The sequence below is a fragment of the Drosophila simulans genome, chromosome 2R, assembly GCF_016746395.2.
Source record: "Drosophila simulans strain w501 chromosome 2R, Prin_Dsim_3.1, whole genome shotgun sequence".
Classification (NCBI taxonomy): Eukaryota; Metazoa; Arthropoda; class Insecta; order Diptera; family Drosophilidae; genus Drosophila; species Drosophila simulans.
The window spans coordinates 10,203,179-10,343,011 of NC_052521.2; the positions used below are offsets into that span (position 1 = coordinate 10,203,179).

The 139,833-nt window shown below is 43.4% G+C and overlaps 16 protein-coding genes across 22 annotated transcripts; 7 read left to right on the forward strand and 9 right to left on the reverse strand.

Moving 5' to 3' along the window:
* The first annotated feature begins 5,273 nt into the window (after positions 1–5,273).
* LOC6734239 (eukaryotic translation initiation factor 4 gamma 2) lies at positions 5,274–12,063 on the forward strand. Its single transcript, XM_039292880.1, has 4 exons — positions 5,274–5,285; positions 6,609–9,184; positions 9,307–11,135; positions 11,205–12,063. The coding sequence occupies exons 1-4, from the start codon at positions 5,274–5,276 to the stop codon at positions 11,381–11,383; spliced, it is 4,596 nt and encodes a 1,531-aa protein (XP_039148814.1). The 3' UTR covers positions 11,384–12,063.
* Positions 12,064–12,203: 140 nt separating this feature from the next.
* LOC6734240 lies at positions 12,204–12,982 on the forward strand. Of its 2 annotated transcripts, none has more exons than XM_016167963.3 (2): positions 12,204–12,677; positions 12,748–12,982. In XM_016167963.3, the coding sequence occupies exon 1, from the start codon at positions 12,272–12,274 to the stop codon at positions 12,671–12,673; it is 402 nt and encodes a 133-aa protein (XP_016027292.1). In that variant the 5' UTR covers positions 12,204–12,271; the 3' UTR covers positions 12,674–12,677; positions 12,748–12,982. The 2 variants fall into 2 exon arrangements, with proteins under 2 accessions (XP_016027292.1, XP_016027291.1); XM_016167962.3 differs by having other exon boundaries at positions 12,204–12,673.
* Positions 12,983–17,290: 4,308 nt separating this feature from the next.
* On the forward strand, positions 17,291–19,235 carry LOC6734241 (zinc finger protein GLIS2 homolog). Its single transcript, XM_002081234.4, has 2 exons — positions 17,291–17,788; positions 18,372–19,235. Exons 1-2 carry the CDS (start codon positions 17,400–17,402, stop codon positions 19,114–19,116), a joined length of 1,134 nt encoding a protein of 377 aa, XP_002081270.1. The 5' UTR covers positions 17,291–17,399; the 3' UTR covers positions 19,117–19,235.
* Positions 19,236–19,492: 257 nt separating this feature from the next.
* LOC6734242 lies at positions 19,493–22,632 on the reverse strand. Its single transcript, XM_002081235.4, has 5 exons — positions 22,223–22,632; positions 21,998–22,155; positions 20,359–21,919; positions 20,159–20,298; positions 19,493–20,099 (listed from the first exon to the last, which is right to left on the reverse strand). The coding sequence occupies exons 1-5, from the start codon at positions 22,288–22,290 to the stop codon at positions 19,924–19,926; spliced, it is 2,103 nt and encodes a 700-aa protein (XP_002081271.1). The 5' UTR covers positions 22,291–22,632; the 3' UTR covers positions 19,493–19,923.
* A 148-nt stretch (positions 22,633–22,780) lies between these two features.
* LOC6734243 (DCN1-like protein 3) lies at positions 22,781–25,126 on the reverse strand. 2 transcript variants are annotated; one of them, XM_016182193.3, is made up of 5 exons: positions 24,875–25,126; positions 24,329–24,810; positions 24,113–24,250; positions 23,716–24,049; positions 22,781–23,659 (listed from the first exon to the last, which is right to left on the reverse strand). In XM_016182193.3, exons 2-5 carry the CDS (start codon positions 24,501–24,503, stop codon positions 23,302–23,304), a joined length of 1,005 nt encoding a protein of 334 aa, XP_016027294.1. In that variant the 5' UTR covers positions 24,504–24,810; positions 24,875–25,126; the 3' UTR covers positions 22,781–23,301. The 2 variants fall into 2 exon arrangements, with proteins under 2 accessions (XP_016027294.1, XP_016027293.1); XM_016182192.3 differs by having other exon boundaries at positions 24,861–25,126.
* Positions 25,127–25,430: 304 nt separating this feature from the next.
* Positions 25,431–28,935, forward strand: LOC27207878 (Usher syndrome type-1G protein homolog). Of its 2 annotated transcripts, none has more exons than XM_016183517.3 (6): positions 25,431–25,658; positions 26,916–26,991; positions 27,083–27,226; positions 27,290–27,511; positions 27,609–28,604; positions 28,675–28,935. In XM_016183517.3, the coding sequence occupies exons 2-6, from the start codon at positions 26,969–26,971 to the stop codon at positions 28,838–28,840; spliced, it is 1,551 nt and encodes a 516-aa protein (XP_016027295.1). In that variant the 5' UTR covers positions 25,431–25,658; positions 26,916–26,968; the 3' UTR covers positions 28,841–28,935. The 2 variants fall into 2 exon arrangements, with proteins under 2 accessions (XP_016027295.1, XP_016027296.1); XM_016183518.3 differs by having other exon boundaries at positions 25,431–25,651.
* On the reverse strand, positions 26,195–26,880 carry LOC6734244. The gene has a single exon (XM_002081237.4). The coding sequence runs from the start codon at positions 26,784–26,786 to the stop codon at positions 26,256–26,258; it is 531 nt and encodes a 176-aa protein (XP_002081273.1). The 5' UTR covers positions 26,787–26,880; the 3' UTR covers positions 26,195–26,255.
* On the reverse strand, positions 28,844–34,781 carry LOC6734246 (multidrug resistance protein homolog 49). The gene is made up of 8 exons (XM_016182191.3): positions 34,622–34,781; positions 33,568–33,727; positions 33,309–33,502; positions 33,005–33,250; positions 31,075–32,636; positions 30,467–30,912; positions 29,764–30,372; positions 28,844–29,695 (listed from the first exon to the last, which is right to left on the reverse strand). The coding sequence occupies exons 2-8, from the start codon at positions 33,667–33,669 to the stop codon at positions 28,946–28,948; spliced, it is 3,909 nt and encodes a 1,302-aa protein (XP_016027297.1). The 5' UTR covers positions 33,670–33,727; positions 34,622–34,781; the 3' UTR covers positions 28,844–28,945.
* Positions 34,622–35,113, reverse strand: LOC123327089. The gene is made up of 2 exons (XM_044922485.1): positions 35,027–35,113; positions 34,622–34,948 (listed from the first exon to the last, which is right to left on the reverse strand). The coding sequence occupies exons 1-2, from the start codon at positions 35,096–35,098 to the stop codon at positions 34,622–34,624; spliced, it is 399 nt and encodes a 132-aa protein (XP_044778420.1). The 5' UTR covers positions 35,099–35,113.
* Positions 35,114–36,820: 1,707 nt separating this feature from the next.
* On the reverse strand, positions 36,821–40,783 carry LOC27206618. The gene is made up of 2 exons (XM_016182190.3): positions 40,670–40,783; positions 36,821–38,515 (listed from the first exon to the last, which is right to left on the reverse strand). The coding sequence occupies exons 1-2, from the start codon at positions 40,671–40,673 to the stop codon at positions 37,077–37,079; spliced, it is 1,443 nt and encodes a 480-aa protein (XP_016027298.1). The 5' UTR covers positions 40,674–40,783; the 3' UTR covers positions 36,821–37,076.
* On the reverse strand, positions 38,862–40,792 carry LOC6734248. Of its 2 annotated transcripts, XM_016182189.3 has the most exons (3): positions 40,670–40,777; positions 40,353–40,385; positions 38,862–39,811 (listed from the first exon to the last, which is right to left on the reverse strand). In XM_016182189.3, exons 1-3 carry the CDS (start codon positions 40,671–40,673, stop codon positions 38,955–38,957), a joined length of 894 nt encoding a protein of 297 aa, XP_016027299.1. In that variant the 5' UTR covers positions 40,674–40,777; the 3' UTR covers positions 38,862–38,954. The 2 variants fall into 2 exon arrangements, with proteins under 2 accessions (XP_016027299.1, XP_002081277.2); XM_002081241.4 differs by lacking the exon at positions 40,353–40,385 and having other exon boundaries at positions 40,670–40,792.
* Positions 40,793–41,996: 1,204 nt separating this feature from the next.
* On the forward strand, positions 41,997–43,625 carry LOC6734249. Its single transcript, XM_002081242.4, has 4 exons — positions 41,997–42,130; positions 42,402–42,793; positions 42,956–43,117; positions 43,228–43,625. Exons 1-4 carry the CDS (start codon positions 42,124–42,126, stop codon positions 43,525–43,527), a joined length of 861 nt encoding a protein of 286 aa, XP_002081278.1. The 5' UTR covers positions 41,997–42,123; the 3' UTR covers positions 43,528–43,625.
* Positions 43,626–56,660: 13,035 nt separating this feature from the next.
* LOC6734250 (polycomb group protein Psc) lies at positions 56,661–71,390 on the reverse strand. Its single transcript, XM_016182188.3, has 5 exons — positions 70,407–71,390; positions 67,694–68,631; positions 64,858–64,948; positions 60,620–60,823; positions 56,661–60,480 (listed from the first exon to the last, which is right to left on the reverse strand). Exons 2-5 carry the CDS (start codon positions 68,571–68,573, stop codon positions 56,841–56,843), a joined length of 4,815 nt encoding a protein of 1,604 aa, XP_016027300.1. The 5' UTR covers positions 68,574–68,631; positions 70,407–71,390; the 3' UTR covers positions 56,661–56,840.
* A 13,265-nt stretch (positions 71,391–84,655) lies between these two features.
* Positions 84,656–85,572, forward strand: LOC6734251. Its single transcript, XM_044922547.1, has 4 exons — positions 84,656–84,810; positions 84,877–85,032; positions 85,090–85,257; positions 85,328–85,572. Exons 1-4 carry the CDS (start codon positions 84,730–84,732, stop codon positions 85,481–85,483), a joined length of 561 nt encoding a protein of 186 aa, XP_044778482.1. The 5' UTR covers positions 84,656–84,729; the 3' UTR covers positions 85,484–85,572.
* A 2,166-nt stretch (positions 85,573–87,738) lies between these two features.
* LOC6734252 (protein suppressor 2 of zeste) lies at positions 87,739–99,084 on the forward strand. Of its 3 annotated transcripts, none has more exons than XM_016167964.3 (6): positions 87,739–88,077; positions 90,560–90,773; positions 91,129–91,381; positions 91,465–91,705; positions 92,256–95,652; positions 96,982–99,084. In XM_016167964.3, the coding sequence occupies exons 2-5, from the start codon at positions 90,611–90,613 to the stop codon at positions 95,643–95,645; spliced, it is 4,047 nt and encodes a 1,348-aa protein (XP_016027301.1). In that variant the 5' UTR covers positions 87,739–88,077; positions 90,560–90,610; the 3' UTR covers positions 95,646–95,652; positions 96,982–99,084. The 3 variants fall into 3 exon arrangements, with proteins under 3 accessions (XP_016027301.1, XP_039147470.1, XP_039147469.1); XM_039291536.2 differs by having other exon boundaries at positions 87,739–88,073; XM_039291535.2 differs by lacking the exon at positions 87,739–88,077 and adding an exon at positions 88,352–88,479.
* A 39,292-nt stretch (positions 99,085–138,376) lies between these two features.
* On the reverse strand, positions 138,377–138,888 carry LOC6734254. Its single transcript, XM_002081247.4, has one exon. It carries the CDS (start codon positions 138,830–138,832, stop codon positions 138,494–138,496), a length of 339 nt encoding a protein of 112 aa, XP_002081283.1. The 5' UTR covers positions 138,833–138,888; the 3' UTR covers positions 138,377–138,493.
* Between the last annotated feature and the right edge of the window lie 945 nt (positions 138,889–139,833).

Below are 139,833 nucleotides of genomic sequence, written 5' to 3' on the forward strand. Positions count from 1 at the left end.
TTTAAGCAACATTATGTAATGTGAAGAAATCAAATTCATTTTTTGAGAACTTTCAAAAGGGTTGAAAAGGGATTTTCCAGTTAGGTTATTTAAATATATCAAATCCTAAAAACTTTTAAGAACATAATCTAATAAGTTCAGTTTAGATTTCTCTATTTTGCTAGTTTCTTTATCCTTCCAGCACCATTAAGATAAATGTGTTGGCCTGAATTTGTGCCCAACCTGACCATCTGTTCAGTCCCCCCAGTGATGGCCTCACTTAAGCGCGAAAAGCCAAGATTATTTGGCCATAAATAGAGGTAATTGGTCATTGCAGCCATATTTCATAAAGCGCCAGACATTTGTGGTGCTCAATCAATATCGAACGCTGATGCGCCTCAGTGCCCCCCATTTCATCGGATTTCATGGGGTTTGTTTGGCTAAATTTAATTAAAATTTCATTGCCGCCTCCCCCTTTGGAACTGTGCGCCACCCCTTGCGTGGCCGGGTGTCCATGAGCTCCTGATGCCATGACGATTAGATTTTATTAAAAAGCCAAATATGCACAATTATTATGCTACGCCAACCACTTGACAGTCCGCAAGAACGGCATAGCTGCGAGGGGTGAAGGCGCAAGGACGAGAGTGGGGGTGAGACATCCAGCTCAGTCCGCTCATCTAGGACATGCAGCCACCACCGCCATCCTCCTCAGCCCATCCTCATTCCCAGTCCCAGTCCCAGCCATGCTCATCACCATCATCCACATCATCCGACTATTAACAATGCCTCAGACGCATTGCCCTCTGCTGTCTGCGGTGGTCCTTTTCCTTCCTGCCCCCCCCCCCCCCCCACCATTCGAAATTCTCTTATTTGCTTTTTAATAAAACAGGTGCTCGACCTTCAGCCACTCGGTTGTTGTGTGTGTAGTGTGTTGTGCGTGTGTCACTGCTTGCTTTTATCATTTAATTTCGCATTCAAACGTTTCGCACCCTCGGCATCAAAAGGATGTGCAGTGAAAGGATCACGGGGACAGCACACAGCATACAGCGAGTCCTGATTCCGCTCCTGCTGCCAAAAGTGCGTGCGGTCTTCACTCCACTCGACGTTTTGGACGGCGGACGGAAGGACGAAGGACAGACGACTCTGCGTTGTCATTTTTCATTTCGCTCACAACCCCCGTCCCTCAGTCGCATTGCCGAAATTTGTATATGTCGAAAAGTCCGACATTCCAGTCGGAAAACAGAGCGTGCGGGGCCGCGGGGCGGGAAGCGGGCGGAGGGAGGTCCTGGAGGTGGGGGGGAAAGGCCAGGCAGCTTCATCCGGATCCGGCAATTAGGCCAAGCGTAAAGCGTGCTGAAACTATTGAAAAGGACAAGAGAGATATATAGAGTCAGCAGCCAGTGCTGCGAATATTGGGAGTTTCGGTGGAGTTACGGGGGAGTTGCGGGGTGTGCGGGGCTATGTGCGTGTACGCCAAATCGTTTTGTGATTGCCGAAAGCTGTCTTCGGACTTTATTGGTTTTTTGGAACGAGATTTCATCAGCACTGCCAGAAAATTGGGTCCTAAATATTGGGCATAGCGGGAAAAGTTCTAATTGTCCGACTTTCAATTAAATATTTGCAGCTATCGAAATAATCGAAAGTGCATCGATAAGTAAATAGATTCAATAAGTAAAAATGTTGCACATCAAAAATGAGCACGGGAATACCCTCTAATCTACACATTTTACTTCGCCTCTATTTATAATCTTAAATTATTCACTTGCTTTGAAGTTCATTAGTCCTATAAATTCCTACCCCTTTTGCCAACTGGTTTTCTTTGCAGTGCATTCGCATCGAATATTATATTATCTGAGCATTTTTGGACAATCATTCCTATTATCAAAAGTCATTGACACCCTTTTATTTATTTTTACATTTATTGTTTTTCCCCGCATCGCACCCCGGCGTTATCCTGCGTTATCCTTGCGATAATCGCTTACATGCCACTTGTCCTTGTGCGAGGGGACGCTCAAGGATGCTGGGCGTGCGCGGGGCTGGCGGGACGAAGGACGATACAATGCCGTGAAATAAGGATTAATGGTGTACACGATTATTTGTGCCGGGTGACTGAGAGACAAACAGACGGTCGGTCGGTCGGTCGGTCGGATGAGCAAACATATTAAAAAATACAATACGAAAACTGTCGCGAGGGCGAGGGCGCAAGGATATTCATGGGGTGGCGTAGGTCGAATTTAATAAAACTCAGCTCCTCAAGTGTTTATCCTGCGGATGCAAGGGGATGCTGGGTGCTGAATGCTGGGTGCTGGTTGCGATTTCGCCACGCTTCTGGTTGGCTGGCCGAGTTCACTTGCCATCCTGTCGGCTTTCTTCTTAGCCGAGGGGTGCTCACTGCTCACTGCTCACTGTTTAGTGCCTGGCAATTGTGTTGCCCCCCCTGGCTTGGCTTTTCCCTTTTTCTCGTATGATGAAGAATTTATTTGAAAATTAAGAAGACAAATTATTTAATTTCGACTTTATGAGCTTTTGCGACGCACCCCCACCCGTCCCCCTTCCCCTTCCAACCCAATCGAGCGCTTTAATTTTGAATGCGAAACGGACGATAGGGATTGCGATTTCCGGGAAAAGGGTTCGCTGTCGGCCATTTTGAGCGCGGGAAAGGCTCTTTGCATTTTATGCGCGACGCGGTAATAAACACGCAGCCACGGCTTAGACTACAAAGTGGAGTGGGCCATCGGACTTGGCACGAGCACGCCACAAACTTAATTTCATTTAGTTTTATGTACATTTCATTAAGCAAAAAATGTCCAGGCATCGCGACGGCGACCAACATTCAAGTGTCCGGACTTTGGACTAGGTCCTGCACATAAACCCGACTATGGGACTATATAGCTATGGCGATAGCGATAGCGATGGCGATGGCGACTTGGGGACAATCAAGATAAATAGCAAACGGAATTTTTATTGCCGAAAGGATACGACGAAGGGCGAAACAAAAGGCAGCCCAAAGAGTTGAAAGTGTTGACGTGACTACTGTGTCCTGTGGCCTTTGTCCTCGATGTGTGCAGCCAGCCAGGATAGTCTCACAAACTTACTACACACACACACGCACGCACACACACGGGCCACGGAAAATTGTCAGAATGTTTTGTATTTTCCAAATTTATTGCCGGTGGCAGCATTTTGTTGTCGCTGCGACCATAGATTATCTCATCGTTTAGGAGGCCCTAATATGCGCCGGAGTCAGTCTGAATATGATTTATAGCCAACCTACCGATATATGATCGTTGCGGGCTTGTTTACCTACGAATCCTTTAGCTTCGCCTTTGCCTTCGTGTCCTTATCCTTCCACCTTGACGCTTCCAGCAGCTCCAGCTGCGAGCCGAACATTTTTAATTACGCTTTTTACAAGAAAATTAAATGGCAACATGTCATCACTAATTAAATTGTTCTTCTGTTCGGTTTCCCACTTCTTCATGGTTATCCTGCGAGTGCGACAGTGTGCGTGTGTGTGGAAAACCAGCAAGGAGTGGGGGAGGCAAAAGGGTTGTAGATGACTGCGTTGATAATGCCAGGGAAATACATATATCAAACGGGGCGATAGTGCGGCCTAGGGCACGGACTACAATGTTGATGTGTGCCGCAATATTTAAACTATATCTGTCACTGGTTGCTAACGATCGGTCGTTTCAATTAAATAAAATTATACCCTCTGTAAACGCTGACGAAAACCATTTGAAAATTATGGTAGCAAAATGATGACCTCGTTTGTGGGCTTAGTAATTAGTTATAATTTACAAATTTATAATCACAAGATGCAGTTCTAGATATGAACGCACATTAAGCTAAAAAATATTGCATTGCGCTTAGATACTGTTTTTTCTTTCAAATCAATAAGAAAAATATTTTATAATACAATATTCGCTCACTAATTTAATATTAAATTGATGGGAAAGTTAGGTCATGTACGAATAATAATAAAATAATATAATAGTTTAGTTTTATAACAGCTTAAGTAAACACATAAAAATCTTGTATGTCATGTTTAAATGAAACTCTTCTTGTACAAAAGATCTGCTTAAAATGCAATTCAAATATTGCGGTCATCAAAAATTTGTCAATACTTAATCGAAATAAACCTTTTACAGTACTGCTGAGTAGTCGAGCTGGTTCGATAATTTTTGGGTCATCGCTATTTTTCCAAGTGCCACACCGTGGATTGTGAATTAGCTACGTGGCACATTTTTAGCTAAGTTAACAGGCTATCGATTGCTGCATGCGAAAAATCGATAATACTATTTTCTGGCCACACCGATAAAACCAAACGCACATCGATTTTTGTTCCAGCTCTATTTCGTGGAACCTTTGCGTGATTTGCTATACGAAATTACTCAAGAAAAGGTTAGTAAAAATAATTTAAAGAGTATGCTTTGCAAAAGGTTTTTTGCTGTCTTTAGACAGAATATGGAAAGCACACTTCGTTGCAAGTGGATTTTCCGCACTTTAGCCTTTAAATTTTCCACGATGTGCCAGAGAAAACCGATTCGATTGTGTGTGTATAAGTGTGTGTGCTTGTGTGAACGTCCTCGTTTCTTCACGGCGAAAAATCAAGTATTGAAATCAATAAAAGTGCGAAGCTCCCCTAGATGCCATAGTCGCTCCATCGCGGTGATAATTTTCAAGAGCAAGCAGGGTCGAAATTCGTCAATCAAAACGTTAATTCGCATGAATCATTTCGAGAGAAAAAAAACACAAAGAAAGTTTGCGCGTATGACTGTGTGTGTAGGTACACCTATTTGCGCCACAAAATGGCGTCGGCACGTCGGAAAATCTCAAATGCTGTGTTGACGTTGCCCGCTGCCTTTGCTTGAGTTATCTGCAGTGCCCCCTCCCCCGGGCAGACAGCCCTCTCACGGAGTTAGAGTTTTTTCTTCCATTCCATTTCCACAGCTTCACTTTTGGCGTGTGCCTTCCAGCTGCTCTCTGATCTCCCACACACACGCATTGTGCTGCTTGCATGTGTGTGTGCTTTCGTCACTATCGGTGGGGAAAAAGAAGAGTGCGTTTTTTCATGGGTTTTCTCAAGATATTTGCTCTTGAAGCCCACGAAAAACTGGTAAAATAAATACTATTTGCAATGTGGGTGTGCCACTTGGCCAGTTAAACATGCAGACAGCGACAAACACTTGTGCACAAGAGCCGAGCCGAACGCTCGAATTGAGGTCAAAATCATCCACAACTGGGTCTGTGCGGAAGCAGGGGGGCTCATTTCTCAGGTCGGGGTCGACGCCTCAATGCAGCAGAGGGTGGGTTTTCGCATTGGGGGTGTTTAGTTTTGGCTTAGCCCTTCCCCGCACGAAAGACTACATTATTGCAGGCCCAAAGTTCGTATGTATGTATGTGGTGTACTCGCACAATGACAAATCGCAGGGTTGTTTGCGACGTCGTCGTCCTATGGCCAATCAATTAAACCAAGCAAATTGAGCGGAATGGAGTAGTGACTCAGCTAATCAGCAATTGCAACCCCCTGCTTGTTGTGCGCCTCTGCCTATTTCCCGGGGTCAAGAGACTTTAATTCCGTGGCGCAGAAGACCAGCATCGCGTGCGAGCGGGATGGCCAGCTGGCTGGAAAGCGGGAGAGAGGGAGAAAGAGAGGAGATCCCCAAAGCTGAGGCCATAAACCCCAACACAAAGAAAGGACACTGACACACGGACGCAGCTTCTAGTTCTTTTCGGTGCATGTGTGTTGGTGTTGTTTGAGTTTGTGGTGGGAGAGAGTGCGCCAAACAAAGAAAGCTGGAACAAAGAACGGCAGGCTACAGCAAATGAGTCAATCAAGCGAAAGTAACTTGGCAAAAATAAAACTTAGCAACGGCACAAAGCTGGTTGGCATTGTGTAAGCCTGTGATTAATTAGAATCTTCCCAGCACTTAATGCTCAAATGGCAATGCCACCAACACTTGCACACATGCGATTGCGGAGAATGCGGCAGTGCCGTTTCAATTGGCGGGAGAGAGTGGAAGTGGAATAAACTTGAAGGTGCTCACCCGAGGTTATTTCCATTAAATGCATATTTTCCAGTTTGGCTGGCAGGTGATGTTATTGTTATTGTGCTTGCTCGCAGTGAAATCGAGTGTAAACAAAAACAATCGTACGAGATTAGCAAATAACGTCCATTTAAATAATCCCACACGCACACCACTACGATCAGTTTTCTTTTGTATTTTTGTCACAATTGTACGTAATTGTCGATTCGCCTGATTTAAGACTAATTTTTACTAATTTGCCACGGTTCCGGCTTTTGTTTGTTTCCACCTCTCATTTCTCTCCAGGATTCCCTAAACGCAAGGCCGTACCCAGTGTGACGTAACGAAACGGAGAGACCAATCCCAGGTGTTACCACGCAGGACTTGTTACTTCTAGCCTAAAGGAACCAACCAGGAAGAACCGAAATCGGAAGGAACATTAGTAGAGTTGGTCTTAAATAGGATAACCAGCCACCCATAACCCATAACTTGTCTCTGTGTGCGTACGCGTGTGTGTGTTAGATTTGTGTGCGTTTCGTCGATTGTCCCCAAGGATCATCAGAACCACAGAGCAGACGAGGAGGATCTAAGACCCTTAACTAGGATCCAGATCCCCAGAAAACGGGGAAACCAACCAAGACGCCAAGAGTAGCCCACTCCGTGCCACCCAAGCACGCACCCATTTCGCCCCCGAGTCGATCAAGAAAAGCATCCACCATTCCTCTATCAACGTACGACGCCGCTCCCCTTTTGCACTCTTACGACGACAGTCCGCAGCGTTGGTCCGGAGTCACCAACGGGCACCAGGCAGGCGTCATCATAGATCAGTTTCGGGGCGGTAAAGCGATCATCATTGAGGGAGGCACCAGCACCGGTGATACGAAGAGCATCGGCGGCGGCAGCGATTTACGACTGGTAATAACGGCCAATCCCAGCGAGATCGAGCGCAATTACGAGCAGCCAACCAATCGCGGTGGTGGCGGAGGCGGCGGCGTTATCGGCGTCAGCTGCGGTGGCCAAACCCCACCGACACCCTCGGTCGGCAAAACCCTGCTCAACACCAGTCCCAATCTTCTGCCGATCACCACAGCGACCGATACGTTTAACAACCTTAAGAATCTGGTGAAGATCGACAAGGGCTCCTCGCCATCGTCAGGATCGAATTCGCTTGGCGGCAATTACCGCAAGGGCGGCTCTAACGGCTCAGGATACAAGAGCGCCGGCGGCAACGGAGGATCTCCGGCCATAAGCGGCAACAGCGAGGGCGGCAGGAACGGCAGCCGATCATCTGGTGGACCGACCGGACACTTTTCCACTGGCTATAGCAAGAATTCCGTCAAAATTCGCCAACACGACAGTGAGGTGAGCCCAAGACCTCGACGATCTTACCAGGGTGACTCGTCGTCGTCGCGTTACTATCCAAAGAATAGTGACATTTTGGGTCAAGGCTTAGGCGGCAACTCCGAAAGCTACAACGGCAGTTCCTCCTCTGGTAGATACCAGCAGCAGGATCAGCAAGGCGGTTCGCATCGTGGTAGTCGCAACAACTATCACTCAAACTCCGATGGCAGCTACAATCGATCAATAAACTCAAACTCCGTGGGAGGAGGAGGGTCTGGGGCAGTCGGCTCTGGAAGCGGTGGCAGCAATTATCGCTCCGCCCGCAACTACGAGAACGGCAATGGGAGCAACGGCCCACAGCCACGTTACGGCAGCGGCAACGGGAACGGCAACAGCAGCAACTCCAACTCCTCATCCGGTTACAACGGATCTGCAGCGAGCTCAACCAACAGCAAGTCGTCGTATGGGGCTTCGCGCGGTGGCAACGATGGAGGCGTGAGTAGCGGATACAACAGCAACTACCGCGACAACTACGAGGATTCACCATCGCACCAGCGCTACAACAACACCAACAGCCTAGAGCGAAACGGAGGAGGCGGATTAGGGGCAGGAGCGAGCGGAGGACCCCGCAGCTACGGCAGGTCTGACGCAGATCGTTACGGGGGAACCCCATCCAGTCGCACACCCAATCTTCGCAACGGGAATGCGTCTGCTCAGATCTCTGGCTCCACTTCCAATTCTTCTAACATTTCTCTGAACTCTGGATCAGCGTCGACCGCAGGAGGAGGCACTCCTCATTCTCAACAGCACCAGGAACGATCCCAGGCTGGCAAGGCAAGCACACCGCCACCGATCACCGGACGCTGGATACCACCATCGTTGCGCCCACAGCATGGACTCACCCAAAGCGAAAAGAACGACGCCGTCTTCCGGCGTGTGAGGGGTATTTTGAACAAACTAACGCCCGAGAAGTTCCAGGAACTGAGCGATGAACTGTTGAAGCTGGATCTTAACTCGATTGCCATTTTGAACGGCGTGATTTTGCTGATATTCGAAAAGGCATTAGACGAGCCGAAGTACTCGTCTATGTATGCGCAGCTGTGCAAGCGACTTTCCGAGGAAGCCCCGTCATTCGACAAGGAACCAAGCAATTTGTGCACCTTCTTACGCCTGCTGCTTGCGGTCTGCCGCGACAAGTTCAACAACCGACTCAAGCGCGACGAGAACGACAACAGACCTCCGCCCGAAAATGAGGCCGACGAGGAGGAGCGCCGCCATTTGGCCAAACAGCGCATGCTCGGCAACATCAAGTTCATCGGAGAGCTCAACAAGCTGGACATGCTGTCGACGAACGTGCTGCATCAGTGCATCATGGAGCTATTTGACAAGAAGAAGAAGCGTACGGCCGGTGCGCAGGAAATGTGCGAGGACATGGAATGCCTGGCTCAACTGCTCAAGACTTGCGGCAAGAATCTGGATTCAGAACAGAGCAAAGAGCTGATGAACCAGTACTTCGAGAAGCTTGAACGTCGGTTAAAATCATCTGAATATCCTCCGCGGATACGTTTCATGCTAAAGGACGTCATTGAGTTGCGCCAGAACAATTGGGTGCCACGCAAACTGGGCACCACCGAAGGCCCCGTCCCCATAAAGCAAATACGCTCGGATGACGACTCAATCATACGCACCCCGTTCCCCAATCGCAACCGTGATATGCGCAACAATGATCGCGACTCGGACAGCTGGATGAATCGTTTCCATCTGAATATCCAGCCTGGCGGCTACAATGACATGTTTAGCGGACTGAGTGTTACGGGAGCTTCTCCGATTGTCTCGCCGTAAGTATTGTGAACGTCATGGAAGTAATAAACACACTTTTGCCTGGTCGGGTGTATAGTTTGATTGCACAGTTAATATTAATTACTTTGAAAGTACAATGCCTAATTTTAAAAAATTTCAGGTTCGCTACGAGCAATCGTGACCGAGACCGCGACAATCGCCAGTACAACAACCGAGGCGATCGCAACAGGGATCGCGACCAGGGCGGTAGCGGCGGAGCTAACTATGGCAATCGCTACAACAAGCACAACCAGAATGGAGGAGGCAGTGGCGGAGGATCCTCCAACAACCGGGACCGGGATGATTCGCGTAGGAATAACGATCGCGACAGGGATCGCAATGAAGGACAGTATGGGGGCAATCAGCTGCTGGGTAGTAAGGAATTGGCACCGAGGTTCAAACGCAACTTGATCACCACGAACCAGGATGCGGTGGAGAACTTGCAAATGCGCCCGGCAGCCAACTCCTTGCTCTTCCGAGCGGCCTCCCAGAACCAGAAGTTTCCGGCCACGTTGCCCATGTCAACACCACCCAATAGCAACAATCAAGGCAGCACGCAGGGCAAGGATCAGGGCCAGCTCTCGAACTCCCACTACCCTATGCTCGGCACGCCCACATCCCATCTGATCAATCCAACGCGTCCCTCGTCAACACCGTCTGCTGAATATGCTGATAACCGAACTCTTCTGGGAGTGCAACAGGAGAGGGGCTTGAAGGCCACCTCTTCTTCGCCGAACTTTTCATCAGGAGCGGAGAAGTTGGATTTAGACGGTCAGGCGGGCAGAAAGGGATCGCATGACGGCAAAGATCAGGGCAAGAATGGCTCGGTGGAGAGACCAAGCACTCCGGCCGGCGGTGTTGGCTCGGCCAAGCAGCAAAAGAAAGATAAGGGTCCCAACAAGGAGGAGCTGTCTAAGAAGGCCAGTCAGTACTTCAAGGATAGTTTCTACTACGACGAGGAAGAGGATGCTGAGGTGACGGAAATTGAGGTCAAGGATATTGATGACGCAAAGAAGGAGGAGGCCGACGCTGCTCCAGTTGAAGACTCGGAGGTAAAGGAAGATGCTGCAACACCTGTGGCCACTCCAGATCGCTTCGCCAAGCTTGTAGATGGTTTCCTCGAGCTGAAGCTGCCAGAGAAGGTGCTGAAGGATGTGTGCATTAATCTGCTGATGGAGGTCTTGGACCGTGTAAACGATGTCTTCCTGGAGCGTGCTGTGCGACTTCTGCAGACATTGCGCAAGCAATCCAATATCAAGCCGAACATCGTGGTCGAGATATTCAAGCAGGTGGTCAACAAGATGAACGAGCGAGAGGCACTCAATCCCCGAATCGTTAGTCTTGTAGCCAGTGTGCTGGCAAAGACTATTTGCGAGCCGGCATTGCTGAAGCTAAGCGATATCGCCAACTTCACGGACAATGGTCAACACTATCCGCTGTTCCTGCTCGTGTTGCAGCAACTGGTCAAGATCATCGGCAAGGATGCGCTGGAGGAGAAATTCAGGGCGAGCAAAGTGGATCTTATGAACAGCCTGCCGGAGGCGGATCGCAACAAGGAGCGCCTGGCCGGGATACTCGAGGATCGCAAGCTTTCTTTCCTTTATCCGCTACTAAAGGTGCAGGCCGAGATGCTGAAACAGCTGCAAAGCGACCCGAACCCCAACAACTTCTACAAGTGGATCAAGGCCAACGTTGACAACAAATACTACAAGGACCCGGGCTTTATCCAAGCCCTAATGACTGTGGTGGTCAAGTATGTGACCAAGGAGACGACACTGGCGGACAACCTCGACCCCAAGGAGCACCCTGAGAAATCTGTGACCCAGAAGGAGCAACAGCTGCTTGAGAACTACAGTCAGATGCTGCAGACCTTCCTGGGACAGAACGAGCTTCAGTTGATAGCTCTCTATGCTCTGCAAACGTTTTGCTACAATGAAAATTTCCCCAAGGGTAAGTGCTCAACATTCTAAATCAAATCTGTTTTATCGGTAACTTATATTTGCGTTATTTTTTCGTTAGGCATGCTGTGCCGTTGGTTCAAGTATCTTTACGAATCTGAAATTATCGAGGAGGAGGCATTCGTCCTGTGGAAGGAGGAGATTTCCGACAAATATCCAGGCAAAGGATCCGCTTTGTTCCAAGTGAACGCCTGGTTGACTTGGCTGCAGGAGGCCGAATCTGAGGACGATGAGGATTAGGAAGCACCGCAGTCCCGCATAATAACAGCGCTATATGTTTATCACTTCCAATATTTATTCACAAATCGATAATGATTACATGATGAAAAACAACAAAACTAACAAAACACGAAAAATAAGAAAGAAAATACCATCAGGATGGAAGTTTGAAATCGCGGTTGCAAAACTTAGTCAAATTATAGTAAAAAAGAAAAACAAAACAAAAAAAATTAATCAAAATTATTTGATATCCAACAAATTCAAAGAACATTAACAATCAATTATCAATAAATAAAGCGCAATAGACGTCAAATATAACCGATATTTATCCATACATCATAATTCCCATTGACATTTCAAGCATAACGAATAATTAGTGAATTTCCTCAGCTTTTTTAAACATAACAACCGGAACTGATCTTTAAATCGAATAACGTTGATTTCAATTGCCTTTTTTTTGGTACTCTCGACGATTCCCCTTTTGTGTATTTAAATAAGTAGGTCAAATCAAAGCGACAACATTAACATTATAGAAAAGGAAAAACCAATCGACGCGCGCCGAAGAGAGCGAAACAAAATCTGAATGTAATTGTGAACAAAATATCGTATATATGTATTTAACTCAACAAACGTAAACATTAAAAACTCGCCCACATTAAATAGAGCCTTAATAAATGCAACCAACACTGCGAACGGCGAAATCAAAAGGACTTTCATTGGCTATTGAGGGAGTAGTACAAATTCAAAATACGCGCTTTGGCTCTATAATAGCTGCCTATCGATAATATTTTCGATTATTTTAAAAAGCTATCTATGGTCGTTTCATTATCTGGCAACACTTCTCCGGTCAAACTTGCAATTTCATTGTTTTCCTTGTGAATATTGCTTGTTTATGTATAAAATTCGCAAATGATGGAGAGCGTTGCTGCTGATGTTGTGCCTGCAAAGGAGTCTGGTGGTTTTACCTCACATTGCGTCCACTTGTCGGCGGGTCCCTCGCAATTCACCGTGCGCGCCCTGAAAATGCAAGGCAGCACCATGCTGATCATAAACCCCAAGGGATCCGAGGTTTTCGAGGAGCTAGCGGTGGCCATGCCCTCTCGCAATCCCGCCAGCAGCCAGTCCGTGTCCTCCACAATCCTGGGCGGACACGGGCAGACCGACTCATCTGTTCTGGCCGCCAAATTGAGTAAACGCTACTGCCGCCAGTTTTACGTGAGCCTCAATCTCAAACTGGATCGATTAATGGGCCCTCTGTTCGAGAAGACGCTAGTCACCTACATGCAAGACCATCTGGAGCACTTCGCTTGAGTGGGTACAACAACTTAGTGTGTCGTAAATTTAAGCCTCAATCGCTGACTTATTTCTGGTTCACGTGCACACAGGGCTCGCCTGCGCTACCGATGACACGGCGCCGCGTGGGGGTCAACGTCTATTTCGGGGACCGGCGGCTACCCCACGGACGCAGCTCCACGTACTCAACGCACTCCATCAGCTAACTATCTGGGATCTCCGATTCCCGATCTCCGCTCAGACGTCATGCGGCGGCCGAGTGAGCGCGAACTTTAAACGTGTATCGGTGAAACGAATTTTGTACAATAAATTTATTGCCCTAAGTAAGTTTACAGACGTATGTACGCTTTATCAATTGTGTCGCGATAGCAGTGCTCAATGTAAGGAGAGGTCACCCGCTGTGGGAGTGATCGCGTGCCACCCGCATGCTATTCATGCTGCTTCACCACCCAATGATTTGAAGGTCAGTTTGGCTGCACTGATGATCGCTTGATAGGTGATTTCCCCGCCATCGTATTAAATTCGAATATATGTGTGTGTTCGCAGTGCGCCGGTTCGTTCATCCGGCCTCCGTTCCGGTTTCCCTTTCGAATGAATGTTTAGAGTTTAGGCAAAAGTTAATCACTGATTGTATGTAATCATCATCCGGAAGTTTTCCAAATTGGTTCACATTTAGTTTGATCACTGAATACCTCTGACTATTAATATCATTCGATTTTAACTAGAAAAGGTAGTGGGACACCACTTTCAAATTAGTGTATTAGTATTAACTAGCGGGATTACAATTCACAATGTGATTAACAAGCTTCAAAATTTTGTGAATAATACTGGTTGAAAATATATATCCCTTGTTAAAGTTCGTTTAGCTTTTGAAAAATGATATTGGTGATGACTTCTTTCGATGAAGCTATAGGAATTCTCAACCCACGAGCAAAAAGTTGATGTCACTTCCTGCATGAGTTCCCAATTATAATGATTGCGATATCCAAAATATCCAAGTCATTATTCACTATTTCAGAATGGTTCTATGTCACGGAAAGTCTGCAACTTGAACAGTTTGATACTCAGGTATCAGATAGTTGAAGGACCAACGCGACACCTTCATAATGCCCTTTATCTATCGGCATTCTCAGACTGAAAGTTGGCTACACTTCCTGCCCGCCAATCGTAAATATGAATCGGTTGATAAGACGTCTGAATTACCCCCGCCAAGAATGCCAGTCATATTTATAATGGAACAGCCCCCAGCAGCGTTGTGCAATGGTTGTGTTGGATCACACCGCCTGGAGGTGCCATTGAAACTTTTCCGCTTAACATCCCAATGGGAAGTAGGGAGCAGCAACAAAATGAAAAACACTAATGTACGAAAAAACAAATTTCGCCTCTCATAATAATGCCCAGTCTAGACGAGATATTGTCAGGCGTATCAGTGGTGGTAACAGCGACAAGAGCATATCGCTCCCAAAAAAAAAATAGCAGCACCCATTGAACGGGTATAAAAATAGAGCTCCAGCCGGAAGGTCTGCGCTCCGGGGTCTGTGGGCTCCCACGAATGTCTGGAATGTTTTTTTTCCCCCGTTTTTATTTTTTTCTGCTTTTGGTTCCCCCAGTTGCCTAATAACTTTTCCTTTTTGGCCATATCAAAAGCTGTCTGGCGATAAGCGCCCTATAAATAATAGATCCGAGTCGGCCGAATTCGAGCAGCCATCTGTAATTATCGGGTCGGGATGTGAGTGCGAGTAGTTGTGGCTTCCATGCCTCGGTTGCATGTCCCTGGCTTGGATGACTGGCTGGCCCGGCTGGCGGTACATGGACTTTGGAAGTCTGTCGTTGGCGGCAACAAAGTAATTAGCCTTCTGCGGGACTACCATAGCCATATCAGCGCCCCCAGTGGGTTCCCACTGCAGCGATAAGCCGGCTGGACTACGCGTGGAACCTTCTCCGCGGCGGCTGCTGCTGCTACTGCTGATGCTGCTGCTGCTGCTGCAAATGTGCATCTTGGCTGATAAACCCCTAGGTTCAGGCGCACGCCCACCGGTCAAGCTGGAGCGCGAAACGGAACGGTTCGGATCGGATCGAATCGAATCGAATAGGAGATCCCAATCCGAATCTGCTGCGAGGGCTTATCGGACCACCAGGCCACCTTTGCCAGCCATCCAGACCCCGCCGGTTATCGGTCGAGTGTTGTTAATTTGATAGAAATATTGAACATCATTGCGCCCGACGGACTGCACCCTGCCATTCCGGATCGATCCGGATCGCCGCCGAGTGTCTATCCGCCTAGTTGGTTGCGGATTTGTTATTATTTACGCCGAGATTCGGACCACGGAAAATTAATAAGCGCACACGCTCAGCTCCCCAACGGAAATTCGCCAATGTTCGTTGGTATTCGATTCCGATGCGGAGAAGCCGAGAAGCCTCTGGACTTTGGGAATGTCCAAGGGGGGGACGGATCCCATCTCAGGGGGGGTGTTCGGTTGACTGGGGCGGTGGTGACAATGGGAGCTGGCTTATCGACAGCCGCTCGCGCCATACAAAGTTCATACTGTCAGCCAGAAAATCCGGATTTTTTGTACTCATTTTCTGCGCGGATTTAATTGCCGGCAAGCGGCAAAAAACATAAAAATTAGGTTGCGCCTGGGGTCCTTCATCGCCTGTCTTCGATTTGGGGAGGCGATACGGACCCAAGGCCGTGCTTTTGGAAGATTCCGCTGAACTGACCTCGCCATGCGCGACTGTACCTCGGCTCGATTGTCCGGCGGAGCAGTTGTGGTCCGATTATGCCCCTATCTATTTATAAATCATGATTCGCCATCTGGTGGGGGAACTGGAATGGGTACGGCTACGGGGATTGGGATGGGTACTGCGAAGTGCAAATGGCAATGAATACGCTTCCACGACCACAACCACGTTCGCCTCCACCTGTCGCACTGCTGATAGAGGGCAAGGGCTTATCAAAGTCCCTGATGTCAGGTTGTCTCTTTACGTAAGCCAGGGACCCCACTCGTTGGCCCGTGCACAGGGACGGATTACGTCGTGGGGATTGGTCGATTGGCGCTGGTGGTGCTCTGCAGCGCTGGGGTTGGGCGAAGGTTGCTCCCCCAGTGATTCACGGGACCAGACAGCGCCTCCGCCGCGCTGATAACGACGATAGCTATATAGCTGGCTGATAGCTGATTGCCATAGCCACCACCACCCAGCAGAGCGCAACTCCGCGTCCCGCCGAGCCATTCGCGTCATGGCGCACCAAGTTTCGGGCCAAAAGATATGGTACCATGGCGGCATGTGGCGGCGTCTGTTGACTTGGCGTGAGATAACCAACCACCACCACCACCTTATCGCCGTTCCAGACGCAGCGCCCACACACTGAGGTGAAACCGGCGGCCAAACCCAAGAATGAATTTCTGGGTTTTGGGATCGTACGCATGCATATCGTACACATGTGGGGGAGGTTTACTATTTCTGATAAAGTGATAAAATTATAAATGAAAATGTGTGGGGTTTCACAAAGCAAAGTTTTCAGTGTACTTAAATTAAATGTGATAAATTAAATAAAATAAAATTAGTGTTATTTATCTTATGCAACACATCAGTTGGGGCTTATATCCATTATAAAGTTCGGAATTGAAGGATCTCTTCTTAGCGCAAAGCTAACTTTATAAATAGCTATTGAGCTTAAAGTCTAATTTTAACTATGTAATAATAAAATATATTGAGAAATTGATAAATATATTACAGAATTGAGATTGTTTGGCTTCCACAAAAGTTTATCCATTCCCTTAGAATATATGGATCATATGGATATGGATTCTAATTGTCTGCTTAAACTTTTGATTCTCTGTCTCAAAACTATAATTATTCACATTTTAGTCACAAGCTCCAATATATAGTTAGCTCGGGAAAACACTCAATTGTCTCTAGGCTTTGTTTTAATAATACATCTATTTATGGAAATGATGCAAGGCGATCTTATAGTGGCCTCTTTGTAGATTCTAGAACCAGCCATCCTCAGGCATAAGATCTAGATGGGTCTACAGACGAATTAGTCCATGCGATTTTCTCTAAGTGCATTAGTACGACTCCAAGAGTTGACGTACCTGTTCCAATGAAGGGGTGGGATTCGGATTGGGAGTGGGACCTCGGATCGGTACGCAGGGTGGGGTGCGGCAGGGAATTCGCTACGCGGTACGAAGTGCAAGTCAGGCAGGCTGGCAGGCAGACGGCACCGGGCGATAAGACTTGCCCCCCAAAGAGCGATCATCGGGCACACACATGTGCATGTGTACATATGTGGACTGGCTGGCTGACTGGCTGGCTCTCCACTTGTGCGTTGATAAGCGGGCCCAGACCGTACCCTGTTCGCCCCCCAGTCACCCATCTGCGTCGCAGTCCATCCAGCACGGAGTTTCACTCACGTAGTGTGTGCTTTTGCCCCAGATCCATTTGCCCCAGCGGATTTTTTCCACCGCTCCACCGCTACGCACCTGCTCCTCGGCGCTCCACTGTTTTGGTTCCGTCTGCCGCCGTCTGCTGCCCCTGCCCCTGCCACGCCCCCGCCGGACCCGTCTGCAGCCTTCGGAACTGATAAGCGTACCCTGTCCGTCTGGGCGACCCCTTATCGCCGTCCAAGTTTCGCATATTACCCGAACCTCTGCAGGCGAGCGGCTCATTCGATCGGCAGGCGCTTTAGCGAAAGCAACAAATTTTCTCGATCAGCACCCACCACCCACCACAGACAACAAACATGGATATACTACAAAAGTCAATCTTCAACAGCGGCCCACACAGCAGAGGCATCTACGAGCCGCCCCTCGGCTACTTTACGCCGTACAACACACCGCCGTACATAGCCGCCTACTCGGATTCCGGCAGCTGGTTGGCGGATCACCACCACCAGCAGCAGCAGCAGATGCAGCACATCAGGTTTCCCACGCCGCCCATCACACCGCCGCGTCCCATCGCCGGATACGGATATCGCCAGCGAACCCAATCCGTGATCATGAAGGCTCGTGGCCAGCAGGACGAGCTCTGCCGCAGTCCAGTGGAGTTCCCCGACGACAGCAAATCCTGCAGCAGCAGCAGCGAGTGCGGCACCGCCAGCGATTTCGTTTGCAACTGGACAGATTGCGATAGGTAAGTGTCAACTGCATTACCGAATTATTCTGGAAATATCAAAGATATTTTCTAAAGGGGCCAACACTTTCGTAATGTTTTTTAAAAAGGTGTCAAGTTGTAAAGTGAAATGGAACCAATAGGTCTTACTTACAACCTGTTCTCATAAATAGGTTCGATATAAAAAGATGAAATAGTGTTTAGAACAACAGTTTATATTATTAGAATATTAAATACTTTAATAGTGTTTAAATAGACTTTAGTACACAGCAATATATTTTCTTTTGAATTTTGAGTTGCCAGAGAAAGACATTGGGTGTAATTCTAGAAAAATATAAAACACAGTTCCCTCGCGTTTTACCATTAAAACTGATTACGCATTCGACAGAAATAAAAAAAAAACCCCAGCAGCCTGGCATTTGTGCTGAACTGTTGGACTCGACTTTCTGATAAACCCTCCAATAGCGATAATAATGTGATTTTGGGTCAAATTGATAGAGATGCAGTGTATTTATGGCCAGCAAGTGTATTAATATTGGATAAGAAATCAATCCAGTGGATGTTATTTCCGTACTAACCACTCATATCCCTTTGATCCTTGCAGAGTTTTCGACACCTTGGATGCACTGGCGCAGCACGTGACCCAGCGACATGCGATCGCCAGCCTGACAGACGGACTCTACTACTGCCGCTGGCGGGGATGTCAGCGCAGCGAGCGAGGATTCAATGCCCGCTACAAGATGCTTGTCCATACCCGCACCCACACCAAGGAGAAGCCACATCGCTGTCACCTGTGCGAGAAGTCCTTCTCGCGGGCGGAGAACCTGAAGATCCACATCAGGTCGCACTCGGGCGAGAAGCCCTACAAGTGCAGCTTCGAGGGCTGCCAGAAGGCGTACTCGAACTCCTCGGATCGGTTCAAGCACACGCGCACCCACTCGATGGAGAAGCCGTACATGTGCAAGGTGGCCGGCTGCCAGAAGCGCTACACGGATCCCTCCTCGCTGCGAAAGCACGTGAAGACCTTCAAGCACAGCATCCACCTGATCGCCAGCCAGCCGCTCACCCTGCCCAGCGTACCCTGTCTCCTGGAGGCCAGCAGCGAATCAGCGTTCACGTGTCTTCCCGCTGCCGGCAGTGTGGAGTCCACCAGCTCCTCCTCCTCCGCCCGCTACTACGATGACTCCAACAATGAGCCCAGCGATTACTCGCTAAAACCCAAGCAGGATGCGGAATTCTCGCCCCGCTATTGGCTAGGCGATAGACAGCATAGCTATCTCCACAGCGAGGACTTCTTCGTTAAGATGGACGTGGAGTCACCGCTCGATCTGCGCATCCATCGAATCTGAACTGGCCAACCGGTTCGCCTCTCGTCTCTCTTCCCCTTTCTAGTCATTGCGCTGTTTCCCAGCTCTTGTCACCACACCTAGATTACTAATTAACGTGATTAAAGACTGTTGTAATTGAACTGCTCTAGTTTGGCATGGGGGTATCTTCGGGATTGATCTGATCTACGTTCCTTCATAGTGATTCTGGGCAAAAAGAGTAGTTTAAGAATTTCAAAAAACGATAAGCTCAAGGTATGGGAAAATCCCCAGTTACAGACGGATTCGTCACAAAACTAGTGACCAATCTTAATCGACTTCGATTAGACTTTATGATCCAGACAACCTTTGTTTGGAGGAAAATCCCCAATTCGAATGGCTAGGCTAATAGAGCGCTGGATATTGGAAAATATTTATTGTTTAAATGCGCATCTAGACGAGTTTTTCACACAACTGTTAATAACAGATTTAATCTTTTTTTGCGGTTTATAGGAATGTTAGTTGATCTAGATAACCTCTCGTTTTTATACAAACAACAAGAACAAACAAAATAAATAGCAAAAGTATTTCACATTTGAAATAGATGAATACACTTTGAAAGCGATATCAGGGTGTACACTATATATAGGCATATATACTGGCAACATACTACAGAGTAGAACCAAATAATCAAATTAATATTATTGTTGCACTCGCGTCATTTAAGGAAACATATACGTTGTCATCAGGATCTGCTGTACATCTTGTACACCTGGGCTGGATCTGGATCAGTATCTGGATGTGGCTTGTGGCGACTATCGGCTTCCAGCATTACACTATGTCCAGTTATCATTACGCTCTAAAAAATCTTACAACTCGTACAATATATTGTCGGCAAATTGGGCACTCGTTCAACACTTTTCCACAGCTCGTGCAGGTGGCCATGTGTCCGCACTCTAGAAAAACACACTCAATCGGCGCATCCATGCAGATCTTGCAGAGCTCATCAGTGGCGAGTTTTTCAACAGCTGCGTAAATGGTTGAATCGTTATAAGGGTGAAATTGCAGTGCGAAGTCCAAAGCTTACCTGGACACTCGCGCATGGTTTTCCACAGCCTGCTGACGCGGTCAAGAAGCTCCTGCTTCTCGCAACAGCCTTTGTAGTCGACGCGGTGCAGCATCAGCACCTCCTTCAACTGCTTCACTGTCAAACCCTCCAAGTCTTTTCTATAAATCAATAGAGAGGCATTAATCGATCATGAATATTCTAGAGAACAGAGCACTTACAAATCCTCAAAGTCTTCCAAATTGACAAATCGTGTGTCAATGCCGGCTGTCGGTTCAAAGTCCGAGGGAGCGGCGTATACATGGATGCCCTCGTCATCGTCCCAGCGGATATCATCGTCCTGCGTTGGCGAGAACTCAATTGTCGGCGTGATGGGCATGTCCGGTGATCTTCCACCAGCAGCCACACTAATAGCATCCACGCTAAGTGGCGACACCGCGTGGCTGTCCGCATCGGAGGCATCCACCGACTTCGTTCGCTGCTCCAGGTACGTGAGAAACTCCTGGAGCTCCCGTTTGATGTCCTCCTCGGACATTTGCGAGTTCTCCAGATGGCGTCGCATTTTCTCAACATGTCGACGAATGTTTGTCTTGTTCTTACCGCAGCGCTGGCAGCTCTGGCGATGGGAGTGCGGATGCAGGCCGTGCTCTGGGTGTTCACTCAGCGTGGAAAGTCCCAGGCTTAGGCCAGGTCCACCTGGCGCCACAGGCGACTCGTCATCGCTGGAATGGTAGCGGCGATTCAAGTAACCATCGGATCGTCTTCGAGTGACCTTCTTTGTGCGCTGCGGTACGGCGGGATAGAACGCCGGACTTGGGTTGGCCGGGCGCTGCTCTACGTTAAGTGCCTGAGTACTTTCGCCCGTCTGACTATCGTCGCCCTCGACTGCTGGCCTGCTCCGCAATGTCACCTCTAATATCTCATCGGCGGCACTCGTGGTCGGCGTCTCTTCTACAGCTTCGATCCGGTTTACCTCCAGCACCTGCCACTGATCCAGGTGACTGCTGTTGGTGTCCGTGTTGGCCTTGCTCTCGTCTGAGATGCCGCCAATGGCGCCCAGCTCCTCAAAACTTGACTGCGAGGAGGCATCTGCCTTGGAGCTGCTTGACCCCGGCTTGGAGCAGCCCGGACTAGGTGCTGTGTTCCCTGCAGGTCCACTATCTCCGGTCGCCAGATCAGCAGGACTGCGCTCTGTGGGAGCATTGACCCGCCGGCCACTGGTATCGGTTTTGAGCGACATCGAAACACGCTCACTGAACGTGGCCATAATCTCTTCGTCTGAGCACTCGCAGTCGGACTTGCTTTGAGCGTCATCCTGCTCTTCATTTCTCGCTTCCTGATGAGCCACCTGGGGCTGGCTGCTGCTGCTGGCATCACGATTATTTGATGCCTGCGTGGAAGTTGAGGGACTGCTGCTGCTTTGACTGCCACCATTGGTGGCTGTGGCCTGCTGTTGGACATGTACGTGTTGTGGTCCGCCGTTTACGGCACTGGCATAAGTGGGTATCTCACGCGTAGATACTCGCGGCTGCTCGAAGATGTGGGTGGGCACCTCTGGCGACCTGCTCTCCGGCGGCTTTGTGGTAACTTTGGAATCAAACGAGGCTAGCGAATCACTTATGTTATCGCTTAGGTTGGAGAAGAAGTTTTGGCACGACTGTTTAAGGCTGTCGATGGGATTGGCCTGGCCGCGACCCGGACTATTGGAGGAGGCGTTTGAGCCTCGGCTCCTGTCAACCTGGGCCACATGGGTGAGAACCAGTCCTACAAGCTCCTCTTTCTCTGTGGGAAAAGTTGTGTTAAGTTGTGTTTTTGCAAAAGGTTTCCCCATCCAGCGGACTTCCCGGGTGAGTTACTCACCTAGACAGCCTTCAGTGGAGATGTGTTTGGACTGCAGATAGAAAATCAGGTCCTTGGGCTTGAGCTTTAATAGATCTGTCCTTGACAGCGGACGCTGGGCGAATACAGAGCATCGTTTGCACCGCCTGGATGCAATGCAGTTGGCACAGTAGTAGCGTCTAATGGAGGATTAGAAAATTTCGGTGATTCCCCGAAATCCGAGACAACCATATGCACATTACTCACTTGCAGTCGAAGCAAGCACGCTTGCGACGGAACACCGTGAATTCCACGCCGCAACTTTCGCAGGGCATCGTGGTCGTTGGACACTGGCCAGCTGCTCCTATCGACCGTGTCCTTGCGCTGAATCCTTGCCCTTCCTGGCGATTACACCCCTTCCGCCTGCTCACGCCCACTGTGCTGGCATTGCGTTTGTTTTTCAATGTCAACGCCGTGAATCACTGGATGAAGAATGCCCTGCACACGGCTATCATTTCCACCTGGCGGGGATTCGTTCAAGCGCGCGGGGGTGCACTTAACACTTAATCATAGCCAGCTGGCTGCGTTCGCGATGATTTTTATTATTTTATCAGGCCAACCAAAATAGCAATTTAATGTACTAGTCTCACGGTTGCATGGAGGCATTACTATCGGTCCAGTCTGCAGATATGGTTATCGATAGGCCAGGTAATTGGCGGTTGATTTGAATGCATCCCCATTCGAAATAAACTATTATGTTAAGTTAATTTACTGGTATATCACACTAAATGCACCATGCCATAATTAACAAATCCAATTAAGCTGTTTAATCTTTTAGTTGGTTTTATTTAATTCACATCCACTACTTACAGTTAAGTATGTAATTGTATGCATTTAAATAGTTAAGTGCCATAAAATGTTGCAATTTTGTTTAAAATAATACATCAATTAATTGCTAAATATTATACGGGCTGCCTTCTGCCCCGCCTTCAAGTCAATTAGTTATATACACATGTGGTTTCCGATGATTGAGCTTTTCCAAAATTCTTGTCGATAAGTCTTTAATTACATAAACAAATGCGTCCGTTGTTGCTCCGGCCAGAATGTTGGCCAGCCATAATAAGAGCTGGCTAATGATGGCAGTTGGAGAGTCCGTCCTCAAGCAGCGCCAGCACCGCATCGTTCGTTTTCAGTGGCCACGGGTGTTTTAAGGTTCATACTTTCACAGGGGATCTTAAGCAGCAGCTAGAGAGAGCGAGTCGTCAGTGTAGATGAAAATGTACATTCTTTAATTTCTATTGGCGAGTTGAATGTTGCTTGGCCCTGAAGAGACTGGAGACTGGCTACTATGACACAAGACCCGGATCCTCGGCCTTCACGTGGCTCTGCAGGGGATCATCGTTGTTGTTGTCATCGTCGTGGATGCCCGAGGAAACCAGCGCCCGGCTTTTCTCGTAGTCGACAAAGTCGTCGAAGAGACTGGGCCACGCTTCGGTATCATCGTAATTTTGTATATCACATTGTTCCGTAAAATTGAGGTACATGTTCCATGTATCCTTCGGTATGCGGCGAATATTCGGGTGCTTTTCGAGGAAGTGTATCCAGTTGGAGAAGAGATCAGGTGTTTGTACAGTGAACACGAGTTTCCACAGGTCGATAGCCATCTCCAGAGAGAGGACGCGCTGATCGGGCTCCAGACCAAATCTGAAATTTGAGACGCTATTTAGATACTGATCTTGTCAGCAGTAAGAACGGCATACCGGAATGTGAAGCGGTACAACTGCTTGAACATCTCGGCGTCCGCCTTGAGCATCTCGATTGTCTGCTCCAGCCGCACCCGGATGCTGGCTATTGTGTCCGCCCTCATCTTGTGCAGACCCTCAATGAACTCCACCTTGGTGAATCGGCACATCTGCGAGGCATCCAGGCACCAGGCCAAGACGAGAATTGCAAACTCATCGGGCTGATAGTTGAGGTCATTGCACAGTCGCTCGATGCCGTCCGTGAGTATCATCTCCTCGTCGTCTGGATCTTTGTACTCATCGAATAGTTTGCTCAGCGTCTGGTGCGATACCTCCATCGATTCCTTGACAGCTATTAGAATATATAAAATCTAATGAGTATTCCGCCAAGGTAGTCGAATGAACGCTGACTCACCAGTTGTTATGATATCGCTCATGGTGGGCGCACTGCCATTAAGCAAACCTAAAGACTTAAAACTATTACGCTTAGTATCACAATTGTTTGCTTTTGCTGGCTTGAGTGGAGTTCGGCTAGAGAGCAGTTCATCGGTTTCTACGGGGCATACGCCGGAATAAGAGAGGTTTATTAGACTTTGGATCGCAATGCGGTTATTAACTTTAGAATACCCACCTAAGGCGCAGCGCTCGTTGGCATTGGGATTAATGCCCACCGATTCGTAGCAATTTGCAAGGCTGGTGGCCGTCTGGCAGGCGTTGGAATTGGAATTGTGTGAATTGGGGGACGAGGCGTTCGTTGGCATCGATTGTTCGGCGGCAGACTGGAAGCATTTCAGGCAATTGCCCATAGTGCGGGCGTGCTTGGTGCACCACCAGGTCCTACTCCTCCCCCGTGCTCCGCCTGCAGTTGCTTGCTTAACGGGAGCACTCGATGGCTTCCAGTTTCGTTTTGGCTGAGACACTGTGATTTGTCAAGGGGCGTGCAATTGCAATTGAGGTCTGCTGGTCGTATAGCTTCTGGGGAATTTATTAACTATGCATTGGCACTGCGATTCCCTCCGCTGGCATATGGTAGTGGCTATTCCGATGCCGATTCCAAGAACGTCCTGTGCGAGTACAAACAAGTACGATTCCGATTCCGATTCTTTGTTGTCACTGCGATTGCTGTTGTTATTTTGGTGCCTCCTACGCAAACGCACACTCACGCGTATACACATACATGTGCAGGTTGCAACTGCAGCATTTGGTGCCACCAAATCGCGCTCGTCTCTCTCTATTGATGGTTTTCATTCACATTTTCATTTCACCGTGCTCCAGCGCTTGTTTAACTACAATTTTGTACAATATTTTTAATTTGATTTATCTCGCTTTTTCACTTGTCTTGTTTTTTTCTGGCAATCGGACCAGGGCGGCACTAGTCAACCAGGGCTGCAGTGCTCTACGTTAGTTGATGCGATAGTCGCAGCGAGTTTAGTCTGGCAACACCCTATCGTCGAAGAGAGTCACAGTGGGACAAACAAGTTGATTCCGCACAGTAGTTCACATTTTAAAATTTGCTAACAAATTATTCTGAAAATACGATTATTACAGATATTTGCTTACCACTACGTTCAAAAAAATTTAATTTTTTTATTAATATATATTCTCTATATTGTTTTATTGGTTGAGAAATTTAAAACAAAACACTAACATACGTAATATTTCCTATTAAAATATTTAGTTGCCATCTAAGCAGCATCTACCATTATCTCGACCACTGTGCGTAATGTGAGCGCCGAGTTTGAGCAAAGTTAACAATTTCATTCAACAACATGCAGTCGGAGCGGTAGAAAGTGCTTCCGGGTAACGGCTTTCGGAACGTGCATATTCTACCGATCGCAGATGAAAACTTTCGGTTCGTTTGGCTAAAAAGAAAAGTGTCAAGCTGCCTGGAGTGGGAAAATCCAATTGGAAATCCTGCATTTGAAAAGTCGTCTTGAACCGGGACAACTAACTGGTAATAAGTGAGTGTGTGTACCCGTGGTAAATAAGTAAATGGTTGACTGCCTCGATTTTCGGTTGTTTTGGGCAATTCGAAAACCAGCCAGCAAGGTTGAGTGAACTTGGTAGTTGGCCCGTTGGTATGTAAGCCAAACTCCGTCGTGTGCAGTAAATGGGTAATGTTTTCTTGTGTGCGTGTGTCGTGGGCCTGTGATTCTTCGCGGCGGCTACACTTTTCTTTTTCCTTTTTGGATTATTAATTCGAAACGTGTGAACGTTAGTACAGAAGTGCTGGGAAAAAGGGCAATCTGCTTGGTGGGGAATTTGGTTCATCTTCGGGCTCATTTTAATTGGCCAACCACACGATAAACACATTAAAAAAAGAAGTACGAAAACCCCGTCTACATTTGATACTAGTAACACCAAAACGGAAATCAGTCCATCTAATAAATAGATATGTACATATATGCATATATAGGGATCCATACCTAACATTAACTAAACTTTGTTTAGTTATGCATTAAAAAGAGCACATTTAAGAGGGGAAAACCCTAATATATAATCTAAAATGATATATATCTTTTATTACTCTGAATATAACAATACACACACCGTTCCAATCAAGTGTACATTATTTCAGCGCTGGGCGGAAGATTCTTGGGTATGTTGAGCATATTTTCAAAGTAGCTGGCCAACTCTTCGAAATTAACTTCGTCGGGACTTTGAGCCTGAGCTTCTGTGCCTCCGTTAGGAAAAATATCATCACATCCACAGGTCAGCGAGACCGTATCGGGATCCCTTGGGATCGATTTAGCCAGTTTCTGTGGCTTGTCCACCTTTGGAATCGTCAAGTTAATGCCATTTCCGAAACTACAAATATTTTCGCACTCGCTCATCATGGTTTTAAGATCGTAGGCATTGCCAGAAACTCCAGACACTCCTTCGGCACGAATTCTTTCCAAAGGATGTTGAATTGTTGACTTTCGATAAAGAAACTTTTGCCTCACTGTATGCGTCGGAATTCGTAAATCATCGAATTTGTTGGAATCCAAAGTTGCCTCTAGTGCAGATTTATCGGAAGTTGTTGCTTCGATTGGATTGGCAGAGATTATCATCTTATGCAGCTCGGAGGACAATTTTTCCATGGACATGCTTTTTAAATGTATATAATTGTTGGGGCTTGTATGTGTGACCTAATTTTGAGAATCTTGAGATGTGTGATGGAAAGGAATGGAAAGTATAATGAACAGCCTGCTCATCTGGCCTTGGATTCCTTTCAGATCGATTCGAGAATTTCCATCGCCAACCTGATTGAAAGATAACACAGACGAATATGTCATCGGATCGGTTTCACAAGTGGGTACATGCAATTAATTTGACTCTATCTTATCACCAATAGAATTCACAAGAGACTCATTAACTTTCTGGATCAATCTTTTCTGTTTAGAGCCGCCAAAGATGGGCTGTTGGATGTGTTGGCAGCAGCCACACGGAAGGATACGAACGCCAAGGACAGTGATTCCATGACGCCGGTCATGTGGGCTGCCTTCGAGGGGCGTCTGGATGCACTGCGTCTCCTGTGCGGCAGGGGGTACGCATTAGTTTAGTTGGTGATTCTATATCTTCTGAATATAATCCTTTTCTTTCCCTTCAGTGGTGACCCTGACAAATGCGATCAGTTCGGAAACACAGCCTTGCACTTGGCCTCCGCCAAGGGTCATTTGCATTGCGTCGACTTTTTGGTGAAATTCGGAGTTAACATCTATGCCTTGGATATCGATAAACACAGCGCCAAGGATCTGGCGGCTATTAATGGCAGGGACGAGATCCTGCGCTACTTGGATGTTGCCTTCACAAACTTTGAGGCCACTGAAAAGTAAGTTTATGAAGTATCTGCCTCTTGCTTGCATGTTTGCTTGCATAATTATTAATTATTTATCTTCATATATTAAAACTATTACTTTAACTTACAGGAAAAAATGCAAGGCCCTGAAAGAATTGGCCGAGAAAAACTGCGAGAAACGTGTGAGGGAGTACATGAAGCGCCAGAATCAGCAGCAACAGCGCCAGGATCCGGAGTATTCAGATCTAAGCCCACCGAGTGGCTCCAGCAAGACCGGCAACATGCTGTCCACTCTGAAGCAGAAGATCTGGTCCAGCCAGGGCAATCTAAATAAGACACCAAGGGATACACCGCCTCCCACAAAGTTCAGCGATCTGGTTGGAAGCGGTAGCAGCAGCAGCGGTGGCTCCACGATAGCCAGTCGAGCGGGAACGGTGCAAAAGAGACCATCGCAGCTTCAAAAGCAGCACAGCAGCACATGTCCACACTCCAAGCCTTCCAGCGACACAGACGGTGGCTTCAAGGTGCGCGAGGTGGAGCCAGATGGAAAGCGAACCATTACATCGCTTACGGGTCTGCAGAGAGACTCCGAGGTGCTGTACGTGGGCACCTTCAGTTCCAACGAGGACAGTGTCGGCAAGCGCGGCAAGATAAGCGATGTTTTTGAGTGCATGGAGGCCGATGAGTTGGACCACAGCGATAACCGCAGTGGCTATAGCTCTACTTTAGCGCGCTCCTTCTCCCAACCGGATATTCTGGGGGATGGCCAGTTAACCCAGGAACTAAGCGAGGAAGTCACCCTCCAGAGACCCGTTGGACTCTTTGACAGACCCACCATGCTGGGCAGCATTGCCTTTCGTCGATCCGTAACTGCTGCCTTAAGTCAGCTTCAACTACACACGGACACCAGTTCCACTTCCACGATGCGGAATGCGGGCAGCAATCCTCCAAAGTCACGAAATGGCGGAGGAAAGGGTCGCTTATATCTGAACCTTTCGGATGATACGGATTCGGAGGGCGGCGGTCATGATATCTACAGCGATGATGACGACGACGACCGAGACGCCGGAGGGAGTGCCTTGCAGCGATTCCTGGCCGTCTGGGCACTGGAAGAATACCTGCCAGTGTGAGTAGCAAAAAAAAAATTTGTCTGGAATGTATGTGCATTTAACTTGTATCCTTCTTTACCATTTCAGATTTCAGAAGCAAGAGATCGACTTGGAGACTCTGATGCTGCTCACAGAGTCGGACCTCAAGTCACTTGGCTTGCCACTGGGTCCATTCCGCAAACTCACCTTCGCCATCCAGGAGAGACGTAACGCCCTGGCCAATCCCGGACCCCTGGTAGACAGTCGACTGTAGTAGTTGGCCTAATCATTCTATTTTTTTTTAATACTTCAACATGTTCAATTAGCCTAGTGTACATACTAAATTAAAGCCTAATAATTATCACCCCAGCTCGCTGTGTTAGCCCGACACCTGTTGCATCAGGTAGAGATTGGCGTAGATTTTGTTCAGTGCCATCAACTCATCGTGGGTGCCATGCTCCACTACCACGCCGCGTTTCAGCACACAGATGAGATCCGCATTCCGCACGGTGGTCAGACGATGCGCGATCGTCAGACATGTGCGGCCTGATCTCGCCTCATCCAGCGCCTGTTGCACCACCTTCTCGCTCTCCAAGTCCAGCGCAGAGGTCGCCTCGTCCAGGATGAGTATCTTCGGGTTTCTGACCAGCGCTCGAGCGATGGCAATGCGCTGCTTCTGACCTCCAGAGAGCTGCGATGTCTTGCCCAGCCGGGTGTCGTAGCCTTGGGGCAAAGCACTAATAAAGTTGTGGATGTTGGACTTCTTGGCCGCCTCAATAATCTCCTGCATGGACACATCGTCACGGAAATTGTTGCCATAAGCTATGTTCTCGGCAATGGTGCGATCGAAGAGCACGGGTTCCTGCGAGACCAGGCCCAGCTTGGAGCGCAATGTGTCCAACGGGAATTCCGTGCTTGGCACTCCGCTCAGATTCACGGATCCCGATACGGGATCGTAGTAGCGGAGCAGCAGTTGCACGCAGGTGGACTTTCCGGAACCAGATGGACCCACCAGAGCCACCGTCGTCGACTTCTTGATGGTGAGATTTAGGCCCTGCAGAATGGGAGTTCCCTTCCTCGTCGGATATTCGAAGCCCACGTTTTCATAGACAATGTCTCCCTCGGATTTCTAAAAGGACAATCAAGTTTGAGTTTCCAACATAATGTCTGGTTTCGATTGGCGAAAAGTTGACTTACCTCAACTGTATTATAGGGACTCTGGGGAGGATTGGGCTGCGTGGAGGTGCGCTTGAAGAGATCCATCAGGCGTCCGGCGGACAGAATAGCATCGTTTACATTTGGCGCGTAGGCCAGGGCCTGTCCCAACATCCAGGAGCCAAAGATCAGAGCCTCGGCCACCTTGATGATGTCCTCGTAGTTCATTCGCTCCTCTGCCACCAGAACACCACCATAGTACATGGAGATGCCGTAAGCCAGGAAAGGAGCCGCCTGTCCCAGAGCGAAAACCAGACCACGGAAGCGAACCTTGCGCCTGCAGGCGACATCCACGCGATCGATCTGCTGAACGTACTGATCCAAGACCTGGCGCTCTAGGCAAAGACCATTGACCGTTCGGATATTGGTAATAGCTTCCACTGCCACTTGAGAAGCCTCCTCGATGGACGCCTTAGCCTTCTGGGCGCTCTTCATGATGAAGCGGCCCTCCAAGTAGACGGACAAACAGACCAGGGGCAGGGTGACCAGTGTGAGGAGCGTCTGTTGCCAGGAGAAAACGAAACCGACGACCATTCCAACCACAAGAGTGGCCACGGCCTGGAGCATTGTGCCCACACGAGCTCCGGTTGCCTGGAATATGGAGACAGCGTTAGATATTTAAACAAATAAAGCAAAAAGCAGTAACTTGGAATAGCAGTGCTTCTGCATCAATCTTGAAACTTACACCCTGAACGTTGGAACAATCGCTGGCCAGACGGGAGCACAGTGCTCCCACTGAATTACGCTCGTCATCGAAGTAGGCAATATCCTGACCAATAATCGTTCCAAAAGCCCGTTTACGCAAACGCGTTGTCATCTTAACGCCGGCTGTTGTGAACATGTAAGTCTGCAGCATGTTGCCCAATCCTGCCATCAAGCCAATGCCCACAAAGATCATGGAGATTTTTAGGACCTCGGCTCGCACAACGTCATCGTCACCGTCCGAGAGGATTCCAAAGAAGTCGCCGAAGAAGAGACCCCAAAGCGGGAATGTGGCGCCATGCATTACGGATGCAATGGCTCCGACCACAATGAAACGCCACTCCGGAGAATTAAGCTTCATTAGTTGAGTGAAGGACACCTTGGACACCACTTCCTTGTCCTTCTTCTTCTTGCGACGCTGCGAGCGACCTGTAAATTATTTGAATTGAAAAGTTAATTTATAATTTAAGAATATAAGCACGATTTTATAAAACTTTTGATTTTCCATTTTTTCCATTTACCTATTATCGAATTTAAGTCTTGGAACATGGGTTAGTAAATCCATTATTTATTCTATCATCTGGTACTTACGCTTGCGTCGCGTGCTGGCTCTGAATCCGCTGTCCCTGGAGCTGCCCGAAGTCTGCAGCTCCGGCTCCTCGTCCTCCTCCTCATCCTCCTCGTCATCATCGGTTTCCTCGTCAGACTGGTTCTGCGACTTCTGCAGAGGTCGCCCGGCCACCGCTCCCTCGTCCGCCTCCGTGGCCTCCTTGCGCTGTGTGATGTTCACTAGTTCGCAGTAGAGACCCCGTCGCTCCATGAGCTCCTCGTGCGTACCCTGCTCCGCCACTACACCGTCTTTAAGGAAGACAATCTTGTCGGCATTGGTGATGGTGGACAGTCGGTGGGCCACAACCAGAGTGGTTGGTCCCTGACTGGCCAGTTCTAGGGCACTTTGCACCCGCTTCTCAGAGGTGGGATCCAGGGCAGAGGTGGCCTCGTCGAGAAGGAGCACTTGGGGCTGTCGAACCAAAGCCCGGGCAATGGCAATCCGCTGCTTCTGACCACCAGAGATCTGGGCGCCCTTCTCGCCCACCTGGGTGTCGTAGCCCTTGGGTAGGCGAGTGATGAAATCATGACAGTTGGCCGCTCGCGCCGCCTTCTCTATATCCGCTTGAGTGGCCGATGGTCTTCCGTATCGGATATTCTCGCCAATGGTGGTGGCGAAGAGAACCGGTTCCTGGCCCACCACTCCGATCTGCGAACGCAACCAGCCCACATTCAGTGTTCGAAGATCCCGTCCATCCAGTTTGACGCTGCCCGCTTCGGGGTCGTAGAACCGCTGCATCAGCTGGATGAGGGTGCTCTTGCCACACCCAGATGCGCCCACGAAGGCCACCGTCTGACCCGGAAGCACATCGACGGTCAGACCCTTGAGGATCTCCACATCCGGACGGGCGGGGTAACGGAAGCGGATGCCCTCGAAACGAATGTGTCCAGCGGTGTTCTCCGGCCTGTTTCCCTTCTCGTCCATTGGATCCACCTGCGACGGACGATCGATGATGTTGAACAGGGTCTGGCCAGCTGCCGTGGCCACAGCAATGGCTTCCACGTGCGGAGAGGCGAAACCGAGATTCTGGGCACCCATGATCACGGCGAACAGGACAATGACCAGAACGGCAGGAGTATAAACGCGATCGGGAAGATCACGCTCGTCCAGAATGAGCGTCACACCATACCAGATGGCAAGAGCCATGCACAGGTAGATGATCAGCCAGGACAGCGCATTTCCCATGCCCGAGTAGAGACCCTTCTTGCGACCCGTATTCTCTGCGGGAATGAGCAGCTTTCCAAAGCGTTCCTTCTCCTTCTCCTGACCACTGAATGCGAATACTGTGCGAATTCCACTGAATACCTCCTCGACCACGTTGGCTGCATCCGAGTATGACTTCAGCTCCTTCTCCGCCAGCGATCCCTGGAGTCGAGCCACCACACTGGTGGCTGCGATGATGAAGGGCACACAACTCAGAACGACCAGGGTGAGTTTCCATCCGTAGACGAAAGCAGACACTATTCCAATCACAAAGGTCATGATCAGGAATACCACAATCACCACCTTCTCGCCAATGCCTTCCTTCAGTTTGTCCAGGTCTCTGCAAATTCCAAAAAAATCGAGAAGTTTTAGAAATCAAAATGACCAAAATGGCTCTTAAGTTTTTAGAATTTAATTCTAGAATTACAAATTCGCACAAAAAATGGGCACGTCATTGGCATGAGATACTTAATTTATTTAAAACTTTTCAGGTGGCTTCCTAAAATTGTCTGGGAATCGCGATAGTGATAAATTGGCTCAATCATATTTAAACCATATTGATGTTAATAAGTCCGATTGCTACTATGATTGCGTAATTTTCTAGTTCTGCTAATGAATATTCAATTGATATGGTTTTTATAATTTGTTTAATGTAATAAGATTCGGATTATACGGTTATTAAGAATTATATTTTGAGACGAAACTCACTCTGTCATTTTGCTGGCGAAGTTGGAGCCCGAACTGGTGTCGTACCAGGCGATGTCCTGTCGCAGCATTGCCTCCAGGAAGAGCTTTCGGATGCGATCGATCTGGTTGAGGGCTATCCGGTTGGCCAAGTCGATGGCCAGTGTGATGAGCAGGAACATGGCCACAGAACCCACCAGACTGCCAATGCCAAAGGCAGTCGCATCATCAATAATCGCCTGGTTGTTCTCCTCTTTGCTGGCATTTGTCCTGAAGGAAATATGGAGTTATAACATAATCCTGGACTATCTTATCATTAAGGACTTACAATTGCTGGCCTCCACCAAACATGGGCAGCGCAAAGGCGGGCGAGGATGTGCCCACGCCGACTGTTCGGTCCACGAGCAGGGATGTGAACTCTCCATAGATAATCATGAAGTAGGGTATAAAAGCGGACGCAGCGGTGGCCACCAGCAGACTGACTACCAACAGGAAGCGCTCGCATCTGGTTGAGTATCTGAACTATATAGGCGAGACCAGAAAGGATATAGAACATTTATCGGTGCTGAAGTGGAGTCACCACTTACCAGATCAAAGTAACTGTACTTCCGGGTCCCATCAAGGACTGATCCTTCCTTAAGCTGAAAGTCACCAGCTTGTGGCAGCCGTGAGTCCTCCTTCTTGGCCATTGTGTCTATGAGGCGATACTGCAGTAAAGTATCTCTATGCTCGCTATAGCAATCAAGCCTAAGAACAAAGTTAACAATCAGTAAAAAACATATTGTGCTGGCCTGATATCTAAGCTCTAAATTGGGGTCTATAATTTAGAGTCTGTCAATTAAAGAACTTAACCACGAGAACCACAAACACGCCCAGTTGCTGTGGTTTTTTATCTGCAAGCTCGACTATAAAAGTATGATTACTATCTTAAATTCAAATTCGCAAAAAGAGTTCAGTGCTCTTAAGGTAAACATGTTATCCCAGGAAAGTTACTGGGAAGATTATAAAAAATATGATTGAAATTTGAAAAATATTTCAGATTTTTAATAATGTTATGAAATAAATTTCTAGAACATTATCTTCTTGCATTGCCACTTTTTCATAATAATAGTTTGTCATTCGTTTTTGCTTAACGAGAAATATTTGTACTTGCTCTTAATTAAATGTAAATCAATGTATCTCAACATCTTGGAAACACGTAATTATAATACCATTAAAATAAGTAATGTTGATAAAAATGGTATCAATTATGACGCTTAAGTGTGTGATAATTAATGTATCTTTACGTGTTACATAAAATATGGTAGAAATTATTAGACGCGAAGCAAAGGGCTGATTAATCAGCAAAAACAATTTTCCCAAGTCAATTTAAGGAAATTGCTCGATTGCGCGAATGAAAAAGCGTCCATAAATTAATAAATTAAGCGCAATTGGAAAGCGAGATATTTGTGTGTTGATTGCGATTGTCAATTGCGAACGGCTTGCACTCAAGATCCAAGCAACTTAGGTATAATAGCCCACTCCTCAGCTACTCAGATTCGATTCAATCTTATTCACTTGTCACCGAAACGCACTCATCGATCGAATGTATCGAGAAACTGAATCAATTAATCGAAATTCACTTGCAACATGGGCACTTACTTAGCACGTGCCGCTGTGATCTTCCCTGGACACTTGGCAAACTGATGAAACTCGCGATCGTCTGAAGACTTTATATATATATATGTATATATCCGCTGCCTCTATTGGCACTGGGAAGTGCTCAAGAAGACGTCTGGAGCCGACGAGTGCGCGATCTGAACTGGACAAACACAAAATCGAATGGTTGCGACGACAGCTCGGTTTCAGAATCTCGGGTCTCGGTTCTCGAGCGGCAATAAAGTCGATCGTATAACTAATCGGGATTCCCCCCCTGGCAACCGTCTGCCCCTCGCACTCGTGGGCAATACTGGTTCCTGGCCGCTGGTCCTGTAACCAAAACAGAGCCATATTATGGCCGATAAAGACGATGCAGATTAGATAGATTAGACAGTTATGTGTACGAACCATCGATTCGGCGTAACGCCAGTTTGTTATCAGTCTCGTAACCGGTATTTGTTTACTGGCCAGCGTGTCCATAGATGCAGTGGAGTCGGGTCTTTTGGCCAAAACAAAAAGAGACTAAGCGTAATCCATTTGCGCGCATGGTTTTCCCCGCGCGAAAGGTTTTAAGCTGAATTCGCCAGATCGGGGGACTAACCGAGAAGAAATCTGTATCTGTATCGCGTGCGAAAGCCATGATTCATACCGACGCTCAGGTGTGCCGTGAAATACCTGGATGCTTAAGCGTGGTAGCGGCATTCTCACGCTGCACAGCGCCGACTTCCCCAATCCAAATATAAAACCCTACTTGGTGTGATAAAATACAAATAATGTCGTTTTGAGATTCAGATATTGCAGGGCATGGTCCAATTCTTTTGCAATGGTTCGTCGTATTTCACCATTTCAGTTGGAAAGTGTTTCCAAGCAAAGCGATTTGGAAAACAAAAATTTTCCAAAGGGATCTCGTCTGCAATCTAATCGACAGTTGTAAGCACTTCAATTGCCCATATCAAAATGATTTTTTAGCAAGTCAGATAAGCCGAATTGTGGCCAATTTAGACAAGGTTATTCCAATAGATAATTGCGGCCAAGTCTGGCGTTTTCGACCATTTGGCATCAGATGGCGAAATTATTTGGAAGTCGGTTTAATGCGGTTCCATTCAAATGTTCTCTTGGTTGCGGACCTAGTCCAATGCGACTATGTTATCTACGGCAAACCAGATTAGTATTCTAAAAAAATCGTTCATATTTATAGACGTGGGAAAGAATTTGGACAAAGGTGTATATATCAAATATGGGCGAAAGTATTTGTTGATGTACTCAGTGGTGAATTGCTTATTTGCACAATCTTTAATATTTTTTCAACCATTAAAATTTAATGAGCTCCCATTACTTCGTATCAACAATGCATTTTCGTCTGACAATATATATTTCGCTTAAAATTACATTAATTATGTTAATGGTTTTCAAAGTGATAAGCTTAATAAAGAAATGAAATTTATTCAATTTAAAAAATTAATTAATAAAGTGCATATCATTAGTTTGAACCATAAGTATTGAGCAACTTATATTAAAAAAAAAAACATTAAAAGCATGAAAATATTAAAATATTAAGAATCAACAAAAATTAACAAATATTCAAGTTTTTCTGACGGTGTATTTCTAGAGTACGTATTATGACGCATTCGCTCATATTTACTCTTACCTGTTTCGCCTTTCTCTTTCTTCTCTTTCATCTTGTGCCGTGTGGTTGACGTCGGAAAACCAGAATCGTTTAACAAATCTTGTGTTGGCCAATAACGGGCAGTTGTGGGAAATGCCAGATTTGTCTAATCGTAAACCCCGCGTGTGGGTTCAAGGAGGTTTTAAGGCATATGGGGTTCTTTGCTGAGCTGGGAATACAGCGTTTTTAATTCCGCACATTAAGCCAAGTTTAGTATTCTACGTGATACCATATTATTTTGACCTTAAACTCTCGTGCCCGCAAATCGTTTAGTTACCATCTTCTAATCGTAATTTCTGTGTTAAAGCGGAAGAACTTTGTTCTTTACGATTTTGTATACACGTTTATGGAAATGTTAAAGAGTCTTTGTTTGTCATAGTATAATTACTAACTTATTTTACACGTGGTAGTACCGACGTAATAACAAACCCAAACCATAACAAATGATAAAATCCAGAGGCGTCATTAAATAAATAAAACATTTATTACACAACGAACTTCAAGTGTGTCAATATAAATAGTGCATAAGTATCTCAACTAGTAAATAAACAATAGATTTATCGGTTAAATATAATATTTTCAGAGGTAGTTTCACATTTTACAGTTGGCATTTAATATGCATTTAATATTTAGTGCGTATATAAACATAGATAAATAATAATTAAAATGCATCTTAGAGATGCATATTTTTTCACATTACACAAAGATATGCATGGTTTTATAGGAATAAATAAACTTTATATGGTTTTTCATGGTCTAGCTGCTCTCGGATTTTCCAGATTAAACATAACTTCAGTAAACAAGTCGGATGGCCTGCTGTCCGTGGTAAATATCGCTCCTAACCAAAACTTCGTAGCTGCTCAGACGGATCTCTTGGCCACCGAATGGGATCTGGAGACAGCGGTTGTAGGTCTCAATTACGCCGGGGGTCAAGCTGCCGCGGTAGTGACCCCGTCCAATGTAGAGTGGTGCTCCGCCAGGTGTCGTTCCGGCCACAACTGCTCCGGGTGGAACGTTTCCGCCGTAGGATGGCACCCAGTGGTACTTGCCCTTGCCCACCAGCATTTGGTACGAGGGCTCAATGATTTCGCGCCCCCCGTGGGCTATGTAGCCACATCCCTGGCTGGGAATGGCCTTGCCAGGAACGTGAACACCGCGGTACCAGGCCCTGCAAACCAACAGTTGCTCCATGTTGCTGTCATGACCTCCAATCACAGCATCAGGGGAGTAGTAATAGCCCGGTTCGGCGGTTACCCAAACGTCATAGTTGTTGCCATAGCCGTAGGCGTCATATGCCGAAGGAGCAGCACACTCGGCCGGAGTGTAGGACGAGCATCCCGCCTCGTAGGGATTATAGGTGGAAGCGGGTGTAAACGATGGTCCCACGGGAACGGATACTGCGGTCACCTCTGCGGGAACATATGATGGTGGTGGCGCCACGGAGACCTCAGCAGGAGTGAACGATGGAGGAGGAGGTGGCATGACCAGCACTCCACCTGCAGGCGGTGGTGGTGGTGGTGGTCGCGGCATGACCAGCACTCCTCCCGCCGGCGGTGCTGGGGTTGGACTCGGCATCACCATCACACCACCAACGGGCGGCATGGGATCCGGAGTGGGTGTGTAGGCCGGAGGCCTGTCCGGAAATGGCATGGCAGCCAAATCCGGATAGGGATATGGTTTGGCCGGCAGTGGCGGCGCCATTGCCGGTGGCGAAGGTGGAGGCGGCGGCGTTAGTGGACACTTTTCCGGCTCCTCTAGTGGAGGAGGTGGTGGCGGCAGCTGCCAGCCAGGAACCACTCTGCGCTCCTCCACCAAAATCTCATAGGAATCCAGACGACGTTCGGCACCGCGAAAAGCGATGAACAGAGCTCGATGGACAGAGGAGATTTTGCCGATAATCAGGTGACCCTCGTAATGACCACGACCAATGTACACCGGCTGATCCAGCGATGTGCGTCCACAGAGTACAGCATTCTCCGGAATCACATGGTCGTAGCACTTGATCCACACCAGATTCTGGCCGCACAGCACCTCGAAGATGTCCTTGGGCAGTGCCTCTCCTCGCTGCGAAATGAATCCCAGTTGCTTGCTCGGCACCACCTTGCAGACCAGCATATCGCCCTCGTGCTCCGCCCTGCCCACGTATATCATGGCGCCGTCCTCATCGTTGCCGCCCACCACCGCCTCCTCGGGAAGGGAGGAATAGGCCGAGGATTGCACCCATTTGTAGGCTGGAAGAAAGAGAGGTACATTTAGTAATTAGCTTAAAAGTGCGGTATGTGTGTATTACATTCAGAAGTGATTAGTTCACCTTGAAGGATGAACAAATAATTGCTAAACTATTACATCTAGTCATTTTAAATTTCATTAAAAGTAACTAATAGTGAAGGAAGGAAGAATACAAGGAAATGACCTTCATAGCAAGCCACTATCTCAGCTCATAAATAAATGTAAAACCTGTCTAATCAGACAATCCATTTTGAAGTTGGTTCAGTCCAATGCCATATACCATATCAGTATCATAAATTTGCAGGGATAAGTATTTTCAAAATAGCAAGAACACAAAATGCCAACAGATTTCTTGGATGTTAAGAGTCACTTTATTGGGTGCGATAATAGTTTGATCTAGGCTAAATGCATGTGGTATCTGTAGGGTTCCGTTCCTTTAGCTTATTGTCTGCAGAGAATCTCGTACGAGTTGATGCGAATCTCCCGACCTCCGTAGGGAATGTAGAGGCATCGCTGGCTGGCCGAGATCAGACCCGGTGTCAGGCTGCCCTGGTAGTGTCCTCGCCCATAGTACAGGAGCTCTCCGTTGCGAGCACGACCTGTGGTTACGGCGTTAGGTGGAATGCCGTGGCCGCAATTGGTCCACACATATCCGTAGCCAGTGAGCACCTCGTAGCTGGGCTTCTGGAATTCGTATCCGCCAAAGCAGACGTAGGCGGTTCCCTTGCTCGGCACCACCTTGGCGGGCAGCATTTCACCCTCGTGCATCGCCCTTCCGGCGTAGATCGGAGTACGGTCGGAGTCGTGTCCGGCGATCACTGCGCCCGGAGGAGTGAAACTGGGCGAGGCCGGTACCCAGACGTCGTGCTGCTGCTTGATGAGCACCTCGTAGGTGTTGATGCGCACCTCCTGGCCGCCAAATGGAATGTACAGGCAGCCGTGCGACGGATGAACTTTGCCCACAGTCAAGCTTCCGGCATGATGGCCGCGTCCCACGTAGAGCGGCTCGCCCGTTCGCGTCGTTCCGCTCCTCACCGCATTCGGTGGCACTCCACCGCTGGAACTGGGCACCCAGGCAAATCCCTGACCCACCAGCACCTCGTAGTGCGTCTTCGTGTGCTCCGCACCACCGTAGGCCACATAGGCGCATCCCTTGCTCGGTATGACCTTGGCGGGAAGATTCTCGCCCTCGTGAAAGGATCGACCCACATAGATGGGCGTGCGGTCCGAGTCATGGCCACCGATCACCGCGTAAGGGGGCAGGGGGCTGTGTGGAGACGAGTGCACCCAGGTGTTGTCTGCAAGGAGAAAGGCAGTAGGGCGATAAGTTTGATACCACGCGATAAGATAACCTATCTGTACACAGAGAGAAAGCCGGAGAGTAAGTTTTGTGTCCTTGCCTTTGGAAAAACTCTTAAAACTCTACAGATCACATTAAAAGTTTTTAGTTAACTCCGTTATCAATTAATAATTTTAAAGCTTTTCATAACTTGTAATATTAATATTGTTTTGATAGATTTTGATGATCCATAAAACCATATTGTAATTCAAAAAAGAACAGATTAGGATTATTTAACTTGATACTTTTTCAAAAGGTAAACATTTATAATCCCGAAGCTGCATTAATTTAATGGATTAAAAGTTAATTGCAAGATAAAATGACATGATTCACTCTACACTCATACTCTCACAGCTTTTTCTCTGTGTACATATTTGGTATTTGCTATACGGTTTGGCGGGTTTGGGTGGTCTAGGTGGTCTGGGGGTGGGAATCAAGTGGGATTTGGGGTTTCACAGAGGCGTAGGGGTTTCACCCTGGGCTCACTGCACTCGTCCTACCAACGGTCACAACTCCTCCTGGCTGCACGCCGCCTGGAAAGAGCAAAGAAAGGCGGAGAACTGTAGAAGTCACTCAATGCTCTTTGCTTTTCTTCCGGCTAATGTGCACAGAGAAAAAAATCACCATACCAACAGAATGGGTCAGCAGTTGCGGCCCGTAATTGGGGAATTATATTAGTTAAGCTAATATGCAATATAGCCGTGTAAACAACATATTTTTTGATGATCTTCGCGGTCAAATTACACTTTTTTCATTCGAATTTCGCATTGCAAATTCACTTTCTTTGCACTTATCTGAGGTTACTCATGGTACTTACCCATTGTGCGTTAATTGATGATAAGAGTTATTCCTTTGAAAAATAGTTTCTTTTGATTCACTTGCGTTCTTCTAACTGCAAAATGCGTCTGAACAGGCCGAAGTTTGCCTTTTCACTAAACTATTGGTTCGCAAAAGCCTGACGTTTAAAAACCGAACCAGACCGATTTGTCACTGCTCCTTATCGGCGAGCTTTTATCTATCAATTCGCATTTGTATATAAAAAAAAGAAGTGCAGTTTATATTGGGACCTTCGCTATCACTACGTTTAACTTCCAGTCTGGAAAGCTCCATTTCCAGAAAAGCATTCCATTTATCGATCGAGAATGATTCATTGGCCCAAACAGGCGGTACTTTTGTGGAGTAAAAGAATCGAGGCATGTTTTAAATGTTATTGTTGTGCCCTCTCAACAGGTGGAACCCCAATTAAGTGAACCCATAAATAATATGACGACTGCCAGAAGCGCCCATGCTAAAAAAAAAATCCCCCCGTTGAAGAGGCGATAAGCATGCCCAAAAATTTCAGTTTTAATAAAAAAAGGATCATTCATATTTGATAATTTTTACCTACAGAAATATTAAAAATGTTTTTATCTTTGAACCTTTATTGTAGTGTATGTATCTTTTTTAATTAATAACTTCTTTGTAATAATAAACAAACTGATTTCAAAAGACATATGGTATGTAATAAAAAGCGATTAAAAAGTATAAATAAAAGTGACTCAGCGGTAACGATATCAATAACTTTATATCGCAATTGACTCATCTTTAGAGAAAACAATTGTCTGTAATTTTACAATAATTACAAATGATGTTTTCCAAAGGTTTCTCAATTGTTAGTTTTAAGATCAAAATAATCCACAAGAAGGTTAGGTAACTGTTACATGCTGGGTATTATTTTTGTTCTAGAAAAGCATTCCCTGAACTTATAGTTGATCCATGGACAGCAGCATACATACGTGTACCTATATATAATCTTTTACGAACTTATTGATCAAGTTTATTTTTGACTGCCGGCGATAAGATTCGTAGCCAACTGCTTATAGATAAAACCCGCAAAAAAAACAAAAACACATTTCATGCACAAGATCGATTGAGTAATTTTGGTTGCCCTTCCTGTTTAACGCAGAATTTAAATTGTTTTTCCCAAACAAAATCATCCAACAGACATTCTGACACACCTGTCAGTTGGTCGCAATGACGAACACACTCTACGACATGAGGATACCTTTGTGGAGCACACACAATCGAACGGTTCAAAGCAGTGTGACTAAGATATCTTATCAGTGCCGGCTAACTTGCCCAACTGATAAGAGGAAACAACAGCTTTTAAGGCGCAACCGATGTGCGGGTAGAGACCAGTCGTTGAAGTCAGCCCCAACATAGCGGAGCCAGCGAGTATATAACGCCACGTTCCAGACCTAAATCAACACACAAGACCCACACAAACACAACATGGGAGGTGAGAACTGAAGTGCAAAGTTAGTGACTAAGTTAATTCCGGCGAAAACGAAAGCATAGTGCCGCAATTAGTCGTGACAAGTGGGCAAGTGTCATCGATACTCCGAGCACCTGACAGCCGAAATCCCTTGGAGCTTTGGTAGCTTTCCATAGATCCAGCGATTCTACACCCTGACAGATAAAAGAAACCTCTACTGTGGCTGATTAATGGTGTACAGTTGGCCCAAGTTAACTTATCGCCTCTGACCTATATGTATTTTCTTCGCTCTCAGACTACACCTGGATTAGCACCAACGTTTACGGATCCCTGCCCCCAGGAGCCATCCTTGCCGGCCACGATTCCGACCAGGATCCCATCTTTGTGGGCCGTGCCTACCACAATGGAGAGATGCTGCCAGCAAAGGTGGTGCCCGGCAAGCAGCAGGCCTATGTGCCATGGGGCGGTCAGGAGATCAGCAAGCATGACTTCGAGGTCCTTGTCGGCGATCACTTCTCCTGGATCCCGTCCAGCGGTGGATCTGTCCCGCCCCACGCCATCCAAGTGGGCCAGACTGGCGAGGGTGAGCCCCTGTACGTGGGCCGTGGTTACTTCCAGGGCAGCCTCACCCCCGGCAAGATCCATCCCTCGCACCAGTGCTTGTACATCCCCTACGGCGGACAGGAGGTAGGTCTAACCCTCACTTTGATGTTATGTTGATGGATTCCCATCATCCCCTCAACAATAACGTTCGAAGTAGTGACGAATCGCACCAGCAGTGTTTGCAATGTGATAAATCTTAGTAAATCACTTTTATCTTTGACCTAACGAATTCTTATATCATTTCAGCACCGTCTGGAAGCCTATGAAGTGCTGGTCCAGCCCGAGACTTGGATAGCCTCCAGCGGACGCGGCATTGTTCCCGGAACAGTGGTTGGCGGACACGACTCCGATGGCGATCAGATCTATGTGGGTCGCGCCTACCACGAGGGCGATTTGCTGCCAGCCAAGGTGAGGACCTTCAACTATATACACCTCGTGTTCAGAACATGTACACTTGGAGCATTCCAGCTTTAAGTCCTTCTGTTGCATCCCACTTAATTTCTCCACTTATCCACCAGGTGATCCCCAACAAGGGCTGCGCCTATGTGCCCTACGGAGGCGGTGAGGTTGTGAAGCACGACTACGAGCTGCTGGCCGGATACGGATACGGATGGGTGCACGACAGCCATGGCAATGTGCCCGGCAATGCCGTTCTCTGCGGTCGCACTTCCGACGGCGAGCCCCTGTTCATCGGCCGTGCCCACCACCACGGCAGCCTCACTCCCGGCAAGATCCACCAGTCGCACCACTGCCTCTACATCCCATTCGGCGGCGAGGAGGTCCGCATCGACCACTACGAGGTCCTGGTCAAGGGCTAAGCTGCTACAGCGACTAGACTTTTGTGTTTTCCCCCCTTCGTCTGCCTACTAATTTATAAATCATCTTGTATCATTAAAAATGTCCCCTGATAAACCAAGTGTCCGGAATTTTAATGGAAAATGTCAAGACGGCTTCTTATTCTTGCTTGGTAAACACAAGTAATTTGTTTTAACATCATATTTGATATATTTTATATAATTTATATTCGCCTGCTATGAACGCTACTCTATGGCGAATTAAGTTATGCACACATTTATTGGACTTTTGCAACAACAACAAGGACAGCATGTCCAGTCATCCCTGATTTCCATAGCTGCCAAATTCGGACATTCAATGACTCTCCAGGCGGCGAAGGTCCAGCAGCTGTCACAAGTGAGTTGATGATGGACCGGGGTCACTATGTCTTTCGACTTCCAGTTGACCGATTTCGACGAACTCCAGTAATCAAGAGGGAACTATGACTAAAAGTCAGTGAGGTGGTTTACCGCCCGTTTAAAGGTTTCTAGACTTTTGGACAATCCCTGGTCATGGTTGTTAATAAGGATTGAATTTTTCTGGAATATTTGTATTCCTTCGGAAAAGCTTCTCATAAAGAAATGATAAATTGTGTTTGAGGGTAGAACCACACAGCATAGTTTAGCAAAGAATGACAGGTAGAAATAAAATATGTTTTCAATCAATGTTAGAATTGATGTTTTATTCCAACAATAGCTGGAGTTTCGTTTTGTTTAAAGATTAGTTTAAAGACAGCTGTTTAAAGGCAGCTATGAGCAGATATTGTTGTTTTGAGAACGGGAACTTTTTCATCCTTTTTCTTTTGAGGAATGGCTCATTTTCGATATGTACAACTCAAAGGATCTCGACAAAAAAGGTTACCGCTCTCATACAACCAGATATTCATTACACCTTAAGTTATGCTTTGTTTTGCAAGCTTTTCCAGAGCTTTCGATTAACTCTCTACATGGTGTGTAGACTTTATGTAAAGATACACCCCCAGGGTCGAATATCTTATTCTTTTTTTTTCCCCCAGCCGCACTCGCTTGCTCTCACTCGCGCTCGCCCTTACTGCTTGCTTGCCATTGGTCGTTTGTTCCTGTCGTCGGCAGCGCTCTGTTTTCATTGGCTAACTGGAAATCATGCCGCTCCCGACCTCGAAGTTAATTGGTCTTCTGTGGCAAGTTTCTCAGCCTGTGGACGTGGCCAACTAAAAGTGGCAGGTGGGCAAGACAAGGCGTTTCCTAACGCAATTCATTTACAGGTTCGTTTCCCCGCACAGGAATTGGCGACTCGATGATTTCACTATTATCCAAGGTGTATATTAGATATTAAGATATGTTTTTACTGATACTCATGCGAAAGATTCTTGAAGAGAAATCTTACCGCTCCAAACTGGTTTTGGTAGGACGCCTCCCAGACCTCAAAATGCCGTCGCTACTTCCATCTAAACTGACAAAACAGTAAAGTCAGATTTTTTGTAAACATTTAGCTTCAAGAGGCCACTGAAGAGGATCCCGCCCATCAGAAGACAAGACAACTCATGGTGCAGAACTGAGACCGAAAGAGCCAACGCATTCGCCGAGCACTTGGAGGAAGTCTTCACACCAGCCAATCGATGTTCCCCAAATGAAGCAGCCGAAACAGCCAGGCTCCTGTCAGAACCTCTCTTTGACTCCGAGTCGATACCCCAGGCCACGGAAGAGGAAATCAGCAATTTAATAGCGGCAATGGGTAACCACAAGGCTCCAGGCGATGATGCCATCAATGCCATTGCTTTAAAGCTCCTCCCCCCTATTAGCAAGTCACTAATCACGACCATAATAAATAAGTGCTTGCAATTGGGGCACTTCCCTTCATCATGGAAACGCGCCGAAGTAGTTATGATCCTGAAGCCTGGTAAACACGAAGCCAATCCCGCCTCCTACCGCCCGATCAGCCTACTACCAGTACTCTCCAAGATACTCGAAAGAGTATTTTTGACCAGAGTATTGCCGGTGATTGAGGAGGCTGGTCTGATCCCTGATCACCAGTTTGGCTTTAGGCGCCGCCACGGGACACCAGAGCAAGGCCACCGAGTAGCGCAATATATCCTGGACGCCTTTGAGAATAAGAAATACTGCCTAGCAGTAATGCTGGACATTAAGCAAGCCTTTGATCGTGTTTGGCACCCCGGTCTCCTCCTAAAGCTCAAAAACGGCCTGCCCCAGCCATATTTCAAGTTCTTAAATCGTTCCTGGAGGGCAGAAGATTCGCCGTCAGGTGTGGAGAAGCGCGCTCAGACGTCAAAGAAGCCCGTGCAGGAGTTCCCCAAGGAAGCGTTCTCGGTCCGCTCCTCTACAACGCGTATACGGCTGACCTGCCGGTGATACCGAGCCAGTACATTATGGCAGCCACTTACGCCGATGATACTGCGTTCCTAACAACAGCAGATACCCCAGCAGAGGCATCCCAGACTATGCAGGAGCAACTAGATCTACTGAACACGTGGCACACGAGATGGAATATATCGGTAAACAGCGACAAGTCAACCGCTACCACCTTCGCAACTAGACGCGGCACTTGCCCACCAGTCAGTTTCAACGGGTTCCCAATCCCAGAGGTAGCCAATCCAAATTATCTTGGCTTTACACTGGACAGGAGACTTACATGGAGACCACACCTGCTAAAGAAGCGGAAACAGGCGGAGAACCGAGTCCGTGAATTCTACTGGCTGATGGGCAGACAATCTAAGCTACCGACTTCCACTAAGCTCCTTATCTACAAAGCGATCATAAGGCCAATCTGGACGTATGGCATTCAACTGTGGGGCACTGCATCGAAAAGTAACATCAACATAATCCAGACATTCGAAAACAAAACGCTCCGCACAGTCACAAACGCTCACCCTTTCCACGATAATGCCACTATACACGAGGTCCTCAGCTTCCCGTGGGTGAAGGATGAGATTAAGAAAAGAAGCAGGCAGTACATGCAGAGGCTTCAAGACCACCCAAACAACCTGGCACAAGACCTGCTGGACACCAGTCAACGCACCAGGAGGCTGCACCGATCACACCCTTTGGACCTCTCTGGGATTAGACACGCAAATTAAATTAAATTATATACATACATTATTATATACATCATACATACAATATCGACAGTTATTGTATAGTTTCGCAACAATTTATGTAATCAATTAATTCTCTACCGTTAAGTTTAGTCATCAAATTTAATGATTGTCCGCGAAGGACAGTTTTAAATTAATATATCCAAAAAAAAAAAAAAAAAATTTAGCTTTAACACCTGGAAGTCAGCTTTGTAGATCTTAATCGCTGCGGACGGCATCTCAGGTAGTGGCAAAGCGCACCAAGATAGTTTACGAAGGCAATAATACTATATACGGAATATTTATAAATAAAATACTATAAATGAAAAATATATAGTTAAATAGACATAGATAAAAGTTAGAGATATATTAACAAACTTATTGTTTTGCACTTTACGTCTGTTACCAATGATAAAAGGGGAATTATTTTTAAGCACTGTCTAACCTATTTAAAAGTTAAAGAATGGCAAATTTTGTATCAAATTTAAAAATACTTTTATGTTGCATGTAGAAGTTTCATCAAATGAAAATGGCAAAGTTTCAACAAAGGTTTAGGGCACCCTAAAATCAATTTTTTTAGTTTAAAAACAATTTTGTAGTACATTGGGTGCATTGTAACATATGTAGCTTGAAGTTCTAAATGTTATATGGTTCTAATGCATTTCTGGTTTCAGTAGTAAGGATTCCATCTTATACAAAAAAACATCTATCGCCAATAACCATGCAACATGCAATAACGCAGAATAACTTTGCAGATTAAACAAAGCGATCCAATTAAATATTTCTACCTGACCATTCATGTTACCCCTTTTCACTAAACCCGTTTTTATTTGAATATCAGACACCCCAATGTGTAACCACCAGCTTTCCGAGCGTCTGTCAATTTCAGACTTTGCTGCGGCAGAGTCATAACTTTAAAGCCATACAAGGAGTACGGGTTGCGGGACATGGGAAGACCCACCCCCTGGCGAGTAACCCTCGGCCAATATAAATTCTTGTAATTTAATTTCGCTATTGCAAAGCAAGCGCACTCACATACTCGTAATCCGGGGCATACAGCGGCATCAGTGCCACGTAAAATCTCGCATTTATTTGCCTGGAGAAGAGATATTAAAAGGCAACTGTGATGCTATCGGAGACCACATCCCATCGAAGCCGATGCCCAGCTTCCTTTGCTTTTTTACCGCCAACCCTCGGAATAACTGTGAAAATGCTCGACATTCCGGGGCCCAAGCAACAATAACAAACGGGGACGGGACGACTATCAGTTTCAGTTTCTACAGACGAGAGGAATGACAAAATTTCGCCTCTGGCCTGTCACTGTATCTGAACCTCGTCGTCTATGCATGTATCCGTATCCGTGTTCGTATATTTGTAACCGTATCTCAGTGTCTGTATCTTTTCGCAGCGCACAGCGTTTAGCTGGCAACGAATGAAGCCGTTTTGGAGAAGGGCTCTACCAGCATATGTACATAGGTTTTCATATGCCGCCGTGTGGTACATAGGGGAAAATGTCTATATACAACAAAGGCGATACAATTAGTTGAAAAGCCCAAGTGCGATTCGATGTCGTTATATCTGTGTGTGGAGTATGGTGTGTGCTCTGTGCGAAAGGGAGGGTTGCTCTGCCGACGTCGCTGCTGCGAAGGTATTACTTTTTGGACCAGCAGTACGGGTCTTCATCCTGTTTCGTTAGCGAACAACGGGGCAAAACGAAAAACTGAAAAATGTACATAAAATGGAAATGAGAGGCTTTTGTTGAACGCACGGCGATGGGCGTTTCGGTATATAAATCGACACCGAAACCGAAAACCTTTCTCGAATTTAAAACCCCGGCTCTCGACGCCTACGTCGATCCGGGCAGCGACGACAGCGCAGGCAGCGCATGAAGCTGTACACTCAGACAAATAGCGGGACCCATTAAAAGCATATTATGCAAAAAATAAGAATGCTCCCTAGTAATATTGTTTTATATTAATATTTGTATCTTGTTATAAAAATTATTGTGTTTTGCATTACATTTCTGAAGAAACTGTATACAGATACGAAATTTTTGGCAGTGCATCGCAGGCAGTTTGAATAAAATAATCTCGATCCTTTCTTTGTTATGTAATCTACTCAGATTCAGATTCAAGTTCGGAATAATTATCTAATTCCTGTAAGTGTAGACGCCAAGCGAAGACTTCGACAGCGCTTCTTCTAATTAGTTTTCGGAGTCTAAAAATAAGTTTTAGTGGATCTGCGGGGCAGCGGGTGCGGCGCGTATGAGGGTTAGAGTGATATGGTACATGTTTCTCATCTGCTGCGTGATAATTCAATTAGGAATGTGTGAATCAGCAACAACAACAAACAGAGCTGCAGCAGCGTTGCAGCGGAAGTGCAGGCGAAAGAGGGAGGAAAGCAAGCGAAGGGGGCGACGGAGAGCGGGAAAGAGGAAGAGTGTCTTTCCTCAATAGAAAGGCCAGAGTAAAGAGGAATATGCGTGAAAAGAGAGGGGCAGAGAGAGAGAGACAAGGAGAGAAAGAGTGGGAAGGCGGAAAGAAAAACCATCCATGTCCATGTCCATTCCATGTTGCATGCAACCCTGTTTTGCTTTTTTTCCAACCTGGATGTGGCAGGAACAGAAAGTTGGTGCCTGTGCTGTGCTGCTGTTGCTGCTGCTGCTGCTGCCTTTGCCACGGCAACAATTTATGTGCATGTATTTGTGCTGGTACATAAAAATAGCGGTCGAGGCAGCCACGACGCCAGCAGAGCAACAGCAGAGCCACAGCCAGAAGCAGAAGCAGAGCAAAAGCAGAGGCGGAGAGGCAGACGCAAATACCCTGTGCCTGTGTCGTGGAATGGGCAAGGGGTGGGGGTGCTGCAGAGTGGAACGCACAGAGGCTTGTGGTGTGGGCCAGGGGGTTCGGGGGCACTATGTGCGCAGCTTGTGCGCCTCGAAAATACATATTTCAGCATGAAGCATAGGCATGGGACATTGAGTGCGACACAGGGGCGCCGACCAGAGGGGATCACTTTGGTCCGGTGTCCACTGAATAGCTCTTAAAATAGCATTACCCATAATCCACTAATTTCTTCAAAACAAAATAAAATAATTGTTGTTAACTGTGCCATAAAATCAATAATAATTTTCTTTTATTTAATAATATTATAAAAAATATTTAAATAAAAAAAAAGGGTTTAATTTATTCAATATATTAATATATGCTAGCAAAACCCAGAGTTGCATTCAGAAACCTCTGTTTAACTTACTATAGTAGCGCTACTCACCTCTCACCACCCCAGCACCCTGTTAACCTCGAAACCCCCCTACCACTGCGCCCCTGGTCGAGTATCTTGTATCTTGCAGTTTGCTGTTCATACACAGGCACATGCGACTTTGTATGTACAAAGTGCCATGTACAGCATTTGGTAGGTAGGTATGTGCATACATACATATGTGTGGCTGCATGTACGCTGTGTTCGCTATGTACTCAAGTGTGCGATAGTGTCGAGGACGTTAACGTTGGAAAATGCCAGCAACAACAACAACGACAACAACAACAACAAGAGCCAAGAGTTCGGCAACGGTCGCATTACCAATTTAAATTCCCATCCAATGTCCGCACGTAACGTAACGAAATCGGCGGCCGAAAGAGTATTTAATGAGCGCGTTGCCAGAACAACGTGATATATGCGTGGCCTTTGTTGTTGCCTCCAAGTGGTATATGTATGTATTTGTATGTATATAGGTACAGCTGTCTGTGTGCGCTATCAAATTAGGTTCATTTGCTGCCTTTGGCAGTACCGCTGCTGACGCTTCTTTGCCTGCCACTCACACTTTCTGTCGCTCCAGTGGCCAAAAGCACCCTTCGTGCAACTGCTCAGCGATGCCCCTACCCCAGTTTTGTTGTTCTTGGACGTCAAGTGGGCGGGCGAATGCGAGTGTGTGTGTACATAAACGTACTTATCGCCTATGTAAACCGCACGGCTCACTGGCTGCGCGTTGCTTTCGTTACTGCCTTCGTCACTGCGGTTTCTGGCTTTTTTTGTACATACTGAGTATATAGAAAGGCATCGCCTGAGTGGTTCACATAGTCGTCAATGAAGAACCCCCACCCCTCGCCAGCCCGCAAAAACAGCCCTTCAAAACGCTGCGGCATGCTGATAATTCAATAAGCAGAGCCCACGAAAAAAAAAAAACTCAGACCCTAAGTTGATGAGTCGCTCCTGCGTAAATACAGTCATACTTCCAAAGTTGGCTACAAAATGAGGACCCTTTTCATTTTTCTTTATTCAAAAAAAATTGAGGACAAGAAAAACTTTTTTTATAAAAGAAAAAAAAGGCTTAAAAAAAGGGTGACCATTCCGGCTGACACTTTTATATTAAAAAATATGCAAAAAAATTGAACAATAAGCAGCAAAACGTGTTATGTTAAACCTTTACAAAGTACAAACGATAAAAAATAAAATTGGCGTACTAGAAAGCATTTCCAAGGATCATGGATTGCTTATTTAAGACACTGTACAGGGTTTAATTCGAAATTAACACTCACTTTTTTTAAAACTCTATACCATTTTTTCAAAACTTGTTTCAACCATTGATATCCTCTTTTTTTTAAAGGGTGTAAGCTTTTATTATTAGTAAGACTGTGTCCTGAATAAATTAAACCAATATGAAACCCATGTCCTGAACAATGACCAAATTTTTGTACTTCTTGCTGCATAATTTGAAATTCAAAACTTTCCAAATGGAAAAACTTCAAAACTCGAATCTTTGAAGTGCAGGCTACCTCAGACTTTCGACCTGATAAAGTTCGGGTTATAGAGATGCTAAGGTAAGGCATAACCACAAGAAAAAGCCCAAGTACTTTGTGTGGTCGTTTGGCGTATTCCTTGCGCTTGTGTGGACTCTCGACCCAACCAACACTCGACATCATTATGGCCAAGGGAGCGGGAAAAAACTCACTCGGTTCAGTCGGCTGAGCTGCTGCCTGCAAATAGCAATGTCATGCAGCTGTCTCAGCATCAGCTTCTGCACCACTCCACACCAATCCATACCACACCACACCACAACACAGCACCAGGCTCACCACAAGCCACCCATCTGCCACCCAGAACCCCTCGACCCACTGAAAGCGCCACCCGGACGACCGAACGGTGGCAACTTCATTTGCAATGCAAACAGAAAAACCGAACGGAGCGAGGAGCTTCGCTTCAGTTCAGTTGTGTAATCAACTAATTACAACAGCCACCGAAGCTGGCGCCATTAGGCATCATCAGCAGTCCAGCCCCATGACAAAACCCCACTCATTTGTCTGGCCGAAGTGACTTTTAAGCATTGGCGAGCATATTTTGCCAAATGAAAACGAAAGCCAAATCCCCGCCAGTTTGAGACAATTGAGTAGCCCTGCCACTCGAATCAATCAATTCTCCGCAGTCCTCAGATCCACTCGATGGTAAACCCCCCTCCTAAGACTAATACTTATTGCTCTCGCCGTTCCCCGAAATGCAACACTGCGAGAATTTGGCACTGCAAAGCTTTCAAAAGGCAGTTCATAGTGGTCTAAAGTTCTAAACTTTTTTAGATCAATCAAAATATGACTTAAATATGTAACTATACTTCATATAATATCGACACCATTATAAACATTATATTTTAACATTTATTTCGTATTTATGTTTGATTTTACATCATAGAACTTTCTAGCTAGAATTATTACAGTGGAGCTATCAATCACCATTAAAAATGTAGCAAATGCAGGGCAGATATCACATCTCCTGCTACTGCTAAGGACACTTTGGAACAGTTAAGATATATATATATATATATATATATATAAGTTATATATCAAATATTTCAATAGTGCAAATCATAAATCGAAATGTAAAACTTATTCAGGTTACGTTTTTAAAATGCAAAGTACGACTTTCAAGAACACCCTTTTTGATTGAAAAGAAATCCTTCAATCAAAAACTTATTCCCACAGTGCACTCTCGGAGTTATTATTCCTGTTTCCGGTTCAGGATTCTCGATGATTTCGCCCTGTCTTGAGTCCGTCGAAGAACTCCGGGCGTCTCCTTGACGCAACGCTCCTTCTGCCCTCCACCTTTGGTAAATTGATACTTTCTTCTTTTTTTTTTTTTGGGTCTTTGGGATTCGCATTTTTTGTCAGGCACGCAAAAAATAAGCCAAACAGGGAGCGGGACAACTTGAGACTCGGGCTGCGCCCTGCGGATGCCATCCATATTCATAATGGCACACTAATTGGATCTTAATTCTGGCATTTTATTTGATTACACGACCGAATTATGTCTGATGAATTCAATTAGATCGCGAGAAGTGTTACCGACATTGACACTTGCTAAACAAATTGGCGGAATTGTGGAATGGAAATGCAAAACGGGGTAAGTTCGGGTGGTTATCATCTGGTAACTGGTAATTGATATCTTTGTTTTCTTGGTCTTGATCTTAGTACTTAACCGGAAGTTGACCCAACTGTCGCGTAAATTAATATCATATCTAACTAAACTAACAATTGAATCATTTCACCGCAGTTGCTTTGATCAGATGCATATTCCCCGCCAATGACGCAGTTCAACTGTTTGTGATTAATGAATTCAGATTGAATTACACGGCACAACCTGTGCCAAGCAGTTTGGCCCCATTCTCCTGGAAATAATAATACATGGAAATAAGCCGTGGGGAAAACTTGGCCATAACTGCCTTTGATTGGAAGCAAAAGTTGGTAAAAGTTTACCCTGGCAGGTCGAAAAACTGTGCACGTCCTTTGAACAATTTGTTTTGGGTGCTCTTAAACAGGCATTTACGTGCTTACCATTTGTTACATAATCACAATAAATTAGCCCAGCAACAACGACAAGTTCAAGTGCTCAGCAGATGAAATTTAATTAGCAATCACACGGCTGTCCGTCCATTTGCGAGCACTACAAGTGACTGATGGATGGATGATCGATGTGCCACTTAACAAGTTGATTGAGTTCCTAAAGTCAAGTTCTATAGTATATATATTTGCGGATACAAAATATAGAATTAGAGTTATAGTTATATAGAGATAGATTAAAAGAATATTGTAGAATTGATATTATTAGGTTTTTGTATCTCAAACTAATTTCTATTTAAATTCATACTATCTAGTGCATTAGATACTTCATTTCAGAAGCAAAACACGCAGTTCTAATTACTTATTTATGCTTTTCTTAGTAGTTCTCTAAAATTCCATTATTATTATATTATATTATATTATTATATTATATCAACCTGCCTGTATGTGCAACATCAAATCTCAAGTAACTCTAAAATAAACGTCTCAAAAGTAAGATTCATTCACATTAACCTATTTAGTGTTCGCAATTAGCACCGCTCAGTAGTTAGGAATATCCTTTAAGCACATAATCAATATTCTGCCACCGCTTAAATTCCCCCCTATGCTATTAATCTATCCAAGTGTAAATTTAATTATGCCCTTGGGCCAGGAAAAACATTCTGGAACCACAAAGTGAGGCCAGGCTGTCAATGAATTGCGCCACTTTTTCGATGTCAGCGACAAATTGCCGGTGAGACACTTTAGATGCAGTCGACTGAACTGGATTAATTCATTCAAATACACCAGCAAAAGATTTAAGTTAACTTCAACAAGTTGAAGGGTGTGGAATTCTGCGGTGCGGGGACGTTGCCTTCCATGTGTCCGCTAGATTTATTGGCTTCGTTTAATTCTAAAGCTTTTATTGATCGTATTTTTTTTTCAGCACAAATTGAGTGGAAATCGACAGATTGTAAATGGCTTTTGAGACTCGAGAATTTTATGAAAAACAACATGCGGGGGGAGTCAAGAGATACATTTTTGAGATACTTTAAATATGGACTCTGTTCCTCAAATACTTATAAAATTTTTTGGGGAATATCAATGACTCAAGAATGTTGATGATTGTCAAGCGAAGCTCATAAATTGTTGGTCATTTCAAAACTAATCTAAATAACCTTAACTTATGATTGATCTAACGACCTTGATAGGAAGTTTTAGATTCCAAGACAAAGATTCTCAAAGTTTGTGTGAAGAAAGTTCTACAAGATCCAATTTATGTAGTAAAGAAACACACAAGAATATTTAACTTTCCTCAGTAAATTTTGATCCAAAACAAGAAAAAAAGGTAGGTTTTCATTTAAAAAAAATTTTTATTAAAAATTTGTATTAAAATATTAAAAACTTAAAACCAAAATCAACAAATGCATCATTAGAATCTAAAAAAACTTGTAGATCCTATCATATTTCCAACATCTTCATTTTTATTAGTTTCACATGAAGACAATAAAGTGTTTTGTATATCATCCCTGTAAACCTTTTTATACCAAGCAATAACTGAATTATTTATAACAAAATGATGTGGTAAGAAGCTAGGTATTGTCCCACTCCTGAATAATAATCATACATTGGGGAACCATTCCGTAAAATTTGTAAATATTTTGTTATGTCTGTTTTATTTGTTCACCAGCTCGTTGAAGAAAGTTGTTACTTGGGCAGCAGCACTTGAAATGTAATATTCATTATTATTGTTTCGAATAGCATGTGGGAAAAATCCCACGTGTGGTTACTTTCTACCTAAGGGAAATGCTGAATGTCTAATTGCCACTGCATTGCCCACTTTCCACATCTTTGGCGAGTACTCTACTCACATGGGCCCAAATGATTTATAAATGCTCATTTAATGCGCTAAAAGCCGGCGTATTAAGCTGGTAACTCGTATTCATATGGGCCCCGCCCATTTGGGGCGGAAAATGCGAAAATGTAGCTGGTGGAAATTGGAGGCACATGCGTGCGGTTTGCTCCTTTTTTGCGTGGCGAGAAAAGGTAAACGTTGCGCCCGGGCTTTAATTATTGTAATTGGAGTTTTTGGCTCAAACCGCACAATCGTATAAATTATGGAGGCCAGATGATGATGATACCCCAGATAACTTTCCCTTCTCGGGAATCATATGTTAATTGTTTTCGTAGCAAAGTGGAGCCCGCCTTCGAACGGTTACCACATGTGCAACATAAATCTGCTCCTCGGGCGAAGAGCAATTTTCACCTAATCTCAAACCCTCTGGAAATATCTCCAGTTCATCCCTTTCATCCCGATGCCTACTACTCTATCTTATCACATTCATTACACGAATTAGGTTCGAGACGTCGGATTGGTTTCCTTTCTTGGATTGGTTTTCTTCGTGAAAATTGCCTAGTTCTGAAATCAGAAACTTTGCAGAAAAGCGGGGAAAAATAAGATAAAGGTAAAAGGGCGAGCCAACAACAAAGGCCACAGAATTTCCAATCGTTTTTATTGAATTTTTCGAAACGGCGACAAGAAAATCCAGCCATCCTGCCCGGTCCTTCTGCCCGGTTTCACGGTGTCCGCATCCGTGCTGGCGAGAAACCCAATATAATCTTTACTCCCTTTGTGTCCGATGGTCTGTCGGTCGGTCGAATGTTCAAAATGCTCGGACATTTTTCATTTTAAAGACATTTCGACATTTTTTCCCCGTCGCCAGGCATTCCATTCAGTGGGAATTGGCAGATTAGAAACGCTCGAAACGCAGCGGTCGGTCTGCGGGGAAGGTCGACCTCTGACCTTGGCCAGTTGATTAGCTTTGGGATTGGACCAGTCCATTGTCCGACCCGGTATCTCCAACTGTGTGTGTGTGTGTGTGCGTGAGCTAAAGTCATTGGGAATTAGGAAGCGACAGTAAAAGACGTCAACGTTTTTGGCATAAATTAGATTTCTATTTTTCCGCTTGATTTTACATAGAAAAGATTATATAAATGATATCTTACGTCTGCTATTTACACTTAGCATTAGCATCGCTTACGGCTATGAATAAATATAATTCGTATATCTGCATATATATCGATTCTGAATCGCTGTCTTATCCTCCATTTATTTTTAATACAATTCTTAAATCTAGACATTTGTATATATCAATATATATATTTACAGAGCGTTGGCTCACTAACGAAAGGGGGGCAGCTTACACTCGGCTGGATGGTGTAACATGTTTTTTTGGGTGAGGAGAATCCACCCCCAGGTGCAGGGGTTGGATTCCGAGCCACCGTAATTAGGGCGAGGAATTGGTTCTGGTCGTGGACTCTGCCAAAGCGCCAACGAACGAACGGGTAACGTAAATGAATAACTAAAACAAGGTCTTTAAAAATTAATTAGAGCTACGATCTACGAGGGGCTGGGACGACTCCTTCACTTGCTTTTGGTGGCCGGTGGCAAGGAGGCAGCGGAGACTGTTGCTCCATTATTGCCGGTGGCCGCCGTCTGCTGGCGTGCATTCGCTCCACTGCTGCTGTTTCCCTTGGTCTGGGGTGCCGTGGCCGCTGCCGTGAGTTTTCCAGCTGGCAGGGGTGATGTTTTCGGGCTGGCTGCCGGCGGAGTGGCTCCTGGACTGGGCAACGTGACGGTGGGCAGCATGGGCTTAAGTTCTCCTTCCGCCGGACCACCTCCTCCGGCCACTGCTGCAGTCTTCAGCTTTTGCAGGTAATCGTTGAAAACCTCGTTTCCGGCGCGCTGCATTCGCGACAACTGCTCCATGAAATATGCCTGCTGGTAGTTGTACATCGCTGGCGTCATGTGACCCATTTGGGCCAGGTTGTACATCATATTCGACTGGTTGGCAGCGGCCGCCTGGGCAGCCTGCGCCGCTTGCGCGGCATGCACCCGCCTCAGGTTCTCCTTGAGGAAGTTGCTCAGGTCCAATTGCCCCGAGGCGACTGCCGCAGCACTGGCGCTGGACGCGATGCTTAGTGGAGCATTCTGGCTGTGCATGACGGGATGGGGCATCATCTTGCCAACTGCCGGCAAGGATGGTGGCGGTGGCGTTGGATTCTTGGGCACCTTCTTGACCTGCTGTTGATTCTTCTGGGGTGGACTGGTTTTCTGTTGAGCCGGCTGTCCACCATTGACCAGCTTTTGTTGTCCGGTCTGATGGGCAGTGGCTCCGGCATTGGGTGACTTCTTGCTGGGCGGCACCTTCTTGCCAGCGGCTGGATTTTGGAGTGGGTTGAAACCAACGAAGGGCGCCAGTGTAGGCAGCTTGGGTGCCAACTCAGGCATGCCATTCTGGCGGGGCAAAATGGGTCGGAACTTCTTGGCCGCTGGATCGCCATTCTGAGCGCCCCCAGCCGAATTTGCCACTCCTGCAGCTCCTCCCTTGGGCGATTTGTTTTCACTGGCAGTTGGTGAATGACTGCCCATCTGGGCGGCGGTTCGCTTCTCCGGGCTGGGTGTCTTCTTATCCGCCTGCGTTGGTGTGAGCACTGGCTTCAAAGGCGTTACCTTTGCGGCATTGGCAGGTGGTGATGTTTTTGGTGGCGTGATCACACGCGGAGCACTTGGAGGCGGAGGTGTGGCCACTTTGGGTAACTGTGGCGGCGTCATGCGCGACACCAAATGCTGCGGTGAAGGAATAGCTTTGGATGGTGGCGGCGGGGGCAACTTTGCGGCTAGATGTCCTGGAACGGCAGCAGGTGGGGACTGTCGTTTCTGAGCCTCCTTGGCAGCCTGCACCTGATCCTGCGGCTGATCGGGCAGCTTAACAATCTCAATGTAATTGTTGACCGGACTTTTGTGTTTAGGATGCTGGCCGTTATTGGGTGAAGAAGAATCTCCATTATCCCGTGAGATGGTGATCGATAGCGAGGAGGGAATATTAATGTTGCACGAGTTGAGCAGAGACTTGACCTTCACCTGCTGCTTTTCGGGCGCATCTTCATTGGGCATATAGATGTTGTTATTCACCATGCCATTGCCTCCACTTTGAGAAGCTGAAGATGAACCTCCTCCTTGAGCTGGATTGGTATTCTGATCCGACTTGGTGGGCGGTGAGGGGAACAATCCACCAAGAGATCCACCATTTCCGCCTCCCAACATATTCTGCAGGTAGCTGCCAGAGCCTCCGTTACCACTTCCCGAATTTGGAGTTGGTTTCGGTGTATACTTATAGGTGGGCATTGTTGGAATATTGTAGCTGGGCACATACTGCGGCGAACTGGGCGAGTATATCGGCGAGTTTGGCGTGTACATGGGAGTGCGGCAGCCCGGAGGCGCCTCCTTGCCCTTGCACTTACTGGAATTGAACAGCGCCAGATTCAGATAATTGTTCGAACTGTTACCCTTATTGGGCGGCGCTGACATCGGCAAATTGCCCGCCTGCTTTCCAACGTTTTTGTTACCCTGAGATGATGGGGTGGTTGCAGGTAAGGCCGGGGGCCCCATCTTAGTGTCTCCCTTGGGTCCGTACAGATGTGGCTTTTGGGCAGAGTTACTGTTGTTCTCCACTGATCCTCCACCAATCGACTTGATTTCGGTACCAGCATCTTTGAGCAATCGATTGACATCGTTTGGAATATTGGCAAAGGGATTTGGGCGCGAAGCTTTGGGTAAAATGGGCTGATAGCGTTTGGCGATGGGTGTTCGATTACCAGGAGCTGACATCTGCACACCGGCATGATGATGTATCGGCGATGGAGGCGGCGCAAATTGGGCGGAGGGCTGGAGTTTCCGGGGAGCCAACATTGGCGGCTTTGCCGGCGGTGGCATCAGCGGTTTTTCTATCTTTGGAGATGCAGTGCCTTGAGAATTGCCATTGGTGGCGGGCAGGCGTATCTTAAAGTCCACCGTTGGAAGGGGCGGCGATAGTTTTTGCTTCTTTGACACCGCCTTAACTGGTTCTTTGCTCTTTCTCTTCGAAGATGCAATGGATTTGGGAGGCATACAGCTGGGCGGCTTCATAAGTATACTGTCGTCCAGGTTGTTACCCTTCGATTTGGGTGACGCGGACTGTTGCACTGAAGGCGAAGGCGGGGTGATGGCTCTGTTGTTTAACGTCCTTTCAGGTGATTCAACTTTAACCTTGATGGGTTTCAGAGCAAACGACTTGAGGAACTCGGACTTGGGATCTTCCGAGAAAGCTCCGCTGGTTACTCTTGGACTCAGGGTGCTCACGCCGCTTGGACTCATGATGCGCTCCGTGCGAATGGTCAAAGGAGGAACCGTCAGCGGGCTGGGACTCTTACGCTTGCGCTCTCCACTTGAAGAGGAACTGGAGCTGCTCGACGATTTGGGACTTCCGTCCTTGTCCTTCTTCTTCGACCGTGACTCCTTCTCGGGCTTAAGGGGTTTAACAATCTCTCTGCGCTCGGGATCGGACATATCGATAATGGTGACACTGTTCTGCTTGGACAGATCGATCTTCAGCTTGATATTGGGCTCCGAGGGTGACGAAACGGGAGTGGAGGGCGAACTCTTCGATTTGGAGCTCAGCTGTGGAGAGTGACTCTTTTCACGCTTGTCCAGCATATTTCGGTTGATCACCAGCTTCAGTGTCTCCGTCGGGGATGTGGTTGCCACATCTTTGATGACATCTTTCACGATTTCCCTAGTGCTCTCCTGCTCCTCCACTTTAATGGAAGCTTCGGCTTTTTGGTCCTCGGGCAGGGACACAGGTTCCACCTTCGAAGACGCGGCTTCAACTGCCAGCTGTTGCTCTTGATTCTCCCTCTCCTGCTTCTCCAGTGTCAGCGGCAGCACTCGACGAGGAGCCGGCTTCACCAGCGGCTGGGGCGACTCATAAACACGGTAGTAAAACCGCATGGGTGCATCCCGTTTCCACGTGTAGATGTAGGCGATGTCCATTAGCGTGTAGTAGTCGAGCAGAACGATTGTCTTGACCTTGTACATAATGTCGATACTAAAACGCTGGGCATCAATCTCAAATTTGTCGTAGACGAACTTCTTCAAGTGACTCACACGGCACATGGCCGGGCATTGAAGGTACCGCGGACGCAGTGTGTCCACCAACTCAGACTCGGAATCGCTTTTCAGTTCCCTAGGGAAGAAAGCAAGGGGAAGAAAGAAAAGAGCCTCAGATTAATATAGTGCAAAGGAATGGTCACAGGTTTAGTTAGCTTATACAGGGGTTAGTTTTCAAACATTTAAAGTGTGTTTTATAACCATATGGTACATACCCCAATTCGGCGTACTCTAGCGACAGCGACATATCATCCGAGGGACTGAAGATCAGATGCTCCGTATCATCGCCTCGCTGCTCGGGCGTGGCCAAAGCTGCCTCCTCGGGACGATCCTTGTAGAAGGCCCTTTTGCGCATCAGTTCCCGCTCGTAAAGGCCCGGCACGAGCTTGTACACTATCGCCTGGAGCGTGGTGTCCGATCTGGAAAGGAAGAAGACGAGCAACGGATGGATTAGGTTTAGGTATATACATATATAACTAAGGGTTTGGGTTTGGGGTAACTGTAACTGCGTGCATGCCCAGTGAGTTGGAACGCAGACAAAGGCGAGCGGGAAATGGGAAAAGTCACCGTGGATGAGGACACACAGAAGCCAAAGAGTCGGGGACAGGACTTGCAACTTCCTTGGCGCGGAAATGAGGCACACAAAGCGCACGAGTGAAAGAGACGGGCACAGAGCAGTCTGTACAAATTAGGCGGCAGATGCAATTTTCTATTGCTTCAATGGCACGCAACAAACACAAAAAGCGAACAAAAAATAAGGGAAGTGAAGGGACGGGACGGTACTATGTATTCCTTGGCATGCGCTGGTGACGACGGTAGATGGTCGATGTAGTGATAGTGGTGGTGGTGTGGTGGTGGTTTCCCCCAGATACTCACACACACACACACACACACAGCAGCGAACTGAGACAGGAACCGAGCAACTCTGGCCCTAAGACGTCTTTAAAAACATCTACGGCCCCGGGCAGCCAGGCGCTCACTTCAATCATTTTCAACCAAAATAACGCAAGACGCAGACCGAAAAAGGTCTTGAATAGAACCGAGGAAGATGAAAGAATATAGTGAATATAGTGATGGGGAGGGGGGATGGGGTAAAGACCAAAGCATCGGAGACTCGGGATCTGAGAATGGCACGACGGCGGCTCCCATTTACATAACCCGGGGCCATAAATTTATCGATCATTGCCGAGTGTGCCAAGGGGTTATCTCTAATCGATCCGATCTATTCAGGAGTATCCTTTCACAACCATATTGATATTACCCACCAAATGAGAGATGAGCGATAAGGAGGGCAACCTATGTAGTTAAAGTATCTTTTAGATTCCGTAACGTACTTATCTAGTTATGTGAAGCAGTACTAGTTATTTATGCACATATATACGAACTATTATTGTTATTTTGATGATTATTATCGATAATGATTTGATTATTTAATGTTGTAAATGAAATTTTACACCTTAAGACATAATATTTATAGTAAAGAACATTCGTGTGATATACCTGCGCGCACAAAAAAGTTATAAAGAACTTCAGAACTATTATCTCAAAGCAATTATAGCTTAAGCCGCATAAAACACGTTTACCGTTTATTGTTCAAAAATACGTTATATAACAATCCGATCATTCTAAGTAGACTTTTGCTCGCTTTCTACTTAGCTGCCACTTTTGGACGCCAGTTGCAAGGAAAGAAGGAACTCTCCTTCTCTGGATTAAAAAAAAAAGAAGTAAGGATGAAAAAAAGGAATCCAACAGGAGCCAGACTGTTTGGCATTCGCTCTTTCTCCCTCGCGCGCCTGTCACTCAGTAGTAGTTGTTGTTGTAGTTGCTATTATCATGGTAGTTCCTGGTTTCTTGGCCCTTTTGTTGTTGTCAGCTGCTGCCAGTCGTCGTCGCTTTTGGCCGACGGCAAATTCGAGCCATCGCCAGGCAAGACACGCCCGTTAATTATCTCGGCCGCACTTGGATTTGTTTTCATTCGGTTTTCTTGGAACTGCGTGTCGCTGCAGTTTCGTGCTCTCTGCTCTTCTCTTCTCCCGGCTTTTTTGCAGGGTATTTATCAGTTGATTTTGGGGGGGGGCCATAAAGCAATAAGAACATGGCCGGTCGGCCCCTGACACACATACAAAAGAGCTGTAGCTGTTGAAACTTTCAGAGTTCCCGAGTTCAGTTTAGTGGACTTCATTTCATTTCTTTTCATTTCATTTTGTTTTTCTTTTATTTAGTTCTTCTCTTTTTTTTTTTTTGCAGCGCTTTTATTTTGTGTTTACCTTTGTAAAGACAAACTGAGCCCCGTTTTCTTTTGTGATCCCGCTGCTGTGCCCTCATCTTCTCCTTCTACCGCCTTCGCCTGGCCTGTTCCCTCGACTCCCCTGACTCCCCTTCATTCGGCGGGTTAAACAATAAACTTTTGCAATAAATTTAATTGGAGACTCGAGACTTCCACTACAATACTACTAAAAATTCATGGAAAACATGGCCAGCGGCGTACAAAGGGCACTTGTTTGTAGAATCCACCGAAATCCCCGCTATATCTTCACAACTATATCTACACGGTGAGAAAAAAAAGAGAGAAAGATCTCCTCAAAAGGCCAACCAGGTAAACACGATCCCCACCAAATCGAACTGCGTGGATTCTTATAATTCTCGGTATGAGATTGTTTATCTAACTTTTATTTAAAGAGCTCCAAAGAGATACAAAGCAATTTGAATGCAACATTTTTATAATTTTAAGCTGACTAATAACTTATACCCAATTAAGTAAGTTTCAGTACAAAATATTGATTTAATCGATTTCGTTCACAATCTTTAGTTTTGGGAAAGTTGTTTCTCAACTTTATGTTGTGTTATTATGCAAGTTCGACGCTATGTATATACACAAATGGCTTATTATTTTATCGCCGTGTAACCGGCTCCAATCCATAGCTCACCACTTCACACCATTTGGCCAGCAATGGCAGCGGTGGCAGCAGCAGCAGCCCAAAAAGGTTCGTTCATTCATTCATTCACCTGCTCTTCATTTACTCAGACCTCTTCTGCCCACGATAACGCCGCTCTTTGAATTTGTATTCATTATCTCTTTGTGTGTGCCAGCGATTACAACGTGCCACTTGAACTGTGGATGGGGGGCAGAGCAGGTGGGCAGGCGGGGGATGCAAGGGGAGCGCCAGCGGGTGGTTTTCTATACAGACTTCCATTAAAGTTGTCGGTGGGGGAGGGGAGGGGGCCCAAGGCTTAAATAGATATACTATTCGCTGGTTCAGCTCCTCGGCACGGAACATGAAACGTGTTTTTCATTACGCCCAGCGAAATGGAATGGAATGAATTGAAACGTGCCAGACGAGACAGTTGGAGATTCCCGAAAATGCTTGGGCTGCGTCAAATAAAGTTAACCACAGGCGAAAACTTTACGGCAAAAAGGTGAAAAAGAAAAGGAGAGCGCACAGGCAGGCATTTTCTTGGCCCAATCTCGCAGGCAGCACAGCACACTTAGGCCAAAGGTTTTTGATCAAGTTTATCCCCCCCACTCCCCCACTCGCAATTTGGCAGAGGAAAAACCACTGATACCGTCACCGCTCACCCACCCAAAAATGCCAAAAGTTGTGCGGTCCAAGAAGAAACATTTAAGAAGAAACTACTCCGGTCCAGGAGTTCGTCGCTTCCCCCTGGGGAAAATCAATCTCGCAGCTATAAGCTACATGGCCCGTAGTAACCGTGCTTGTGGGCGGAAAAGTTGACGGAAAAGCGGTAAAATGAAAGGAGCTAATCTTGTACTGATTTTCTGATTATATTAGTCAGCAGACAGCATCTCCTCGCACACAATGCGTTTGCAGAGACACCTTCTATAGAATAAAGACGTCATTCACAATTGGCCCTTTGACACCGCACAAAAGTGGGATTAAGTGGAGTTTAGGACCTGGCTAATTCTTCTTTTATTTGCCGAGGAAGTGAAATCATGTCGAAATCTACCTGCATACTAACTGAAGTGGAGTACTTCCAGGTTTAATTTATCACAATTTTTCTGTTAACTGGTTATGAAACAAGTTATAAAGCAGGCAAACTGATTAATGAACGCAGCATAAACCCATTTCCTTTGACATCTTTGCAACGCATAAAATATTGAGCAGACCCATTTCGCTAAGAACTTGAATAATTTACTTATCCCTCTTTTATCAGCCATCGCTGCTGTTCCCATTAAAGATCCATCTGGGCTTGTCAGAATGGCTGGCTGGTTGGCAGCAGCTACCACTTACTTTCAGCCAGACAGCGACGAATCGCAATCTCAAGCACCTTTGCAGCACCCCCTCCCTGCAGCCCACGACCTTGCATTATGTATCTATCATCTAATCGCCTGTTGTCAAAGACAGACGATTGCGTTGAGCATCCATTCAGATACAGATACATAGCTACAGCTACTAGAGATATATTTTTGTAAAGAGCCCTCTCGCATACTCACTTGATGTTCGGCTTGGCGTTGTTGATGACCATCTCGCAGCGCGGGCAGAATCGCTCCTTTCGCAGGTGATTAATGAGGCAACTGTGGCAGACTGAAAAGAGTGCGCAAAAGACGAGTATAAATTAGAGGGCTTTGGTATGCGAAATAGGCAAATAACGATGCACACGGCATTCGAAATAAGTAAACTCAACAGATTTCGATGATTCGATTGATGTAAAACCATTCCTGTTATCCAACCAAGCCAGGCAACCACCCCGCATAAAATGGAACGGAAACGCAATCAAACCCAACAGAAGGGCAAAAAAAAAAACACACAAACAGGCGAAAGACTAAGGACGAAGGACGAAGCACCAGGCCAGGGGCAGAGCATTAAACATGGAAATACAACCTTCAAGGCAAAGTGAGTGCCGTGCTGCAAAAAAGTTGTTTTGACTTTAATGTCAATGGCAGTGTCTGTCTCTTCCTCCGTGTCTGCGTAGCTCCATCTCCATCTCCACGCCACATCCACGGCCAGTTTTCCCCAGTTTTCCCCAGTTTCCCCCTGGATATATCCTGCCCGCTACAACTGTCACCCAGCAGCAGACCATGGCGATTCCCAGTGGGTGGGGTTCTGCATAAAGCAGGAGGCGCAGGATAGGATAGTCCACTGGGGGTCGCAGCACCGTCAGTCAGTCCAAGCTGGCCCGCCGCCTGTTACGCTTGTCCGTCAGTTTTGGTCCAATGCCGAAATAATAATAATGAAAAAAACGCACACACCCAGCGAAATACAAGGAAAAATTCGCACTGAGCGGAAAAAAAATATAAAGCAGGCGGTTTAGTGGGGCGTCAGTTGGGCGCTTTTTGGGGCGGTGGCGTGTGCAAGCTAGCAAAAGGAAAAAAAATGGTTTTACTGCCCGCCAAATGGCCTCGAATGGGGAGAGCAACAGCAGCCAGCTTTCTGCAAGAGTTGCAGCAGCATCGGTGCACTGAGCGAAATAACTAGGCCCTAACAAATTAACTTAATGAAACTGTGTCTCATTAAAAACTCAACCAAACTAAACTTGGGTAGAATTACAGCAAGTATCTGAATAATAAGTATAATAATATATGAAATATATATTTTAAAGTTTTATATTATTTATACACTGTACCAAAAACTCCACTAACTGAGCACTTCCAACTTGGTAACTTTGTTTTTATATCTTAATTTCTTCTACTATCATAATAGGTTACATTCTTATATACCCAAACAAAATCTACAATTTTAGCTTGCTTTTTGTTTACAAATTTCTCGCAGTGCAGCCTGCACAGGCAGCTGTTGCTACTACAGTCCGGTTTTCGGTTTGGTTTGCTCTGCTTGCTCTGCGTTGCCTTTGCTTTTGGTTTCGGCGTTGGTTTGCTTTTGCTTTGGCCTGGGTCCCAGTGCCCAGGTCCGGTCAGCAGTCCACCGACTGTCCACTCTGTCCAGTGTCCACTGTCCACCATCCAGCGTCCGGCGTCCCCACTTCGCATCGGTTTGTTTTGGTTCGGTTCGTTTGACAGTTAGATGGGACTCCCGGGTGCTCTACATACGTAAGCATGTATATCTGTGCGTCCCTGCCGGCCAACAGATTTAAATGAGCCTGACCAAATGTATCCAGTGTCCATTATCAACACATTGGTTGCCAGATTTACGGACGGCCAACAGAGTTTGGCAAGCAAACAAAAAAAAAAAAAAAAAAGAAGCGGCTGAATGGAAAATTAACCTTACGCTGCAAAAGGGGGAACTTTTAATATCTGAACGGAATGGAGAACCGAACGGCTGTTGATGAATGGCCGCATTCGCTAGTTTTATGGCGTTTAGTCCCCCGCCTGAATGCTAATGTTGTGTTAATATCTGTGTCGTTGATAACGCATCCGGGGTTTTTACCAGCGCAGGATCATCTCTTGCCCGCCACCTCGAACAGTTTCTCAATCAATCGAGCTAAGTACTTTCGGGGCCGGGACCATTAATGTGCCCACAAACTTATCGCCCGGCAACATCTGCGTGTCGTCTGTGTTCCTGCTCCGAACCGCCCAACCCTCGTGCTACTACTCCTCCTCCTGCTGCTGCTCCTTTCTGCAGCTCCTGCTCCTCGCCCTGGCGAAATTCTCCGCCCCTCGAAGCAAACATAACTCATCGCGTCTAGGCAATTTTGCAGAACATCTAGACATTTGAGTATGGGTATTGGAAATGGAATTTGGCGGGGATGGTGAGTGCCCTTAGTCGGCAGTTGGCATAATAATTAAGCCACAGCGATTACTAGCTGCAACTTTTCCCAATCCCTGGACATTGGCCGACGGTTTTATGGGATAAAATCTAAAAACCCCAAATTCTAATTAGCCTGAGCTACAAATATACCGAACCTAATCGCATTAGATATTCTTGTAGCTCTCGTTTTTAATATCTTGATGAAAAAAGTTTGTATCTGAATTTATGTAAACTTTTAAAATGTTATTTCAACGGAAAGTAATTATTTCGCTTTAGATGGTAACCACTTAAAGTGAATCCAAATGAATTTAACCATTTAGGAATTTCTTCTTTTAGCTTACTCCCACATTGATTAATTTGTAATGGTTTTCAGCAAGCAGAATCGGACAAGTTTTCAAAAGGTTCTTAAAGTTTCCGTTTGAAACTGCTCAAGTATAAGGAATTCCCAGGCCAAGAATAGCGCATCTATTCATTCCATTAACAGGGTAGTTTGAATTAGAACCATTAGAAGTTCACAAAAAAATCTGTATCTGTATCTCCTGGCCACTCAAAGGTTATTGACTTGTGCAAGTCCGCATCGCAAATAGAATACAATTTGATGAAGTTCATCGGCGGAAGGATACTTACAGGAGTGCAGACACTCGACGATGGTGGTGGCATTGATCAGATATCCCTGGCACAGGTGACAGATGATGTGCGGATTGACGGCCGTTAGAAGGACGGGGCGTGGCCTTGAAGTTGTGGCCAAATCGGAAGTCGTTGTCGCCGCCGTTGAAGACGCAGCTGCCGCCGCCGCCACCGCTCCCGTTGGGTCCTCCTCCGACTTCTCCTCGTCGGCAGAGGCGCCACCATTGCTGCTGGCGTCCTCTGAAGTGGCTCTCCTTGTCGTCGACCACGAGGACAATGATGAGGAGGAGGATGACGAGGAGGAGGATGACGATGAGGAGGAGGCCTCAACGGATTCGACAGCCGGAGGCGTGGATTCCTTCTTGATGCCGTTTTCTAATATTGTTTTTGCTGCTTTGCCGGTGGCAAGTGTTGGTGTTGCTGTTGTTGTTGTTGTTGTTGTTGTTGCTGCTGCTAACGCTGCATTCGCAGTAGTTGCTAATGTGTTTTCACTTTTTACTTTAATGCTGCAGGCAGCAAAAAGTTGCTGCTTCAGTTGCTGTTGCTTTTGCATTTTATCAGCATTAGTTGTTGCCTCTGCTGCTGCTGCTGCTGCTGTTGTTGTTGTCGTCGTCGTTGGTGTTGTTGCTGTTGTTTTCTGAGACTGAGACAAAGCCAGCTTTTTGCTCGAATTGTTGCCACTGCTATTTGCATTGCTGACAACGCTTTTGGCCGCCTTACTCGTTGCCGTTGTCGTTGTTGTTTTCGCCAACGTTGACAACTGCGACTTTTGTTGTGTGTGAGCCATTGTTGTTGTTGCTGTTGCTTCTGGTGTTGCTTCTGCTGTTTGCTTTGTTGTTGCTGCTGCCGGCTGTATTGCTTTCGATTCTGGCGTCATCATAGTAATAATACACTCTCGCCGCTAAAAATTCGCTTTTGTTTTTCGCACAAGCGTCAATCTGCAAAATAGATAATGCCAAAAGTTGAAATTAAATGCGAATAAAGGAGCGCATGGAAATGTGAAATGGAAAATGAAAATCGACTTGAGAAGAGAGCGTGCTGAAGATTATAAATAAATCAGCCGCTGAGCCGCAGAAAGCAATAAGCTGAAGCTATATTGGTAAAGCCTCGTTGGTGCGCGAAGAAGCTTAAAGCTCCACTCGCCCCTCGCTGTTTACGAAAGAATAATGGAGGCAAGGGAAATATACATTTTCTGGGAAAACTGGTCGAGTTAATGAACTCGGTGGGATCGTATTTTTCCTCGCTGCAATCTTCTCTTTTGCATCATTCTCCGTGAATCAGCTTTAATATAGTTGAGATGGTGATAAAGTTTCTACAGTGATCGTCATAAGAGATCTATTCAGAAAATATAAATGATCAAGCATAATAAATTATTAACTAACATAAACAAATATGTTGTGGTATGAACACCGGAACTTAAAGATCATTTAACTTTTGGAGTTTTTGGTGAATATGCTTTCATTTGTTAGAAACGCTTTAGCCCAAAGAAATCAAAATGCATTTAACTCAGACATGAAGTACCGAATTAAAGCTTGTGGGACTTGAGCAGTAGACAGAAAGGAGTCGCAATCTGGCAGCTATTATTTGCAATCAGTCGATGGATGTGGGGGCCCTCGATAATGGATGTTGTAGTTGCCATGGGAATGCCTACGTCGAATATATTGAAATGCACAGCACTCGGGGGAGCAAAAGAGGGGGGAACAGAGTTGCACAGGGGTGCTTTGTTTTATTACGGATGGAAGGGTGGCGGGGGGAGAGTGAAGAGTGCCGAGTGGAGTTTTAACCAGATGCCAAGTACATCGAAAGTGGGGGCGGAGCTGTGGGGGCGTCGAACAAAATGTGTATTTCAAACAACTTCAAGTTGTTTTTGCATCAACGCGCCAGTAAAAAGTCAAGGTACATACGGTAAACTTTTCGGAAAAACTTTTCCAACTCCGGGGGCACACAGAATATGGAAAATTATATTTGTGTACAGAAAATATGGCAATGGAATATGAATGACTGTATGTGCGAGAGGGCGCAAAGAAATTGCCAGCAGGCCTCTTTAAATCCTTTTTACATCACTTTTAAGTGCTGTGCGAAAAGAGGAACCCTTCTGTTGGCCCCTTCCCTTCTTATTTTACCGAACCCATTCCATTGCCGTGTTTAAAGTCTCAGGGATTCTCGCGCGCGCAAAAAATGTGAGTGAGTACCAACATGAAAAGGATAATAAAAAAAGCAGCGGAATTTCTCATTTGTGTGTGGTGTGCGTGTGTTTATGTGCTCGCGTATGTTTGTGTGTGTGTGTGTAGGGATGCGAAGGGATGTTGAAAGAAGGGAAACGCGAGACTGTGACAGTGAACAGAAAAAACAACAAGCCAGCGAAAATTCGGAGAATGCAGAACCGAGACTGCGGCTTTATCTCCTCTTTCACAAGCACGCACACACACACACTCTCGCATATTACTTTCATTCAAAGAAACAAGTACATAAGCATAAAACAAAAAACGTTGCTAAATGAAAAAGCAGTAAAAAAAAAAATCAGTCACACACGCTCATATTCTCATGCTCCCCTTTTTCAATTGCCGTGTGTCCAATCGAAATTCTCACTTGCTGGGACAAAAGGAGAAAGAGAGAGAGGGGGTCGTAAAGAGAAAACAGAAAGAGGGGCTGGGGGAGGATGAGCGCAACAGCTGCCGGTCGAGAGCAGTGTTGATTAACGCCAATCATGTACCTTTGTATCCAATCTTTAATCCACTAATAATCCAGCCAGTTAATTGGCATCGCGGTGGTCGCCTTGTATACATAAATAATCCAATGGCAAGAGGAATAATCCAAGTAAATAATCCACACTTGAGTTTTGAGTCAGCGTTTCTGCTTCCCCTTCTTCACTATGCTCCACTTCACTTTTATTTTATTTTATTTTCTTTCTACTTCTTCACTTCGCCTGCACATTCAAACCACACCAACACGCGCTGGCACTTTCGGCTGCTCTGCTTTCGCGGGCACCTTTATTGTGTATTATGCTTTGCTCTATGTTTTCTGCCCACACACACACACACACAAACGCGCGCGACGTACATAAGCCAGCAGACGTAGTTGTAGTTGTGCTTGTTGTTGTTGCTGCTACGGCATTTGTCACACAAAGGAAATTGGCTTCAGATTGCTTTTTTATTATTATTATTATTTTGTAACTGAAGCTTTGAGCTCTGGTTGTAATATAAACACATGTTTATTGTTTCGTTATTTATAGTGGTCGCTTCACTCTGTTTGGATAGCGATAAAGCAGGAGTATCGAAACAACCGACCGCACACGTCCGTTCGCTTTGAGAGTTTTTGTTCGACTAACGACCACGCTGCCTTTCGTTTATGTACTGCTGCGTTGCCCGCTATTTACTCTCTCTCGCATACACACACTTATATACCGGGCCAAAGACAGGTAGCCAACTGCTCTGGGCGAGTATCTTTGTTTTCTTTTTCGTCGCTCGCACACGGATTGTCTGTCTCGCTCCCGCAGGCCTCTCACTGGACAACTTGTCAGCTATCTCTCTCGCACGCGCACTCGGCTCTTTTGTTGTTCTCGTTGCGGGGCGTCGTCGCTCTCGCTCGGTCTCTCTCGTTCGATCTGTAATCTTTCCGCACAGCGTCGGCGAACCGCTCTCGTTGAATGTTGGTGTTGCACTGAAGCACACGCTCTTCGCTGACTCTGTTTTTCGGTCGCCACATCGTCGGTTGCTGCCGCTGCCTGCGTCGACGCCGACATCGACGTCGTCGTTTGGCTCTTTTCTTTTGCTTTGCCAGCCGTTTCTTTGTTCGTTTCTGTATATACAAGCGGAAAATGTAAGAGGGAGGGGGATAGAGAACAAAGGGCTGCACATAAATGGCAGAGGTTTTATAACTCTTACGGGCTCTTATCCATCTGCAAACACTTCGGAATACATAAGACCATGTGCAATCAAGGTAGAATGAGTGCCTATGTAATCGCAACTTGCAATTTCCGTCAGCAGAAATCGCATATTTGCACGTAGGCGTACGTCTATATCTGCACCCCTCTCGCTCTCACGCTATTTAATGCCTCCAAATTGGAAATGCTTTTTGCTTCTTTTCCCTTCGCCTTTTCCTTTTTGCCCCCCACAGAAGTGGCAGCAACAGCAACAACCACAATGGGAGCGCGAAAGAGCTCTCCAATCAGTGGCAGCCAACAACAATAAAAGCAGCAACTTCGTTTCCGTCTTGGCGAATTAACCGTTAGACTGCTCTACGTAACGTAACAATGCAGATCTAACGGATAATTTGCGAGCGAAGGAACCGTACCATGACGATACTTTCCATGCAAATTTACACCATTATTATCATTGCCGTGGGAGTGAAGAGTTTGTTCTGCTTATTTTTTTTTATAATGATCCTATCCTCTAAATAGTAGCCTACTCACCGAATATTATTCTAAAATCTTCGAAAGTCGCAGATTAAAAAGTTAAGAGGGTTTTTCTTTCAGTTTTATTGCAGGAAAACTTGCTTTTAAAAGGCAACTATTTCTTGATAATTTTCCATTCTATTATAATACTTTTATTGATTGTTTTGGCCACAGTAAAATCGGAGATGTAAGGCGATTTTAAATTAATATTTTATTCTGTTTTACACAAAGCCAATTTTCAGTTATTTATCTCTAACTCAACCACTGTTTATACTAGTCTTATAAAACTAACAAATGTTTCTAACAGTTTCATTCAAACAAATCAATAAAGATTGATTTTTATTCTTATAGAAAAAGTAGTAATCTTAAAATATATTTAAAGTGTAAAGCCACAAATAGCTATTTATAGTTTGATAAGTAAGTAAACAACCCTACAAGCCAAACAACTACAGTTATCATTGAAAATGAAACATTTAAAAGTAACTATGTATATTTTTGGTGATTTCAACCATCGAGACAGATAAAATTTAAACCATCAATTAAATGGACATGTATTTGTACATATGTATGTACATATGGATCTATATAAGACATATAGATAATAAAAAAAAAGTAAATAAAGAATTGGTTGTTCAATCAACGAATATTTTTGTTTTGCCTTAGTTTGTTTCCACATCTGTTTTAGGTACATGTAAGTAAAAAATTGTTTTAACGATCGACCTTATGTCGAAAGCTTGCATTTTATTGAAAAGGTGCTTTTTGGTCTATTTTTAGCCTTTTGTATGAAACTTCTTGACCAAATATGCACCCAAGAATAATTGTATTTGCTTGAATCAACCTTCTATTACGGTATCATAATAGTATTGCATTTTGTTATCGAAGTTCTAATGAATTTTAATTTTATTTCTATTCATCTGTGTATTTTAATCATGTTGCGCAGTCCTAAGCGGTGTTTTAGGCGGTGATTTGTTTTATTTTCGGTACATATAAGGAAGCAAACAATTGCACAATTGAAAAAATTGGAATATATTGTAATCACTCCAGTAAACACTTTCGCAAACAGTTTTCACCGTCGAAGGAAAATTCCAGCATTACCGCGACTTCCAAAGGCATTTGATTCAATATTTCTTGATCATAATAATAAACTTATTACTTCTGTCACGAAATAAAGGATTCAATGAACATTTACCTTTCAGTAAAGAAGTTAATATATAATTTGGTAAAGTTCTTAATAGAACTTAATTAGTTTTGGGTATATATGTACATATATATATTTTGGTATATACATAAATATAAACATTATCAGGAAAAAACAAAAAACTGTTCTTTTCAGGAGCTTTGATTATTTGTATGAGTCATCCAAACCGATAAGTTCGCCAGCTTATGAATCAGAAAACGTGAAATATTGTTTTTGAATGAGTAATACTTTTAGAGGATACTTTTTGCGTTTGCAAAGATCAGAAATCGATGTAACTAAATATGAGCACACTATAAATATTTGTGAATTATTAAATAATACATCGAAATAAGATGGTTTAAAATTGCAGAACCTAAACCAACTAATTTAAACATGTTGTCAACCCTCTAAAGACCAAAAAGATGTACGCGTAATTTGTAAAATGAAAAGTGTGTTTTTTTTCACGGAATATAAAAAAGTTTCTATAATGGATTATGTGGGCAGATTACATTTTCTTTTAATTATAACTCGGTAGTAAATTACGATGTATCCTAGCTAAAAGCTTGGGAAATCCAGAGTAGAATCGATATTATATAATTAAAAGGTACTTTTCCTTCTAACACTGGTCGTTAAATCCAATTAGGCGATCCTTCAGTTACCTCCCTTTGACCATTCGCATTGGGAGGGTGAAGCATTTGGACTCCCCGTGGATTTTTATTACGTGTATTGAATATCCCGCTTTTTTGCCCAATTTCTCCGACTCCATCCGCATCAGAGGAGTATCAATTCCATTCGCCAGAGACTCCCCGTTTCTCTGGGCAATTAGAACCACTCGAACTGACGCTAATCCTCGAGTGGAATCTTCCAGCGTGTGCCGGACACCGGGCCACTGTGGGTATAAATGTATCCGAACTTTGGATACCCGGAGTAGATTGGTCTCCCATGCGGACGCCATCTTAAGTCAGCCGTCTACGGCGGCTGATTGAGCTCATCCTGTCCGCTGGACACTGGTCTCTGCCACTCCAGCAGGCAGGGACGTAAATTATTGATTGGCTTTAATGCCTGGCAATAGATTGCCCCAACTGGTTTTAACAGCTTAATTGAGACCCCATGAAGCAATAAATGCGATAAAGCGACGGACTTGCACTCGGATTCCGACTTGGAGTCGAAGTCGTGGCAGCTAGGGCAGGAGAAACTACAGTCCAGCTCGCAAGTGGGCAAACTATTCGTATCCCGCAAGAGTAAGGTTATGCAAAGCAAATTTATAAACATATGTTACTAAGCCACTTAGTATAAACCTAGAAAATTGTATTGAATCGGGATTGAAATTCTTTTTTTTTTCAAAATATTGAATGTTTTTATAGGATTAGCTAAATTAGCTAAAACATATCGATGATAGGAATAAAATATGGTTTCATAAAATATTTACCTTGAAACCCTAAAATAATGGAAGATTCGAATATCCTAAGAGTATGTTTTTAAACATAATTATTCACATCCCCGATAAGAATATATATTAATTTGGATCATATGCTTAAAATTTCGTAAATTATGAAATAAGGTTGAGATGCGCATAATGTTATGTATTATAATAATGTATAATGTATAATATTATGTAATATAAGGAGATCTTTTGTGATAAGACGTATTCCAGTTAAGAATCCAAGTAAGCAAATAAAAACCAGTTGTGTGACACTCTTTCGCTTTGGAGGAGATCTATCTCCTTAGATCCCTAGGTTTGGACCTAGCGAGGCATCACTGTAGTCTTGAGCCGCTCAGTGAAAAGACGATGGAGCCAAGCCAAAGTCGTGTCCACAGCGGCAACAACAACAACAATCTAAACGTAGCGAATGCAAGAGAGACTACAACAACAATAGGATTGGGGCAACAACAGTAACTCCGGTAGCAGCATCCCAAGTGAATGGGGGGCATTTAAGTTTAATTTGTGTGCCGCCGACGTCGCCACTCGTTCGCTTCCCTCTCTCTCACTCGCGCTCACTCCCTCTCTCTGCTTTAGGTCCTCCTTCCCTCCTCTTTCTTAAACGAAGCGCACATAGCAGAAATCCCAATCCCCACAAGCATTTGAGATTCGTATTCGTTGTTGTTGTCGTGCATTCAGGGCGCATGCCGAAAGCAAAAGCAACAACTCGTACTCATGTATGTGGATTGTACATACATACATACGAATGTGCCAGTTGAGTTTTCCCAATACGCACTGCTCTGACGTCACGAGCATCAACAGCAGGAGCAACAGCAACAGCATCGTCATAATCACCATGTTCATCATCGCAATCGCCACAAAAGCAAAAGCAACGCAACAGCAGATGTTTATGTGCCAACGGTAGAGTGTGCGTTTGTGTCGGAGAGTATGTGTGTGAAAAGGTGCATCTGTGTGTGCTAGCAAACAGCAAATAGTGCGAGCAGGGTTGTCAGCTCACTGGTGGCTAATGTGAAAAAGCTGTTGCCGAAGTGAAAAAATAAAACAAATTTGCTTAAAATAAAAAATAATTAAAATAATTTGTTTTTGTATTTACCGTAATAGTATAAGATATACATACAGTATGTGCACCATAAAAAACAAATAATTAATATGGTATTGCCTAATAGCCTATTGGATGTACATACGTATAATTTTTAAGAATTATTTGCGCCACTCGACAACCCTGGAATCTGTTATTGCCTCGCTCTGCTTTTATCTACGCGCACACAGGCCAACAGTCGACAGAATTTCTGCTGCTTTCGTCGCAGCGAGCATAATAATGAGTTTTCTCGCCTCCGCCTTGCCACCACTTTCCACACACACCGTGTTTTCCCGGTCGGAAAACGGGGGATGAGTAGTTGGGATGAGTTGGGTGGAATATGCTGAAGGGAAGAAGGAATTGGGACAGCATAATGCGAAATAATGTTGAAAATTATAAAGCGAAATTGCCAGAGATGCCAGATAGAAATACAAACGGCCAAACGGAACAAGCCACATTCAGTACATACACACACCACGCATATACATACTTACATACGTACAATAGCAAACTGGTTGCCAGCGAGGGCACGAAGATGTGTGGAATGGAGAAGGGCGAAATAACGCCGGCAGAGCGAAGCCATATGAGAACGAGAGAGCGGCGAAGAGAGAGGGAGCAAAACCAAGCATAAGGCAAAAGGCGAAAAGCATGCAAAGCAAAACTCCGAAATATATGTATGTGTATGTAGTTGTATGTGCGAGGGCCGCTGGCGCCTGCGAAGAGTTGAAGAGGGAGAGAGCGCAAGAGCGGAGAGGGAGAGCAGCAACGAATGCGGGCAGCAAAGCGGAAACGAGCACAAAGCGGAGAAGCCGATACATAAGACACAAACATTCGAGAAAACTGAGAGGCCAGCGGCAGCATGAAAACAAAAGGTAGCCGCCGCTGGTTTTGTTGTTGTCGGCCGTACCGTCTCTCAATTAATCAAAAATATTTAGGTTCATATTTAATTATTTGATTAACTGCCACCGCGTTCCATTCATTCCAGGTGTCCTCTTACCTTTAAATTTATCGTTACAGAAGTCAAAGCATACAGTTTGCACTCACAAAGGGCGAAATAAGAGTCGAAAGTGATGTAAAGTATATCCATCCGATAAAATGGGTGAATTTCTATTGAAGTATGCTTGGTATATTATATACTTTCCTTATGTGCTTCATTATTTGAACAAAAATTATACAATTTATTTATTTCACCAATTGAATGAATCGACTGAATGAACTATTAAATAAGTATGTTAACTCTAAATACTATGATCAATAAAAAAAGTGATTAACGTTTGAACCTGTAATTAAAGGCCATTTGCTTACAATACTATTTAATTTGATTTTGGAATTCACTTTTTTTAAAGGACCTTTTTTTTGGAATATTGCTTTCTCACGAAAATAACAAAGATAAGATAGTTTTCATCACAGAAATGTATTTGTACATTTTTTAGGATGAGATATTCCTGCTTAGAACCTTAAGTTAGTTAGAGACCTAACCAAAAGAAGGAATTTATCAGAGGGTTTTAAAGAGGGTTTAAAAAAAATTGTATATACGTTTATGCTTCATTACGTGAATTCCGCCGAAATTGACGATCGCTTTAAATAAAAAGAACTTATTAGGAATTTATTAATTTCAACTATATTTCTTTAGGAACACTGCTTTGCAACTGACTAACTGAATTAAAACTTTGAAAAATTATTACTCTTCAGTATGGAAATCTGCTTCAAAAAGTGCTAGAAAGAAATCATTTTAATTGCTTTTCCAAACACGAATAAGCTCTACTGTATTTACCCAGCCCCTACCATGAGCTCCCACTCCATGCTTCACCATTTATAAGTCGCAAAAGTTGAACAGAAAAAGTTACCTAAAAACTTGAACAAGCCGAGCCAAAGTTCACTCCAAGTCGTGCAACTTTTTTATGTTCACGCCGATTTTATGCGATGTCTTTGCCCGAAAAGGAAACGGCTCGAGGGGGCGAATAGCGGGGTGGGAGGTGGAGCCTTTTCGGGGATACGACGCAACACGTAAGGGAAATCCGGCAGCGGATCAATGAGAACGGGTCCCGGTCTCAAAAGTTCGAAGATGGCAGGCTGGCAGGCTGGCAGGCCGAAGAAGAATCAGCCCATTTCACAGTTGAAAGCGGATTTGAACGCACTTAAAGATGCAAAATCAATTTGCCGGATTTGACGGCGGCGGCATGTTAACCTTCTCGGGAACTTAAATCGAAATCTCGACGAGAAATAAGAGCGCACAGTGCTGAGCTTCCCGGCCAAAGGCTTATTGAATTACAGGTAATACTTCCTGCGATATTTTCACATGCTCATGCGGGTTGCAACATCAAAGCGAGTGTATCGGAATAAACAAATGGAAGCGCGATGCTTACTTCAGTCGGATTTCGAAAAACTAAGGGGGTAGCATTTAAAAGATATCCGGTTTAACACTAACATCGTTTGTCACTCGCTTGTTTGTATTTTCGATTTTGCTTCCATATTCATGGGTTTTGTTTACCATCCATTAACTGTTTCTGTTTGTTATTTCTGCCAATTTTTGCTTACTGCAAAGTATTCAAGTTTCATAAAGCAAAGAGTTCAATAATATTTGTAAATATGAAACACGTTGAAAGTGAAATAGTTTCCAGCCAGTCATATTTCAGTTTAGTGTTAGAAAACGTGCCGTTTTTGATTTATTTGCTGTATTTGTACTTGTTTTAAAAATACCATTGATTGATAGAATACCTTGATGAATTCATAAAAATAAGCCTTAGTTGCATAATCAAACTCTCTGACAACTGCAGATTTCCGCTCTAAACCAGAAAGGACATGAAAAAAAAGAGGATTATTTCAATTACATGCTTTGAATATTTGCCTAGGGGTTACGCACTGAATGTCAGGGAGTTTTGGGAAAGAGGGTGGTTAGAGCACTCCGCATACAAATGCCAATTCTTTAAACCATTCAAGACCGAGCGCAAACTTTTCAAAATGAACCCTTTTAGTCAATGATGAATGAGTGCATAATTTTCTATGTCTTACTACCAATTCATTCAGAATTGCAGCAATATACACGTTTTCAATTTCAGTGGCTTCGTTTTGAAGATTTAATTTTAATGGGTTGTAGATTTAAATGGTATAATAGATTTTTTCAAGGCGCGTGGCAGCTAGAAGATAGTGTATTTGATCTTTAAAAGTTAAATATTTTTAATTGGGCCTACTATTTGAATCGATCTAGTCATGTCTGTACGTCTATCCATATGAAGATCAAGAGTTCGGAATTTTTAAAGGCTCAAATATGAGAATTAGTATCGACCGAACCGCGAAATGTCAAGTAGCTACAAACTGTCACGATTTCACCTCTTAAAGATCGATTTTTTAATTGTAGTCTACCTCCATATACTTAAATCACGCCAAAATCAAAGACTCAAATGTTTCGCATTGTATATATATCAATATTCATATATCTATTTATCTATCGGCGAAAATTCCAAATGTTTAATTATAAATGATGAACAATTAAGTGGTGAGTACTGTGAACTAATTATTACAATAATAACGTGTATTAATGTTTGGCACATAAGTAAATCGGAGCTATTTTTTCAATATCGTTATATCGATTTGTAGAATTAAATGATATTAATTTAAGGCTAAAAATGATTTTTATACCAAGATGAAACATTCTCATGTTTGCTTCCTTCTTATTATACTACCTTAAAAAACAATAATTTTTATTCTAGTTACATTGAATTCCATCTTGAACTATACAACAACAAAATACAAATTTACAACTGACAAAAACTGGGTCCTCCAAAAATTGGCAAGAAAAGACTGAAATAAAAAATGGAGAATTTTTTAAAAGAACGGGCGTGGCAATCTTATAATAAACAAACTTGCGCTGTGTCTACGTTTCTAGAATCTTCTTGCTCAGTCTTAACTTAACTTATTTATAGTTCACGAGATTGCAACCTTTATACGGACGGACAAACGGACACGGCCAGATCTTATATGATATTATATCTACTTACTTCTTTGACCTGTTACATTTATTTCACTGAATAAATAAATATCTAAGAAAACGTAAAGTAAAAGTCAAAATAAACATGCAATGTTTAACCGTCGCGACTTTATTGTTGTTCAGTTGTTTTAAAACTAAGATCGCTGCCAACTCCAGGTTTTTTATTCGTAAGGAATGGTTTTACGTGCGCCATTATATGGAAACAAGCCCGTGAGCCGCACCAACTTATCATTAGCTGGCGAATAGCCACTTGGACTGAAACTGAATGCTGATCAAGGCAGAACCGAGTCACTGGGCATTTTATATTGCAAGTTTGGGCCATAATTATGCTAATTTCCGGCGACGGGTATTGGCAAAAAGCCCGACAGAAGGCCTGTTCCTCGAGCAATTTAAATCCACTTTAATTGGAATTTTAAAGTTAACAGCGTCAGAGATTAAGCTGCAGCAACAAACAACAATTTAAGCCCTTAAATTGCAAATTTCGCAATGTCCCCGGGGAAAGCGAAGGGCCCAGTAAAAGGTGGGTGGAGAAGGCGGCTTGTCGTCCTTGCCGGCATATTTCAATTTCCACCCGCCAAACCCTCTTTAAAATTCTTCCGAACATCGCGGGCATAAACTAATTAGTGACATAATTTCAAAAGTCGCGACTGGTTTTCGAGCCCGGTCCCGCAAGTTGAGGGGTGTGACAAATCCCGCAGGTTGTCAAAGGCGAACCAAATTATATTACACAATGATTATGAAAAATTGCTTTGTCATTACACGGATCTCCCAGTTCAGGATGACAATGGTTGCAACAAGACCCACTGCCTTGGGAGACATTTTTTTTAGTCAAATTATATGAACTAAGTACATTAAGTAAGTCATTTGTTCTCTTAAAAATTTGAAGGATTTCAGGGTATTTCTATTCAATTTCGGGTTGCCACGAAAAAAGGTTTAAGCCTCGCGTTTAAAAAGAGCGTTTTTCAAATTAAGATTGGCAGATGTCAGACGATGGGGAAAATTAAATAAACGTATATTTCTGATGGTTGGTTGGTTGGTCAACTGTTAAAGCCTTCCGTTTAAGTTGTTAGCCATCTGGCATTCGTCAAATAAAGTAGTAGGCTTATACGCAAAAACTTATTTTGACAAGTCAAAAAACTTTAATCATATGGTATTGAATTTGTAAACAAGTTAAAAAACTATGTTTACAAAGTTGTTATATTCAGTTCAATAACAAGTATAATATTGATACGGGAAAAATGTTACAACACAAGAATGCATAATTGGTAAGCAATATTCAAAATGTTCAAGGAAATATATATTATTTAGCAGAATAAAATTAAACAGGGATCTATTTAGAGGGAGATCACTTTAAGTTTTGTTATTAAAACTCGAAGCATAATATAATATCTTTCTGATATATGAAAATTAGCTGTAAAGATTAGAACTACTTACAAAAACCCAAATAATAAAACATGCACAAATTTTAGTATAAAATTAAAATGGAATACAAACTTAGCCATTTAAAGCACGTATCAAAGAGTGAAACCTAATCATGGCAACATAAAAAAGTGAGTGCAAAGGCCATTGAAAGAGCATAAAAAAAATGAGAAATGCCAACCAAAGTTTGAATGGTTACGTAAGCTCCATTTGCCCCAAAGCGGCTTATCCACTTGGAAAATATTTGGAATAGCTCAATTCGATATAATAAATAGATGGCCGATTGTCATAAGATTATCGCATTTCGGGCTCTCGCCGATTAATTAATCATTCGCCGGGTATCTCGTTGCTCTCTTTGTTGTTGTTGCTGGCGTGTCTCAATAAAACATCGTGTGATAAATCGAAACAAATTATAATTGGACAAAAGCGGATAGCGCGCACACACACACACGCACACAGACAAGCCGGCCACAGACACACGTGAACGAAACGAATCGAAACGGAAAAGGAGAAAAAGAAAAAACAACGACAAGAGCTGAATGTTAAACTACACCCACACACAAGTGTAGCCGTAAAATGAGCCTCAGCAGTTTCCCAATCAAAATGTAAATATTTCCCGACAGTTGCTCGCTCGCCGTGTGGATGCAGGGGTTGCGGGGGGCTGGGCGAGGGGGTTGGCCGGCCTGCAATCCATAAGTAAATATTGCTCGTGTGCGCCTCTGTGTGAGTGATTGTGTGTGCGTGTGTGTGGTAGCGCACTTTTGGCCAGGCAAAATGCAAAAAACCGAAGAAGCAACAGCAAAGGCAACGCCATGTTTGCGCACGACGCGACGCCTCTGCCGACGTCGGCAGAAAATATGCCAATACCAAAGCCATGCCCCCCAACCCCCAGCAACCAACAACCTTCCCATCCCCCCACGCCCCCGCTCGAACCCAGCGACGAGTCACGCAAGGCGAAATGAGGAAAACAAGGTGCCCGGTTGGAAATGGCAGAGAACAGTTGAGCATAATTTTTATGCTATGTTTTTATGTTTAGTTACTTTGCTTTCAACCAAGTTAAGTACAAAATTCAAAGAACGTTTAATTTGCACTGCCTGAAGAAATGAAATCATGCATTTTACTCATAATAAATTTGTTGTGTATAATTAAAAAATATTAATTTTAAATATATATTTTTCTTATTCAAAATAGAACGCAGATGCTGTACTAAGCATAAAAAAGGTGGTTTCACAATGATAATTAGCTTAGTTGATTGACATGACTCATTAATATAATTATTATTTACTTAATTAATTTTCTGTTTTTACCTGAAGAAACAACGTAGAAACCAAAGCGAATGACACAAGCCGGTTGAGAATTTATCAACGGTCCCACCACCGAATTGGACACGGGGCACTTCGTGCTTGTGCTGTGTGGATGGCATGCTGGCGTCGTAAATGGAACGATGAACGGGCGGCAAGAGCCAGGGCAAAGCAACAAAAACAGCAAGCAGAGTGACGTCTGCGTGTGTGTGTGTGTGTGTGTGCGTGAGCGTAAGTGAGTATCTGTGTGAGCGACGGCTGTTGTTGCTGCCTTTCGGTATCTTGCACTCGAGCGTCGAGACTCGGATTCGAAATCGGAATAGGCACAAGCACTATACTATACCCCGCATTATCGTGTACCGTAGTACCGCAAGTGCTCATTACGAATGCACGGCGAGAGGAGAATGAGAAGAAGCAGAAGAGAAGAACTGTGCGCGTTTTTTCGAGGGTTAATACGAAAAATATATATTTCAGTCCGCTTCACAGATTTGCTAGCAATTCAAATCTTTCATCTTTCATACCCTTAACGAAATCCCCTTTTTTTTCGGCTTCAGTTTCGGTCGCTCTCGTACTCTCTCCCGCTCGCACACATGAGCTGCCGCATAAATTATGCTCCCTTTTTTCATAAATGTCACTTTGAGCGTATATTTGCCGACTAATTGCGGCAGGGTGGGTCGCCAAGTGGGCGGGCAGAAAGTAATTGCCACAGAGCTGCGTAATAAGTACACCTGTCAAAATTATTTTGGCCGCGACATGGGTTTTATGAGGTGATTCAGCACGCTGCGTAAAGCCAATAGGTCGTATTTTCCTGGATGGAAGTCGCTTTGCTCAGGCTGGCTTTCAAAAATCATATGTTTTCTGACCTTGGAAAAAAACTAGGTCAAGCACAGCAATAGATTTCAATCCTAAAACTTCTTATGCAAGGGTGTCGTAAAAATTCTCAAAAATATCTTGTATGTAGAATTTTTAGTTTTTGGTATGACAGTTACTATTTAAAACCAAAATTTAATAAAAAGTTTCAGTAATAAATTATTGGTAAACTGGTAAAAAGAAAATAAGAATTTGTAAATAAGATTCGATATTTCTAAGTATGAATATGAATTCGTTATGAATTTCATTCACGTCGTTACTCATTCGCCAAACAATAAGCCTATCTCAAAAGCACTTTTTTGAACTTGGTTCTGTCCGACACTCTTTTCCCAATAACCATAGCATCAGAACCCAATGAAAACCCATTCGGTATTTATTTCCGATTGTAAATTACTTTCTAAGCTCCCGCAAGGTCAATGAATCACCCAAAACCCCCCTTTGTAGGGCCCATGAAAACGTAAATGTAATTAGGCTCTAACCACCCGATGCCCACCCACCAAACTTCAGTGTATTTGCGTTTGTACTTGTGCTAACCGCACGTACAAAACCACAGAGCAGTTGCAACATTAATTATTCATTTTGCCAGAGGATTCTAAAGGATTCACCCGCAGCAACATCGTGTGTCTGCCTTTCTACGTGGCTACATAGGTGCATGTGCAGTTCACATTTTTGGGGCAGCATACATAATCACTTTCCACACACATTGCAGAGGGGTGCTTAACTGAGTTTACCAAAATTATGATACAGTAGAGGGGTCAAGCAGTGTCAAACGGACTTAAAAAGGTCGGAAACGCTTAATTTATTTCATACACATTGTCACAATGTGTAGAATAAAGCCATATAATAATGGTATATGTTTGCTATATTTTGGTGTTTTTAAATTTATTCCGTATCAACAGGCTATTTTGATCTAGAACACATAAATAATTTGTAGCACAGCTTAATTTAATAGATGTTAAAATTATGGAAGATCTAAAGTTGCGTTATTCAAAAGATGTTTTTCTGCAGCGTAAAAGTATTGAAAATATAATATTTATATAAATATTATATAATATAAAATATATAGTTTTATAAAATATAAGTTTTAATAACTTAATATTGGCAGTACTTTGGATTCGTATTCGGAGATACTCGTTTTCATATAACCTTTTTATATTTTGTTTTCCCACCAACAAATTGTAATTGTAAATTCATAGATACCCCAATAGTACGTCATATATGTTATAACACAATTTCATATCTGAAAACAGTAATCAGTTTTTCATATTTAATAGCTCTTTTAGGTAATTGCCGATTAAAGTGTAATTTGTCTTTGACAATTATAAGCGACTATTTAAAGCTTAGTTTTTGGCATTTAGCTCAGTTGTTCATGAAACATCGACACTTCAAAGTGAATAGAAACATGCATTTTTCCGTTGGGTTTCTAGTGACCATGCTTTTAATCAGGAAGGTAAAACTTCAATCAAACTACGAAAATGATGACTGCAGGTTGTACATATACATACATACGTTGCAGGTCCATTCTCTAGTTGAAATAACGAACTTTAAGTGCGAGTCATTGGATCGAAACTTTTCCAACTTCGAGTACTGTCGCATAAAATCTGTGAACCGGACGTACAAATACGTTTCCCTTAAGGTCAATCTCTTCCAAACTCCCGTGAATCAAGTTAAGGTATGCCGTTAATTACTCACTTCATAACAGCTCCTTTAACTATCAACTGCGGATTAGGTTAATACGGCCCTTTATAAGCGCCTGAATGGCTATAAGCCCTTTCTCTACAATGTGACTGTAGACGGATGCAAATTTTTGAAAAACCAGAACTCAAGTCCCGTTGCTAAGTACATCTTCGGTATTTTCAAAGACGTCTCCAATATAAACCATTTCTGCCCCTACGACGTACGTAAGACTAAACGAAAAACATCCGCATTTCGCTACTGTTTTAAATATATATATTTTTCTGTTTCAGCATGACATATTTGTGGAAAAGCTATCAGCAGAGAATATTAATTTTCAAATAACGAAAATTCTTCCTTTTCCTGAAGGAAAATATATGCTTCAAATGCACTGGTTCGCCTATGAAATTAACCGAGCCATAATTCGATTATATTATACACTCACATAAGATAAATATATTCAAACAGAACCACACAAGTTTTAACTTTTCATATGAAACATATGAAACAAAACATCGCTGTGCAAATATCAAATTCATTCGAAATCTACAGACTGGAACGCTTCAATAGTAGTTTTTAATAATTATAATGTTATTATGACTACTATTTAGTGCACTCATTATACCCGTTAATCGTAGATTAAAAGGGTTCGTTGAAAAGTAAGTGTAACTGGTAGAAGAAAACGATAGTGGCCATATAAAGGATATATATTCTTGATCAGGATTAATAGCCGACTATGTCTGTCATTTTTTCATTTTTTGTATGTCTTGTAAAATTCTATCTCCAAAAAACTATGGCATTCTCTCTTGTTATGTTCTTTGAAATGTGTTCCGTAAAACATAAAATGAAGGGTATTCTAATATTCTAACACGGATATTTTCACAAATGAAATGAAATATATGTATGTACCCGATTTAACAAGGTTGATGGAATTAAAAAGCTGAGATAAACACTAAATAGCTATTGCAATATTAATGGATGTTAATATTCTAGTAAATTATTTCTACTTATATGTATATGTATGTATGTATATATGTATTTATGAAAGCGTTGTTTCAGGCCTTAGTGAATGTAACGCTCGATCTTTAAAGTCCTGTAAGGACTTGTAAGGATCCCATCCCTTAAAGATGATTGGAAAACTTATCTACGTAAGGTAGCTGTAAAATATACCTTATACATACATACATTTACATATTTGTTTCCACAAGTACAAATTATGATTTCCCATAAATGTATTAGCATTTCATTAAAATTTGCATGCAACTAATTCATCGACAAGTCGGATTAAAATGGCGTATTTCGCAATGAATGGGTTAGAAATACAAAAGAGAAAGATATAGTAGAGTTCCTCGACTCTCAAGTACCCATTACGAGAGAGAAAATCGAATATTTTGTTGGCATATCAATACAAATTAGCAAGACTAATACTAATCAAAATCAGCATCTAATCTGCAACTAATTCCAGCTCTTATAGTTCCAGACAGTCGTGTAGAGGAATTGACATAACCAGCTCGACTCGGATAGTGATCCTGATAAAAAATTTACATATTTTATAGGGTCAGAATCGCTTTGTTCTACTAGTTACACATATTTAGCCAAATCTAGTATACCTTTTTATTCAACAAGAAGCTGGTTTATTATGTTAATTTGTTTGAAAGATGAATTATTATCTATTCATCTTTATCATTACTTTTATTTTATTTATTATTTACTACTTTCATAATATTCTACTTGCATATCTAATAATCGAGTGCCCGTCGGTTTACCTCCTCAAAATAAAGGGTATAGTTTCTTTTTAAATTGTTTTGATTAATAGTAGCATCACTCCTCTAGGGCAATGTGGGCTTCAGACAGACTTCCGTGATTAACAGGAAGCTTCTCTTTGAATGAATGCACAAATGGGAATACAAATTGCTGAAACAGGCTCCAATATTTATACCCTGCTTCCAGTAACGATCTGAGCTGCTATCTCTTTTTGGCATATGGTAAAAAGTGAAGTTTACTTGTGTATATAGACCACATAACAATACATTACAAAGAAAACCTAACACTTGGAGATTGCGTGGAAAATGCGGTGTCATTTGCGAAATTGTTATTATCTTTTATCATTGATCAATCAATCTATAGACGTTTTTGGATCCCCGCTCTAAGCGAAAGACGAGCATGAAATCACTTTGTGTAGAACGCGCGAAAAATTATTCAAGGACAATGCCAAAGTCCTTTGAAATGCAAATTTTCCATTCTGTTTTGCCGTTTTCCCCCTTTTTTGCATCGGAAATCAAGTGGCGGCAAATGATGCGAGAGAACGCACTTTGCATATGGCCAAAAACAGGTTCGTCGCGGATTTCAACAAAATGAAATGCCAACGGCAGACCAACAAAAAAAGGAGAAAAAATCTGCGAAAACGGGCATTTTTGTGTTAATTATAAACGCCAAGGCCAATACACGGGCACACTGCACGCACATACATACGAATATGTGCGTTAATCTCTCTCATTTGACAGTTGGATTCAATTAGAAACGACGCCACCCACACAGTTACTGAGTAAGCTCAATTCGTGAGAGTGCGACGCAGATAGCCTGCTGTTGCCGAGCGTCCCCCTCTTGTCATCTCGCTCGTGCAGCGATGCGATAGGCCAGTGGTTGTTCTCTCGTGTTTCACTCGTGCGGCTCTCTCATGCGAGCCGAGCGATTTTGGGCAGCGACAGCGCCAGCAGGTCTAATTTGAATCAGTCTGTGGAAACTTTTCGTGCCGTGCACTTTGTGAAACGGAACGGAGAATATATTTTTGTCGTGGCGCGAGCTCAAACGAGTGCGAGAGGGAGAGAGCGCGAGAGTGTGTGACAGAGAAGCAGCGAAAATCTGTGCGTGTACGAGAAATCGATAACAGCAGCTGAAGTGACAGAAGAAGAAGACGAAAAGGCAGTGGAGTAATCGAAAGCGTGTGTGTGTCAGTGTCGGCGAATGGATTTGTTTTAATGGAAAATCCAAAGGGAATGTGCTACAGAGGAAAACTCTTCAAGTAACAACGCAATTGCTGTGAGTACGTATGCGGGAAATAAAAACCAAAAAGGAAAGGGAACATGAAATTTTCCCTCTCACATGTATGGGTGAAAATTTTGTAAACACAAATGCCCTGGTGTGCGTGCGTGTTATTCTCGCCGCGTATTGGAATTTTCGTCGTGCGGCGAAAACGTCGACAGTCGGCGAAAATGCGCCCGCGCAAAAGTAGAAAGTTTGTTTGTCGTCTCTCTCGCCGCGGCGAATAGATACAATTTTGTGTGTGTCGTGCGCTCTCGCCTAACGGCGAATTGAGCGCGCAAGTGGCAGTTGGTATTTCTCGAATTGGATTTCAGTTGAACTCTGGACGCGGCCGCGGAAAAATCGTACTTCCAGTGGTGTAGCGATTTTACGTAGATTTTCGTCCATGTTTTCGTCTTTTTTTGTGAGTTCATTTTTCGGACAGCCAGCTTGTTGCTTGTGTGTGTGTGTGTGAGCGATGTTGTGATAGAGAGTGGGAGAGAAATGGCGAGTGTGTGTGTGTAACCACCCTGCGGGCGCCCGTGCCGGTCTAACTGTTATTGTTGTTATTGCATTGCCGACACTTTCAAGCTGTGACCATGTGTGTGTGTGTGTGTGGGTTGGTGTGCAAGTGCGCGCCTTTTACGAAATTGCGGCGTATAAACAGAAAGCGGGCTAAGGAAAATCAAGAAAAGCGCTCGCCAGCGACGTCATCAATTTAAGAGCGTCATCAAACGTGGGACTGTCATTTTCCAGCTGAGTGGGCGTAGGCACACGAACGCCAACCACCCACTTTTCTGCCCAACTTTAGTTCAAGCCGCTCGGCCTTTTGTTTTTGTTTTGTTCGCTTTTTGTTTTGCTAGCACAGCCTCCGTTCTTCTGCCTCCCCTTCTCCCAACCATGCCACCCTACTCTTTGCGTGCCATTTTCGCGTGAGCGGCAAACGAAAATAATCGAAAGGCAACGGAGACAAAAAATGGGCGAAGCGATGCGACTTTTGGTTGCGCTATGCGATGGGCGTTTTTGATGGGGTGGCTGTGGATTAAAAGTGCTTAAATTTGAAGAATACTTAGTTAAATAATGAATAATGCAGTGCCAAATTCAGTCACGTTTCAACAAACTTCAACTTACTGGCCGTACTGACTGAATTGAGGGGAATAAAGATGGCCTATTCTAGTAGAAATCATCATTTACACGCAATTTTGTTTCTAATTATGCAAATGCGGGAATATCTAATGCAAATTAAGGAAAAGCGTTCAGCTATAAGAAATTGCTTTGCGCATAATTATTTATCATACTGATGATAATTAGTTGATTTACTGTACTTTCTACAGCTCAACAGTTTTATCCAAAGTATTCACTTTGTAATGCAGATCTTGTTGATCCGATTAAAGCCTTTTCTTTTTATTATTCATGTTGGTAATTAACATATTGTAAAAATATATAGAAATATATATATACTAAATATTGTATTGAGTTATAAGCTTTTATGAAACTTTTTTAAAGGGGTTTGCGAATATTGACTTAGATTTCCAAATCTTGGGTACACTAATTGTTTAACACAAGTACTTGAACAATAGTCCCAAGAGTAACTTGAAGTTTTCCTTGTTTTCCTAGTAGCTATCCGAACAACCTGCTGATCCACTATGCCCTGAACTTTGCCCTGAACTCTCGGCTGCCTGCCATCAACTCGCAATCATCGTCAGGGCATCGCCATAATGATGAAAATTCAGTTTCCACTGGTGTGCAGGGCACAAAAGCGTAATTTTCGTAGTTTTATGGCGGGCAAGGAGGGGTCTGAAGCGATGGGGCAGAAAAGGGGGGCGCCAAGCTAAAACTAGCTTCAAGTACACCGTCGAGTGCACATCGCTTTCTGTGCGCTTCTCTCGGCTCTTCTCGGCTTCTCTCGGTAGGTGCCCTCTGTGGCACGAAGGGCGTACGAAAGACCAAAGACCCCACCTCCCAGAGCCCGTAGCCCCCCCTGCTTGCCACCCGCCCACAAAGTTGATACTTTTGTGTTCTGTTTTGTTTTTTATTCTATTTTTTATTCATATTTTTGCGAGCTGCAAGCACATTGTTCCGATTCATGGATATGGATGGCTGCCTTACTAGTCTAAAGTTTTCTGTATTGTGCGAGTGTGCTGACGTTGCCATATCTTTTGGGACAAGATACAGATACACGGTTGATATATCTGGCTCTGTGGCTTTTTTGTTGACGAGCGACAACCACAAATGTCGACAACAATGATGATGACGATGATGGTGATGGTGATGTTCATGTTGATGGGATTGTGTGCTGGCTGTTGGTTCTCACAGTTGTGTGTCTTTTTCCTAGTTTTTACTTGGCCCCTGTTACCCCGTTTCCTTTGTGCCCTCGTCATAATTATGGAAAGACCCTAACAGTTGATTAGCCATCATCAGTTGTCACACTAGTGTCACTTGTTGAGCACATGCCAAACATGGATATGACGAGTCCCTAACCCCCATCCTTGTCCCTCTTCCAGGACCCCAGTGAAAGAGGCTGCTAGGAGTAAGTATTGAGAATAGACAGGAAGATGCACCTGCAAAACACGCACAACACAATGGAATCACACGCCGCTATGGATGCCACATCCCCAGCTTCCCGGGATGTCCGGCAGTTTCATGATCTGATAACGTGCCGACTTTGTCGCGGTTACATGATCGATCCAACCACTGTGGATTACTGCTATCATACCTGTAAGTAGTCTTAGATTTCAAAGAGTATCTTTAATATGCGTGTAAAACAAATATCTTGTATTAATTGCATGTAATTTGATCTTTAATTGATTGATGAATACTCGAATATCATTTGTGATTCACTTTTACCTTTTTAAAGTTTATTAATAAAGTTAATTTAAGGTTGGTCGTTGATAGTGTATATTAAAATCATTGACTGCCCAAGTCAGATATTAAACTTTAAGATTTAGAACTTTAGAATGTTGTTAGAAAGCACGAAAGCATCTTCTGGTAGTTCTTAAGCTAAAATAAATGTTTTTATAACCAAGATCATTAAACCTATTGTTATTCGGCTTGATCTATAATTTCTCAACAGATTGCCGGAGTTGCATACTAAAGCACCTGCTGCGAGCGGTTTACTGTCCGGAATGTAAAGCCAGCGGAGGCAAGGAAATCAATGAATTGAATCTGAAATCGGATGATACGTTGCGATCGCTGATCTATAAGCTAGTGCCGGGACTCTATCAAAGGGAGTGCAAGGAGCTGGCAGAATTCAAGGAGCAGCACGATTTGGTGGATGAACAAACGACTGATGAACAGGAGTTCTTCACCACCACGGAACTTATAAGGTAGGTTTCAGCTAAATGCTAACAATGCTTAAACGTGTAAAACTAACCAACTTGTTGCTTTACTTTTCGTTCATATCAATCAGCTTATCCCTGGAATACCATCCCGCCATGCTGCATCAGTGTGGTCCTGGCGAGGTGCCTCCGACTATTTACCTGCAATGTGCCGCCGGATTACCTGTGGAGCTACTGAAAAGGTTCCTCTGCTCCAAGTACAACATAGAGACGGACAATGGTCTGGTGGAAGTGGAGGTGACCTACAAGGATGAGGTACTGCCTTCCAATTTCACACTGATGGATGTGGCCTACTGTTACAACTGGAGCCGGGTAAGTGATGTTTTACTTAAATAGAAATATTAGTGCAATTTTATAATGATAATGGGTTACAAATGTAAAGGGATTTAACTGCAATAAAGGGACAATGCAATTGTAAAATTATTAAATTAATTTTAAAAAGCGGATTTGAGTACTTACGCTATTTTTTCAGTTGCCAATTAGTGCATTGAAATGTATTCTTTAGACGGATGACTATTTGATTCCGTAAAACACAAAAACTACGTAACAATAAGGAGGGAAAACAGGGTTGAAACTTCTCACTTGATCTGCGGTCATCCGACTGCCAAATTAGACCTTGAAAACATATCCATCTTATCATTATCGGTCAGTTTTAAGTGTTATATACGCCCTTTTTTCTTCTGTTCGGGGGGCGGTGTATTGTCCCTTTTTGCGGTTTATCCCAATAACCCGATAGATTTTCGCAAGGGGAAACCCAATCCAATTGTGCCGGCAGTTTAGCGTTCAATGTCCACTTTCAATATTTCACCCTTGTCAACCTGCCCTTTTTCCATCTATTTCTCCCCTCTCCGAATCCATTTAGGAATCGCCCATGGCCTTCTGCTACCGGATTCTGCTTTACGACAACGAGCAAGCAAAAAACGATGAGAACAACCTATCCAGGATTAACCAGGACATTGAACCAGAGCATTCGGTACGTCGCTCCAAGTCGGCCAAATCGGTGACCTTTGCCGAGGACCTGGAATCGGAAATAGACTCCGGTTCTCCGCGTTCCAAGGTACGGTGTAAGACTCCGCCAAAAGTTTCTCCCTCGTCGAAAAACAAACGATTGACGTCGAGTAAACGGGATGCGGAACCTGAAAGTCCGGTGAGCAACTTCAAAAGTCTGCGAAGCAACGACATGCGGTACAGTGATTACGCCGTGTCCAAAGTTAAAAGTGAACCGGAACAAGAGCAGTTCCATTTGCCAAGAGAACGGGAACAACAGCCACTGGAGGCCAACACTAATATAGTGGTCAGCATTCCACCCTCGCAGCTCAGAAAGTCCTACGTTGATGCCGAGGATTTTGAGCTGAAGACAGCAAATCGAAAGGGAGTGGGCCATTTGCCCAAACTGAAGATCGAACTGAACAGCATGAAGAGCAAGCTGAGTATGCCATTATCGGCGGGTCCGCGACTGGAGGATACCTCCTGCTCCTCAACCTCCTCAGCTCAACAACTCGATCTGGAGACCTACGCCAAGAACATTGGCTTGAAGCCCATTGAGCAGCCTTTGCAGCAGAGTGCATCCAATCCCGATAGCAAATACAGTCCCAATGCCTCGCCCATGTCCTCGTGCTCCAGTTCGACCAACGGATCCAGCGGCAGTCTGGGCACAGCCGATGCCAGTACATCGACCAGCACGTCCGGTTCCCATCGCAAGCGCAAGAAGAAGCACTCCAAGGAGCCAAAGGATGCGAATGGCAAGCGGAAAAAGTTGCACGCTGAGATCAGCTCGCAAACGGATGGGAAAATGAAGGTTAAGATTACGGCCAAACCCAATCATAAGTTGGATTTCAAGAGGTCCCATTCACTGGCCAGTGGAGAGTTGGATCTGCAGAAGTTGAAACTGGACAGTACTAGCACTTCCGAGGCTCTGAATCGCACATTGGGCGAGGAGGCGCGGAGTATCAACAGCCTGGTGGTGGGTGGAGCACCCACACCGCCGCCCACGCCCACCGCCGAACCAGAACAGCAGCAGCAGCAACAACAACCACAACAACAGCAACAACAGCAGCAACAGCAACAGCAGTTTGTGGTGCTGCCAAAAATAAAGGACCTAACCTTGCCCACATCGCCTCCTCTGCCGCCCAGTTTATTCAAAGCCTATACACCCAGCACGACGCCAACTGCTCCACTTACGGTGCCCGGCGGAAAGCCCAAGCAGCAGCAACAGCAAATGCCACAGCAACCTCAAGCTGTACTACAGCAAAGCCTGGCTAAAACGAACCCCGCCAAACCGCCGCTGAGTAGCAACAATAATCGCAAGCCAAACAGTGGACACTTTGCGGTGCCACAGGCACCAACCCACCGGAATATGTACCACATGCAACGCTACCAGTCCACACCCAGTTCGATTGCCAGTGCGGCCAACAAGATGCCAAAGCGATCCATGTCCCTGGACGAATCGCATCCGGCCAAGCAGGCGAGATTGAGCCAGGCTCAGGCGATGGCCAGCAGTTATGCGGCCAAGCTGCATATGCAGACTACCAACCAGGCCAAAAGTCAGGCGGCCGCCTTTCTGCCCAATCCCCAGATGCGATCCTATGGTCTTCCCGACCTGGGCAGCAAGCCAACGCTGCCACTGTTGTGCCCGGCCAACAGTTCGAGCCAAGTGACGATTACGCCAAGGCCCAGAGCCACACCGTCGATTTATTCCTTCTCGGAGCCAAATATCCATGTGCCTGCACTGGAAATAGTGCGATTGCCGGTGAATAAGCAGAGTGCAGGAGGCAAGGGTCTAACGATGCCACCACTTAGCCCGCCGGCAACGTCCAGTGCCCGCCTGATGGGACCACCAGCGGCTCTGCCCAAACAGGCTGGAGGACATGGTGCGGCCAAGCGGAGCTGCCAAATGCCGACAATGCCAATGCCGTTGCCGCTGCCGCTGCCCATGCCGATGACCACGATTCCGGCGATTGTCAAGTCGCCGCCACTGTCAGTTGCGCTCAGTGGCCAGAGGAACAACAAGGGCAACTCCTCGAACTCAAATGCTTATCGCACATCACCGCCTGCATTAATAAATCTGCGCAACACAGCCGCTCCACAGCACTCGTTTCCATCAAAGTCGAGCCCAAAGGTGGAAGCCAATTCAAAGAAATCCCCGCCAGCAGCTGGCTGCCAAGGCAAAACCAATGGCACTGCCGCATTGGACAAGTCCAAAACGAGTTTGCGCGAGTTTCGGCCAGCAGTGCAGGCGGCTGTAACAGCAACAGCAACCACATCGGCCACCACTGCAGCGGGAGCAGGAGCAGGAGCAGGAACAGGAACAGCATTAGCCAAGGATGCCGATATACTTGATTTATCAGCTAACCCGGGAAGGAGCAACAATGACGCCAAATTGGCGCCCAACTCACCGCCCGCTGGCAACAACAACAACAATAATAACAACAACAATAATAATAACAATAACAACAGCACAAGCAACAGCCTGGAGGCCGCCTTAAACAAAATCAAACAGAATATATCGGCGAACAGCAATGGTGGACCATCGACCACTTCTGGCGGTAACTCGAATGGTACAACCAACGGCGATGATCTACAGAATCTGCATATGCTCTCGGAATCGGCAACGGCCAGGGAGAAGATCTCCATAAAGGCCGCCAGCAGTGGAAACGGCAGTGGTAGCACTGGTAGTTCCGCCAAACCCAAGAATGCCAATGCATTGGTGAGACCACAGAATGCCTCAGTTAGGAGCATACCCAATCCATCGGCTTTGGCATTCCGCAATCAGCCAGCAGCTGCCAGCACGCCAGCCAGCATTAGCAAACCGTTGACAGTTAGTGCTGAGGAAAAGATGAAGGTTTCCACCAGCAATCCGGGATCACTGAGCCCCACTAACACGGGCAGTGGCAGCTCAAGCGGCAGCTCTGGATGCAGTGCAGCCACCTCGCCGCGAGCAATGACCAAGAAGCCCACGACCATCGATCAAGTGGCGGCCAATTTGAATATTCGCGCCGAGGCCAAGGCCGCTGCTCTCGCCGAGGAGGCACCACCCGTTCTCAGTTCCAATGCGGCCAAATCCCCGGAGTTGGCCAAAACGACGACAACGGTTGCGTTGAGGCCAGAGCCCAAGGAGACGCCCATCACTGTTTCGGCGGCCAGTACTCTGCTGACCATCCCGTCCGCCGTTTCCAGTGTGTCCGCAGTCCCGGAATCCATGGCCAAGCCAGCCGTACAGATTGCCAATGCTCCGGTGGCGAGTTCCGCTTAGTCACAAGGTGAGTGTTGCACTGATTTCTATTGGTTAAAAAGGGTTTCTGATAAGCGCACAATTATGAAATATATGTAGAGTCATCCAGATTCCATAAATAACTAGAATTTGCTGTTGTTGAATAACTTAAGTTAAGTTAAACTAACAAAACTCGAACTTCCCGTTTTTGGAATTTTGTTCAACACTTAATCTTCGTTCCTCAATATTGTTTTGTATTTCTGGGATTATATTCGTAGTTTCTTAATGGTTATTTTTTTTTGGAATGTGATCTGTTTGATGGCCAGTAGGTGAGATGATTTGGTTACCACCTAATTCCGGCGATCTAATGTTTAAGTTTCCTCATTTGATTGCTTTTCTTTTTAGCGATTCATTGTGACCTTTTCAACTCTACGCTACATTAGGAAAACAAACTCTTCTGTTAGAGCCAGTTGACTTGAACCCTAGTTCTTCGGTGCTTTCCACTTCCCTTATGAGTTGGCTATATAATTTTTCTTTTTGGCGCATTTCCCACACTGGATGGAATTGAGACTCAAATTATACAAATTACATTTCGTGTTTTGCGTTTTCTTTGCCTCGATTTTCTTGCCGATGTTGTGTTGTTTGTGTGTTTGTTCCTTTTCTGCTTTGGCTTTTCTCAAGTAGTCATTATACACAAATAATGTATCTTCTTCCACGTACTCTCTCTCCCTCTGCACCCATCTCGCTCTGTTTGTCGTTCGTCACTTCGGCAGCGGTCTTGGTCGGTCATTCATACGCTTTGCTTTTATTTTAGACGTTACTACACTGAGTTTTGACTTTTTCGCTGTGTTTTTTTGTATACCCGTTTGTCGTAGAGCACTAAAGGTATTTTGAACTCGTCTAAGCGTTTTGAGATGATGACAGAAATGAAAGTCTGTCCGTATGCCTGTCCGTCCGTTTGAGCATCTGGATTTTATTAGCTACTTTGCATTACGAAATCTGTCGTTTTTTACCAATTTCAACTAAATAGATAACACACCTAAGCATCTTTTTTCGTTTAATCATGCGTGAATTACATTTTAATTACCGACTTTTCAATGTCAATCAAATTATTCCAACGAAATTTGCAATGTGGTTTTTACAAATCTATGCGATCACTAACACTGAGTATCTTGTAGTCGTATCATTAGACTTTGACAAACATTCTTGTTTTGATATTCGTTTTTTGTTTTGGTTTAGTTGTTTTTTTTTCTGTTTTGGTTGGCCTTTTAATGAACATGGGCCGAGTGTAGAGTCATTACATCATTTTGTATTTTCACCCATAGAAAGGCGAATAACATTTTCATTCGTTCTCTTCCCCTTTTCGTTTCTTTTGCAGCGTTTCTTTGGCTGTGCGGAACGCAAATGTATCTTGTGGCGCCGCTGGAGAATCTGCGAAATACCGACAGCAACTGAGGTGATGAAAAACCGTATAAACAACTCCTGTAGCGCAAGTTTTCCAACCTCGCTCCCGAAGAAGAAGTGCAATTTAATCAACCAGTAGAATGGATCATCGTAAGCCTTAGAACTAAACCGAACAACAACACTGAGCAATATCTACAACGCAGTGGAATGTATCTGTTGGATGCGAAAACCGCATCATTTGCATACATATATGCAAACATTTGCAATCGAATTAGTACGCGACTAAATAAATAATCCAAGCAAATTTCAAAAATGCCAGCAACAAAATTCATTAATAATAATAACCCAACTGAGAGAAAGAGAGAAGCGCGAGGAGGAGAATAATAATAATCAAAAGCGCTGGCGTTCGCTGGCATTTTCGAAAGCCGGCAAAAGCAACAACAAAATTAATTATAAAATATCAACAGCAAATATGTGTTAAACCGCGATAAGGTCAGACGAACACAAACACATGCCTTTAGTAGATAGATCTTCGGTTGGCCTTTTGCTTTTTGGGGAAAGTCCAAGCGTAAGCAAGAGAAAACAAAACTCTACTAATAAATAGCAAAATTAATTTCAAATCCGCGATAGTAAAAGAGTTTATTTTCGAGAAAACCCAAGAAGAGGAAAAACCACAAGCCGATACGAAAACGGAAATCGCATCAGGAATATTTGATTACACACACACACTGAGTGCCGAAAGTGTTTGGCCCACACCCTGCGGAAAAACTGCCACGAAGTGTGAAAATTCGGTGGTAGTATTGGTGGTGGTGGTGGGCTAGCTAGCTAGCTGCTAGATTTTTCGAAAGGAACACACTCAGTCGCGTATAGCGAAAGATACAGCCCCGATACCCGATACACACACTCACGTTCCTCATCGGGGCGATAAAATTTTAACGATTTTGCGCCGCTTTGAGCGAGCGTGTCAGGCATAAAGATACAAAACAATACTTGGGCATATATAAACAAAAGCAAACAAAGCGGAATGAAAATAATGAAAATAACAAACTCGCACTGGCACAATGCGTATATTTCTATACATATACCCAAATCAATATAAACACATATTTATATATATATAAATATATCTTGTAGATACCTTGTCGCATTAGTTGTTTAAGCGATTTACGTTTAATTGCAGCACGAATTTTGTACATAAATTTAAAAATCGAAGCCAGGCGAAAACAAAATGCCAACCCAGCACTTGGAAATGAATTTGAATTTTTTAGAGCTTCGACCAAATGAAATACTATACACATAAACACGAACAACACACACGCATTATGCAAATATTGATAAACTTCTTCTTATATTTACGATATTCGTACACTCGAAAAAGGCTTTAGATTTTCGTACATTTATTCTCAACTTGCTCTTAGCTGATATTTTTTTGTTTTTGTTATCTTGTATATGGTCTGTACATATTTTAAGCAAAGAAAAAAACTTTAAAGTTTATAAGGGGCGCAATAGAACCCTAAATTATATGAGTTTCTTAGAGGAATAGCTGGATTTTTAGAATAAGTACATGGTGGCAGATCCACCCCATTGTTTATGCGTATCCGTATCTTTTTGTTGCAACCCCTGTCTGCTGGCAGCATCCCCCTCATGATCGGCGAAAAATTAACATAATTTCCAGGCAATCAAACAAATTGAAGGCCTCGGATCGACCTCCAGCTATTCCAATAATAACTTTGGCTCGACTCCTGATTGTTGTATATTTATTTATTCCTATTATTGAAATATATACATTAAATATATATATATCTAGTTGTATATGCGAGCAAAGGCTCGACTTATTTAAGCTGATATTGTACTGTTCGGACACCTTAACTAAATAAACCTATGAATACTTAAATATAACGCATATATATATGTTTAGAAATCTGATTGTATGCACATCTGTATGTAATACTGTTAGAAAACCCTCGAAATGTAATCCAAAAACAAACACACACACACACACCCCCACACACTAAGTTAAATTAGCTGATTTTCGAAAACAATAAAAACATGAAAATGGAACACAGTGTATAACAAATGCGAGTATGGCTTTATATATATTTTTTTTTATGGGCTGCGGATAAATCAGGGCGCTCGGCGTCGACAGAAGGTGTCGCCCCCGCTCGAAAGGAAGTCGGCTCAAATTACAGAGCCATCGTTCCAGCGTTCCATGGTGCCATCCTCCTGCTTCCATTCTCGGCCTTGGGGTCCACAAATCACCGATGCCTTGCCAACCCCGCTTGGCCAGCAGTTTACTTGTTGGCATTGCGGATTTCAACGCTTTTCATGGCCCATCAAGGAGTAGTGGGTGGCGGTGGGCGAGCACTTGCCGGAAACATATGGCAGCACGCTAAACCAAAGACCTTTGTCGCCGCCACTGCCAACTGCACTGTGAACAATTGGGGCTAACTAGTTCAAAGTTCGAAGTAAATAATATAAGGACTAGGCATTTCAGTCAAGATTTCCAAAAACACGTATGTATAGTACTTAGTTTTTAGCTGTACTGAAGTACATACTTACATATATAGAAGACAGATACATAGATAGAAGATACTAAGAAGATACCCATAACTAGATACTTTTGTCTTGTAAAAAAAGAGTTATCTAAGAACATTATTCGATTGCATTTCGCAGCAATAACAATTATCTACATGCTAGACAATCAAATAGATCTGATTTTTGCTAGTGTGCTCACTGTGACTCCCCCACAAAAGCCGCAGAGTCCTGCCGCAGTTGCTGCCACATAACGGGACACGTGCCAGAGCACCACCCACAGAAGCAACACCCACCACCCCCCACCCAACCGCTCGAGCCCAGCGGCGTAACCTTCTGCAAGGGCGACTGCCGCCGAAGCCAAGGATTCACGAGGACGAAGGCACAAGGACGAAGGCGAACCGAAGGAAGCTTCAGTAAGCGGCAGCTTATGAGTTTCTTCTTTTTTCGCCATGTACATATACATATGTATGTATGTATGGCACATCAGCCAACTGAAGCAGCGAATTCGAATCAGCGATGGCAGCGTGATAAGGGATAAGCTAGTTAAAAGTTTATAAGCTATCTACAAACCGCTAAAGAGACACAATGCAAGTCCATTAGGAAACCATGAGGATAATTGAATGTCGCAGATGAAGTTGGATTTTGGGAATTATGTAAGTTTCAAAATGTCAAAGAAATAAGCCTAGACTCATATTGTAATTAATTAGAATTAAAATATTAAAATATGCCGATTTCTTTGAAAAGCAAACTAACATTTTCCTTTACAAAATGGAGCCTTTGATGAGATTTTCCTACACTCACGCTGTCATCGCTTCTTTTCAGGCAACTTGTTGTTTTATTAGCTTGTCGGACTTTTATTAAAAACGAACGCCACTTAATCAGCAGCAAAATGTCGCACTTTACTGCGCACCCCCAGGAAAAGTTGTGGGTGAGCAGGAGGAGGGTTGGGGGGAGGGTGATTGCGAGCGGGACTTTTGACTTTTCGCCGTCGTTGGCGAAAACAGACTTATCAGCTTTACGATGTATTTGTTGCTGCCACTGCCTGCGTCGGCTGAAAGCTTTCCGAATCGCCCCGTTCCGCTACATCCGGCCACCCGTTTGGCATGTGCCGCCCCCTTGGCCGCCCACCACCTATAACCCACCACCCCCCTGCAAACCCCCTTGGAAAGCCACTGCTGCGCGGCACAAGGCCCGCTGATAAATGGCATTTAAGTATTAGTTGCTGCGACTGTTTCGCCGGGAACGTGCCGGCTTTGCGATTCGCGATTGGTAAATTGGGTAATTGAAAACACTTAGTCGTTATGATTTATTATCTGTTTGATTTAGCCAGTCGCTGCTGATGTAACTGATTCGCTGCCACACACAATAATAAAATAATAATGTGGGCTCACCTGGCAGGGCAACTCAATTAATGGCTACCTTAATTGCAAATGTTGCAAGTTGTACCTTCTCTTTTTGGACACGCAGCTGGATATGCTTTTAAATAATAACTATAGTAATAGCTTTACATATAAATAACAACAATTTTGGAATATTGAACAACTCAAATTTAAAAACTTATTTCCAATATTTTGGGTAATTTTTAGGTATATTTTCAAGATTAGCGTTGTTTGCATAACAAAATATCTTATTTCTTAAGGAAAGTTCATATCTACACCATATTTTTCTCGAGTGCATTGGCATTAAAAACCAATTAATCAAATGTCTATCGCCAGTGACACACAATCTGCCTGATAAGTAACTGAAAATGTTAATACCCAAAGGTGTTGACGAATTTCGCGGTAAACGGCTAATGCCCAACACTATTTCTTTGTTTCTAAATGGTTATTTGTTGACTTTTGAAGTTGAGAGTAAGTAAACGTAGCTCAACTTGAATTTGCTATCAAATATCGCAAATATTTGCGCTGCTGTCGCGAATATAAATATGCTAATTAATCACGTGTTTTATACCCTACTTAGCTTACGTAACTGATAGTATCAGTGTGTAGCGGAGCACTTTGGCAGCCCGTGCCGCCGATTTGTCGCGCACAGTTATTAATGCTAATGGATTGCACTCATTATATGCATATGCAATTAGTACCGGTGGGTAGGGCGATATAATCGATCAATAACTTGTTGCTAAATGGAATATTTTGAATATTTCATGCAAATTTCATGCCCAAACTCGAAATTCTTAAGGTTTTGTTAATAGAAAACTATTTTTAATGGTGTATAAACCGATGAATTATGTCGATTTTAAGAACTTTTGACAGTGTTTAAAATGTTCTATATCTGTGATATGATTATACCGCTTCAGGGCTAAGATTTGTTAGCTATAAAGCTAGTTATAGATAGTTAGTTAGATAGTTCTTATTATAAAATGTTCTATATCTGTGATATGATTATACCGCTTCAGGGCTAAGATTTGTTAGCTATAAAGCTAGTTATAGATATGTAGTTAGTTAGATAGATAGTTCTTGTTATCATTCGTAGAACAATACTTAAATAATAGATGTCTCTGTGTTTCAGTTTTTTAGCTAAATTTGTACCTAAATTTCTGTTTTTTATCAAGTTCTTTGCATAAATCACATAATTTTATGTAAAATCTATCATAATACAGGCTATCATATTGCCTCTTTAAGTTTCCTACGCTTTATACTACTATTATTTGGCATTGCGCCAATCTTGTTGGCCGTAAATCACGCCCAATTAAGAACGTATTAGTTTTTGGGGTGTCCATAAAATCCGAATGGCCCGAATCTAATCTACGCCTGGCAATTTTCGACTTTCGAACGAGATCGTTGGCGGCGATAAGTGCCGAAAATAAAAGGAGGAAATCTCAACTTTGATCCCCAAACCGAAGAAGGTATTATGCGTCCGTGTATAACCATTAAAATTAATGAAGAGCCCGTCCAGATGCAGGGGCCGCCGTGCGAAAGGGACAGCGATATGTGCATATAAGGCCGGGGAACAACAAAATGAGCGTTAACCAAGCGAATCCTCGGCACGTTTTGGAATTTACACGAGGCCAGGAGTTACGTGGTTGTGGAGACTTGTGGCGGTGGCCCAAAGGGGGGGACTTCCTTCCACCAAGGTGTGTCTGGTAGGCCGGGGGGAGGAGGGGGTTGTGCACAGACGTTATGCGAAACACGCAAAACGAATTTGATTTCGCTGCATCAGTTTAGTTTGCCGTGAAGCTAACCAACCATCCGACCGACCAACCACCCCTCCCGTCGATCCGATCCAAACCGATCCCTCCTGGTCGTGGCTCCTGGCATGGCTAGCATGGCTAGCATGGCAATTTGCCATTTTGAACACATCGAAGCGCAGCGTCGAGGGTTGAGAAATAGGGGGTTCCAGCGGGCATCGCCGGGGGGTTAAGCGGGGTTACCAGGCATTACACGAGGGGCAGCGCGGTGAGGGGCGGGGTCGAGGGTTGGCGATGGGAAAACAACCGGGTACAAAGCCGAGCGAGGAGGCCGAACCGCAGTTTTGCGGCTTCATTGGATGCCAAAGGCGGCGACTTGGTTGCGTGGGGGACGGGGGTCAACGGGGTTGGAACGTGGCATTTTCGGCTCTCCAAAATTTTCCAGAGTTTCGCCGAGCTTTGAACCATGGAATCATCCGCAAAGGGGAGTTTTGATGTTTGGTTTTGGATTTGGCTATACATGAGGTGACAGTTTGCAGTCAGCAATAATCACATGGAATCAATTCATCATGGCTTATAAAAAAGAATAATTTATTAAGTAATTATTAGTGGAGTAATGATTTAAACTGTTTTATCAAAGGATTTCTTCTTTTAAAGTTTACATAGTGTACAAAAAGATTACAAAAAACTTGTTTAAACATGCTGAAACATTCCTCACTTTGGCTTCAATATATCGCTTATGAATATTTAAATAAATCCAACTTTGTATAGATCTTATGAACTTATGACTTTCATTAATCACAGTAAGTTAGAAATTCATCAATCACAGCCAGTTAGAAATTCTACCTTATTACAGTTTATTGACGTTCCTAATAAAAACGTAAAAGATATCGATGCATCTTTAGGATAAGCATAAATTTAAGTTTCTAAAGGTGGATTGTTTAAATACATTGTATTTACTTCAAAAGTTAGTTGGTTCTCTTAAAAGAACGAGATATGATATATCACAATCTTGGGAGCTACAAACACTGTACCATAGCTTCCGCTTCTGGAAGCCCATGCTCTGTATTCCGTCTCCAATTCTCGCAATCCTTTCTGAAATCCCTCTCTGTCATCGCATCTCCTGTGGCTGACGAGATGAGGTACACGGAAGGTGTTTCAATCAGGGCTCGTTGTTTATGGATGCCGCTGTGTGCGTATGTGTATTCGTGTATCTGTGAGCTTGTGTGGGAGCTTGCACCTGTCTTCCACCGATTGCGCTCCTCTTTGGCCACATTCGCTGAACTTTTGCCTTCCGTGCGGAACTTCGGCTTTTAGCCGACGGTTGTTGGGTCTGGTTTTTGGTCTGTGGCAAGCGATTCCCGGGATAGGATGCTCTGTTGCAGGGCGTAGCTCGTATAGAGGTTATATTGCCGCTGCAGGGGGATTCGAGTTAATCGAATAATAGGCGCACACACGCACACGCACTGCGAGCCACAGATACGCCTCATACATACATACATACATATATACATATTTGTGGCCCCACGGAGGTCGGAGTCATGACCAATTGGCGTGTTTTTCAAAAAGCGGGCATGGAAGATGATACGAGTCGCTCGGTTTTGCCCAGTTCCTCTGGTTTATTTCGCCTTTTGCTCCTCGGCAACGTTCGAAAATGATGTGCACTCATTTGTGAAGTGCGCGGCGTTTCTCTGATTCTCCAATTCTCGAATTCTCCGCTTCTCGGTAGCTTTGCGGTGCGTGAGAAAAGATACACTCGACAGCAGTTCGAGATACTTATGTGTATCTGCAGCTGTATTTGTATCTGCGGCGATCAAGTGGCGGTGCTACTTGAAAGCAGCTCACCGAGTTCCTCAAATTCACTTCTAATTGATTCAAAATTGCTTTCAATTGCAACAAGCTCCCTTCGATCGAACGTCAATTTCATTTCAATTTATGTCGGACAAAAGTCTGTGCATTAATTGCATTTAAATTCCTCAGTCGGATTGTTACAACTGCATATTTAATTCCCCCCCAGGCTATCGAGTCAATCTCTTGATTGAGACCTCATGTTGTCTTGGCAATGAAATATGCAATATCTACAAGGCTCTCGTTTGATTTTTGTTCTGTAAATCTACTTTTCCATACGAAGGGCATTTTTGGAAAATGCTGTCTGATGAAAAGCTGCCATTTAGCCATGTGTATGCCCAAAAGACGAATAAATGTTTTAGCTTCTTCAGTTAGACATTAATTAAAACTTGGCATATGGACAAAATGGAGATTGTTTTTAAGCGTTGAGTATAACTCCATCAGGTTCTTTCATTCAGTCGAAGTTATTTAAGTTATAAAAAGATTTTTCTTTCAGTACTTTGATGTTTTATATGATATGTCCAGCAATTCCAATGTTGTTATCATGAGATACTAAAACATGTAAACAGATATTATTCATATATTAATCAAATGAATCACGAGATTTATACTGTAATTATTTTAGACAGCGCAGTGATTTAGTTAATTTTTCGAAATATAATTAATAACCAAGTTGACTAGACTGACATACATTCATATATCGTTTGAAGAGAATATTTAAGTGAAATTTCACTGTTTCGCATCAATTTCAAAATATTTCTGCCTGATTTCGGCAGACATTTTATTGCAAAATTCCATTCCATGAATGTTGTTCACAATGTGGTTAATGATTCAGTGTCGCGCCTCCATTTTGCATATTCCCATCCCTTTTTTTTCAGCGAGGTCGCAACCCTCCGCTGATGAGCTATAAATAAAGTTTTGAAATATTCAGCGCAGCGATGCGTTTTTTTTTATGCTGTATTTTCCGAGTGTGAGCTTTGTTGATACTATATAGATATATTGCTTTTTTTTATTATTTATTTTTCAAGCAACATTTATTTTGCACTTCGGCCACAAAGCAAAACACGAAAAAGTTTCGGTTTCGGTCGAAATTCCAGAGCGTCTCGGACAAGCGATAAATTCGTATGAACAAATTGAAAACGATGTGCTTGTTGTGTATTGTATTGTATTGCTTTTTTCTTTGTTTTTGTGATTGTAGTTTTTTAGTGCGCCGGGCTTTTGTTGCTCGTTGCCGGCGTATTTCATTTCATGACTGACTGGCTGACAGCAATTTTAAATTGCAGTGCGCGCCAAAAATGGAGCAGCGTCTCGCCTTTCGTTAGTGTTGTTGTTGCTGCTGTCTCTTGTTTATGCTTCTGCTCTTTTTTTTAGTATTTTCATTTGAGTTTTCACAGCTCAAGGTTTTCGGTTTTGAACCAAACAGTTGCTAACTCACTCACACCCGCACGCAGACATTTTATTTCACAGCTCTGCAGTCGACGTCGCTGTCTGCGCCATTTGTCATGTGTCGCTTTTGTTGCTTTTTCCACCAGTGTTGTTGCTGTAGATGTAGTTGCTGCTGCTGCTAATACTGCCCACCCACTCCGCCCCTTATCCACCCCCTTCCCAACATGATTCTCAGCTCCCATTCATCAACCGTTGCCTTGCCTATTTCTTTTGCTGTTCTCAGCAGTTGCTTAGTTCTTGGGTTGGACAATTCGGTTTACACGATGTGTTTACGGATCAAGAATCACAAATGCATTGGCGTAACTGCCTGAACTTATTACATATCAAAACATAAGTCCAAAGAATATCATTCTCAACGAAATTTTTGATTTTTTAATTTGAATATCTGTAGCTTAAAAAATGTCATCATTAGTGGTATATTCATTAATATCTAAACATCTAGCATACTAGCTTAAAAACAGACTCATAATCTCATTGCCATCAAAGTTGGTCTTAATTATATAAACAAATCAATGACTGCAAAAGGCACGACATATGTATCGTATATCCAGAATAGTGGCATTTTACTATAAATGATTGTTAACAGTTGTGGAACGTTATATAACAATAGCAATAAAGCCAAATATTGTTCTACAAATCTAAAGTGGCTATGATTGTTTTTCAGTTTTCATCCCATTGCTGCTCGAAAAATAAAGGTGAAACAAACACCTTTTAATTCACGGATATCATATACAACCGTATACGTAATCAGTTTATATGTGCATATATCGTGATTACCTAACTTGAACGACACGTAGTTTTATTTGGAGACGCATAAACGTGGCAATGCTAGCAGTAAAATTGTTTCTCTCTCCGCTGTTGCCAGCCCCCTGCTCAACACCACCACCCCCTTGCCCACTTTCTTGGCCCCATTGCTCTCTTTCTTTGGCTGCTGCTCCCCCTCTCACTCTCTCTCGCTCTCTACCCCAAGAGAGCCCGCTCTGCTTGGCAATTTTCTAGCGTTTCAACTCTCATCGCCAGCAGTTCGTTGGCTGTTTGAGTTGTTGTTGGCTGGGTAGGTGGGTGGTGGGCGGCGGTGGGGTGAATGGAGAGTGGGGGAGCAACCCGAGCAACACACTTTGTAGGTGTGTCTGTGCGACCGAGTGTTCGTGTGCCCGTTTGCTAGTGTGTGTAATCAGCCAACGGCTTCGCTTTATTTGGCATTTCATTTATTTTTTCATTCGCCTCTCCTCACCACCTCGCTTTTGTTATTGTTGGCAACTTTTTGCGCAGCGAAATTTCATTTTAAATTTCATGGAAAATCGTTTTAATTATATTCGTAAAGTTTCCTTTTCCACACCACCTTTTTCGCTCCCCAACTCGATGGGCAAACTTTGCCGCGAGCTTTTCATTATTCAGCATTTGAAGAGCATTTCATAAATTCAAATTAACCGCAAGTGTTAATGCAATTAGTGTCTGGGTTCGCTGTTTAATTACCCGCCTCTCGATGGCCCTTTGCAAATGTGGCTCAAACGACTTTCTTGCTCAGTCAAGCGGCGAAAAAATATTCCACAAAAAACATGTGTGTTCTTTGAAAATCATCTATATATGTGTAGTCACTAATTTACGCTTCAATAGGTTCATTATGAACACATTTTACGCGTTTTTAGGTATAAATTAGCAATACAACATCTTTAAAAGAATAATTACATTTCTTCACTACACAAATAGAATTTAAAAACAATTATTCTACCACATTTTTTGGTAAGAAATTTCAAAAATTTAAAATATTTGAAGAAATATTTATTTGAAAATACGCAGAAACCTCATTTCCTTTTTAGAAACAAATAAATTTCAAACCTTTATTCAATTGTATTAAGTGTAATATGTCTGTAAAAATGTTTGGAAATATTATTGTATACACAAAAAAAACCCTACTTATTGGAGAGATTTCAATTTATTTATAATCATTAATTATGTAATAATATAGCTAATAAAAACATCGTCAATACCTTTGTGGAACCAATTTAAATTCTTTATGCGTTACAAAAATCAATCCACCAAAACTACATTTTGTTTGGTAATTTTGAAACTTAAGTATAGTTGGCTTAAATTATTCAATTTACTTGACTTATTGTTTTCCCTGAACTGTGAATTTAAAGTTAAATCTATATAATTGCGCACTACCCAGTTTTATAAAAATTGTTTAAACCAAAAATCACAGCAACTGTTCTCCGCTTTGCGCATAAATGGCAATTTAATCCGTAAAGTTGGTCTGCATTATACGACATTGATGTGATATAAAATGAAATTGATGTGATTACAATTGCCGGCAAGGTACGCAACGAGTTTAGTGCCACGCCGCTGCAGACTGATGCGAAAATGGCGTCACACGCCGCATCCGTTTAGCGCGGCGATCCCTTCTTGACAGCCATTTGATGACGCCTCGTGCACGTAGTAGGATCCCCGACCCAAGAAGACCCATAATGCGGCATGCAGCATGTAGCATGTAGCCCCCTGGAGCGACGTGCGCCAATTTGATTGGCATTCAAAGGAGCGTCGGACATCAGGTGCAGCAGTCAGGTGCCGGTGCCGTCGCTATCCAGCTGCATCTGTATTTCTATCTGCCAGAATCCAGTATCCCAGTATCCCAGCATCCCAGTATCCAAGTATCCAAGTATCCAAGCATCCAGGAAGTTCAATTATGCATGCGATTTACTCGCCCTGCGCTGCGCTGAAATTGATTTTTGAAATCTGTGAAAGTATTTTATGAGCTTTGTTCTTCGTTTCTATGTACATACATATCTATATATATATCGCATATTAAATGCACACACAACTGGCGAGAGTGTGTGTTCATGTGGCAAGTTCGCTAACTTTAAGCTTTGTGGCAACTTTTCTTATTTCAAATGTTAACTTGTGTAGCAGACAGCTTGTTAGGGTCGTTGGAATGCGAAGGGTGGAGACCGGAACTTCTTCAAGGCCTATTTATACGGGCTTTGGTCAAGACGGCAACTTTTGACGTGGGCATCAAATTTGCACATTTATGTATGTATGTATGTACCCACATCATATCACAAATCAAAAGGAATAGCAATATGCTGGGCAGAAGAATATGAATACCTTTTCAACTGAATGCACTTAAAGTCCTTTTAGGGTGCAGAGATTTTTATCTATACGGTAAAGTTTAATATATTTTAATTTCGAGTTATTTAAGCTTCAGTTCACCAGATACTTTGGTTCATTTTGATAACATAGGGAGTAGATGTACTGCTTTTACTCTTTAAAATCTAGATACTTAAGATAAAGTATAAGAATCTTTAAACACAGTTAGATTCTCGGTAAATGTTTTTATTAAAAGGTTGGAAAATGTAAAAACTTTGGGCTGGACTGTACCATTTATTCATATAGACAATTAAATATGCAACATAGGGTATCAGGTGATCCCACAGATTCCTATTCCAGCACATCTTACCATATTTAGTTGGGCACGGCAATTTTCTTTAATGACGACGGCCTGTGAAATCGCGCCTTTTACGTGAAGAGGCACACGAAAACCAGCTGCGGCCATTTTGAGACGTTTTTTATTGGTCATAACTCTCGAGTTATGACAAATATAGAAACCGAAAGCATTCAATTTGGCGACAGCGAGAATATCCATAAAAAATCCCAAGTCAACGCATTGAAATTCAACTCGACGAGATAGATGAGCGGAAAGAGGCCTTCGAAATTGCTGGATTGCCTTATAAGTTCAGATGAATAAGCCAGGCACACCGCTTTTGATTGAGTGTGTGTGTGTGCTCTGCTCATTACATTCATTAACTTTAATGAATTGATATTCAGGCAAACTCGAAGGCCAAATGAGGCCTACGACTTATCTGAATATTGGCTGTGTGTATAGTAATTACAGTGTCAATTTCCTAGGCGAGGCATTTAGCAAATGGATTTCTCATTAACATTGAATTGAAACATTCACCATTCACTAAATTACAGAACTGGCATAACTCAGTTATTCATAACTCTTATTTTCAGTGGAAAGCCTTGAATATATTCCATGAAAGCACGAGCTAATAATGTTATCATGTGGTAATTGTGAATATTTCATCACCATTGTTATGGCTCATTTCACACAAGCAATTTTCACACCTTTCATTTGAATCTCAATATCAATTCCCCAGAAATGTCTCTTTTTTTTCGTTCGTCCAAAGCCAACAGAACCATAAAGCCCATAAAAGCTGACAGTTTGCATAATAATTCGTCGGCTAATGTGAATTCAATACTCGTTCGTTCAAGAAGCACATTTCACAATTTGTTGTCCCCAAAGCGACGAGTGTAATTCCCCAACACCTTTTTGCCGACAATTGCCATAATTTGCTTAGATATGCATGGGACCCATTTTCACTCGTAAAGCTCTGGTAATCGGGCACGTTTTATCACCAACCACCCAACCGCCCACTATATACCGTTCACATACATACACATACATACACATGGCCAAAACTTTGAATGTCCCCGGATAATATCGTCAAATTTCAATAGCGGAAGTTCGCCCCTCGACCTTTGCCGCATAAAATGGCGTCGGCAAATGACGCTGGTCCGTGGCTCGGATCTCTTACCAAAATCCACACTTTCCGAGGCCTTACAACAAAGTTGTTGTTGTTGTGGTTGTTGTTGTTGTTGCTTTTTGGCTGCTGTGTTAATGCTTTCGGGAGATAAAATGCCATAAAAACGCCACCGCCCGCCGTTTATTTGTTTCGAGTGGAGTGGAATGGCATGGAATAGAGTGCAGTGGAGTGGTTCTGGTTCAGCAGGTAGAAGCCGCACACACATCTCTCCATACATACATATATACATAGTATATTCATGAAAAGATTCCGAAACCCCGACAAAGTCATCAGACGTTAAGTAGAACGAATGAATGCAGGCGGCCAGAAGAGGCGAGTTGTAGAGCTGTCGCGCTCTCCCTCGCCCATTCATTCATTCATTCACTTATGTATTCATTTTAACGACGACAGGTAAACTCGGACGGACACACACTTGTGGGTGGGCTCAGTGTGCGAAGGAAACATAAAAAAAAAACGAGGGAAAAAAACTGGGGACCCGAGATAAAAAGAAGCAAATTAAAACCCCCACAAAAAGCGTACAAAAAGATTTCGGACAAGAGGGAAGATTTGATCTTGGGGACCTTGGGGACAAAAGCTCGGAATACCCTTGCAGTAATGTCAAATGACCCCATATACATACAGAACTCTTTTTTTAGAGTGAATATATCTGAGTATTCTCTTTTCTCTTTTCACTATGCTTAAGTAGTCCCCTAAACAGCTTTGGGGTCGAAATCTAGTAAGTTTATTTAACTTCCTAGTCCCCAACACAGACATTTATACCTAAAACCTTTATGAATTTGTAGTTTAAATGCATACTACTGTTATTTCCCACTTATATTTTGACAGAGCGTTGACAGATGTTTGCATAGCAACAGTTTAACGGACAATTATGCGGAAATTTAAAGTTCTGGAGCTTGTAATGGTATTCAAAACTAACTATTTACTGACTGGGAAACTCATCCTTACATCATATTATATTATTATATTCACTTAATACTGATTTTTCAAGAAATCTTTGAAGTTAATCATTGTAACGGACAAAGATACGGACAAAGCGGAGTTCTACGGACAAAGCCTTTTCTATTTTGCAGTGAAACTGTACTCAAAATGCCTTGAGCTAAGAAATAAATAGGTATTTTGAAAATATTTGTAGATACAGACAAACTAGATTCTACGGATTATGTCAATTAGTGCATATTAAGAATAACTCTGTGAACTATGTACAATGTACATAAACCTTTTTCACAGTTGTTGCATAACTTTGTGCAATTCTGTAGCATTTTGAAAGGGCAGCAACTGTGGCGAGGCTCCACCTCGCACTCGGATTCTTTGCGACATGTTGCTAGTTGGCGACTTAACGCTTAGCTCCCCTTTTTTTCCTCCAACGTTTTCATCCGACGTCAGCTGCTTTGGCTTTTTGCGACTTTCGGCAGGGCACTAAAGATAAGAAAGTTTTACGTTGCTGCTGTTTTTTCGTATAATTTGCACAGTTGTTGTTGGCTCGTTTTTATTTAGACCTGAAGCAATGTCGTGCAATAAAAATAAAGCCTCAGAAAAACTTATTTACTCCCGCAAAACAGTGTGCGCGCGCGTCGGATGTTTTTCACACATACAATTGGGGCCAAATTAATAGGACTATTTATTAAATATAGTTATGATTTTGATTCTAAATGTGGCTAGAACTATAGGTCTTAGCTTGAAACTTTTTTAATAATTATAACCAAATCCCGAGCTTAAGACAAGTAATGTATTCAGCTAAGTTTCTAAGTTTTCCGTTAAAAGAGTCATCTTATTGCCTAATTGCGGTTTCTAACTTACTTGCAGCTGCCTAGATGTTGTTTGTCAAGAAAATTCATTAATTATTTAGTGTGTATGTAACCACATTTAAGTGTAATTCATTACCATAAACCTTTTTCGCAATTCAGCTGACCGCAACTGTGGGCACTATTTACATAGCCATATACTCAGAGCCAGATGCTCATTTGTATGCTTTTAGTTTTAGTGGCTGCCTTAGTTTCGTTTTGTGTTCGCTTTTTGTACTTTGGCGTTTTCATTGTTCGGCCACCTCCACTTCTGCCCCCCTTTTGGCCATACCCCCTCCTGCTTTTGGCCCATCCGTGTCATGTTATTTAGCAGCTTTTTCTCGGGCGAGGGTCTCGCATCTCGGATCTCGGGTCTTTGGTCTGGGGATCTAGAGGTTTTTGCCGCCCGTCCGGAGGAGAAAATTTCAGCTTTGTTCCAGGCGCGTTAAATGCCATGAGATGGCACAAATTTTCCGAAGCAATTTCTGCGCGCTTGCAATCTAAAGAATCTGCCATAGCTACGCAGAAATACACACGTATTTAGACCATATATCAAAGGCCGGTCTTTGAACAGGTTCAAGTGGTAAGTTGGTTGAGAACTTCCAGCTCTAAAAGCACATTTTCATTATTTAGCTGAGTTCGCTTTAAAATAGCCAAATATGTGCGCAAATGCTTGCCACATCACATCCACTTGCATCTGCCAATAAAACCACTACAAATAAAAATCACTTTGGTCTCATTAAGCTCGTTTGTGTGCCGAAAAAGCAGACTGAAAAGTTGGCTTCACTGGAAATAAACTATGTTTGCCTGATATTCGAGCGCAAAGCAAACTCTATTTGGGCGCTTGGAGTGCTTTTGCTGTTCTCCGTAAATGGTTTCCAATTTCGGAATATGTTGCCTCCGGCTTGGCTCACAATATTGACCAAAAATAAAACAGCCAAATTTCAGAGTGGGCGCACAAAATTACTAGCAAACAGAAAAGGAGGCGTGATGATAAATTGCTTTGCTTCTAAAACAACTAGTTGCTAGAACTGTTCTGTTGATAGTAAAATAATAATAATAATAACTTTGATTATGCAAACAGAAAGATCTTGCCAAAAAAAGATACAACAATTGATTATAATAAACGAAACAGCAAAACAGTGTGCTAAAGTGATAATTAATAAAAAATACCGATAAAACGATTGCCAAAAAAAGATACACATATTTATTATAATAATCGAAACAGCAAAACAGTGTGCTAAAGTGACAATTAATCAAAAATTCGTATAAAACGATTCTTCTAGTAAGGTTTTCCACAATTGGCTCATTTACATGGATCAAGTATAAGATATTCTTCATCGACTGAAAACAAGTGAATTGGATTCCAGCCGCTGATATCCGGAGTTGCACAACAATGGCGACTTTTTGGGGACAGGACTTGGAAGTGAAGCTATGCTATCTTGAATCGGTTTCTTCAAATTCAATTTGCTTTGTCCTGTTCCGGGGAAATGTCCTCGACTCGGTTGGGTTTTTTGTGTGCGATTATTGTTCAGCAATTCGGGGGTTGTTCGATTGCGATGGCATGGTATTTTAGAGGGTTTGTTTTGGGGTTGCTAAACGGCGGCTAACGATGTGCCAATCTAATCCACTGAGATATGACCGTAAGCGGGGATTTAGCTACGGCACATTTGCCTACTGCTACTTTGGTTAGCCGCTTTTGGGCTCTGGAATGTTAAAATGGCTCATTAACGGAATATAGTGCGATTTAAACAATCCCATTAAGCGAAAAAGTTTAGCTTGACCAGCTAGGTAACAACCAAATCCCCGAATAACTTAAGTATCTACATCTACTTATTTATACGTATCTACACTTTGCATTCTTCTTCGCAGAACCTTTTCGCTTCGTGCACACACTTAGAAATGCACTAAATCCTTCTGCTCTTACTGGGGCTTCCGTTCTCGGGCCGTGATTTTTAGTCAGTCGAAAAGCCAAGGAAATGAAATAAATGGCAAATAAATTCAATATGCCTGTTGGCTGCCGTTTTTTTCTGCATGCGACTCCCTGCCGACATGTGAGTGTGCGTGTGTGTGAGTGCGGCGGAGTATCTGTGTGCGCATTAGAGATCCAGTAGCTGAGATACATAAATCAAGGCCATAAATGGCAACAGCGCCAGCAGCAGCCGGATGATTGGAGGCAGCGACATCGGCATCGGTGCATTGTGCTGTCCGGCCGAAAGAAATCCCAGGGAGCGGGCTTCATTTGCAATAAGTTGGACTTAGCCCGGCTTTTTCGCACACGTCTTTTTTTTTTTGCCAATTTTCTTCTCTCTTTTTTTTTTGATCTTTTTTGTGCACTTCTCGAACGGGCGGACGGACTCCCCATCGTCAGCAGGCCGCAATGTGTGTAAATCAATCTTTATTAAGTGCAAGCTCGCCGGCAGTGAGAAGCTGTAAAGGAAAAACCTGTTTAAAGTGCAACTTTGAGGCAAGTTTTTTGAGTGGCGTTGTGCCGTGTTGTGCCCGCAATTGTCGCTCATACGCCGCGTGTGCCGTCGCAATTGGCAACTGGCTTTCGGCACCGAATCTCGAATCTTGCCGCTCGCCGCTTGCCGCTCTCGCCACTCGTTTGGTATCGCGATTGAAATCGCAATTAAGTTTTATTTTGTGGCGAGCATTTTTTAATTAGCAACGACGCGACGACTGCCCCATTTGAAACGGCTGCCTACGCGAAAAGTGGCCCAAAGTCGCCAGCAGTGGTCAGAAGTAGCCAGAAGTGGCCAGAAGTCGGCAGACTTCCCCACATTGCCAATTGCTAATGACGCTGATTGCCGGCCCTCTCGTTCTTTTGCACTCGCCCCGTCTCTTTTCGCCGCTGTCGCCCTGTTCGCCCAGTTCGCTCGATTTTAGCCCGGTCCAGACACATATCGCCGCATGTATCTGCGTATCTTGTGTATCTGTATCTGCGCTAAGTGGGCGCTACAACTGCAGGGAATGCAGTGCACGAATGAACCCCCCTTTTGTTGCACATATGCACATATACGTGAGCACGAAAATTTATTCGCTTCCCGATTTTTAACACCCATGGGGCCACACCGCCGGGCACAGAAAGCCAAAAAACAGATAAAAAAAAGTAAAATAAATAAATAAAACAGAGCTCATTGAAATTCCTGTGTCGCAGAAAACGGCGCCACTGCACCCAAATCGATCGTTTCGCCCAGGCTTCACTGCGGTTTCTCCACGAGAGTGGATTCTCGATTCTCGATTCTCGGTCCTCGTTGCTCGATTCTCGGCTCTGGGATGGCCCAAAACCAAAAAGCCCAGCACGTGAGGTTAAGGAGGTTTGCCCATGAGCCAACTAAATTGAATTGCGGTTTGCCTGCCACCCGTAATGGGCACGTTTGATTGGAAGTTGCGACTGCAGCGGGTTTAGCTTGCTTGCCACAACTGCCCGCTGTTGCGGCAAAATGTCCTGTAATTTTCAATCAGTTAATGGTCGCTCCGCTTTGCGTTTTCTGCATTACGCTTTCCCTCTTTGTTTATTAGTGTTTTTATTGAATTCTGTGATATGAAGAATTCCTTTGAATCGTGTAAGTTCAGTTAAAAAATCAATATAAAGATGGAACGCCAGCAGAAAAGAACTCAACAGATATCATAAAATAAATGTAATTCTTTAAGTTCAGAGCCGCAATTCCTCATAAATTATAAAACGAATGCTTAAATATGGGAGGGGACTTAATAATATGACATTCCTTTAAAACAATTTGCTCAAAGATAAGATTTGTGCACAGCATGTGGTCAGCATTCTTAGCAGATCTTTTAAATATAATTCAAAATACTTTTTAAAAATCCAGGATAGACTTATTCTGTGAGCTAGATTAATCTGCATTCTAGAAATACGAAAATGATTTTGTAAATTGTTAATAATTGTAATCTTCAAATTTTAAATCTAGCTAGTTAATGATTGATAATCATAGTTGTTATCATATCAAAACTAAATATATAAAGAGCAACAAGTGTGCAATGAATTTGATTAAGTCGCACGACTAACATATGTACATAGAGATTAACTAGTCTCTGATAAGACAAGCTCTATAAATTCTATAGTAGTTCTTTGATATGAAACTCTGTTGGCCGATTGCAAATGGTCAAGGAAAACGAAAGCGCTATTTTTACGCTACCAAGTACATGTGATCATTAATAAATAGAAAAGTGCTGTTCGAATTTGGCAAAAGTCAAGTTCACATGTTGTCTAGTCAAATGTGTTGCAATTATGAGTTTTCCAACCATTACGTTTTAATCACTTCGCGTTTTCACAGCATTTTCCGTAAATGTTTTGCGTCTCTCGCCGCCGCAGGGATTTGGTTTTCTTCTCGTTACTTTTTTTTGGTTGCATTCAAAACATGAAACAAATTTGCATTTGACTTTTATTGACATATTCGCGTTTTTATTGATCGTTTTAATTTGCATTTCGATTTCATTTCAATTTGAATTTTGCAGTTGTTGTGGCTGTTGTACTTGCAAATAAAGCGAAGGCCTTTTGCATTTATTTGCGCCGCCTTGTTGTTTTTGTATTCGTGTATCTGCATTTTTTTTTTTTTTGCATTTGCATTTTATTTTTGCGCCGCCATAAACTGGTTGCTGCCACCTCACGCTGGGTGCAACAAAAGCACACACATTTGCCGTATTTATAAAATTTTATTGCATTAATTATTTAATTTATGACTTTCTTCTCGCTTTACGACTTGTGCAGTTTTTTTCTTTTTGCCAACCGTTTCAGTTTTATGGGGCGTTTGGCCCGCTCCGCTCCACAAATGCAATTCGCATTATTGCGTTTTATTGATTGCCGCCTGATAATTTCCACAATCACAATCGGCAGTCTGTTGACACTCTGATTAGGTAATGTTTGCCATACTCGAAGCACAAACACTCGTTGCCAATTCCATTTCGCGCATTTGTATTGATTCGCTTCGGTGGCAAGGCCGCAAATAAAATGCAAAAAGTCCATTTCCTCGCGCAACTGAAAAACTTGGCAAGCGTCGTCGATTAAGATACATAAATAGAGATACTTTGGCCAGAATAGTGCCGTCGAAATCGTTTTCGAATTGGCCGGCTTCCGCTTTCAGCGGTGAAATTGCAATTTAATTGTGTGAAAGGGAAATTCGTACGAATCTGATTGTGCTTCCGCGGAATTTTCCCGATTCTCTTCCATTCGGTTCGCTATTTATGAATATTCCAAAGGTTAAAAGAAATAAGTTTAGTCCAAGTCCTATCGACTTTCTACATAAAAGTGTTGAAAAACGTGGGAAAAGTGCAGAAAGTTTTCAACCTTTTCACTTTACAACATACAACAAATTTTTAACTTTATTACACATATTTCTTTAACTTTTGCCCTTGTGGATTATATTTATTTGTGTATTATATTTTGTAATATATGATTGCTTAGGAGTTTATAGGCCTATTTAGCCAGTTAAATTGATTTTCTATTTCCAGCACTTATTCAATACTATAGAAAAGGTAATTCTTATTCAATTCTATATAAAGATATATTATATATAAAAAGCTTTTGCTTTAACCTTTGTCATCTTTACTTACTGGTTAAGATCATTTAGAATTCAGCGTACTACTTGTGGCCACATTATGTTTGGCCCTCGAATAATCTTATTTTGAGGTACCCTCGAAAAATATTTCCCAATTATTATTAATAGATGACGACTCATGCAGTGGATTGTTTGTTTTGCGCAATATTGCAGAGAAGCCCGCAAATTTGTAAGGGGGATAACAAAGGGCGAAGTCACTGCCGTTGGGGCACATTGTGCCCACTTGACAAATAAACTTGATTTCCTTTTTGCGACAGTGGCTGGTTGCTGGTTGGAAAAATGCCGAAAAACCGTCCAGTTACCCGGGAGCCCAAACGGGAAAGTACAAAATAAAAGAATAATAATAATCATGTTGAGCGATAAGAGAGAGAGAGAGAGAGAGGGACAGAGGTTGAGTGCCGGCAGAAGGACAATAGCAATCAATCCGATGGCAGGGCACTTTCCGGACGAAACGAAAGTTAATAACACTGCCATTAAAGTTATGCCTCTCGGCCCACAGGCCTGTTATTATGACCTGACTTAAAGCAATGTGGCCAAAACGCGGCGGATAACCACGCTAACCCAACATTTTTCTTGGCCAGTGCCCACTGAAGCGAATAGAAAAGAAAACCCATTCTGAGCGGTGCGAGCGAGAGGCCCGGAGACCCAGCGAGTGACAAAAGGAAACCTTTTGCGGTTAATTGCACCACCAACCACACCAAAATAGGAAAAGAAAAAAAAAAACACGAAAGAATAACCGAATGGGCAACGGACAGGGGCAGGGGCAGCGGAGGGTTAAGGGGCCACGCCAAATGTCAACTGCCAGGGTGCCCCGTCCTTTGTGTTTTTCCCCTGGCAACCTGCTGTGTCGATACAAAAACAGCAGCGACGGTGGCGCAACCCATTCACCGGTTTCCGGATTATACGGACTGCGGAAAATGAACCGGACTAAGCCGGGTCAGCACGAAATCCCGCTTCGTTGCTAGATGTGACTGAAAAAAATAAAAACATTAAATCATCATTTAAATCTGTATGCTCTCGACCTCACAACCGCAACGTTGTTGGAGGTTAAGATAGGCCTAATGATGCGAAAAACTTAAAATAATTGCTTTCGTTTTATTTGAAAATTATTACCAAATGTAATGACAGTCTTCACTTAATCAGGAGATTTTTATAATGATCATAGCTGCAGGTAAAATTCCATCTTCCAAGTTGTAATAAAAATGGTCATAAAATGCATTTTAGGCACATAATGAGCATATTTTATGTATGTACATATGTTACTCGTTACTCGTTAGATCTTAAAATAACGATCGATGAATGATTACCATAAACCGCATATTAAAAACTAAATGTTTTAGCCAAGTTACCCATTTGCAGTAAACGTAATCGTTTGAACCTAACAATTTGAAACTTAGGTTGATAGAACTTCTGTTGATACTAAATTAAAAAAAATATACAAAAATATTAAAATATTCAAGCTTAACTTCCGCAGTAGCACTTTTCATAAAATAAGCCCATTTATTATAGAAATGGGCGATTAGTTTATAGAAGCCGACAACAATATATTTTCCTCTTGCCAATTAGGCCAGCTAATTAGGAACTGTGTGTAAAACGTTTTTAATATTTTCCCCAGCATTTTGTTAAGCATTTTTTTTTGGTGGGGTGAACAGGGGAATGCGGGCATAAATAAATGATTTCCATTTAAAGCGGACGACTGAACGGGGCGAGATTTAAAATAAATTATATCTGGCGAATTCCCAGGGGCGCTTTACGGCTCACGAGTGACGTGTTTTCCATGTGGGCAGCCCATTCCGATTTTCCTGCCGTGTTGAGTGTTTTATGTCTGTGTGTGTTTGAGTGTGTGCTTCTGCTCAGCCCACTTTTGGAGCACCCACCCACACACACACACAACGACCTCGTCACACTCGACACGCCAATTCCATATGTTGCATACAGAGTCCTTGTCAGCCCCTCACTCCGCACCCCTCAACCCAACGACGGCACGACTATCTATACATCCACCCATCCATTTATCCATCCATCCATCCGTCCGTCCGTTCGTCCATCCACCCGCCAAGCGGCCTAGGTGAAGGGGTGTGGAGAACGAGGACGACCGCATTGCATGAATTTAGCGTAACCCCGAAGCATTTCGACTATGACTATCCAGGACTCTCTCTGTTACTCTCCATAGCTCGTTTGTGGACTGTCTCCATATAAAACGTTCATATTGTATATGTGAAAATCGGGGTAGTAGCGGCGGCAATTCAGATAATTGAACATGTTTCCGCCGTTCGTCGTGGCTTCGGCCTCGTCCTTCGATTCCGTTTTGTAGTCGTCGTCCTCGGACCCCTTTTAGCATTTTTCAAAAGTGCCCTTTTTCACCTTCCCCGCCGCACGGGTCGGATGCGCCTCGGTTTCGCCTTTATTTCTGGCATAGGTTGTACATGTAGGTATAGGACTACGAAAACGAGTGAGCTGAACGGCATGAATATGAATGCCAGTCAAGCCCTTGGTAGCCTCGAACACGCTCACAAATACACAAAGCATCTTCGCCACGTACGAAGGCAGGAGGGCAGGGCAACTCCATTTTGTAAGCGCCGGCTTAGGGTGACCAGAGCTGTCAAAGTGTTAAAAAACTTTTCTTGAAAAGGGATGGGTGGAGTAATTCAATGAATATGTAAATCACATTTTGAATAATTTTTACGCAAATTTATGCGAATTATAAATGATTGAAATTGAGACGGAGACGGTTTCAAGACCCAATTATAGCTCGACCCTGCCCAAATAAACCTTTTGAATTTCTTATATTACTTAAAATTAACTTCATTTATCCATGGAATGCCTGCCCTTCCTTATCATCCTGTTCCCCCATCTAATACTGTACGCGGCAACTGAAGGTTAAGTAACTCAAACCTGGGCACACTGACATGTACAGCCCTTAGTAAATGGGCTGTTACCTGTTATGTTTGTCAATGAAAAGGGGCAGGACACACGTAAAGCTCGAGCAACTCGCAAGTCATGCATTTTACGACGGTACCTATTCAGGGCCTTTACTTATTTAGGACTGTAGCTAATAGAGAAAGATGTACCATTTCTTCTCCCCTTCGAATTTCCCCAACCCACGCGCCCCCTCAGCTGGGTCCATGTTATCCCTGAGCCAAGCTTTCGGGATATCCTCTGCAGTGTCATAAAGTTTACACTTTATGTGCGTTTGCCGTTTATCCTTTAATATTTTTAAAGCCCAGGGAGCCTTTCTAGCTCGCACACACAAACACACACACAAGGAGGGCAGAGAGCACGAGGGCTTTATAAAAATTAAATATTTGCCCATGAGAAAGGTGTGGGAGGGGTGAAGTGAGGGGTGGTGGTTCGCTGGATGGAAGGGATATGAAACAACAACAACGGCAAGTGCGACAGAAAGTTAGAGCAGCGAAAACTTTTCCTTCTCTTTGATGCGCTGTCCTCGTAGTTGTCCTTGTTCCTGTTCCTTGCTCGCTCCGTTGGTATGTGTGTGAGTGTGAGTGTTTTGTGCTTGTGTGTGTGTGTGTGCTTGCTGTTTTTCCGAGGCTGGGCACACGAAACTTTTCGACGCGTGCTTTGTGCCCGTTTGCCAGCCTTCGCTTCAGGCATTCTTTTGCTCCCATTCGCATTCACCCACACAGTCGCACAACTACACACCCACTCGCACAGCCACACACCCACCCATTAAAACGGACCCACACCCACGCGGACAGCTCTCGTTTGGTTTTGACTTTTTGTGTTAAGGACATTATTGCATGCCCCGCTGGATGCACTTTGGGGGTGGTTCTTGCACCCCCTGTGCGGCTGGGTCCGTTTTCAATTTCCTTTGCTTTCATTTCCATTTTATACGTTCGACATTTGATTATATTACGATAGATATTTTCGGATTTCTTTGCCAGCCCGCCTCTGACCGCCGAGGGGCGAATCCCCTGAGCTGCAATTAGGCGAGTTAATGACTGCTTCGGAAAATAAACTTTTCCGCCGCTCGATCAATTTCCCAATGCTCCAGTGGGCATTTCCAAACGGGATTGTGCTCTTTTCGAGCATAAACATTTTTGTTTCTGTATAGTTCAATAGAAACTATAGGCTACAAATTTAAGATGGATAGAATGTTAATACGGAAAACGTAATCAAAAAATTAGATACTTCGACAAATAAACAGATTTTCAATTGAATTACACAAAGATTTCTGCGTTATAATATTTTTCGGGATAATTCTTTAAAGAATTTTGATATTTTTTAGTGACTTTAGTAATGATTAAAAGTTATTAGGATAACTTCAAAAAAAGTTTATGGCCGATTGGTCGGGTATATGTCTCGTGTTGCTATGGTGGCAATTGGTTTATAAACCAATGAAAGATAGGTCAAAATCTAAAATTAAGTTATTTTCATTACTGCTGTGCCTTTTGACTGCTATAACCAACTGGGTATTAGCCCTTATTCTCTAGTGAAATCGCCTGCGGGATAACGAAGGTAAATGAGATGTTTGCATTGTCAGTGGTCGATGATCAATTGAATTTTCCGAATGGCCCTCTTACTTTCCCTCACTCCCAGCCGAAACATCCTTGTTTTTCGTTCTACCTCCGTGTTCCCTTCGGCTGCAACTGGCTGTTGATTTATTGTCATGTTCTGGACTCCGGACACCTTGGCATCGTGCGTGTTGCCTGAATTTCCCCACTTTTCCTTCCCCGTTGCGGTTTTAGCTGTGTTTCTCTTTTCTTTTTTTTTTGCTGGCGAGTCCCGTTTGGCCGTTTGTCGAGACTTAACATATTAATCAAAGGCATGAAATCTTTATCAAGTTGTCAAGCGGGACTGCGGAGTCTTTGCAACATGGTCTGTGGATGAAACCCGTTTGATCCTTAACACGCATCCCATTCCATACCATCCCATCCCAGCCCATTGCATATCCCATTTGGCATTTCACGTTCTCATTTGCGATTTGCACAATCGGAAAAAGCTAAAATTGCGCACGAAAATGCAAGAAGTACAGAGGAGCAGAAGAAAGACGAGGCGGAAGAACAGTCTACAGATTTTGTCACCACAACTTGGTATTACGATCCGAATCGGCGGCATTAATATTCACATGTCGTTGCACAGTAAAAAAAACGCAGGCCAGCAGCTATTCACTTTCGGATAATTTATGTTTTACCTTAAATTTTTTTATTATCAGGCAATCTGCTGGTTTTGCACTCGCTCGTAAATAATGAGTTATTTTTTGAGCGAAAATAGTAATTACTTCTGTTTTCACAAACCAAATGATTCTAATCGAGACTGTCTAAACTACCTGTTAAGAAAAACAATAATCAACCGATAAATTTTGTTTTTAATTTGTAATAAAAGATATTTTTCTTTCATTATAATATTTAAGTTTTGAAATAATTTAAACAGTTGTCCGCTTGGGAACGGACAAATTTCTGAAAAAATTACAACTAAAAGTTAAGAGTTAAAACTTTAGAAGAACTGAGGATCTCTAGTTTCTTATGAAGTTATCCCCATTTTTGGATATAGATTGTAAAAACCATGAACCTAAAATCTTCAAAAAGTTCCATAATGAAATCATGGTGATGGAGAAGATTCCCAAGAATCTAAAATAATCCAGAATCGTTTAATCTTTAAAGAGGCTTAACTATAAGTTCAAAGTGATTAAAAGCCTTTTAGATTTACTTGGTCAAAATTGCGATTCTATTTCTCTCCGTGTGCTTCTTCGGCTTTGAGGCCTCAAACGAAGTCGCTGGAATTGGTTTGAAATTCAGGCTCTCCGGTCCGAAGCTGGATGTCTAAACAGAGGCCGCCGTCTGTCTGTCTCTGTCGCAGTCTGTGCCGCTGCCTCCCCAATTCTCTCCCCTCGAGATTCTCCACAATTCTTCCCCCTTCTCGGCACCACAGTCTCTTCTCAACTGGCAACTGGCCGCATAAATTTACTCAAAAGCTGACGCTAACTAAAGTCTCGACTTTTGCTTGGCTCCTCGGCCTCAAAACTGGTTCCATTTATGCAAGCTATTATTATTGCTTTTGTTGTCGCTGTAGTTGTAGTTGTTGTTGCTTTTGTACGCTTTCCGTATTGTGCCTAGTAGTGTTTGTTGTTGTTGCTGCCGCTCTCGCATTGAATTTTGCGCCTCGATTTTTAGCTTTTGCCGCAGATACATTTTACTTATCGGCATCTAAATTCGAAGTCGCCGTTCGCAATTTCAAACCAGGTTCGAAACTGGCAATTCTCGCGGGTATCTTTAAGATTTCGAGTGTTTGTGCGAGTGTTTTTGCCAGTTTGTTTGTTTGTTTGATTGTCTCCTCTCCTTGGCAAAAAGTATCGAATTTCGTTGGCGAGCAGGGTGGGAGATCAAACAAAATGAACAAATAGCACGAAAATGGTTGGGAGCCAGATTGAGATACGAAGTTAGGGCATGGGCATTATATAAGATTAGTTGGGCCAGCTGATATTATAAGATCAACTAGATCTATAAGTAAATTATTCACTTGGAGAACAACCCAACGAGAGGGTCGCATTCCGTAGAGATCAACACAGATTACCAGACGCATTTCCAATTTGTTTATATCAATGTTTTCGTTTCCATTCAACTTAATGAATTCCACTGATTAAATACTTCCTCTGCCCCAATCTCTCACTCACTCTCACAATATCGCGCCATATCTGCGCATAAACATTCGTTCGCCTTGAAAATGGGCTTGAAATGATTCCTTTGTTTATCATTACTTCAATGCGTCCAACTGCTTGGCCTGAAATAATTACGATTATGAACAAATATAAATGCACTAACGTGTGTGTGCGTCGTATTTGTTTGTAAATACAAAAAAGCTGGCGAATGAAGGCCTTTGAAGATGCAGATACTCGTGATACTCGAATCACTGATCAACTTTCTATGGCCGAACATGGTCGAAATTAATGAACTTTCGCGGCGCTCAGATTTGTTTGTTTGCGGATGAAAGTTGGCACGAGTCAAGGCCGAGAATTGATGGATCTATCAAACGTTTTATGGCACTCGATAATGATCTGTGTCATAAATAACAGACAGTCAGTGAGCCGATGCCGGTGGCGATGGAAATGAAAATGCTTTCTTATGTCCCCACGATCGTTGTAAATTAAACAGGTATTTCCACCATTTTGGGCTGTGAATGTTCGTATTTTGAAAACTTGTTAGAATGGACGGAGAAACAAAACAAATGGTTTGAAAATATTGAATACTTTATTTGATATTTAAGAAATTGAAAGGTTCTTTTATTTAATCCTGATAACTTTGTCATATTAGCTTATATATAATACAATCAAGAAGGTGTTGAATTAAACAAATTGAAGAAACTACCTAATGATCTTTGTTTTTATACTATTTATACATATGGCAATTTAAAAGTTCATAGATCTATCAAGTTCTATAGATAATATTTCAATCTAACTGACAATACTTAACTTCTATATGAAAAGTTAGATCAGAAAACCATTTGTGTGCAACTTTTATTGCATTTTTGGCTAAATAACTCCATAATTCGAAAGCCCCCTGCACTCGGGCAACAAAATGGAGAATGACAGGCAACGGCGACCCACTGAGTGGTTGAGGATACCACATATGTATCACTCCGCGTGGCGCACAAATGACCCTCTCTCGCCGCATAAATAACAGTGCACCACCATTCCAGGGGAACAGGGAAGTGCACCACGTTTGTGGCAGCGATAAATTTGCTTTGAAAGTTTCCACGGAAAGTTTTTCCGGAAAGTTAATTGATTTATATTTTGACATTTTGCGCAAAAACGAGAGAGGAAACCCAAATGAGTGGGCGGGTAAAAGGAAGCGTGGAGTGTTGCCAACCTTCGTGACAAATGTCGGAAGTTAATTTTGCGTGGGCGGAATCACAGAGAAAAATAATGCCAACTGTGATTACACACAAGCTTATTCGATATAAATTGAATAAAAAATATCTCACCAATTTTTAAATATATTATGCATATCGTGATTAAAAGCAACGTCAGGGAATTTAAATACATTTCAGGTCAAAGGAGCACTGAGTGAAAATGATTTTTATTAGTTATGTTGTAAACTCTGAAATAACGTTAAGCTTTGGTTCAAACTAAAAATATGTATATTTTTGAACGATAATTATTACATTTTGAGACCATGTTTAACATGAAATGTACTATAATGGATCGAGTTTTTGTTGTGTTAAAAAAAAATTACTAAAAAATATACTATATAACAAGCTTGCAATTGTTTCAATATGCACCAACTAAGAAAGAGCCTTTGACATTTGTAACGTAACTTTATTATTTTGGAAATACGCTTTATAATGTGCATATTTCAATTTCAGATTTGTGAGAGGTTTTTTAAAATCATATTGTTTAAATTGTAATAAAACTAATAGTTCGTTCTCTTTTTAGGAGATTTTTATATGTACATATTATAATTGAAGAATAATTGTGTAATTGTTTTCTAAATTCCGTTAAAGTACAGCTTAATATTAAACGAACTTTTTGCTGCAAATTTAGGCCACTATCTTGGACTTTTTCTTCCTGTTCACTTGTGTGCTTCGCCAGACGCTCTTGGAACTTTAGTGTTTCCTCCAAAAGTTACTTTATCATGTGTTCCAATTAGTGTGGCCAGCAGTGGGACAGGGGCAGTGGCAGGTCAGGGGGGTTGGAGAACGTGGAGTGTGCATGGGTGTAGCTGCAGAAATTGCTTTCATGCCAGTGTCGGAAAATAAAAATGGAGTGTCACGGCAAAGACTCGCTTGTTGAAGAGCGGGGTGGAAGGGGCGCAGAGGTGTAGTGGGGAGAGCGGGCGGTGGAGAGCCCTCGGACAAAGTCTGCCCATTGTGCCACGATGAGTTGCTTCCGTTGCATTTTGCTTTGTGCTCTCCCTCTCTGCCGCCCCACACACTGCGGGAAAAGTAGATCCAATTAAGGGTCAATAAAAACTTTGCTTTCCGCAAGCTAAAACTTTGTAATTATGTTTTATTTATATTTTATGGTCTATATTTTTTGTACAAAAATCTTATATCATTTGTCATTCATACCAATGCTCTAGCTTAGAAACATTTCTTTTCTTGCTGTGTAGTTGCTCCGTTACACACTCTCTTTCGCACTTTTCTCCCATTCTCTCTCTCTCGCTAGCTTCGACTTCGGCTTCGTTTGCCATTCGTGTTTCGCTTCGTGTCGTCGTGGCTCGGCCTCTTTCATCAGCATATTTCTGAGTGATGAAAATTATGTTGATGACGTTTGCACAGCGCCCAGTAGTACCCCAACCCACCCCACGACACCTTCCCCTTCCCCATTTTTAAGCCCCAGCGGCGACAACTAGCGAAAGTTGCGCTGAATTGGAACATCAGCGTTTTGCCGCTGCTTCTGTTTATTTCTTCGAGCTTTTTCACTTTTCTCTCTTCGCCGCCGCCGCCGCCACAGCAAAAAGCAAAGTAGCCACGCAAAGCGGAATTCGAAAAATTCATTTACATGAACGCAAAATTTATGTGCGTATTTTGCGGCTACTTTTTGTGATTTGATTTGTGCCTCACATTTAGTTAAAAAAATGCATATATGACGCTTTTCTGCTTTTTAACCTTTTAAAAGATTACATTTGCGCTATGCTGTGACGTTTGTAACGTACATATTTCACGAAAAAAAGAATTTATTATCTGAATTGAGGCAAAAACATTTGAAAAATATATACTATGTATGCACATACATGTTTCTATATTGAGACAAGTTTAAAATCTGTGTTTTCAGTAAATAATCCAAGCAAATATAATGGCATTTTAAATTGTAAGATGTTATGTATAAGCCATGTAAATCTGCAAGCCAGAAACTATTCCTTCTACCCTTCAACACACACAGAACCCATCTCTAGTAAAACTACATGAAAATCCCGTAAGGGAGACTAATTAATTATCGAACAACATTCTCCACCTTCTAAAAGACGTTTAGCTAATGGACGCTGAGTAGCCAATATAAACAGTAATTATCTAATAAAAGTCACTATCAATCAACTCAGACCCTTAACCCCATGGAACACTCAATGCTTCCATCTGAACGACTCAGACCATCTAATTCTACATTTAGTAATATCTCAGCTGTTTCCTGCATTCCCTTCTTCGTTCCTCTTTAGCTGCTATAATAATTAATCGATTACATTTCATTAATAGACTTATCGATGCATCAGTGTTTGAAAGTGTCAAAATTATTTGGATTATTTGGATGTTAGCCACTCTATTGCAAACTGAAAGCTGAGAGCGTCAAATTACAGCCAATGTCAGTGGTGCCGGACTTAATAACTAGTTGAATTAACTAAATAAAGTCACACAAATCAGCTAGTATAAAATCATAGTCAATTACTTGAAAGTTTCGATAATTCCGAAAATATGTAGGGAAATTACACGTTGGTAGCAACAGCGGCGTCGCTGTGCTAAATTTGTTTTTATAGAAATTTATTTATAATTTTTATTTTGCGTGAAATATGTATCTCCACCACGTTGCCAAAGGTTTACCCTAAAGATATGGGGGCTACATCTACAACAAGACTACAAGTCTCCTGCTGTGGAACGGAAGCAGGCAATGGCGGATGGCACATGTGAAAATGTGACAGGATATGAAAATTTTGTTGTCCTGTTTGTCTGTTTTTCAACGTATAAGAATAGATTCGACAAATTCCTGTGCTTCCTGCATGAGTGAAAAAGTAGACAAATAGATCTGCACTCGAGCCTGCAAATGGGGCAGCAGCAGATGCAAAGATCTGAAGGCGTTGGTAGCCAGATAAGAGCAGATACAGATACAGATAGATCCATTTGGACTTTCGATATGATCTAAAGGTTTGTGAACCGGAATAAGTTTTATACCTTTTGTAACTTCAAACCAGCTGCCCAATATTTTGCTAAAATGTTTTTATGCAATTATTAATTTTATGCCTATAAACAATGCTTGAATTGGTTGGTGTTTCCATATTGAGTGAAATCCAAACCATTCCCAACCAACCAAGGCCTTTAAACTTATACATATGGCTGCTGTTTGATATAGTCCTCTGATTTTGATCAAGTTAACACCATAATTATGTATTACCAAATATTATCCATATAAATTGTCAAGTAAAACAATAAAATCAACCAAAATCAAAACATTGTTAAAATTTAGTGCAGTTGCGGTTTGTGGGAGTGGCCAAATGTATAGCAATGGAAATTTGCATGGCAAATAACAAAATTAACACAAAATAAAAACATTTTTAAAATGTGTGGGCGTGTTTGGGCAGTTTGTGGGCGCGGTAAGTTTTTGAAACAAATTCGACCACCAATCTGAACTTTCGAGATATTATAGTTCTCGGAAGTATACAGGGACTTGACACGGACATTGACTCGGCTAGTAATCCTAATCCTGATGTTCTGGATTTGATCTTATGAAAATCTACCGGTTTTTAACAACATAGTGTCGGTCTTTTGGGGAAAAAATCGTTTAAGCCAGCTGGAAAGGTTAAATTAAAGTTTAGTAGCAAAGAACTAAATTAAATTCATAAAAAAAACCATATAAATTGGTAACTTTTCCAGCTACATAAAAAAGGAAATGCAACCAAGTGACTGTTAAAAAGTTGGTTTCATTTTTTTTGTTTGTTTTGAACCATGAAAAAAAGATGAAACTGTAAACAGACTAACTTCATTAAAATAAGATGTTTCGGACAGCATTTTTCACTCATCTACCGTTAATTTATTTGTTTGTATTCTACTCAAATATATAAGTGTTTGAAGGCTTAACATTTAATTGAATTAATTGAATTTCATTATGCTTACCTTACCAACAGAAATTTCCCAAAATCAGACAGTTTGTTGCCTTGTTTAATTGTCATGAAAAGTTTAAGGGCAAACTTTTGAATGTGTGCAGTTCTAATTTACGACATCTGTATCTGCACAGTTTTTGGCATTGGGATTGCAAAAGTTTCGCGTTGAATTTCCCGTTTTCTATTCATGCTAATTCGGAGAAAGTGGTAAATGGGAGCGAAGTTTTGTCAGCGCCAAAGGCTTTCTTTCTTTCTTTCAGACCCAACGGGGGCCTTTCAAATCTCGCAGTTCCCCCGCATTTTGGCCAATTTGTTAGGCAGAGCTCTCTCGTTGGCTTTTTCGTTTTGCCAACTTTGCAGACGGGCGGGAAAAACAATGGACTCTTGGCCACTGAGGCGGCAAATGAGCCGAAAACATTGCGCCCCGTTGAATTTTCAGCAAAAAGCAGCAAAGCAAAAATATAATTAGCGGAGTCGTGATACAAAAAAAAAAATGAGGTGGAAAAAACACATTTGGAGGCCTGTTTTTGCGTCGTTTCGAAACGAAACGTTCAATTAACATTGGTGGGGAACCGAAAAACACGGAATTCTCGCATCAGGTTTTTTCTCGCCTTTTTTTGGGGGGGCTGAAAATGGGATTTGCTAAGCGACGTTGCCGGTTTTCACTTCGGCACGACCAAAAACAAAAAGTGGCGCGCAACGAAGCGAAGAAGAAGCTTGTGAAATTTTCCGCGTTTTTCGAGCAAACGCTCTCCGAATTCGAGCGCTCTCGCTTTGATTTCGAAATCTCACACACACAACAACCGGCTAAAAGTGCGGCGAATTCGCTGTGATGCCGCGAGAGAGGGAGAACGTTGTCGAATTTCGAATAAAATATTGAGTTCGAATATCTTGTCAGTCGCTACGAGCGCTCACACACACACGCACACACCGACGAACGCACTTACTACAATTCGGTTTTTGATTGAGCGCTGTTGCCGATTTTCAGCTATTACGTAGCATGGCGAAAACGAACAACTGAAAAAGGGGCGTTGGGCGGTGGGAGTGGCATGGCTCGAAGGGGTGGTTGCAGGGCACGAACTACACGTTGGCGCCATTTATGACGATTATTAAGTTATCTTGCTGGCAAATTTTAATTCGATTTTCATTTACTGTCCTTCGGCACCTTCCATTTTCCCCCCCCTTTTCGACCACCGGCCCCCCATGATTTTCGCTCACTTTTCCGGAGAAATAATTTAATTTGCTCACCCGTTTTCGCTGCTTACATCATTTATTTATAAATATAAATATTTTCGAGCGATCGGCCCTGGGTAATATTTAAATATAGAACTTTTTGCGTGACGCTTTCTCAATTCGATTGCGCATTTATGCTTTCAATTAAAGCGAAAACACAATATTTTCTCCCCCGATTATATTTGATTTTTTCATTTCTCGAGATTACAGTTGGTTGCCATGCATGTGCGTGTGTGAGATTGTAAGTGTATGGGTGCTCCGTCTGGCGCTGTGACGTCAATCGATGCCCCAGCCCCCGCTCTCCCCCTCTGACCAACACTTTTGACGCCATTTTCTGCGGTCGACGGGTCGCATTTCAGTTTCATCGAGCGGCAATTGATGCCAGCTATCGAAATCGATAGCAAAAACCACTTTAGATGGGAATTTCATTCAGAGCACGATATCTTTTACAACTAAATGTTATTCAGCGGAATAAATAAAAATTACAACCCACTTAAAAAATTAGAGCCAAAAAACTTGTACATAAGTACTCTTTTAGATCTGAAGAAAATCGTTTTCTATCGAAATAATTTTTTCATTTAACTACAAACGTTTTGGTAAAGAAAATCTGTTAGAAAAAAAGCTTTTAACGACCATGTAGTACCATAACATTACGAAAAATCAGTGGCAGAATCTGCTTAATCAGGAGATTTATAATTGACAGAAGTACAAAAATACATTTTCAGATAACATCTCAAATTATTAACCTCCACCACAGAAGTTACTGCAGTTCTAGAATTTTCTATTGTTGGAATTTTGTGGGCTTCATTTAAACTGGAAGTGACTTCATAAGAAAACTATCTAGTAGTATCTGGTGTATCTTAAGAATGTCGTACCTTGACTTTCTGCCGTCGAAACTCATCTGCAATGTAATTTATTTAATAATTTATGTTTTAATTTGTCTCTTTAAGCCACTTGAAGTTTCATATTTAATTGTCAAGCGCACTAAAAGGAAAGAAAATCTAAACGGAAGCTTTTCAATTTTAGGCAAGACATATTTCAAGCCAATCCCAGATTTTATTATCAACAATAACCAAGAACTTAAAATCGGTACAGTACACTTTCAAAACGCCCCCATTCTTGTGAGCTCAACTACCGCACTTTTTGCAAGTCGGGAGCCTCAATAAATCCCATTTTTCGACAGGCCACTTCCGCAAAAATGCTAATTTGCAGCGGGGAGCAGTAAAAAGCAGCTGTAACTGCCATCGCTGACGGGAACGAGGGACCAGCGGGGGCGGAGAAGCCATTTTATGGCCTGTCAGTCAGTGGCAGAAAATGAAGCAGGCACACAGGCTGGCAGGCGGCTGGGCTTGGCTCACAAAAACCGACTCGAACCGACTGCGGAATCCTAAAATACAGATTGACAGCCAACGAACATAAACCCTTAAAATGGAGACTGGAGGAGCGAAGTGAGTGTCGCAAAAAGTCGGGAGGCGGATGACATGCCTCGGAAAGCTGTCAAGAACATTCACCAGCCTCAACACGAATGGGCGAAAGTGAGTGTGGTTGGAGCACCCATGCGAAGCCAATGGAGATCAGGAGCAGGGACAGCAGTCTGAAGTTTAATTAAGAGGATTTACTAGGTTCCTGTAGGGTAATAGTTTCAAAGACTTATTCTAGTCCTGACTGCGGAGATGCAGATTTGAGTATATTCGTTCTCAAAATCTAACAAATATCGAATCATGCTTAGCATACTCAGATGGAGTAAATTTAAATTGTAAATGGATATCGATCATCTTTGTATACATATATGTTGAGAAAATGTTTTCTCGCTATAGAGACTAATCGATCACAATTACCAATCCAAAATATAAAACCAGAGAGAAAGCTTTAGTCGAGTAAACCGACTATCAGATACCCGTTACTTTGCTAACGGAAGTGCGAACGAGACTTTTTTCTGGCTTATTGGCAAAACAAGAATAAAATGAAAGATTTGTGGGCGTTAAAAGGGGCGTGTTTCTTGGTATACCGATAGAAATTTACAAGACTAATAAAAAACTAAAAACATCAAAACATTTTTTAAATTGTGGGCGTGGTAGCTCTGTGTGGTTTGTGGGCGTTAGAGTGGGCATTTCAAAAATATGAATGCAAACAGGTGACGTTACCCAGCTAAAGTCCCAGAATTCTCTGCCTCTCACCACTTAAATATCACATTTTACTCTTATTATCCTACACATATTCCTAAAATATGTAAATATAATCATAGTGGTTAATTAAAAAAAAGGTTTATATTTTTATTAATATATTTGAATAAAAATTCTGTGTACTGCTTAAGAGATACATTTTCCAAAACAGCAGTTCTTCGCATTCAGCCGTTCAAAATGGAAGCCGCACGAAAAAGTACAGGCAGCACACATTTTGGCCGCAGGAAAATGAAGGAAGGCGCGGCCCGAAAGAGAGGAGAGAGAAGAACACAACCACTTCGAAGGAATCTGAAACTACAAGTTTAGCATTAACCGAATCTTTAACTAGGAATTGGAAATAGTGGTACTTAATATTTCCAAGTAGATGGGCTTGGTAAACATTAGGTCCTCCTGGCCACGTTGCACTACACCCGAAACTGCTGTAAAAAAGGTAATCCACCATGACGATGAACGCCGTTTCAAATTTCTGGAATGATTTCCTGGCAGCTTGAAATTCCGTTCTTCTCCTCACGACACTTAAGTTCCTACAGCCTTGCGGTTATCACATTGTTGTATACATTGAGTATACGTTTTAATTGTAATACATTGTCTAAAAAAAATACAGGATACAATTTTATCATTGTAACTTCCAATGGACATAGTTCGTGAGCAAATTCAACGACAGAGAGAAGAGAGATAAACACATCGTTGAAAGCAGCGAAAACCGGTTCCGATGACGAACCGAAGAGAGCAGACGTGCGGCGAAATCGAGTCGTCGAAGCGAGGCATTGCGATTGGTCGGATTTGAAGGGCAAACGCGGTTGGCCGAAAACGGGGCAAGCCGAAGATAGCCGAATGCTGCCGATCGCTCTTTGATTCAATGATTGGCTTATAGCTTCGATTCGATTCAGAGTGCTCGTTTTGGGCGTTTTCCAAGTTTGGGTGGTGGGTGGTTGTTTTTGCCTTTTCTGGGGGCGACTTTTCGGGCCAGCCTAAGTGGAATATTGATTGATGGGCTAAATGGGTGGTTGAGGTGAATAAGCAGGAAATTACCAAGCAATACATTAGCGCTGGAAGTCGGTAAAATGGTCAGGTAATTGAAAAGCCAGCGGAGAGCTCGACTTAATGTCAGCTCAATTGGTCAAGTACAGTTGTGCTGGGCCGATCTGCGCTGCTATTAAAGCCTGGCCTGGAAGCCAAGTCTTTCTGCACTCAAGGCCAAACAAAAACCTACACGTCTTCCCTTCATTATTCATTTGCGAACATGACAGGGAAGAAAAGCAAACCACTTCCATTCAAAGTCAGCCATATGGAAAGATATCTTTTCAAACAAAGTGAGCAAAGAGTAGTCAAAACAAAGGGAAAAGCGGTCGGTCGCTGTGTGTGTATGTATAATACAGCTCGTGGCATTTCGGGGTTGTTCGACGGCAATTGACGGCAGCGCTGGGTGAAGTAGAAGTACTGCGACAAATAAAACAGTGAAGGAAAAAGTATCTGCAGAATATCATCTTCAGTTCGATCTGGAATGGGTGCTCACAATTTTAAGTGCACTGATGTTCTGTGATACATATATACAGAACGGAAAACAAAGTCGGAAATTGTCGGAATATACTGTATCATTGTTTAAGAAAACCTGTTTAGGTTGTTTATATACTTTACTTTGTTAAATTCTTTTTAAACAGAAACTCATGTATTTCTACGGCTTGATTTGAAAATGTTTATTAAACTAATTTTATGTTACCTTATTTATAATATTAAAATAAAAATATTTAAATTTCACTTTTAGCGCCATCAAGCAGTTCTAAAGCAGTGGTCAGTCAGTAACAAGCAGCGACACGTGTATATGTAAAATAATATTGATATTCCTAGATGTATAAAAGTAATTTACGATCACGGCTTCAAACCAATAAAGCAGTTCGAGTATTCAAAGGTTTTAAATGGTTCAAGTCTATGCTGCCACGTAAAGTAAATTATAACCCAAACAAAGCAGTGTACTCGTTTAAAGCAGGAAAAATAATGATGTGAGTCCCTGCTAATTTTGAAACAAAACTGCGAATTTCGTAAAAAATAAACAATTTTTACGAACAAGAAGATTATTGAATTAATGAATTTTTAAACTTGAAGGCTTAACCTAGATTTTGCTTAATTCTGAACTTTAAAATAAGCTAAGTTAATTAATTTAGATTTAATTTAGTCTACGAAATTAGGAAATATTTTGAAATCAACAAAATATTATTTTGTAGCATAACTAGTGTTATTTGGTTTATTAATATTGTTTCTGTTGGTAGTATGTTTATATTTATATTTATTTTCATTCATATTTCACATTCAAGATAAACATTTTAAAGTCCACTCGCACATTGTGTATTTGCGTTAGATTTTGTGTTGAAAATGTAACTAACAACATCGGTAGTTTTGGCTTCTGAAAGCGTTAAATTCATATTGGATATGCAAAACCAACGTTGCCTTTTGATTCGACCATCATCAATATTGATTGCCTGCTGCTCCAGTTGGCCCTGCGTGCGAAGGTATTTTACAATTTAGCCGCTTAAAATTTGTTATGCCACAAATCCCCAGCAGCGCCTGTCAAAACGTAAATTCAGGTGGCGAGGCGACACCTCACCTGTCCCGAAAGTCCTGCCAGCTCCACACCACCACCACCACCACCACCACCGCATGCAATCAGCCCGATCATAAATACTTCATTACCTTTTCCAAAGGCTCCTGCGGCCGATGGCTGTGTGCGGGATGCACATTAGCTGCAGCTTTTGGCCTTGTCCGCTGCACATTTGAAATGCTTTTTCCACCTGCCAGCTAAAATAATCACAGCTCAGATTGGTTTGCCAAATTGCTATTTATTAAAAATCAATGCTTCTGGCCACCGCCGACCAACGTAATCGCAATGGACGGCGACAACGCCAGCAACAGCAAATCAGCAATTTCAGCAGCCTTAACAGCATGTCCGACACCCTTTTATGTCGTGTCCCTAGGACACCACCTGCCACAACCTCGGCCACACTGCGAGAAAACATGTGTCAACTTATGAAAATAATATTTTTTAGCTTATCTAAACGTACACGAAAACATATCCCTCGGGCAACAGGTATTTTATTCTAACCAAATTGCTCTTTTCATTTTAAAATTTCTCTTTGAAGACCAACTATGTCTAAAAGGAATAAATTAAATAAATTCAATATTAAAATGGGGCTCTCTTTTATATTTCACTGCCGGTAAGATAGTTAACCCAGTTCAAGTTTACTATCTTTAAGCTACAAACGAAATAATAGGACCCCATTTGGACTTCATTTTTATCGGTGCAACCCGGCAGTGTCCTGTCCACGTGGCAGGGTGAGCCGCAACACTGGACAACACAATCGCCGGCTGGTGTGAGACAGTTGCTGCTAATTGAAATCCCATTTGAGGCGGGTATTTTCGATGTTCCGCAGCCACAGCGGCCAGTGTAAGCAGATGCCAACGCTTGTCCTTGCAGCGCCAGACATATGCCACACCCCCAAAGCGAGTGAGGGGCGGGGCGGAGTGGAGGACGACCGAAGGCGTTGGGGGTACCGGCAGGAGCTGTTCCAAGCAGCTGCCATTGCTGTCGCTGCTGGTTTTCGGTCGACATTTCCGGGCAGTCCGAAGTAATTGCTCGGCAAGCTGTTGCCGCTGACGGGAAAAGGGGCGGCGGGGTGGGGTAAGTGGAGCTGGCAGTGGGAGTGGCAGGACACAAGGTCCTGGCGTCTGGATGAGTGGTGGAGTACGTGTGTGTGTGTGTGTGGCAGGCTGGTTACCCGGGGACACCGATGTAGTGGTCAGCTTAGCCGGCAAGCGGCTTACGTTGGGCATTTCGTTCGTGGCGGCCACGCGGCGTATGAGGAATGTCAAGTGAATGCGCCCGGAAGCGAGATTCGGCAGTCGCATTTGGCAGTTCTTAAAGTTAGCACACAGCACACAGAGCAGCAGGACAAATCGAATTCGGATGCACCACCTCCTGCTGCTGCTGCTCCTGGCATTTTCTCTCTTACTCTCTGCTGCTGCGACACTGCAGTTACGTGACTTTTCGGGGGCAATTTTTTATCGAACGACTTTCCCTTTGGCGCGGGGACGAATCCCAACCGCCGGCTGTATCCGTAGTCGAGGCCGTGGCCGTATCCGTAAACATATCCGGATCCGGGGCTTTGCATCGCAGCCGAACGGCCGCGCTTTGCATATTAACTAAGTGAAACATTTTCGTTGACAACTTTTCAAACATTTGTGCACCCTGTGCAAATATTTACCGCCACCTCGAATGGCGAATGGGAGGTAGCTATCCGAATGCGTAGCCTCAAGACGTTTAAAATTGAAATTTAAATTCGATACATAAACTACGGAAATAGGAAAACGGAGAAAAGAGAAAAGGGACATCCTTTTGACCGTGCAGCTTAACATATCGACCCCCCTTCGGATTCTTTTTTTTGGGGCTGCTTTTGGCAATTTGAAATACAAATTTTACACCATCCCCGGGAATCAAATGAGCCAAGGCCAATAAGTCTGTCTCCCCTTCGCTGGGCTCCAGTTTTCCGCTTTTGCTTGCCATCTTCTTTTTTTTGTGCTGGCTAAGCCCTCTAGCCCTTTTAACAGTCTGTCTGGGCCTCACAGGATTTGTGGCCAGTAGTCCTATCCCCAGCCTTAATTTCGAGTTACACACACACACTCACTGATGTTTATTAAATATTGAATGTTTTCCTTTGCTAGATGACTACGCCTCTGGCGGGCAAAAAGGAAAAGTTTCCACTTTCCTGGGGCGCTCCACTTTCATCCTTTGTGCTAGGCAGAATCCAAGGGAAAATTCTAAACTTGCAGGGAGTTTTCGGGGATTGGCCCAAGGCTAATATGCGATTATGCAAAGTCCGGCAGAGATAGATACATCAATATGCTATTCCTATTGACAGCACACACTGATAAAGATAACCACCGATTTATGTTTGAATATGATACACTCTTTGCGATTTTCACTTTGTGCACCTTTTTTGTTATTAAATATTTACTATCATGGCGTCTTTATCTTGATAATTGCCTCGACTTGTGAAATAATACTTTTCCGTACAAACCAATTCCGTCTTTTATAAGTAAGCCTTTTATATTTACTTATAAGCCATTTTTAATAAACAAATGAACTTGCTTTTTTAACTGATAACATGCACATGGGCAAGTCGGGAATTATTTTGTTTACCTCAGAAACACAATCTTATTGGTTTAATGTTTTTGCAATTAATGAAAAGCGCCTTGTTTAATACTGCCATATATGTGTACTTTTCTATATTCTTTTATTTTTTAAGATTGAGAATTTAGCTTTGAGTTGCGTAAGAAACATGTTTCAGTTGATATCCCAGCGACTTTCAGTCGGTTATAACAGATTCGTTTGATCACTTAACGACCCCAGATCTCGACGGTGGAGTTGATTCCGCGATTCACCTGGCCGCGGAGATTCACGGTGGCGAAGCGGTAGCCCGGACCGCCGGAATAGAGGCTGGGAGATGCGCCGGAGTTGTTCTTGAAGTTGTCGTAGACGATCACGGCGGAGATGTTGTAGAATCCGGCGGGATAGTTCACGTTCACGTTCCAGTAGTTGTTCTTGATCGGATTGCGTGCCTCGTTGGTGCGGGACAGCAGGTAGTCGTTGTTGTTGCGACGTCCCCAGGTGGCGCCGTAGGCGTGGCAGCCGAGGATCACGGCCAGGACAACGGAGAGAATGAGCAGCAGACGCATTTTGAATGGTTTGGTTGGACGTTCTTGGATCGTTTGATAGCAACTGCTGCGAATGGCCAAGCTTTTATATCGCCTCGCTGGGCCAGCATGACTAAGGCAATGTTTACAAAAGCGCTTCGCTTTTAATTAACTTCTGTTACAGGGCGGGCTTATCGCAGCCCATGATGAAGTGGGCATGGGGGCGAGTGTCTGGCAAAAAGGCCCAATAGTGCGAAACCAAATCAAGGCATAAGAAACCCCCCCTGGCAATCAAGTGGCCGCGATAAGATTACCTGACTCACGCCAGCGGTTGTGGCCAAAACAAGGCGGCTTCTAAAGTTTGTGGCCAGCCTTCCAGGAAAAGATTTGGCGGGCTTATCATAGAACGCTAAGCCCTCCATACTGGAATTGAAGATCGGAAAGAAATCTCAGCTGCAGATTTCAACTTATAGATACTGCGCCTTGATTGGTAACTTATATAAGTTTTCCATAGAAAAAACAATCAGTTATTAGACAGAAATTGATTTTCCTTGAATCTCATCAAGTGGCTTGAACTGACAAATTTTCACTCATTAGTTTGGCAAACAAAATCGAAATGCTTTGCTCAATAAATAATCCATAATCTAATGTAAGCCAATATATGCAAATTGGCAACGAACCAAACTTTCTGAAGCTGTCAAGAGTTTTGTGTATTGGTTGATCAACTAGTGAGGAATGTGAATGCATAAGCAATTAAATTATGGCTAAGTAATTAAAATGTGAGTTATACGAGCCACACAAGGCTTGGCTGATGCAGAATTCCATTGGAATTATAACAAGGCCAAGACAAGTGTCTGTCGATTTAAGCCATGATTACGTCAGACATTCCGACCGACGCATAGCCTTTTGCCCACAAAAGTGTCGAATAGCGAACTTTTAATCATCCCTAATGTAATCCGACTTAAGCTGCCGGCTGTCATTAGCATTGTTTGAACCGGAACTCGCCCCTACTTTAATTAAGTCCAGAGATTATTCCATTCATG

Bases quoted from the DNA above. Each gene is read 5' to 3' on its own strand.
- LOC6734246 (XM_016182191.3), bottom strand. From the start codon at position 33,669: ATGGCCAAGAAGGAGGACTCACGGCTGCCACAAGCTGGTGACTTTCAG. The intron at 33,251-33,308 runs GTAAGTCCTTAA...TATTTCCTTCAG, and splicing joins TTTGGTGGAGGCCAGCAATT to GACAAATGCCAGCAAAGAGG. The intron at 32,637-33,004 runs GTGAGTTTCGTC...TGGAATTTGCAG, and splicing joins TTCGCCAGCAAAATGACAGA to AGACCTGGACAAACTGAAGG.
- LOC6734239 (XM_039292880.1), top strand. The intron at 9,185-9,306 runs GTAAGTATTGTG...AAAAAATTTCAG, and splicing joins GCTTCTCCGATTGTCTCGCC to GTTCGCTACGAGCAATCGTG. The intron at 11,136-11,204 runs GTAAGTGCTCAA...TTTTTTCGTTAG, and splicing joins CAATGAAAATTTCCCCAAGG to GCATGCTGTGCCGTTGGTTC.
- LOC6734242 (XM_002081235.4), bottom strand. From the start codon at position 22,290: ATGCCCTGCGAAAGTTGCGGCGTGGAATTCACGGTGTTCCGTCGCAAG. The intron at 20,299-20,358 runs GTAAGTGCTCTG...ATTGATTTATAG, and splicing joins TTGGAAGACTTTGAGGATTT to AAAAGACTTGGAGGGTTTGA. The intron at 20,100-20,158 runs GTAAGCTTTGGA...CCATTTACGCAG, and splicing joins AACCATGCGCGAGTGTCCAG to CTGTTGAAAAACTCGCCACT.
- LOC6734248 (XM_016182189.3), bottom strand. The intron at 39,812-40,352 runs GTAGGACGAGTG...TTCTCCTTGCAG, and splicing joins AGGAGGAGTTGTGACCGTTG to ACAACACCTGGGTGCACTCG.
- LOC123327089 (XM_044922485.1), bottom strand. From the start codon at position 35,098: ATGGACACGCTGGCCAGTAAACAAATACCGGTTACGAGACTGATAACA. The intron at 34,949-35,026 runs GTTCGTACACAT...TTTTGGTTACAG, and splicing joins GGCGTTACGCCGAATCGATG to GACCAGCGGCCAGGAACCAG.
- LOC6734240 (XM_016167963.3), top strand. From the start codon at position 12,272: ATGATGGAGAGCGTTGCTGCTGATGTTGTGCCTGCAAAGGAGTCTGGT.
- LOC6734244 (XM_002081237.4), bottom strand. From the start codon at position 26,786: ATGTCCATGGAAAAATTGTCCTCCGAGCTGCATAAGATGATAATCTCT.
- LOC6734249 (XM_002081242.4), top strand. The intron at 42,794-42,955 runs GTAGGTCTAACC...ATATCATTTCAG, and splicing joins TCCCCTACGGCGGACAGGAG to CACCGTCTGGAAGCCTATGA. The intron at 43,118-43,227 runs GTGAGGACCTTC...CTTATCCACCAG, and splicing joins GCGATTTGCTGCCAGCCAAG to GTGATCCCCAACAAGGGCTG.
- LOC6734252 (XM_016167964.3), top strand. From the start codon at position 90,611: ATGCACCTGCAAAACACGCACAACACAATGGAATCACACGCCGCTATG. The intron at 90,774-91,128 runs GTAAGTAGTCTT...ATTTCTCAACAG, and splicing joins GGATTACTGCTATCATACCT to ATTGCCGGAGTTGCATACTA. The intron at 91,382-91,464 runs GTAGGTTTCAGC...CATATCAATCAG, and splicing joins ACCACCACGGAACTTATAAG to CTTATCCCTGGAATACCATC.
- LOC6734241 (XM_002081234.4), top strand. From the start codon at position 17,400: ATGGATATACTACAAAAGTCAATCTTCAACAGCGGCCCACACAGCAGA. The intron at 17,789-18,371 runs GTAAGTGTCAAC...TGATCCTTGCAG, and splicing joins AACTGGACAGATTGCGATAG to AGTTTTCGACACCTTGGATG.
- LOC6734250 (XM_016182188.3), bottom strand. From the start codon at position 68,573: ATGATGACGCCAGAATCGAAAGCAATACAGCCGGCAGCAGCAACAACA. The intron at 64,949-67,693 runs GTAAGTATCCTT...CACTCTTTTCAG, and splicing joins CGTCGAGTGTCTGCACTCCT to TCTGCCACAGTTGCCTCATT. The intron at 60,824-64,857 runs GTGAGTATGCGA...CTTCCTTTCCAG, and splicing joins AACGCCAAGCCGAACATCAA to ATCGGACACCACGCTCCAGG.
- LOC6734254 (XM_002081247.4), bottom strand. From the start codon at position 138,832: ATGCGTCTGCTGCTCATTCTCTCCGTTGTCCTGGCCGTGATCCTCGGC.
- LOC27207878 (XM_016183517.3), top strand. From the start codon at position 26,969: ATGTCATCGGATCGGTTTCACAA. The intron at 26,992-27,082 runs GTGGGTACATGC...TTTTCTGTTTAG, and splicing joins TCATCGGATCGGTTTCACAA to AGCCGCCAAAGATGGGCTGT. The intron at 28,605-28,674 runs GTGAGTAGCAAA...TTACCATTTCAG, and splicing joins CTGGAAGAATACCTGCCAGT to ATTTCAGAAGCAAGAGATCG.
- LOC6734251 (XM_044922547.1), top strand. From the start codon at position 84,730: ATGAAACATCGACACTTCAAAGTGAATAGAAACATGCATTTTTCCGTT. The intron at 84,811-84,876 runs GTAAAACTTCAA...CATACGTTGCAG, and splicing joins CCATGCTTTTAATCAGGAAG to GTCCATTCTCTAGTTGAAAT. The intron at 85,033-85,089 runs GTATGCCGTTAA...ACTGCGGATTAG, and splicing joins CTCCCGTGAATCAAGTTAAG to GTTAATACGGCCCTTTATAA.
- LOC6734243 (XM_016182193.3), bottom strand. From the start codon at position 24,503: ATGGGCAATTGCCTGAAATGCTTCCAGTCTGCCGCCGAACAATCGATG. The intron at 24,050-24,112 runs GTGAGTCAGCGT...ATATTCTAATAG, and splicing joins GAGCGATATCATAACAACTG to CTGTCAAGGAATCGATGGAG. The intron at 23,660-23,715 runs GTATGCCGTTCT...CTCAAATTTCAG, and splicing joins TTGTACCGCTTCACATTCCG to ATTTGGTCTGGAGCCCGATC.